Source organism: Pseudorasbora parva, chromosome 9 (genome assembly GCF_024679245.1).
Source record: "Pseudorasbora parva isolate DD20220531a chromosome 9, ASM2467924v1, whole genome shotgun sequence".
Classification (NCBI taxonomy): Eukaryota; Metazoa; Chordata; class Actinopteri; order Cypriniformes; family Gobionidae; genus Pseudorasbora; species Pseudorasbora parva.
Genome location: NC_090180.1, coordinates 27,430,508 through 27,565,762, shown reverse-complemented (window position 1 = coordinate 27,565,762; position 135,255 = coordinate 27,430,508). Strand labels below are relative to the sequence as shown.

At 39.9% G+C, this 135,255-nt stretch overlaps 1 protein-coding gene across 1 annotated transcript; it reads left to right on the top strand.

The window, feature by feature from the left end:
- Positions 1-40,089: 40,089 nt before the first annotated feature.
- wnt9a (wingless-type MMTV integration site family, member 9A) lies at positions 40,090-126,494 on the top strand. The gene is given in 5 exon segments (XM_067453202.1): positions 40,090-40,113; positions 40,116-40,294; positions 116,830-117,089; positions 120,633-120,895; positions 125,257-126,494. Coding segments are annotated over 5 exon segments (1,215 nt in total). The 3' UTR covers positions 125,746-126,494.
- Positions 126,495-135,255: the final 8,761 nt, after the last annotated feature.

Genomic DNA, 135,255 nt, shown 5'->3' with positions numbered 1-135,255 from the left:
ACGTAAATCGGCTAGAGATGCTCGCAGTGTTTCTTGCATTGAAACAGTTCCTGCCCGACCTCAGGGGCCACCATGTGCTAGTCAGTTCAGACAACACATCGGTGGTCACCTATATAAATCACCAGGGGGGTCTGAGGTCCCGTCCGTTGGACAAATTGGCACATCGGATCCTCCTGTGGGCCCAAGGGAAATTGCTGTCAGTCAGAGCAGTATATACCCCGGGGGTCCTGAATCAGGAAACAGACAGCCTGTCGAGGCAGGGGCCGAGGCCCGGGGAATGGAGACTCCACCCAGAAGTGGTGGAGCTTCTATGGAAGGTGTAAGGGAGCTATTTGCTTCGGCGGAGAGTTCTCACTGCCCGCAGTGGTTTTCTCTGACCCATCCAGCCCCGCTGGGGTTGGATGCCATGGTACAGGAGTGGCCGAGGCTACCTCTGTACGCCTTCCCCCCGATTGTCTTGCTTCCAGGAGTTCTGGAGAGGGTACGCCGGGACGGGGCCCAGGTACTTCTAGTGGCTCCGTACTGGCCGACCCGAGTATGGTTTTCGGACCTGATATCTCTCCTGGAAGGCTCTCCGATGGAGATTTCGACCAGGAGGGATCTACTCTCTCAGGCGGGCGGGAGATTCCTGCACCCACGCCCAGAGATGTGGAAACTGTGGGCCTGGCCTCTGAGGGGGCTAGGCTCATAGAGGAAGGTCTCTCGGCCGAGGTCGTAGAGACCATCCTTCACTCCAGAGCTCCGTCCACGAGGAAACTGTACGCTCTGAAATGGAAACTTTCTCAGCATGGTGCAGAGAACGCCAGTGGGACCCAGTTAACTGCCCGGTTGGTACAGTGCTGGAGTTTCTGCAGGCAAGGTTCTCGGCAGGGTTGACCCCCTCCACAATAAAGGTGTACGTGGCGGCCTTGGGTGCCTTCCACGTCCCTTTGGGTGGAGTGTCTTTGGGAAGACACCCTCTGATTACACGTTTCCTCTGTGGCACTTTAAGGTTGAGGCCTGTTATGCACTCGAGGGTCCCAGCATGGGACTTAGCCATTGTTTTGCGGGGCTTGTCCGAGCCTCCGTTTGAACCCTTGGAGGATGTGTCGGATAAGTTCCTCACCCTCAAGACTATTCCTTTTGGCTATTTCATCTCTCAAAAGAATAGGAGATATTCAGTCCCTGTCTGTAGGGCCCTCATGTCTAGAGTTTGCGCCGGGGATGGTGAAAGCATTTCTACATCCCAGGCCGGGTTATGTCCCCAAGGTTCCTACGAGCCCACGGGGCCCCATTACTCTTCAAGCATTCTGTCCTCCTCCTTTTACGACGTCAGACCAGGAAAGATTAAATCTGCTGTGCCCTGTTAGAGCACTAGATACTTATGTCCACAGAGCTGCCCTGTGGAGGAAAACTGATCAGCTGTTTGTCTGTTTCGGGCCCCCTAAGGAAGGGGCCCCAGTATCTAAGCAGAGAATGAGCAAGTGGGTGGTCGAGGCCATCTCACTTGCTTATGAGGCGGTCGGGCAGCCGTCTCCACTGGCTGCCCGGGCGCATTCTACCAGGAGTATGGCTGCTTCTAAAGCACTGTTGTCGGGGGCTTCCCTCCTTGACATCTGTAACGAGGCCGGTTGGTCGTCTTCATTAACTTTTGTCAGGTTCTATGAACTAGACCTGGCATCTACTGTTGGGGCACAGGTACTCTCGTAACCGTGTGCGCTTCGGCTTTACACATACGAGACACTTGGTCCTATGGCGTTGGGGGTATAAGCGTTCTCACAGCGTTTCGACGCAGCTCGAGTTCCCCGAAAGGGAACGTCTCAGGTTACGTATGTAACCCTAGTTCCCTGAGGGAACGAGACGCTGCGTCGCTTTGCCATACTCCCGGCGTGTCCGTGATCACTTACTTCAGGCTTTATCAGAAGTTAGTTCCTGTTTGTTTGCACGGACGTTTTATAGCTTCCGGCCGATGACGTCATCACGCCGACGATCGATCTTTTTTCCGATGGAATGGTTCTACAGGCGCTTCACGACGCATTAACACAGAGGCGTTCTCACAGCGTTTCGACGCAGCGTCTCGTTCCCTCAGGGAACTAGGGTTACATACGTAACCTGAGACGTTAGCACTGAATAAAAACTGGTGTTTTGAGCGGTGAGTGGATTCTAACACCTGATTGGCCATTGTGTTCCAGAAATCAACAATTATGTCTATGATTGGCTACATTTCTCAGTGATGCAAACCATGCTATACACTGAACATCTCAGGTTCTCCAGAGTGCAAACTCAATGCAATGTTTTCCAAATCCATTTCGCCAATAATTGTATACTATTACAGTACCAAACGAGGGTTCTCTGCTTTTGTTTCAGGGTGCTTATATTTGAGTTTGACTTTGTGATGTTTTTTCGCCATCTTATAATTTATTCAAAAATTATTTGTGAATTGGCGGACCCCATGCAGTACCACAGCGGACCTCGGGTTGAAGACCCATGCTCTACATCAAGTAGAAAACACATTCCACTTTAGGTTGTACAATCTCCTTGTGGAAGAAGCCCTGGAACTAAGTATGATCTCTACCACTCCAGCTAACAATCAAGCCCCTAGGTAATGAGCCCCATCAGGGGCCAGACCCACAATTTCCACATCTCTGACTGGGGGTGAAATATTGTGCTCCTTTGTCCCAGCAAGCGGCTGGCCTGCCAGGAGTAATATGATGTCTAAAAACAATACTTGGGCCAGTCAAAACAGGGCTACAAGCATAAGACTGACCCCTTTTTTCCAGACCCTCTCAAGAAATCCCAGTAGCAAAATGAACGGGGGAAAAGCATACAGGCGTTTCCCTAGTGGGGCTAGATGTGTGAGAGAAAACCACATTGGACAGTTGGTCGTCTCTCGGGATGCAAACAAATCCACTTCCTCTGGGTCAAACCTCTTGCATATGGATTTCACCACCTCAGGTTGAAGTCTCTATTCCCCGGGCCTCAAACCCTGCCCCGACAGGACTTTGGCTTCCTAATTCTGGTCCTCAAGGACATACATCACTTTGAGAGACGACAGTTTCTCCTGGGACAACAAGAGGATCTGATGTGCCAGTCTGCACAGAGGGCGCAATCTCAGACCCATTTTCTGCCCGTACTAGGACATGGTGACCCGCAAGGTCTAGAAGGAAACTCCTCGCAGCCTTGTAGACAGACAGTATTTCTAGAAAATATATGTGCCAGGGGGCACAAAGGCAACTGCACGTGACCCTGATCACACAGAAGGGACTTCACCTTTGGAAAACCCCTTGGCTTTCATCTACCACTGTAGAGGTCTCATGTGCAGGAAGCCAAAAGGTATGACACTGGACACAGCCTCATTAGACATGAGCCCCAGTAGTCTTTTACTACAGCTAAACTGCTTTACAGTAATAGCATAGTGTAGCATCCTGGAAACCATCACCAGGATGGACTCAATATGAGTGTGAGACATTTGTGCATGAGGGAGGGGCTCTAGAAGTGACACATTCTTTCTGAACCTGCCGGTATGAGGAGTTTGATGACAATTGGGGCTTCCCACTTGGAGAAGCCTTCGTAGATTTAGAGTGGTGAGGGAGGTATTGCTTAAAAGCTCCAGGCTGCCTCTTAGAAATCTGTCAACAACAGTATTGACAGCATCACTGAACAGGCCAGAAGGCAAGATCGGGGCATCCAGGAGGAAGGCCCTTCTCCTTGATTCTTGATCATTTCAGCCACAAATGTCTCTCCATGGTTACCATTGCTGCCATGGAGCAGCTGAATGCACGGGCTGTCTTCTTGTTAACCCGGTCTCTTGGCCGTATCTAAATCTTTCAGAAGGTTGGCCTGGTATGCTTGCATCAGCACCATTGTATGCACGTAAGTATGTATGTCTCTCTTGTGGCAAGCTGATATTAAGTCTGAGTCAAAACCTAAACAAGCTCCTCATGTGGCAAACTCTCATTTACTGCTTCTGCAACTGCCTTGATTCTGAGCACATCCAATTCCTCAGAATCAGGTCACTCAGCCTTCGGGTTCCCTTTCAGTCAGTCACTTCGACGTATGTCGGAAGAATCGACGAACTGGGATCACTTCTGGGAGCCCCTATTAGCTTCGAGATATAGAAAACGGGCCAATGAACATTGGCGTGCCTGCTTTGCATATCGCACCATGCCCCCGCGGCGCGGGTATAAAGCAGAAGCAATCGCCACACACTGTTGTCATTCACTTCGGAGCCGAACGGCGTTGATGAAGCATCTGACTGCCATTCAGCGAGAGAGAGAGAAAGCATGTGCCGGGGGAAATCGCTCGTGTTGGCCAGACAGCATAAAACAGCACGACTGCAATCTCACTGCTGCTGAGAGAGTTGCTGTTTTAACAGCAAAAGAGAAACTGAGCAATTAGCACTACACACACACACACACACACACACACACACACACACACACACACACACACACACACACACACACACACACACACACACACAACACACAGTTGGTTCGGTGGGCGTGTTCCATATTGGTGAGCGCAGATACAGGCTGCACTATTCTCCTGTATTTCTGCCGCGGTCGATCTCTGGTTGCTTCAGCACTAAAAGAGTAGATTTCCTCACAAAAAGAGCTACACGTGTGACGTTGCGTCTTTATCAAGATGGCATTCCACCCGTGCGTTTCTGGATGCGGTCATTCCCTGTCGCCCGTTGACGGTCACAAACGCTGTATCACGTGTCTGGGCTTAGAGCACGCTGAGGCGACGTTTGTGGATAGCTCATGTTCTCACTGCGGGAACATGACTATCTAAACGCTTAGGTCGAGACTCACCTACCTCCGGGAGTCCCACAACCCATAGCTCTATTTAAGTCTATTCCTGCCCAGCAGAATAGGCCTACTTCGACGGATGGCTGGGGAGACCTGAGGATTACGTTTAGGGCAAACTCACCGAGCGATCCTCCACGGGATCCTATTCCCTCACAAGCGCCCCAACCGGTGGTGCTTCCGGAGGATTCCATCGGCCCCTCTCATGGGTGTCCGATGGTGTCCTTTGGGGCACCCGCGGACAAGCAGATGTCAATCGCTGCATCGGAGGGGGAGTTTCAGTCCCCGGGGGATGAAGATTCGGCTGTACTGCCTACCTCTGAGAGAGTGGCAACAGTCGAGTCGGACCCTGAGTTGACGGCTTTCCCGGGCCGCCGAAAAGGTCGAGCTTGAGTGGAACCCTCCACCACGTCCCATAACTTCTAGGTTGGATGATTGGTTTCTCGGTGCGGGCCGTGCTGCTTCTCAGCGTCCCGCCCCAGTGCCTTTCTTCCCGGAGGTGCATTAGGAGCTTACTAGGTCGTGGAGAACACTGTTTAGCGCCCAAGGGTGACCTGGTGACTCCTCCCTCCTCACTACCCTTGATGCCGGGCAAGCCAGGGGGTATGAAAGTCTCCCGCCGGTGGAACGGGCTGTCCCAAAGCAACTGTGTCCGGCGACCTCTTCCAACTGGTGTGGGGCTTCGAAGCTCCCGTCCAAGGCCTGTAGGTTCTCTTCTGGTCTGACCGTGAAGCCCTACAGGTCTTGTTGCCAGGCTGCATCCACCCTGCATGCCATGTCGTTGCTCCAGGCCAAAGCACTCATGGACATGCACAAGGGTAGTCCTGGCCCAGAGCTCCTCCCGGAGTTACGGACGGCAACGGACCTTGCCCTCCAGGCGACGAAAATGTAACTGTAATGTAATGCCAGGCGATGTCCACCTTGGTGGTCCAGGAGCGGCATCTCTGGCTCAACCTGGCCGATATAAGGGAGGCCAATAAGACCCGGTTCCTGGACTCCCCTATTTCGGTGACGCGGTCGAGAGCTTTGCCCAGCAGTTCTCGGCCGCCCAGAAGCAGTCGGAGGCTATCCGGCACATCCTGCCCAGGCAGTTCGCTGCTGCCTCCACCCCGCCGCCGCCCTCGCTCCTGCCCAGCAGCAGCCACCACCCGGGCGTTGGCATGGAGCCGGCCGTGGGAAGGACGTCCAGCCTGCTCAGGCCGCTGCCAAGCCAGGTGGCAAGCGCCGTCGCAAGAGACCCTGAGACGGGCCACCCAGAGATGGAGGACTCTGCTCTACAGGAAGTGGCAGCAGCACCACTTCCTACCCCGGAGGAGAGCCGGGTTTTTTTTGTATATAACATCTGTTCCGCCCAAAACTTCACAAAAAGAGCAGTTTCCATAATCTCTGGGTGCCAAGAGAGTGCACTTGGCGGTGTTCGACGCTTTGATGCCTTGTCACCCTCAGGCGCCTCTCTAATTGCCAGCAGCCTCAGCAGAAGCAGGTAGGTGTTGCCCCACGCACGCAGATCCCGCCTCGTGCCGCCACCACGCCATCCGGGCCAGGTCCCTGCATGCCGCTGCGCTGCCCCGCTGCGGATACGTCTGTGGTGCCGTTGGTCCTGCTGGTTCGGTCGCTGGGGGCCTGGTTAGCGCTCCCCAGCCCGTCCCACTGGCTCATCTGTACCATCAGACTCGGCTATGCAATTCAGTTCGCCTGGCGTCCCCCCAAGTTCAGGGACGTTCACTTCACCTCTGTGTCAAAGGAGGGTGTCCCGGTGCTTCAGGCGGAGATCGCAGTCCTACTGGCGAAGGACGCAATCGAGCCAGTGCCTCCAGCTGATATGAAGACCGGCTTTTACAGCCCGTACTTCATTGTACCCAAGAAAAGCGGCGGGTTACGGCCGATCTTGGATCTGCGATTCTTGAACCGGTCCCTCCACAGGCTGCCGTTCAGAATGCTAACGCAGAAGCGCGTCTTCAGGTGCATCTGTCCCCAAGATCGGTTTTGCAGTGATCGACCTGAAGGATACGTACTTTCATGTCTCGATTCTCCCTCGACACAGACCGTTTCCACGCTTTGTGTTCGACGGACGAGCATATCAGTACAAAGTCCTACCCTTCGGGTTGTCCCTGTCACCCCGTGTCTTCACGAAAGTCATGGAGGCGGCCATTGTTCCCATGAGAGAGCATGGTGTTCGCATCCTCATCTACCTCGACGACTGGCTGATCCTTGCCCAGTCGCGAGAGCAGTTGTGCGAACACAGGGACATGGTGCACAGGCACCTCAGCCAGTTGGGGCTTCGGGTCAACTGGGAAAAGAGCAAAGTCTTACCCACGCAGAGGATCTCTTTTCTCGGGATGGAGCTGGATTCGGTCGTCCTGACAGTGCGCCTCGCAGAGGAGCGTGTCCAGTCGGTGTTGAACTGCTTGAATTTGTTCAAATGCAGGACAGCGGTCCCACTGAAACAATTTCAGAGGCTCCTGGGGCATATGGCATCCGTAGCCATGGTCACGCCGCTCGGATTACTCCATATGAGGCCGCTTCAACGCTAACTACACAACCGAGTCCCGAGGTGGGCATGGCACAGCAGGTCCTGCTTCGTGCCACTCACATTCCGGGCCTGCTCAATTGTGCGGCCGACGAGCTTTCAGGACAGCCAGTGCTCCCGGGAGAGTGGAGACTCCATCCCAAGGTGGTCCAGCTGATTTGGAGCCGCTTCGGAGCTGCACACCCGGACACGGCCCATCGCCAGTTGTTTTATTCTCTGAGCGAGGGGACCCTTGGCACGGATGCCCTCTATGCGTTGAAGTGGAACCTGTTCGTCGACTGGTGCTCTTCGAGAAGACCCCCGAAGATGTTCGGTAAGGGCCGTGCTTTCCTTCCTACAAGATGGGTTGGAGAGAAGGCTCCCAATTCGTCGGTGCTTCTAACATACGTCCAAGTGACCGATTGAAAGGGAATGTCTCGGTTACGAATGGTAACACTCATTCCCTGAAGGAGGGAATGGAGACGTACGTCCTGTCGCCACAGTTACTGTACCATCACTGTAGGCCGAGCCACTAGTTTGGCTCCTCAGTGAAAAACAATAGTGCGTGGCGATCGCTTCCGCTTTATACCCACACCGCGGGGGGCGGGGTGCAATATGCAAAGCACGCACGCCAATGTTCATTGGCCCGTTTTCTATATCTCGAAGCTGATAGGGGCTCCCAGAAGTGATCCCAATTCGTCGGTCCTTCCGACGTATGTCTCCTGTTCCCTCCTTCAGGGAACGAGGGTTACCATATGTAACCGAGACATTCTCCTCCCATGCGGAAAAAGCCGCTGGGTGGGCTTCCACACGGGGAGTGAGAACATCGGAACTGACAGATGAAGACTGAGAAGTGCCGAGGCAGTCTAAAGCCCTCTTGACAAATCCATTTGCGAACCCCGCAATATGAGTTGTGGGAGCGTGAGCCTGGCCAGCCTTATCAAGCATTTGTCAAACCACTATATGCTCCGATTGAGATAGGAATAGCCAATCGCCTATATAATTCAAGATGTTGATGCCCTGGAGTCTCAAAGGAGCCAGAGATGCATTTCATGTAAGTGTGGTAAAAATCCGATATTTGTACACTTTTCCCTCGAATGTGAACCTCAGGAACTTCCTGTGTTGTGGAAGGATGGATATGTAGAAGCATGCATACTTTAGATCTATACAAACCAGTCCTTGGATCTTTTAAACAATGAAGTAGCGGCTGTAGAACCTGGATTCTCTGAAGGGTGGAGAAAACCATTCTATGGCCTCTTTGCCCAAGAGTGTTTTTACTTCCTGCTCCATTTTAATGTTGGAGATTTGTTTTTTGTCAGTCATTAAAGGCTGGTTCTGAGGCACATTGTGATTAATTACAGGTTACAAAGTTTATTGTAGCCATGTGGGTGCTCAGTAGTTTAATACATTTGGCCTGAAACAAGTTAAAAAAAAGTGCTATGCACATGCTGTACTGTCTATGACTAGATGGCAAATACAAGACTAAGATACTGCTCCACAAATAGGCCTACATAAAACAATCTTTACAAACAATGGGCCTGATTCATGAAACACGAGCAGAACGAATTTGTGTGTAAATTGTTTCGTAAAGCCGCACAGATGTAACTTTTCAGATTCACAAAAATGTTTGTTCAAGAAAAATTTCAAAATTTTAGCTGGTACATAAGAAATTTACACCTGCTCCCTCCACGTGTAAATGGTGCGTAAAACATTTGAACGTTCTGTGTTCTAATTTAGGAAAACTCATGGCATTTTAATGCACTATGGCCTACCATGATAATAATTCAAGAGTTTCCCCCTCCTCTTTTTTTTACTGTTTAAAATTGGGTAATAATAGGCAGCGCTCATCATTGTCACTTTTTACCAGGCCATCCAATTACGGTGGAGGAGGGGCGGGACAAAAACTACACCGACCAATCAACCTACTTGTACACCGACAGAATAACAATAATGGAGAAGTTAATACTGCTTTTTACTAGCCTGACGTGGTCATACTCAATTCTAGTCAGAATATGAGTCTGAAACTGCTCCATTGGGCTGTGATTATGAGGCGTGTTTCAACCGAACCAGGAAAGACATCAATTGGATAGACCGACAACCAATCAGAGCAACGAAGCAACGCATTGTCAAATGAGTTCAACTGCACTGTGTTGCCAAGTCCGTGTTTTTTCCTCTGGTTCTTTTCTATGTCCACGGGTTGAAGCAAATATTATGCGATATATAGACCCATGAGTGTGAATTTTAGCAGGCAACCTTGCCAAAAAACACACATTTTACCCCCCAAACGCCATTTTTTCCCCGGAGAACCCCCCTAGTAGTTGCCGCGTTTTGTTGTAAAAACTTGGCAACCCTGTCTGCACAGGCGCTGAAATCAGGCTGGAATACACGATCTTTGCCGGTGTTGTAAAATAATTTAATGATACACAGAGTGCTTACCCAACATGATCATCATTTCTGAGAGAAATTGTGATGGTGAATGCATATACAAACAAGCTCTCCGTTCAGGATTCGAGTAAATATAATCCAAGCCCCTTTGATAACGTGCATGATTACTTTCCTGTTTATCATCTGTCGGTCATCGTCTAAAGCCCACCCTGATGATTTCATTGGTCCGAACAGTTTCTGTTCGGGGATAATTACTCCTCTATGGAGCAAGGCCAGACCGAATTGCCCGACATAAAAAAATTGTGGGCGGGGCTAAGTTCGGCTGGCATCCAGGCTAGCTTTTTACTGCATTTTCATATTCAATAATATTCTTAAAAATCAGATACTCGTAACACATAACTGCCATGGATATTCTGTCATAGCAACCAAAGTATCTCAGCTGGAAAAATGCTGCCCTTGCAAAGTGATTTCAAGCGCAACCAGCTGGCCATTTTTTTAGAAGAGCACCAGGTGTTTTACAGCTGGCTAAAAGTGCTTTTGTGGGCACAAGATAATTGACAATTTATTGCTAGGTATATGGCTAATTAGTCTCTTTAGCATTTATGCAAAATACTGGAGCCAAACCCAGTAAGAATTCCAGAAGATTCCACAGCATTCCTGGACACGTCATTTGCATTTGTAACTCATGGGTGGGGATTATGCTAATTATGAATGAGCATGCACATGCACAATATTTACGAATGTTTGGAATTCATTAATATACATGTGTAACTGCCAAATTAGTGGTATAAGAAGCGTTTGTGAATCTGGATGAGATTTTTCCCAAAGCTCCATTTTAAGTGCAAATTACTCCGAATTTGCTCATATATGGCAACCCGATCACACATAAATGCGTATAAATAGTACGAGTGTGCAATGTCGTGGAATGTATATGCCAAAACTCATTTTGGCATGCATATGGTATGCTGTTTTTCGCGTGCATATGATATGCACTTTATGGCGTATATATGACACGCTCTCTTGGGTTTAGGGTAGTGGGGTGGGGGGTTCGTATGTATAATACGCCATAAAGTGCGTATCATATGCACACGAAAAACAGCATATCATAAGCACGCCAAAATGAGTTTTGGCGTATACATTCCACGACATTGCACACTCGTACTATTTATACGCATTTTTCGTGAGATCCGGCTATTTTCATGAATGAGGCCCATTGTGTTTTATTTTGAGTAAAGAAAACTTATTCAAAGACGCAGTTCCCTTTTATATGTCAAAAGATCAAGGAAAATTTGATTTCTCAATTCATGACCCCTTTAAACAGAAACACCCTTCTTCTGAACTACTGCAGACATACATGAGCACATGACCTTAGTTAATGTAAAACCATAATGTAACATGGTGAAAGGTCAATATAAAACATTACGGCATAACTTTGTGTCTTCAACTACAGGAACTTTTATGTCCCCGTTTTTTTTCAACTGAAAGGATGATTTTTTTTCAGTTTCAAGAACTTATGTTTATATGGTTATGCTATATGGTCTTTTTACAATGTCTTAATTTTTTGTAACCTTTCAAAACAAATTTCCATACATAGACTTCTACCACAACCAATGTTTTTTCTTTCTTTTTTTTAAAAACAGTTTTTAATTTAGTTCATGGAGACAATGTTAGTAAAGATCATGGTTGAGAAAAGGTAGGCAAATATCACAGATTTATTTTTAAGGCATTATTTCCAATCAAACTACAATTTTATCAAATTAGACAAAAAGTGTGAAAATATTATTTATGTTTTGTTTTAAGTAAAATGAAAGAAGCTTTAATAAGACTGCAATTTTATTCAAAAAGGTCAAAAATGTAATTTCTACCACAATTCATCAGTTAAGATTTACATTTGTTAGATAGATCCAAATATAAACAAACAACAAAAATGGAGAAGATAGAAACAAAGACCTGTGGGTAATACTAAAATAGGAATCTTTTCATATTTTTCCTGGTTTCACAGCTTTTAAATGCACACCCTCAATCCTGTTTTTTCCCAACCTACACTTTTTCTGTGTGTAACAGAGAGACCTTGTGTCAACATTATAGTGCTGTCATGAGCCTATTCTGACCTCACTGAGACCATGATGTCATGTGGAGAAATGCAAAGTCAAGGTGGTATCCAGGAGCGTAAGTGTACCGGGTGGGCCAGACCTCCACACCAGCTGCACGTCACTCAACCTTCCTCTTTCCAAGTTTTATTTCACCACCTTCTCAAAATGTCTCATCTAACTCATATGGTAGAAGGCCTTTATTTTCAGTTCAGCATTACGTGAAACAGAAAATATATTACAATAATTGTGGATGTTAAAAATCTGTTAAAAGTCTATATTTACTAACACTTATGTTAAATTCCTGATTTTCTTTCAGTGTAACACAAAAGGCAAATATCTTACATTTTCAACATGAAATTAAATACATTTTGATCAGTTGTTCACATATCGGTAGCACATATGTTTTATGGACTACTTTTAGGGTTCTTTTAGGAGCTTATGAGTCTCAGTGACCTGTTCATAGTCTCAGTCACATGACTGGTGCAGAGACCTAAAGGGCATAACATCCATAGAACTGCAGCAAAGTCCTGACAATTTTTTGTCAATTGTTCTGAAACAGTGGGACATTTTAAAGTGCTTAACATGAAGAACATTTAAAGTGTAAACATGTTGCAGTTTCTTTATGCATTATCAATAAGTTGTGTTGTGCATGTGAATTTGGTCTTTTCATATCAATGTTACACTATATTAGTTCTTAGTACAAACCAGGTAAAAATAACTGGTTGGCAATGGAGAAAAGCCTTGTTTTGCCCTCAAGGTGCGTGTTTGTTTCAGGATCTGGTCACATGAAAAATACCTTTGCTGTATGGGGAAGAGCAGTTTGGAGAGTCTGCATAACCTCTCTTTTGGTGTTGCTTTAACATATTTTCAGATTTTGCAGATTTTTTCTTTTTTTGCCAAACTGTCGTCAAAAAGTCAAAAACAAATCAACAAAGAAACATAAAAAAATCTACAGGATCAGAAAAAGGAAACCCGTACTTTGCGGCTTTAAAATGTTTTACAGCCCTGTTTTTTCTTGTTACTCATAAGGTTGAACTAATAATTTCCCTTAGATGACATGAATACATTCCAGTCTTCACAAACAGCAGGAATAAAATCTAATTTTTTTCCAAGAGCAGATGAGCAGAGAGCAAGAGCTGACTTAAAAACAGAAAGTCATACGCATCCTGTGTTATATCACCCACTGCTGAGACAAGTGTCCCATCAATCCACTCTGTCTCACTTTCCTACACAGCAGGCGGACGGCTGTGCAGTATATTTCATATTCCTGTTTTGTAAGGTGCTGACTCACTGCCTGGAACATCTGTGTGGCTTGAGAGGAAAAAAATGTCAGTTTAGGTCTTTCTCAAGGGACCAGGTCTGTGCCATAGGATACGTGAAGAAATTAAATGCTGCAAGCAGGCAAAGGCATTAAGAGAATGATTTAGTTGTTCAAGGTTATAGCAATGGAAAGAGCCATACGGTAGTAGCAGTTTACTTTTAAAAATATGAATACTCACTTTTACTCTCCTGGTTGGCTATAAAAAATAGGTCACTATGGATGCATGTAGGCCCTAAGTGACTTTAGCAGTGTCCTATTCTGAACTAGGACTCTTCAAATCTGGTCCTGTATGAGTGGACCACCATCATGCAGAATTTAGCTTCTCACTCAAACTCATCTGCCTGTGATTTTCTAGTAATCCCGAAGACCTTTTTTTTTTATATGTGTTTAATTAGGACCAGAGTTGAAGAGCCCTGTTCTGAGATTATGTATGGTTGTGAATTTAAACCACTAGATGTCAGTGTTGTCTGAAAATGTGCTTGACTTCAGCTATCATAGCTGTGCAGTTTTAAAATTCAGTTTAATAGGCAGGGTTAACTACAATTAAATATCATGCATATTGATTATTTGTTAACACTTGTTAAGTGACTGCCAAAACATTGTTCTGTTATTTTGAACACTGCCTCAACCTCAACCAGTGGCATAGTTTGGGGTGGGAGTATGTGATTGTCCAATCAATAGCAGAACGGAAACTTATTTTACAACATTTAGCATTTTTATAAAGTTTTGTATTTTATTTTTAGAAGTACAGTAATTACACACTTAACACTGGTTTCATTTATAGCTTCTAAAATGTCTAATTCAATTGATTCATCAATTAAAGATCAAAAATAATAAATAAACAATCATTTTCAGAGCCAGGGCACATTCATGTAGGCTGATGTTTAAAAGCTTTCAAATTAAACACAATATTCTAATAACAAATCTTACCTCACTTTTTATGGAATGTGAAGTTTTGCTAGGCATTGTTAAATGCAGCATAAAAAATGTCAAGCTTTTGCAATCAACCTGTCAAATCTCCATTTATCATTACTCACTGACAACAGCCTTTTGTTGTGGAACTAAATCTATAAGAGCTTTCTGAATTCCAGAGGATAATGTTAGGAGAGAAAACAATGAAATACCTGTAGCAGTCCCTCTCAGGTGTTTGATCTAGGTCTTGCTCTTTTCACTCCTACCCCTACCAAAGGTCTTAGGCCAGCATGAGAGCACTGTATAAGTTACTTAGGAGGAGTGAATGAGGAACAGATAAGAAAATCACTTTCTTCGCTCAGTAGTTTTCCCAGAGAACCCCATAATTTGAAAGGACATTTGTGTAGTTTGAGCATGTGTTTTAAGCTGATAAATAGGGTCAATGGTCAAAACTATTTTTTTTTTCAAAACTAACTTTATTAATGAAAAAGCATATAAGGTGCTCGCTAGTATGTGGTAAGATAAACAAACGTTACCCAATAAAATGTCGAACCCATGAGGAGGTAATGACTGTGAAGCTTAGGATGTGTTGATGGACTCGATTTACTCCATCTGTATTTGATCATCATTCTGAATCCGATCCAGACAAGGTCATGGACAAAAGCATATATAAAAATATACTTGAACTTTATTTAAGTATACTTAATAAAGTTAACATGAAGAATATTTATCTTTTGTAAGGGATGTATGTGCAGCAGATGCAGAAATATTGTTTTGAACTTCTTAGATCAATTTCTGCTTCTTGAAAAAAACATCAGACAACCGCAATGGAGCAACTCCAAATTACTTTCCAGTTCTTGCATTTTATTTTGTCCATTAATATTGTATTAATTAATTAATATAAAATTGTTAGACCATTTTGAGAGGTTTGATCAAATTAGATCCAGGATTCAAAGAAAATTAATCAAACACAGATTAAGGTAATATTCAGTCCCTACGCCAAAAGTCATTAATCATTAGAAAGTGATAATATATTGTCAGTATTTATTCTCTTCACAATTAATGTAACAAAAACTATATAACAAAAATGTAATAAAACTATTCACTTTTATTTTAAAATTCATTAAATTATTTTTATATTTTATATATTATTATTATAAAAATATTTTAAAAAGAACATAAATGCCATAGGATGCTGTGTACAGATCATACAATGTGGCTTTGACAAAAAATATCTTTAAAATATAATATGCTGAAAAAGGGACATTTCTTTTTTTCTGAGTTTACTTAGGCTTTTGATACTTTTTGGAAATCCAGCTCTGGTCAACATTTCAAGTGGCCCCATTAGGCCCTACATCCCTTCAGCATCGTCAAGGATGAAAAGTCTTCTGGTTTTGGTCTCCTCCAACAGCTCCTCCATGGACTCTTGAGCCACTTTATTAGAAGCAGCTTGCTAGTTCTGGATTGGCCCCTTAATTCGGACCCAGAACTGCCTTAATTATTCATTGCATTTAAGAAGTTCTGGAAAAAATAAAGGAAAACCTGAGAGATTATATGGTGTCTCCTCCGAATTTGCCTCACTGGCACGACATGCTCAAAACCCGTCTTCGGCGCAATAATTCCGATCTTTCATGTATTCATACTCTTGTGTAATTGACGCCCCATCCTAAATAAATCTGTCTCTTCCGTGATACCCTGAAAATTTTGAATAATCCGATCTAATATGATTTCCGACCTGTAAGGTTGCCAGAATAATAATCTTACACGGTGTGTTAATAGGCCAGAGGAGAACTGGCACCCCGACTGAGTCTGGTTTCTCCCAAGGTTTATTTTTCTCCATCATGCCCCGATGGAGTTTTGGTTCCTTGCCACTGTCGCCTTTGGCTTGGCTTGCTCAGTTGGGGACACTAAAAATATGATTAAAGTTATTCAACTTATTATACAAATAAAATATATGAATTAGGTCTTATTTAATTCTATAAACTATAATACTGATCTGCCAACATTGTCGCTATATGATAAATTAAAATAAGCTGATAACATCACTGTTTTCTCCAGTACGGCTGTACAGCCAAATCTAATTTTGTCGCAATATTACCCTGTTTGACACTGTGAAGCTGCTTTGACACAATCGTGATTGTAAAAGCGCTATATAAATAAAGTTGATTGATTGATTATAGAGGTCCATATCTACATGACAGCGTCATGCAGTTGCTGCAGATTTGTTGGCTGCACATTTTGAATTTTACCAAATTATCTTTAAAATACAGTATTCTAAAAAAGGGAAGGCATTTCTTTTTTTGCTGAGTTTATTATTTTACTTTAAAATTCCAAATCAGTCAGTTCTGACTTTTTATCACTTTCAGCGGAAAGATAGCATTTGAAATCAGTTTTCGCATGCTTTTACCATAATGCCTAATATATAAGAGTACCGCAAACCCATGTGGGGAATAGATTTGTTAGGAATTGTGTGAGTGAGGACCCAAGAGCAGAATGAGGTACACAGAACTTTACTGAACATAAGACACAGGTGGGGAATAGAGTTTAGTCATGAGCTCCAAACAGCAGGATGGAGACAAGGGGAGTGGGAGCCAGGCAGAGGTATTTAGGAGTCAGCCCAAGTGAAACACAGCCCTGCAGGCATAGCCAGATCCAGTCAGAGGGTCCACACGAAGACCAAGCCAGACGGGATGTGAAGAGAAGACCAGCACACCAAAACGACAGGACTACAGGAGACACGACAGCAACACAACACAAAGAGATCCAGGATGATAACCAACAAAAGCACAACAAATATAGAAAGAAAGAATAATTAAATAAGATGAGAGAAAAGACTGAAGTAAACTAAAACTAAAGGGTAAATTAGGTGATAAAAACAAATAAGGGACAAAAGTTCAAGACTAAGAGAAAAAGGGCCCTATTATACACACAACACGATACAACACCAGGCAATGGGATGCAAGTGTTTTTCTTTTGCTAGTTTCAGCCTGACGCATTTATCATTTTAAAGTCAAGTGCCACATTGTTTAAATAGCAAATTCCTGTGCGCACATCTGTTCACCCATTGGCATGCTGGTTTGAAAATGAGGTGTGTTCAGGCTCATTGTTGGTGCATTGCTATTTTGAGGCAACTGAAAAAGACTGCGCTATTGACCAAAATGAAAACCTAGTTTAAAGTCAAAAGGGCCATATTTTTTGTGTTATTTAAAGGGTGCATTGGTTATTTGTGCTTATACACTCTAAAAAGTGCTGGGTTAAAAACAACCCAAGTTGGGTTGAAAATGGACAAACTCAGAAATTGAATTGAAATATTTGGAAAAAAATTAAGTAGATAATTAGAGTTAATGACCAAAGCAACGAGAAATGCTACTTACGTATACGAGAATCAATGATGTACACTGCACAAAAAAAATTCAGATCTCCAACTAAAAATGTTATAGTGACTGATCACATCTACATTTTTCAGTTGGCCTACCTGAATTTCAACAATTCACAGAAATTCAATTTGGCCAACTGGAAAATTTAGATGTGATCAGTAACTAGAAAATGTTCAATGGGAGACTTTTTTTTTTTTTTTTTTTTACAGTGTACTGGAGTCCATTTAAACCTCTGTTTAGAAGAAGTTGTGGTCTGTCTCTGGAGTCATTCTCATCAGTCTGAATGACCAGAGACTGGTGATCATCCATTATTCATAGCTCTTTTTTATAGTTACAGACCCAGATCACAGAAATGTATCCTTCCCAAAGTTAAGATTTAGGGTGCTTTCACACATGGCTCGTTTGCAACGTTTGTTTTGGAACCTGGTGCGTATTCTTGCTTAGTTCAGTTCAATTAGGTATATGAACAATGGCAATTCCAATCCGCACCAAAACATCCCGCATCTCGGCCCAATTGCAAATGAACTCTGGAGCAGTTCAGTTGAGGTGAGAAAGCAATCTGACCCAATTAACCAACAAACCAAGCAGTATTATAATTCATAATTTCAAATGTGTTCTATAAAAAGCAACAGCGCTTTTTCGGAGGAGCAGTTCCCTGTTTTCGGAACAAAGCAAACAATCAACAGGTCTGAAAAAACCCATAACGTTTTAGGACAGTTTTAGGTAGCTTTTATAAAAGTACTTTCACTTAAAGGGTTAGTTCACCCAAAAGTCGTTCCACACCCGTAAGACCTCCATTCATCTTCGGAACACAGTTTAAGATATTTTATATTTAGTTCAATAGCTTTTCTGTTCCTTCAATGAAAGTGTATGCACACTATACTGTCCATGTCCAGAAAGGTAATAAAAACATCATCAAAGTAGTCCATATGTGACATCAGTTGGTTAATTACAATCTCTTGAAGCATCGAAAATGGATTTTGGTCCACAAATAGCAAAAACTACGACTTTATTCAGCATTGTCGTCTCTTCCGGGTTTGTTTTCAATCCTCAAATAAAGATTAGAATGGTTATGAATCAGCGTATTGATTCATGATTCGCATCACATGTCAAAAAGCCAAACTGCTGAAATCACGTGACATTGGCGATCCGAATCATGAATCAATACGCTGATTCTTAACTTTTTAAAATAAAATAATGGCATTTTTAATAATTAAAAATATCCCCTGCGCTCCCCTAAATAATTTTGCAATGTGGTACTGATGCAGCTGGTCAAGCAAATGTTTGTGCTTTGTTTCTGTTTTATATAATTGTAAATATCTATACATAATTCTTATATTTTGGTCTATAACTCATCCCAAACCTCCTGCCACCCTGTATCTTGTTCTTTCATTGGCTGTAGGTCATTGCCAATGCAATTTTCAGTCAGAACACACTTCACACAGCAAGATTGATTTTTGAATTGCTGACAGGTCCAGATATTTAGCATGCTAAATATCTCACGGTGTCTGTGGCCAAGGCATGAAGAAAGAGAGCACAATAAGTAGGGAGGAAGCAAACAAGGAACAGGTGAGAACAATTAGCAAATGACTATGAGATAAAGACTAAACAAGGGGCGTGGTAAAGGGACAAGGAGAACAAGGGCATTGACTTTGTTAATGCTGGCCATGTGCTCACGCACAAAACAAAAAGAGAAACATTAAACAAAGACAGACAGACAGATACAGACAGTGCTGTCAGTGCAAAACCCTGAAAAGATTAACTTTGTTTTCAGAGTTGAGGCTGGCCTGTGTTAAATAACAAGTGAAAATGTGTCAAGAAGTGGGAAAGTCGACATGTCATAAACATTGACATTACCACACAGGAAAAATGTGAAACGGACAGATGCAAACAAGTTTAAATAATGTGCTTTTGTTTGTTTTTCTTAAAGTAAAGTTAACGTTAGTCATACAACAGAGTCCATTCAGAATCGTTCTGTTTTTCAAAGATAACCAAATATCTCCAGAAAATAAGAAGAAATCTCCAAAACCACAAGAATGGATGAGGCTCATGTGCATTTATAGATATTAACTCTAACATATATTAGGAAGGCGAATGGGCTCAATATAATTTAATATAGACTTTAAAGGTTTATGAGAGAGTTTTATTATTATTTGATGGTTCCTCAGAAAATACCAACAGTACCCTCCACTATATTTTACTATATGTTTTATGCATCATATTTAGCTAACATAAGTGTTCAGAGAAACTAAAGACAACAGGATTTAAAAAAAAAATAATGTAAAGAATTTTTTAATAAACACAATTTCACTTTTCGCTAGTGTGGGATGTCGCTGTTTGAGCATTTTTTTATTGCTGTGGAATAGTAGGCTGGAGTGTCGCTGCCGCAATGCCGATGAAACGCTGTCATTTTCATCCGGATTGCAGGTCCGCTTTGTTCAGCCTTCCTAGGGACAGGGGAGTTAGGGATCAATGGTTAAAATGTATTTAACTCGGTCCCTCATAATTATTACCGAAATCTCTCTCTCTGTGCTGCACATTTCACGGAAGAAAGCTTTCATAATTGTCATGACTTCAATGGAGGATTCGCACAACGGCTTGTCCGGAAAGATGGAGCAGTTCCAAATACAGGCCACATCCTGTAAGAATGATTTATTTTTCGTCAATGTGTTTTCCTGTAATAGTTTGTATTGTTAATTGTACATTGTTGCAAGAAAGTAAATAAAATGACAACACTTTTTGGCTCTGCAAACCAGTTTGTTAAATGCTCATTCATACTTAACATTATCAGACAAACACCTAACATTACAAATCTTTTTAAATTTCAATAGCAAACTTGCTTGGAATTAGTGTAAATTATTCTTTGATTAGAGCTTTTATGTATTGTTTATCTACAGACAGGCTAAACATGGTTCTGTGTTTGATTTGGCTACTATAGTAAAGCCATTGTTTAGTGTTCATTTTGGGTTAATAGTTCTTGCTACAGATATTTGGTAATAATCGTTCTAAAAATACAAAAGGTGCCATTCAGTAGCACTCACTATAGATCCGCAGTCTTTACAGACTACTGGTAAAGGTAAGGGGTTTCTGAGAAACGTGTCCTAGGTGGTTAGCGAATCACAACACACTGGGCCAACTAACCAATCTTAGCCCATTGTGTATTTTTAAGGGGAACAGCTTCATAGAACCCAGACACCATCAGACCGTTTTTAGAAGGAGGGACAGAGCAGTGTAGAATAAAGGTAAAATAAATTAAAAATAATTCAATTTTTTAAAAACAAAGCATGAACACATGTTACAATGCACCCCACGAACACAATAAAGCCTTCAAAAGAATGTGTTTTGCCACCCCTTTTAGCATCATTTGCTCAACTGATAGAGCTGGTCCAGAGGAGCCGCTTTTCCAGGTGTCTGAGGAATGTGCAAGCAGAATAGGGCTTGCATAGAAACTGTATACTGTTTGTACAGTGTACATTAGGGGACTTTATTGCATAAAAAGCATTAGTACATTAATGAGTTTATCTACTAAGCTGATTAATCATGATGGGAAGACCCAGTCTGTTAGTGTTCTAAATACCAGTTAGCTACCGTTAATGCACATTTCTTCTCTAATTGTTGTGAAATTCCTCTGATAATATGTAATAGCATGTCAGAGCATGTCCATCTCCTAAAGGCTTTCTCTGTAGACTACCTGTTCTTACAATACTCAAAGCTTTTTAGTTAAATATCATAAAGGAAAAAGATTCCTGGGCCTGAGATTGAATTGTTGGTGACCCTAAAGGGGAATTACAATATAATGGCAATCAACCCCCAAAATCACAAATAGCTAATCGCTTGATGTGTAAAAGTGTTAAAATCAACAAGTTGAATATTATTAATATTGATGGAAATGTACATTTATTTGAAATTTTTTCCAATAGTGTGCAATGAGTGAACAAGTGAGCAGTTTTGAGAGAACATACAAAACCAAGGTTTTTTGGGTTTGCCTACTTTGTCCTGCAGTTAACCTTATAGAACATGAGTCATAGAACATTGTCTTTGTCTGTCAAGCCTGATAGCTGATGAAAGCTTTCTAAGGCCATTAAATAAAGCACTACCTTTAGCACAAAAACCCTTTCCTTCCCCTCACTGTCTCTCCAGACTTTGGGACTGACAAAGTGACAGTAGTGGACAAGCGTTTCCAGGGAAGAGCCCAGTTTTCAAAGGCCGGGGTCAGATAAGTAGGTCAACAAAGAGAGGAATAAAGTGTCCACCCGACTGATTGCAGCTTTGTAATGATTGGATGGAATGAAGTTGATGCAGATGGACATGGCTGTAATGAAGCTGATGCCTAAAGTAAGTATTAGACACAGTCAAATGATGTGTTTCACCTTATGTTTCAAAATGTGAAGGCAATGAATAGGTAATGATACATATTTGCTGTAAGATATAGACTTATATAAGAACTTAAGATAAGGGCTAGTCCACCCAAAAATGAAACTTATGTCATTAATCAAACTTGGTCAAACTGCCAAACTGCTGAAATCATGGGACATTTGCGATCCAAATCAAGAATCAATCTGCTGATTCATAACTGTTTGAATCTTTATTTAAAGCTACACTGTGTAACTTTTTTAGTTTATTCTTAGCTAAAAACACTTAGTTCTTTCAAAAATATATGTGCTCATTAATGTATATTTACTTCTTTCAAGTAATAAAGTATTCTCGTACATTTATAATATGCCATTTAAAATACATACGGGTGAGGGGTTCGAATACCGGTCGCCATGTTGCCCCTCCATCTTGAAAGTACATTAGCCAAAGAGGGACATACCCGTAAATTCAAGCTTTAGCCTTTCGCATTTTAACACTCGATGGCACTGTGTCGAATGTGAAGAGGGGGATTGCCATGTTAATCTTGGACTAAATCGGCCACCATAGGAGTTAAAACGAAATCAGAATTGAGAGGAACAGAAACTTTTATTCACTGGATGGTCATATACCTTTTCAACGCTAAATGGGGGAAAATATCACACAGTGTAGCTTTAAGGATTAAAAACAAACCTGGAAGAGAAAACAATGCTGAATAAAGTCGTAGTTGTTATTTTTGAACCAAAATGTATTTTTTGATGCTTCAAGAGATTCTAATTAATTAACTGATGTCACATATGGACTACTTTGATCATGTTTTTATTACCTTTCTGGACATAGACAGTATAGTGTGCATATACTTTCATTAAAGGAACAGAAAAGCTCTCAGACTAAATATAAATATCTTAAACTGTGTTCCGAAGATGAACAGAGGTCTTTCAGGTGTGGAATGATATTAGGGTGAGTCATTAATGAGAAATTTCATTTTTGGGTGAACTGACCCTTTAAAAATTGAGTGCATCTTGTGGAAAGTATCTAATGCCTTACTTAGGAAGGTGAGGATAACAATATAAAATTTAATAAACTCAAATGAAGAATAGAAATGGTATTAAATACAGTCACACATTCCAGGTGGATAAAAGGTGAGCCAGTGACAGCACAATTTTTTAGATAAACAATATTTTAACCATCAGTGACAGCTCACACAGCCAATGAAATCACTGGGCTGAGATGCCTTGTTGCTATCAGCAATTTTTCCATCAAGCTTTGAAGTCTGTCAAGCTTTGCTAAACTGTCTGGCATATACAAGCCCCCTTTGGCAATTTAATTTAACTATAGAAAAAGTGTTATGGCACATGTAATTTGAAGAATTGACAGGTCTGAGAGGAGCACATGCTCAACATAACAAAACCCACATGTGCACACAAGACAGGACAGGGAAATTCAATCCCCAAATGGAAAAAAAATAAAAGACTATACTAAAATTAATAGTTTTAAATGATACAAGTGAATTTAAGCATCTCAGTGTTATAATGCAGAGCATGAAACATATATTTATAAAAATAATAATAAAATTGACCCATAACCACACTAGTATATATATCTTCATTTTGCAACACACACAACACACTCTTAATGCCACATCCACACGAAGCCAGAGATTTCCCTACCTGATATTTTTTCCCTCGTTTTAAAAACAAAAACAAATTTCATCTCAAGAAATATCTGCATACACACAAAACCACTAAAACGACACAAAACAATGTATTATACATGACAGACCAGTATGTGGCGCTGCAATTCTGCCACAGAAATATTCGAAATACAGAGAAGAATTCTTGGAGCATTCGTCGTTTTCAGATTTATCCACTCTGGGTCCCAGCTTAAAAAAAAATTGCAGTTTCAGGCTCCCAAAATGCCAGTGCGATACATTTTTTATGTACACATCTAAGTCTCTGTGTGTACATGACCTCATGTCCATAGACTGTAAAAAAATACGGACATACTGTCAGTGACATCACCCATAAGAATCTGAAGAGCAGTTCTGAAGCGTAAGGTAGAGACGGGTTGGCCATTGCCATCTTTCCAGCACATCATCGTGCATCACTCCCGGATAACTGACAGCTGGCAGAGAGGCGAGACGTGGGTGGAGCTGAGGTGACGCAATGACTGACAAACAACAGAAAAATGACTATCCACATGTCACTCAAAGTGGACACACCCTTAATTATGCAGAAATTTAAGGCTTTATTTAATGAAAAAATATCATTCCCCTCACAGTTGTCATGAACACCGGCAAAGATTGTTTATTCCAGCACGTGTGTAGACAGGGTTGCCAAGTTTTTACAACAAAACCCGCCAACTAGTAGCCTAAAACAATAGCTTCTCGGGGGGAATGGCGTTTGGAGGGTAAAATGTATGTTATTTTGGCAAGGTTGCCAAAAAAATGCGGACTTGGCAACACAGTGCAGTTGAGTTCTGTTGACATTTTGAGAACTAAAGTTATGCGTCCGCTTCGTTGCTCTGATTGGTTGTAGGTCTGTCCAATGTCTTTCCTGGTTCGATTGACACACGCTCCATAATCATAGCCCACTGGAGCAGTATCAGACTCATATTCTGACTGGGACTAAGCCAGTATATAAATTACAGTTTAAGTTACTTCGTATTGGCTTCAACAGAAACTGGGGGAGGTTGCCGCTTGCTCATAATTATAACTCTTGTTCCCTGAGGAGGGAACAAGACACTGCATCGTTGTAACAACACTATGGGGAACACCCCCAGCGTAGCGTGTCTGAAGCATGAATGAAATCTGTCCAATCCTGATTGGTGCTATGTCATGACGTAATATGTGATGGCATACACGTGAGGTACAAAGGGACGCCAGCACAGCGCTCTGCCTGTGATAGGTGTGGCGACGAGATGCAGTATCTTGTTCCCTTCTCAGTGAACAAGGATTAGAGTCATAACCGGAGACGTTCCCTTTTGAGGGAACACATGCGTTGTCGTGACGACACTATGGGGAATGAATACCCACTATGCCATAGCAAAATCACGTTTCATCCTAGTGTGAGGCTGGGAGCCCAGGCACACTTAGGATGTGAGCACTCTGGCACCAGGCATCACAGGGAGTTGCAAACTGCACCAGCAACTGGTCTGACTTCCTTCAAAGCGTAAACTTCTATAAGTAAATTATTAGTGCTCTGATGGGCAGAGAAGATGAAGTCTCCCCTCTTCTGTTGTCATGTGGAACGGAGGATGGAATGCCTGAAGAACTACTGACAGTGATGTATGCCGTTAAGGGGCATAAGTTGCAAGTTACATAAACATTCTTGCCTTTCACCTCAGCGAGGGAAAAGTAGTGCATACTTCCATTTTGCGAAAGCAACCTTTGAAGTCATTGGACATGCCATCGCTCTGACTTCTTTACCTGATCGCTGGTTGCATGTGTGTGCATGCACGCACTCACACACACACACACACACACACACACACACACACACACACACACACACACACACACACACACACACACACACACACACACACACACACACACACACACACACACACACACACACACACACACAGCTGCACGTCTGTTCAGATGAAAACCGCTTCTGTGAGCTCAATTATATTGGCCCATGATGATAGGATAGCATCTTGCATTTGATGGAGATTCGTGGGATGCACATCCAGGCTACGAAGCTCATGTTCCACCACCTCCCAAAGATGCTCTATAGGGTTGAGATCTGGTGACTGTGGGGGCCATTTTATTACAGTGAACTCATTGTAATGTTCAAGAAACCAATTTGAAATCATTCGAGCTTTGTGACATGGTTCATCATCCTGCTGGAAGTAGCCATCAGATTATGGGTACCTGGTGGTCATAAAGGGATGGACATTTTCAGAAACACTGCTCAGGTAGGCCGTGGCATTTAAACAATGCCTAATTGGTACTAAAGTCTGCCAAGAAAACGTCCCCCACACCATTCCACCACCACCATCAGCCTGCACAGTGGTAAGAAGGCATGATGGATCCATGTTCTCATTCTGTTTACACCAAATTCTGACTCTACCATCTGAATGTCTCAACAGAAATCAGGACTCATCAGATCAGGCAACCTATTCTAGTCTTCAACTGTCCAATTTTGGTGAGCTTGTGCAAAGTGTAGACTCTTTTTCCTATTTGTAGTGGAGATGAGTGGTACTTGGTGGGGTCTTCTGCTATTGTAGCCCATCCGTCTCAAGGTTGTGCATGTTGTGGCTTCACAAATGCTTTGCTGCATACCTCAGTTGTAACTAGTCGTTATTTCAGTCAATGTTGCTCTTCTATCACCCTGAATCAGTCGGCCCATTCTCCTCTGACCTCTAGCATTAACAAGGCATGTTTGCCCACAGGACTGCTGGATCCATACTGGATGCTTTTCCCTTTTCACACCATTTTTTTGTAAACCCTAAAAATGGTTTTGTGTGAAAATCCCAGTAACTGAGCAGATTGTGAAATACTCAGACTGGCCCGTCTGGTACAAACAACCATGCCACTCTTAAAATTGCTTAAATCACCTTTCTTTCCCATTCTGACATTCATTTTTTGTTTATTTGTGTATCACATTATTATATTGGGTTTGAGTTTGATTTACTGTTTATTGGGTTACTACATTGTGAACCTTTGGCACAGTCTGAGGTCACTCTGGAGAAGGTTTTCGTCCATGATATCCCTGTACTTGGCTGCATTCATCTTTCCCTTGATTGCAACCAGTTGTCCTGTCCCTGCAGCTGAAAACACCTTCACAGCATGATGCTGTCACCACCATGCTTCACTGATGCTTCAAAAAGTTATATCTTGGTCTCATCAGACCAAATCATCTTATTTCTCACCATCTTGGAGTCTTTCAGGATTTTGTTTTGCAAACTTTAATGTGTCTTGCACTGAGGAGAGGCTTCCATCGGGCCACTCTGCCATAAAACCCCTACTGGTGGAGGGCTGCAGTGATGGTTGACTTTCTACAACGTTCTCCCATCTCCCAACTGCATCTTTGGAGCTCAGCCACAGTTATCTTTGGGTTCTTCTTTTTTACCTATCTCATAGGTAAGGTTCCTTCCACTTCCTGATCTCATTCAGAGCAGACGTGTTTTCCCACTGCTCCCGCTCCGCTCTAGCGTTTGCTCTTGTTTTTGTCTTGTTCAACTTTATTTTCTCTGACTCCCTGCTTGCTGGACTCCTGAAAATAATGAAAATGGAATTGATTAACAGGTCACTCAGCGCAATTGACAAGATTTTCCCACATAGGAAGGGTGCTCCGGGAGAACCCATCTGCCCAGACGGGACCTTCACTGCGGGCTACATGCGGGACGCCTGGAACAACTGGCAAGTCCTGTGCCTGGAGGCCCTGTCTGTGGAGGATGCAGAGGATATATTCATATTTGTATTTTTTATAGCGGGGTTCCTATTTCTCGGCCTTGGGATTGCCCTGACATATCGGAAGATTTGTAAGACAGCTGCCAGCAAATTCACCCAGCCGCTGTCTGTGGAAATTATAGGGTGGTTCGGGGTTGTGCGTGACCGACTGAAGGTATTAGATCAGAGAGTGACACAGACCGCTGAACTGAACCGTTACATCTCAGCTCGGACTGTGGAGACACAGAAAAGAGTGGACACCATCGTAGGACAGACTGGTGAACTTCTACGGATTATGGGAAATGTCCAAGTCACTCCACGAACCGGACGTACGCCAGGAACGCTGAGGATCAGTGACTGATTGATTGATTATGATCCGGACAAATTACCGAAGATCAACTAAATGGATTAAAAATTGCTTCATTTCACCCTGTAACCCCCACCTTCTCCCTTTCTCTCGGTTGGGAGGTCAGCTTGACAGCTGCTATCGTTCCTCGTGCACTGCCTTATCTCCCCTCAAGGGCAAGCCACAGAACTGAACTGTAAACATCTTAAGTTATGGCATGGCTGACATTCTCACAACACAAACTCAGACTCTTACTAGCACCATACACACCCACCCCGATCCCATCCCCCCCTCCATCCGTCTGCCTCCTTCCCTCACTTCCTCCCTTACCCAAACCAAACAAAAAATCCCATCACGTGACCACGTGTGCTGTGTTATGTTATGTTGTGTTTCTTGTATGTACGTATGCTATGCTTGGCAAAATCTGCATTTATTTTCTTCGGAGAGCGCGTGGCAGCGCCGTAATTGGCTGCAGCCCAGAGGCTTACTCCAAATGTAATTTCGTTGCTGTGTACTTGTACATTTGTAATGACAATAAACTTCTATTCTATTAAGGAGGATACCTCTTCTCACCCGATAGCTCAGTTTGGCCAAATGGCCAGCTCTAGGAAGGGTTCTGGTCATCCCAAAGGTCTTCCATTTAAGGATTATGGAGGCCACTGTGCATTAGGAACCTTAAGTGCAGCAGAATCTTTTTGTAACCTTGACCAGATCTGTGCCTTGCTACAGTTCTGTTTCTGAACTCTACAGGCAGTTCCTTTGACCTCATGATTGTCATTTGCTCTGGCATGCACTGTGAGCTGTAAGGTCTATAGACAGGTATGTGGCTTTCCTAATCAAGTCCAATCAGTATAATCAAACACAGTTGGACTCAAATAAATGTGTAGAACCATCTCAAGGATGATCAGAAGAAATTGAAAGAACCTGAGTTAAATATCTGAGTGTCACAGCAAAGTGTCTGAATACTTAGGACCATGTGATATTTCATTGTTTCATTTTTAATAAATCTGCAAAAATGTCAACAATTCTGTGTTTTTCTGTCAATATGGGTGTTACAAGCATGCCAGGCTCCACCCTCTCCCAGACACAACACAGGAATACTGATTGCACGCACCTGCACTTTACATGCACTGCAATCACCTGTTGCACTTAAGCCCCACGCATTCACTCAGTCACTAGCTGCGTTTCCATTACAGATTTGCGAAAAACTTTTGCGATATTTCTTAAATGTCGATAAAAAACTGTTGCGAAATGACAGCGTTTCCATAGCTGCAGTTATGCGACTAAAACATATTACTTTCCTCTCGCGATAGGTCATTCCAAAATGATGGCACTTGGTAGGTTTGTATATCCCATCCATCACACTAGCCATTATTATTACTGGAAGGAGACATATGTGTTATCCAAGCATTAATGGCAAGGAAAGCCCCTTAGGTTACTTAAGCGGCACGGATATGAGGTGTGTGTGTGTGTGTGTGTGTCAGATCTGCTTCAAGGTCTTCATGATAATGTAGCATTTCTGTGTTTAGCATCCCGTATTACTGTAATCCTATTGTCTTTTATGAGTTTAATAAAAAACTCCGTCTTGTCTTCTCTCCAAACCGAACTATCATCTGTAAAGAATGGTCGACTTTTACGCGCGCTAGGTTGACGCATATAGAGTAGAGCGAAATGTTTGAATTTGCATGGTAACTCAAATGTTTGTTTTTTTGTTTTGTTCTTGTTTTTACCAGTTTCGTTATTTTGGCTAGATATTTCGTTTGATGGGCATGTGAATTGAACTTAGAAATGCTTTGGAAAAGAAAAAAATGGCATTTAATAAACGAAATATTTTTTTTAAAATGAAGACCGCGTTTGGAGTGAGTGCATGCAAAATAATTAGTTTCCTGAGTCCACAAATAAAAATAGACAGTTTATAGTATATAATTATGTCTTGAACTCATCTGTATAGCTAAATATGACAAGAGTACTGTAAATTGTTTAATCTCTCTTAAAGGAAGAAGGAAAAAATGAGAACGTCGGCGCTTTTATCGGCCGTGGGTTAAATAAAACATAGCCTAACTACGAAACTAAATAGGCTACGTTTAGGCATAAACATTAGCCTGTTATATTATTATTTTAATTTATATGTTGATTATGAAAAGTGAGCAGCATGAGTAAGAATCGCAATATGTTTGAGACCTGGGGAGTCACATGATTTTGATCACTTTGAGTTTTATTTTCAAGAAAGTCTTTCTTAATTTTTTTTCTTTCGTTTTGTATAAATTGTATTTTTATTTTGATCGATGTTTCATCAATTAATTGCCTGTTTATTAAATAAGAAGCAAACTAAGATCGTCTGGAATGGATTGACGTGCGTAACTGGCCTGTTTCCTCGGCCTTTGAGTAAGGCTGAAACTATAGGCTAGCTCTTTCTGTGTTAATACATTTCTTGAATATATGTCTTAATTACAGTATATATAGCCTGTGGTCCTTATTAGGAGAAAATATATTTCCTTTTAACTACATTATCTTGTTATTATGACACAATTGAGTGGAAAATATAATATATTGGCCCTATGTTGGAGCAATGCGTCACCGCAACAGGTGACATGTAAATGCGAAAAAAACGTTTCCATTGCAGTTTTGCGAAAATGTCCTTTTTCGAATTGCCTGAAAAAGCACCTCATGAGAGCGTAAAAACTTTTTTGCGATATATGGGAGTTTTTGCGAAATTGCCGCGTTTCCATTAGGCGTGTTTTCAATTCGCAATTTCAATATGTGCAATTTGAAGGGTAATGGAAACGCGCCTACTGTCTGGTCTCGTTTGCACATGCTCGCACTACTGCTTGCTTCTACGGACTCACCTGAATATTTACCTGCTTCTCCTTGTCTCCCGAGTTTCTCTTTAGTCTTGTCCCCTGGCTCGATCGCTCCATTGCTTCAGTGTCCCGATCTCCCAAACTCCTGCAACAAAGACGTACAGTATTGTCATTGTGTCATTCCCTCTTGGATTCAACCTGCCATCACTCACCTCTTCTGCTCATATCCTGGTTCTGTTCAACTAACTCTGTTTACCACTGTCTCCAGTTCTCCACGTCACCTCTATTTGTAACAGAAGACCTGAACAGCACCAGGATGAGCACCCCGGATCCCTTCAAGGAGCTCGTTGACGCTGTCCCGCGAGCTCTTTCCACCAGCGCACCTGCACCTTCACCTTCACCAGCGAGCACTTCCGGAAACAACACCACTTCTTCTTTGCCTACTGAGTCCCCTGTCTGGCCAGTCCCATGGCCAGACCAGCGCCCTACTCTGGTTCGGCGGAGGATTGCAGCGGGTTTCTGCTTCGATGTTCGCTGGTCCTGTAGAGGCAGCTGCACTTATACCCACATGATCGCGCCATGGTGGCGTTCATCACTTTACAGCTAGCTGGTAGAGCGCTCCGTTGGGCGGAATCCCTGTGGTCCAATGACAGTCCTGTGATCCAGACCCTCTCTGGTTTCATCACACATTTCAAGGAGGTCTTTGGGAAACCGTCTTGGGATTCATCGATCGGTGAGCAACTTTATCACCTTAAGCAAGGTTCTCAGTCTGTAAATGAGTATGCTATATAGTTTCAAACCCTCGCAGCTGCAAGTGGCTGGAATGAGCAATCCGTGATAGCGACCTACCAACAGGATCTGGATCATCGAGTGCGGCAGCATCAACCTGCATAGGAGGATACCATTGGTCTAGAACGGTTCATTCAACTCTCCATCTGCTTCGCGACTTGTATGCAGTCGTGTATCGAAGAACACCAGGGCCAGCCGTCATTCTCTCCCTCCCTCTGCCGACCAGATGGTGTCAGCCCTCCAGAACCAGCCCACGAGGCAATGCAACTGGAAAATTCCTGACTGACAGCGGCAGAGGTGGCTGACCCAGAGTCTTTGTTTGTACCGTGGTCTCCCTGAGCATTATACCTTAGATGCCCCGTCCTTCCTCCCTGTCCTATGGGGAATGCGATCATTCCTTCCCTTCAGAAAATGCAATCACTCACCACTATTGTAAACCTTACTACTGCTGGTATTTCCCTTCCAGGTACTGCCCTCCTCGACTCTGGGTCAGCCTGCAACTTCATCTCGGGCACCCTCTGCCGCCAGCGCAAGCTCCGCACGGCCGCCACTCCGACAATATACCAGATCCAATCGAATAACCAGAAAACACCTCAGTCGGAGGCAGGTCAGTCGCTCTGTGGGCCCTATCGGCATTCAAGTTGGAATCCTCCATATGGAAAGCTTACATTTGCTGGTTCTGGAGGAATCCACCCCTGACATCACCTTAGGGCGCCCATGGTTAGAGCAGCATAGCTCAGTCATCTCCTGGAAGACGGGAGAGTCCTGAAGTGGGGGCGACACCTGTTTTCGGGACTGCTTCCCATCGGGACAACTGTAATGTTCTTTTTTCCGGACTACCTGCTCACTCTATTTCAAGTTTGCAATACATCTAAAACTCTGCCGCAAGACTACTAACTTACACTAAAAAAACTGCCCATATCACTCCAATTCTGTTCAAACTGCACTGGCTACCCGTGTTATCCCGTATCACTTACAAAATTCTTCTGCTTACTTTTAAGTCATACTTACTTTCTCCTTATATCCCCCCTCGAGCTCTCCGCTCGTCTGGCTGTGACCTCCACTGTGAGCTGAGATTTCTTTTATCATCTATGGCAGGTCTTTCATTCTCCACAGCCCATAAGCTATGGAACGTTCTCCCCTGCCTCTCAGGACAACAACCACTTTACATTAATTTAAATGTAAACTCAAAACACATTTGTTTAATCAGTATTATCAGTCATGAAAATGTTAACTTGACATAACACAATCAAAATGTTAACTCACTACCAATAATCTGTTTCTAACTGCCCACCATGCTGTCTGCAATTAATGTTTGTTACCTATGTCTTTCATGTTGTATTGTAAATGTAGTGCGATTTGCAGCTGCAATTCACTCATTACTTGGACTGGGCAAATGTCCACTGTCCATTTATGTATAAACTGCTTGTTATTTACTGTTATTGTGACGCGTCCTTAAGCTTGGGAAAGACGCTATATAAATTAAACTTATTCTTCTTATTATTATCTCCACCAGTACATCCCTCTCCTTGTTCCCAAGATCTCCCTGTCTGCACCACATCCATCGAGAGTCCTGTAGAGCGACGTTCGGTGGATGTCCCTTCCTGTTACATCCCCTTTAGCGACATCTTCTGTCCCTAACGGGCTTCCAAGCTGCCTCCCGATCAGCCATGGGACTGTGCCATTGATCTGTTGCCTTGTGAACCAGTGCCCAAAGGAAAGATTTACCCTTTCTCACTCCCGGAGGAGAAGGTCATGGAGGAGTACATCAAGGATGTGTTGGAGCAAGGTTACATCCGTCTATCCACATCCCCTGCTGCTTCAAGTTTCTTCTTCGTGGCCATGCATCGACTACCGGGCACTCAACAACATTACAATCAAGTTCAGGTACCCCCTTCCTCTCATCCCAGCTGCCCTGCATCATCTCTGTGGTGCCACTGTGTTCACAAAGCTGGACCTCCGCAGAGCGTACAACCAATTGTCCTCCAGACTTGCAATTTTTCACCAGACCACAACGCATTCCTCTCATCCACTCCTCACACACGCCATTGGGCACTGGTCACTCCGGGGTCAATGAAACCCTCTAACTGCTACGCCAATGCTTTTGGTGGCCCTAGATCATCAGATGTCAGAAGGTACGTGCAGGGATGTAGGGAATGTGCCATGTCCATGTCATCTACCTGCTGGAAAACTCCATCCTCTGCCTGTTACCAACCGCCCTTGGTCACACCTAGGAGTGGATTTCATCATGGATCTCCCAGGTTCTGAGGACTGCACCTGTGTCCTCATAGTGGTAATGTTACAAGCACGCCAGGCTCTACCCTCTTCCAGACACAACGATCACAATCACCAGAATACTGGTTGCACGCACCTGCACTTCACTTGCACTGCAATCACCTCCTGCGTTTAAGCCCCACGCATTCACTCAGTCACTGTCTGGTCTCGTTTGCACATGTTCACGCTACTGCTTGCTTCTACGGTCTCACCCGAATACTTACCTCCTTTTCCTTGTCTCCTGAGTGTGTTTTTGTCCTGTCTCCTGGCTCCCTGTCTCCATCGCTTCAATGTCCCGATCTCCAGAACTCCTGCAACAAAGACGTACAGTATATGTGTCATTCTCCTTGGATTCGACCTGCCATCACTTACCTCTTCTGCTCATATCCTGGTTCTGTTCAGTAAACTATGTTTACCACTGTCTCCAGTTCTCCAACTCACCTCTGTAACAATGGGGTGCTGTGTGTACATTAATGAGAAAAAAGTGAAAGTGAACTTAAATGATTTTAGCAAAATAATGGCGGAAATATAACAAAGAGTGAAAAATTTAAGGGGGTCTAAATACTTTCCATAACCACTGTAATGGCATTAACATACAGTACCATATAAAAAGTCATCATATAAATTATTTTAGTATATGTATATTTAATAATTATTTTAGGGGTATTTTATACATGGTATAAACCTATATCTTCATATATCGTGAGAATGTATAGATGTGCTAATAATATATTGCCTTATATAAAACATAAATTACATCACTACTCCGATATAGGGGCATATGTAAATATATTACATTTCCATATGGGCATGTTGGACCACTGAAACAACCAACCATTTTACTTCTGTAATGTGACGTGTTTCAAAGTGAAACAGGATATTCAATGAAGAAAAAAACATTTAGGGCGAAACTTGATTTTATCCATCTGGAATTGATTGGATCATAAAAAGTGGTCTCTATGTGACATGGGGCTGTAGGTGGAGGAGTTGAAAAACAAGAGAGCTTGGTGACATCAGCCAAAAAAGAAAGCTAAAAAGCGCCAGATCAAGTTGTTATATTTTGATTAAAGATTACAGAGACAAAGTTTTTCCCATTGCAAAATCATGCACCAATAAATCGCTCACAATAAGAGCAATAAGACCAACTTTTTGAAAATGAGAGAGTAAATAAGGATTCGATTTCACATTGACTTAAAATATGTGGTTTAAAACCTCTCGTTTAGGTCAGGGTATAGTGATGGTTGTGCCCTCAGATGATTCAGAGAAAATAAACACTAGAGGGTGACTCTGTAGTTGACTGAGGTGTGAGATCGGAGACTCCCTGCTCCACAGTGCAGTGTCAGCCTCCACATCCCAAACCACTAATGATGCTTAAAAATCCTGAAAATACCACAGAGCGCTGAAATGGTTGGCAGTGGAGTCTGACTGGGATGCGTTAATGTTAAATGGATGGAATTTACATACACATAGTCACTACATGAGGAGTACATTTTATGAGAAGAACCCCACAACCCAGTTCCCAGCCTAACTCTCATTTCCTTTACTTACTCTTGGTATTCATATGGGTTGGGTATGTTAAAGTAAGATGGCAGGAAGATTCATTCTGTTGTAGTTATATACACTCACATATGAGAAAACAAATTAGTATATCATTGTAAAATTAAGGAATAGTCATGTTGAGGTGTTGGTTACTTTGCAATACATAATTAGTGTTTAGGTTAATTAATTAGTGTTTCCTCTCATAAATTCAGTTAAATCACAGGTCCCACTTTATATTAATGGTCTTTAACTACTGTGTTCTAACAATTAAATTAATAATTTGATATAATGCACTTATTGTGTTGCTTACATACATGTTTTCATTTTGCTTATGCTTGTGCTTATATATATATGTGTTTTAAATGCCTTCATGTAATTACAGATGCAATTTATTTCTGTGATTACATCTATAATTACGCTATTGACCCTTCCCTTACACTTTAACCCCCCTTAATACCACCAAACCTGTGCTTTGTGTGTTTACCTGTATGTGACACAAAGGAGCACAGAAACATAAATAATTTTAAGTGGTGGGCTTAAAATGAAAATTACTAGTTAATCGCTCCTGTGCACATGCTCAAAACTGCAGCCATTCTGATCATTTACAGATGCATGTTTGAGCATGTCTGATCTGGAAAAACACAAGTACAAATCCATGAACATGCATGGATGCACTGTGTGTAGGAGGGAATTTGTCCTACACACCTAACCATAAAAGCTTGGAAGGCAACAGGCACATCAGCGCAAATGGCCTGTCAATCATAATCTTCAGCTGTCAATGTTTTTTTTGTTTGTTGTTGTTGTAAATCTCCAAACATAAACGTGTATATCTCTATGAGCTAATTCTTTCCACTGAATCCCAGTCATACCCTATTCATTGAAAGTGGCATGTCTATAATGCAAACTGGGTGAAAAGTTATGTTTTTTTACTGTGCAATTAATCAAAACAGATCAAAACTAAATTTGGAACTATCACTAATGCACTGTTGGTACTTAAAATGAAGGAAAAATCTGTTCAAAGTTTCGGTAAAGTGTGAATTGTAAAGTTTTAAAGCCCACTGCTAAAAAATGAGAATTTAATATATTTTTTTTTTGATTTCACAGCTAAGGGTACACAGTATAAATCACATTATACTGGATAATACAATCAATTTCCTAATGCATAATTATAACATTAACAACCCTAACACTTAGTTTGGAATCTAAAACCTAATTAGTTTTACAAACCCAAGTCCAAAAAAGTTGGAACACTGTACAAATTGTGAATAAAAAAAGGAATGCAATAACATAAAAATCTCATAAACGTATATTTTATTCAAAATAGAATACAGATAACATATCAGATGTTGAAAGGGAGACATTTTGAAATGTCATGCTACACAATACAAAAAAGTTGGGACAAGTAGCAATAAGAGGCTGGAAAATTTTTATGTGCATATAAGGAACCGCAGGAAGAACCTTTTGCAACATAATAGGTCATTTAGCAACATGATTTAACAACGAGCCTCTCAGAGTGGCAGTGTCTCTCAGAAGTCAAGATGGGCAGAGGATCACCAATTCCCCAAATGCTGTGGCATAAAATAGTTGAGCAATATCAGAAAGGAGTTTCCCAGAGAAAACCTGCAAATAGTTTGAAGTTATCATCATTTACAGAGCATAATATCATTCAAAGATTCAGAGAATCTGGAACAAGGCCAGAAAACCATACTGGATGCCCGTGATCTTCAGGCCCTTAGACGGCACTTGGGCTCAGGAATACTTCCAGAAAACATTGGCGGTGAACACAATCCACAATGCTAGACTACATACAGCATCAACTAACACATCATGGCTGCACAGAAGAAGGATCCGGGTACTGAAATGGCCAGCCTGCAGTCCAGATCTTTCACCCATAGAAAACATTTTGCATATCATAAAGAGGAAGATGTGACAAAGAACACCTAAGACAGTTGAGAAACTAGAAGCCTGTATTAGACAAGAATGGGACAACATTCCTATTTCTAAACTTGAGCAACTTGTCTTCTCAGTCCCCAGACATTTGCAGACTGTTATAAAAAAAAGAAGGGATAACACGCAGTGGTAAACATGGCCTTATCCCAACTTTTTTGAGATGTGTTGATGCCATGGAATTTAAAATCAACTTATTTTCCACTTAAAATTATGCATTTTCTCAGTTTAAACAGTTGGTATGTCATCTGTGTTGTATTCTGAATATAATATTAAAATTTGAAACTTCCACAACACTGCATTAAGTTTTTATTCACAATTTGTCCCAGCTTTTTTGGAATCGGGTTTGTATCATGTAAAATAATAACATCTTGTCTTTACAGGCATCAAAAGATTTATTTTGAATGTTTTAAGTGTTATTGTCACAAATGGAAGAAATGTGTGTAAGCTGGTAATGGCTTCCTAGAAAAGGAAATAAGCAAAACCTTGTTTTACATACTAATTAGGAAATGAAAGAAGCATACATTTACATTGTGTTTAACATGTAATGCATCTCAAATGTAAAATTGCACACCAGATTGATCGCTAAATCCTTGAATGTGTGTTTATTAAAACAACAAACACATAGTATAAGCAGGTTTGGACAATAATGATTTTGCATTTAGTGAATTTGTGTATTATATGATATAAAACACAGGTTATAACAGGCACTACTGCAGGCACAATTTATTAAAAAAGTACAGAAGCCAAATTATTAATTTGTGTGAAGAAAATCCCCCAAAACTGTCTTCGTTCAATGAAGATCACGCACACATTGCCACCCGAAGAAATGTTACGTCAGCTTTGATAGTGAAATTGCATTTTTTTCTCGTATGTCTTGTGACCAATTGCGTCATTATGTCAATTATGTACAAATTACTTTAATTGTAAAATGTCATTGGCTCTTGTGTGTGTCGTGACTGATAGTGTCAGGCTAAAGGGTCAAGGAGTCATCTTTTGAATGAGATATGACTGAGTTTGCATGCATTCACATAGCGGTGGGATCATCATCAGAAATTAAAACATTAAGATCAACTCTGTTCTTTACATAATGATATCGTATGACTTCAGAAGACTTGGAATGCAACATGAGTTAATACTTTTATACTGTTTTTGGTCCGTTTTTGCAAAACATACCTGTGACTGTAACTGTATGTTCCTGTTATGTGATCTATATTGTGGTAAGTGGGTAGGTAGCCCATAAAAATTAATAAAATCATATCTACTTTTACAAATGCATAGAATTAAATGCGTCTTCATCTAACGCATTCGGCAAACAACTGATATCAATGGAGCACCCTGTGCATTAGAAAAAGAAGCTAAAGGAGTACTCTGTGCATTAAAAAGTGCCGAGGGGTCCTGACCAAACATCATTATGTGACGAGTTGGGAGTTAGAACAAATTGCCCTTAGAGTAGCTAGTACTTTGTAGACAGGGCCATGTTAACCTAATGGGCAACATGGGCTGCAGCCCAGGGCCCCGAACACCAGGGGGCCCCCGAGACAATTCTTTTTTGCGTTATCATTTTTTGTTGTTGATCGAGGTAATTATGTATACGTTGAGCATCGTTGTCACACACCCAAATCGAGCAGCGGACACCCAGTACATCGTCACCTCAACATGTCGAAAGAAAATGTAAGAAAGTATGACAGTGGCAGGGGCGAATCTAGCGGGGCGGCAACTGCCACCCTAAGAAATACCTTACCACCCCGTCTGCCACCCCAGCAGTGTATCCCAAATTCCCGATGTATAATATATATATATTCCGCCCCAGTGTTAACAGATTACAGCTTTCACATTGCACACGGATGTGGTCCGGAAGTGCTTTCCAGGAGCGGTGCGTCTGCAGCAGCGCGTCGATCGTTTCTGCACAGAGTCTATTTTTTTTTGTTGCTGTGTTGAACGTGCTGAATTAAAGTGACAGAACGTTTGCATTAAAATAAACATGCATTGAAGTGAAAATCTGGTTATTTCACCACAGATGCATATAATTTAGAGTCTAATCTGTTGTAATCTATTGTAAGTTTTAATGCCAGTTTTTGCCACTTGGTTGAGGAACGTTATATAATAAATGACAAGGGCCCTAAGGGCCCTGCAAAAGCTTAGCCCAGGGCCCCGCAAAGGCTTAACACGGCACTGTCTGTAGAGCAGTTTGTCCGTTTACGACTACTGTAGAAACACGGCAGCGCAAAATTACCAGCGGTGTATGTAGCTAGAACTGTTTCATGATCCAGCAGAGCAGGCAGGTTAGCAAACAGAAACTTGGCAAAAAAAGTTCCAGTAGCCCACCTGTGTTGCTACTGTGATCCTTGTGATTGAAAAGGTCCATATTGTTGCAGCATTCAAGGGCTGTCATGTCAAGCATGTCAAGAGCTCCTTTCAGGTGAGCTGGAACCAGCCCAACAGATCCCTATCTCACCAACATTTCGGTGCCAAAACAAAGATTTGTAAGTGGTGGATAATGATGGCAAGATTTGTTTCAGCTGTGACTCGGGTTTATTAATGTTTAAGGACATTGTGTTAATGACACGTCATTCTTTGTGTATCAATAATTGAAGACTTCAATTGTTTCAATTGACTTTTCTTTTAAATTAGCATTTTTATGTTTTTGAAAATGAGGCATTTCAGTAACAGTTTCAATGACTTTCAATTCATTGTCATTAAAGTGAAATTATTGGACCTAAAATAGGAGCCTGATTAAAATGCTCATTAATAAAAAAAATGTCAGATAGGGTTTTTACATCTGAAGTCTTCAATTGGTATCTACTTCAATGCAGAAAAGATTAGCTCTAGATGAGCTTTTAGGAATGTGGTGCATGTTGCATTCATTGCTTTGAATAAAATGCATTCAAACAAGAATGTAACCTTCCCCTCTACTCTTGCCAAAACCTCTCTCATCAAGATAACTCCCAATAATTTATTTAGCTTTTGTATTAAATGTTTCTTATTGAATGCTCTTTCATCAGCTCGAGGTTTTGTCTGAAGTGAAAAAGCCAGCATAGATAGAACACAAGTAGTTATTCCATTTTAGAACTATCACAATTATTATTGCCTATGCTTACATAAAAAGCAAACATAAATAATTAATCCAGACTCTCTCTCTCTCTCTCTCTCTCTCTCTCTCTCTCTCTCTCTCTCTCTCTCTCTCTCTCTCTCTCTCTCTCTCTCTCTCTCTCTCTCTCTCTCTCTCTCTCTCTCTCTCTCTCTCTCTCTAAGTGAATGGGAGGGGCGCAGAAATCCTCGGAGTGTATAAGAAGTGCCGTTCTCACAAGCAAGGATTTTACACAGCAACTTAGGACGAACGAAATGAGCTGCCCCAGAGCCGCTACAAAATGCTGGATGGACACCTTCTCCTGGGATGGTTATCATTTACCATTATAGTGCATCTGATCAGCTTGCCTGGACCGAGCACAGCTTACTTCGGGTAGGCAGAGGAACTCTTCCTCAAGCTTTAAATGTTTTTCAAGCTTCAGGATATTTTTTATGAATAGATGTTAGATGTGAAATGACGAATCAAAGATCATAAACAAAAAAAGACACCGCAATCTAGGGGAAAAGTTATGTAAACGTCTCTCCATGACAACCTGTGGAGTTACGATTTAGTGTGAGTAATGCTCTCGTTATAACAACGTGATGTTTGCATTAAGTCTCCAGTTCTTATACTTGAATTAAATATTCTATTTACAAATGTATTAAATACTGCATATCAGGACATTTATGAACTTCTTAATTCAGTGACGGGCAGGTAGGCTACACGCGGATCAGGTTTATCTTTTTTTTTCATAGATGCTTGTAGAGGAATGAAACTAGACACGCGCAGTTCTCAACAGCTGTTAACAATAAAGCTACGAAGATCTCTAACCTGGTGGCCAAAACGTCTGTTCAGATCGCAGATAATATTTCTTCATCCAGCATAAACACTCGTTTTGGCACTCATTTTACTCGCTCACTGAGTTTAATAAGCGCAAGTTCAAGAATGTGAATTTACAGTTTCCCCAGTTCCCCCTATAAACATTCCCCTAGCATAATTTTAATTGAGGTAATTGTGATACAGTGGGAACGCCTTTGGAATGTATTCCTCTATGACGCGTTCATTTCTGCTTATTGATATTCTTCCATTACGCGCCTTCAGCGGTTACACCAGAACTTCATGTTTTGAGAAACATGTGTTTAACTTTTAATCATCGTCTTTGAGCTATTGTCACTTGCATCAACAAGTTTAAACCAGGTTTGGTATCAAGGGCGACTGCTATGAAACTATACGGAGACATAAGTGTTATAATTCTGTTCTAACTGAGTATATAATCCCAAATGAATGGACATAGTCCACGGACAGGTGGGCGTTTGATATTGTCCTGGTGTTCTAACCCACTCTAGTTGGATCTATAGTGATGTACAAGGTAGGAAAGTTTTCTCATTCAACAACTGTTCAACAGTTCAATTCACTGTATCATTATTTCTCTTGGCTTCATGGTGAATAGTGATGGAAGATTTTATGTAAAAAGGTGTGCTAAGGAGAGGATATTGTTAGGGCAAATCAAGGGCCAGGGCGGGAGTGGCTCCCTCAGGCCCCATTGAACATTATGAAGCAGTAAACCGGTTTGTTGGGCTGCAGTGGTTGTAGATTGGGTCTAAGCCTATTCTATCCCCTCTTAGGAAGTCAATAAATTTAATAAATGCTGGCCTGTGTTAGCATGGGTGGGATAGTACTTCATATAAAGATTTATGGTCTCCATTATTTGATCTGAAAGATTGTTATCAATTGTAATTAGCTTCTTAAGAATATTTTCCCCTTGTTTTTGGCACATTAAATGGAAAAAGATCAACTACAATGTCTGATAATGTGCAGATATGCAGTGTCAAGAGGCTTTGTCTAATAAATGCCTTGATATTTTTAACATTCAATTTGTCATGCTTATGTGAGCCATTGTTTAAAAGTAAACTTTGCCAGTTTCAGCACTTTGTCTACTTTGACGGAAATAGCTTGTACTTCCATGTTACCGGGTCATGAAAACAAACTATAGGAAACTCATTAGTGATATATTTCACTGTGGCATTATGGGTGTTCTTTCTTATCTCACACAAAGGTGTTAATTTTTGAATGATGATATGGGTGTCATTTTCCAGATAGCTAAGACTTTTTGCTGAACTTTTACAGTCAATGAGGGGGACTCTCCAAGACATCAACACAACCACAAATAAAACTTGTCTTTTTAACCTTGCCATTTGTGCTAGAGCCAGCATGAAATCATTTTGACGTGTTGTCACATTTGCTTCTACTAAAGAGCAAAAAAATACCTTCACGAGGCACATGCAGCATCTTCTGGGCACCGATTTACTTAAATAGAGGGTGAATGTTGCATACCCAATTTCCCCAGTGCGGTGGAGCATATGTGAAATCTAAACACAGTCTCTGTTTGACCTCGGTCTGCGTCTCTGAGGGTTGGGTGGGATTCCTTGCCTAGTTGAGCCGCTGCTGAAATTGTCATCCTGGCCACAAGAATGCAAAGACTTAGTTTTTTACTACCCGTCCCATTTAGCCTGTTGCGGCAGGTGCCCAATGTTTGTTTCAGTTGTATCTCGCTCAACAGCAATCTTAAGGAGACCAGTTTTGGATGTTTGGGGACAAAGTGCTGGTGGAACATTGAATGTTCCTGGGAAACACGGCAATATAGGGGCTGCACAATTTTGTCTTTAGAGCTCACCTCAAACAGCCCAAAGGAAGAAAGGAGAAGAGGTTACATGCTGAGAAAACATGGGGAAAATAAGCCCTGAATATCTATGGAATGAGTTTCTTTTGTGCCTGGCTTTGACAAGTTTATGCAGATCTCCTGTGGAAGCCAGACTGGGGTCACATGTGGGGAACTGCTGTCCTAAAAGTAAACCTGAATTGAAGTGAGGAGATATATTTATGACTTTTGCGTGAAATACTGGTTATTCCCACCTAAATTATGTTTCTAAGTATAAACAGAGGTGTAAATCACAATGTAAAAAGTGTCTATAATTTCCAAATAATATAGCCAAAAACGGTTGCATTTGAATTTGTATTGTATATTTAATGACAACACTAAATACAGGTGGAATGGGGTGTAAAACACTTTGAGCTTGTCCAAATTTTTTTTTTTTCTACCATTTCCAGGGTTAGTCCAAGACACTTATTTTGTCCATTAGATTGAAAGAAGTCTAAAACATTTTGAGCTTGTCTAATTGTGACCATTTCCAGTGGTATTCAAAAATTGCTCATTTTGCCCATTAGATTAAAAAAAAAAAAAAAAAAAAAAAAAAAAAAAGTAATTTTTTTACCTCAAAGTAAGCAGGACAAAAGTGGTGGAAAGTGGGCTAGAGAGATGGATTAATACCAGGTGTAAACCGGTATAGGTCTCTCTCGTCTACTTGTGATCTGACCATCTAAAACGCATCTTAATACCAGGTGTAAACAGGACCTAAAAGGCAGACTGGTGAAATATTCCTAGACCTATTAGCAAGAATCTATTTAATTTATTATCTTTATTAGTTAGTTACAGTTTCAGACAGTTTTCTAGCAGATGGTGGATTAGCAGTTTCTTTAACCGCACTTGAACCTTTTCAAAAACCTTTTCAAAAACCTTCTGTTGAAGATGTTGGCTAAAACAACATGCATGTATATGTGCATAACCCTGTAATAAAGGCTCAACCAGTTCAGGATCTAGTGTAGGTCTGTCCCCCAAAACCCAGCCAGATCAAGGTCAGAAAAGGCTCAAGGCATCTAAAGTTTCTATAGGAAATACTGTGCTTCTAGCACTTAACCTCTGGCTTCTTACATTTCTAGATATGCAATTAAATCAGTCCTTACACTGTCATTTATTCTGATTTAGTTTAACTCATTATTGAGTCATATTTTGTCAGAGCCTGTCCATCAATAGGTGTAGAAGTACTTGGAGTTTCCACCAGGGGGTGCAGTCACTACTGTAAAAGTGCTCAACTCTTCAGTCATCATCTGCTTCTTTATGAAACCTTAGGACAGTGGGAAATGAGTGGCAAAACAGATATGAGCACAGAGAGCTGTTTGATGAGGATACAGGGAGAAGGTAAACAGAGCAGCAGTTTTATTCAAAGGTAGTTGTGGTCAGTTTGATCTGTCTGCAATGGCATTTTTTGGCCACAGCTCACAGGAAAGCCCCTGTACAGAAGCAGTTTGCTGCATAAGGCTTCAGATTTAATCTCTTGACTAGACTTGTGCTTGGGAATGTTGATGAGAGCTGCTGCCTGAGCTGCGGTGGATCGCCTTTCAGTGCCAGAGAATAGCAGTGTCTGCAACTGAAGATCCTTGTGACCACTTCCTTCAGAGGCTGCACACCCATGGACAATTTACTGAATCAAACTTAAATGCCATTGTTAACATTTCACTTGATGTGACACTTAACAGACACTTTAAAAAAAAGGCACAACCCCACAAAAGTGTGTATCATTGCTGGACAGCTTAACATAGTGTAATTTTTGTACTATAAACACACTTAAGATTACGAACATTTCTTTGGCTTTCATGACATTTCAAGTAACCACTTGAAAAACATAAATCCGTGTCTCTACATTTCTACCGGTTTGTTTTTCCTCAATGGCTTTCTCGACAAGCTTTGAGAATGGCTTCTCCCGCAGGAGTCATCCCAACCCTGCCTTGATTATATGGTATTATTGCTCTGGGGAATGTCTTTAAATGTGTTTGGCACACTTGCATCCAAACGGCTCAATATTCTGGTAGCATGGCTCCAACCACAGCTTGGAGGTCTGCCTCAATTTTTTAAGAGAGGGCGGGTCTGTTCCTACCATAACCCAATCAGCTGTGTGTTTTTAAGATATGTAGGCTGTTGTTGGAAATGCAGTGATGGGCATTGCAGACAGCAGCACAGCCAGGCAAAACCGGAAAGCCAATATGGAATCTGAATAGCTTTTGGTGGTCACGGATTGATGAAATGACGTTAATTAGTGGCACTACCATGTCATGTGTTTTCCGTCTCCTACCACAGACTGTTTTCCTCCACAGTGGGCTTTGGGTGGACTGTGGGCCAAAATGATCAGTGACTACAGCCAAGATTAGATGACTAAAAAACCATAAGATGACTGTAAAAACCCTGAGCTATGAACCATGCATGCAGATTTATTGCATGAACTGGGTGTTGCTCTCAAAACAGTAGTCAAGTCAAACCAAGAATGTACCTTGATGGAGTTCATGCTATTACCATTTCATTATACTTGCATCAAACTATTTATTTTATTTTAATTTTTTATTTAAAGTTGCATTGCTTTTTCATTTAGTCCATTAGAACTGCACTACTTGATGTATAACAAAACAAACAGATACAAAAACATATCCTACATTTGTATTATTTATTTTCTATCTATTAGTCATCCAGCAATAAGTCAGCAAGATGTAAAAAAAAAAAAAAAAAAATACTATATTTGTAAATTATACTTTTATTTATGGCAGATGAATTGATTGTCTCAATAGTTGCATTTGGTTTAGGTTAAGCGCATGATTGCCTGGACTAGGGAATACTGCTATATGGTTTGATAACAAATATATGATGTAGTGAATGAATAAATGTTAACAGTAAGTCCAAAAAGTTGCTAGACTTCTCGCTAGTTGCATTTTTGAAAAAAATAAATAATCAAAAAACAAATTGCTAAAGCAGTGTGAAAATTTGCTCATCCAGTGACAAAGTCGCTAAAGTGGAAACACTGTGTGTACCTTCATCGCTGCTGCTCCCCTGTCTATGGTTTCTTTGTCATCCTGGTAAAAGAGAAGTTCTAGTATACCATCACTGAACTGACTTGCATTTACTAACTTCTTTATCTTTATCCCTTCTTCATTTGTGACAATAAACACCTGGGTTGACACTTGGGTTCACTAACATATCTGTCTCCAAGTCTGGTATATTCCTGACAATATATTTTTGGCTAATTAGGGTCCAAGCTCCTAAGGCAGGGGTCCCCAATCTTGGTCCTGGTCTTCAATGCCTTGATTAGCTGTTCCTGGTGTGTTTGATTGGGGTTAGAGCTAAACTGTGCAGGACAGTGGCCCTCCTGGCAGCTTATAGAACCATATGGTAAAAGGTTGTGAAATATAGCATACAGATAGAGAATAGTCTGAACATTAACCACAGCAAAATTGGACTCTCTAGTCTCTACCTCAATCTCTTTAGTGCCACCAACTGTCCAGATTTGCACTCATACATGATAACTTTTGAACCCCAAGGGCTAGAAACATTTTTTTCTTTCTTTTTTCTAATGACGATACCACCATGACAGTATGAATTTTCTGCCATTTAGAATTCTCTGAAAACCTATATTTTTGTAACTCCTCCTAGACTGTAGCTCTGACTTTTACAAAATTGAACCAGATCATCTGTAGACTATGCCAACAAAAAGTTTGGAATTCAATTTGATTAGTCAAACCGATCTCAAATAACACATGAACAAATCTGATGAAGAGCATGCCAATATGAACATGAGATTATATCTCTGCAATGCTTTAACTTATTTAGACCAAATTTGGTGTGTTATGACAACCATGACCAGAAGACACATTGTACTAATGTTGTCTATGAGAAGGAACTACATGATAAGACATTAAAAAAAAAAAAAAAACAATCAGTTTGAATGATTGAATCCAAATTTAATAAAACTTGCGTGCACATAGACAACAAAATATTGTTGAGTTTCTGATGAACACTCAGAGTGCTAGCATCACATTTATTTGTTTGTTTGTTTGTTTTATTCAGATATTTATATTAGTGGGATTCAGAGGTAAAGGCTGTAATACTAATGTTGTTTACCAGAGGGAGCCACAGGGTAGAAAAGCCTTTTAGATCATATAGTTTAAGGTCTATGTAAGTGGTTCAATAGACTGACTTGTATAGAGATGTACCGGTTGGATGGCCAAACATTATTTTTATTTTAATATAAAAAAAAAAAAATCCTCTATTCCAGATTTGCACACAAACTGCACTGCAATAATTTTCCAAAATGTAATTTGTGTGAAAATATTATGAAGTCTGTAAACAGGATGTTAACACAGGCCAGAGATGGGACACGTCATATCAAAGAAGAGAACACAGATACAACAGTAAAACAAATACTTTACCAAGGACAGCAAGCTTGGTGTTTGAAATCTAGGAATTAAAATAAAAATATTTATTTGGAATATTTATTTTATATAAATGTATGTAAATGTATGAATTGAGAAATCAACTCTACCTTGAGCCTTAAATAGTGAAATAACATTTCTTCTTGATGCGCATTGTTCACTCTCTTGACTTGATGGGCTGTGTGATTTTTAGACGGGCTACCAATACATATAATCTTAAATAGTAAAATAACATTCCTTTCTTGATGCATGTTGTTCATTCTCTTGACTTGATATTTGAAGGAAAAATACAGTTGCAAAAGTTTTGATCATGCAATGTACTTGGCGCGTGCATATATCCACCGATCGGGTGGGCCAAATAATACAACCCGATTCCAAAAAAGCTGGGACACTGTACAAATTGTGAATAAAAACAGAATAAAATGATGTGGAAGTTTCAAATTTCAATATTTTATTCAGAATACAACATACGGGTCCTTCTAAAAAAAATAGCATATTGTGATAAAAGTTCATTATTTTCCATAATGTAATGATAAAAATGTAACTTTCATATATTTTAGCTTCATTGCACACCAACTGAAATATTTCAGGTCTTTTATTGTTTTAATACTGATGATTTTGGCATACAGCTCATGAAAACCCAAAATCTCAAAAAATTTGCATATTTCATCTGACCAATAAAAGAAAAGTGTTTTTAATACAAAAAAAGTCAACCTTCAAATAATTATGTTCAGTTATGCACTAAATCTTGGTCGGGAATCCTTTTGCAGAAATGACTGATTCAATGCGGCGTGGCATGGAGGCAATCAGCCTGTGGCACTGCTGAGGTGTTATGAGAGTTGGCAGGCCAATTGAGCACAGTAATACCATGGTCAGTAAACCATTTACCAGTGGTTTTGGCACTGTGAGCAGGTGCCAGGTCGTGCTGAAAAACGAAATCTTCATCTCCATAAAGCTTTTCAGCAGATGGAAGCATGAAGTGCTCCAAAATCTCCTGATAGCTAGCTGCATTGACCCTGCCCTTGATAAAAAACAGTGCCCTTGATAAAACTCCAGCAGCTGACATGGCAACCCAGAACATCACTGACTGTGGGTACTTGACACTGGACTTCAGGCATTTTGGCATTTCCTTCTCCCCAGTCTTCCTCCACACTCCGGCACCTTGATTTCCTAATGACATGCAAAATTTGCTTTCATCCGAAAAAAGTACTTTGGACCACTGAGCAACAGTCCAATGCTGCTTCTCTGTAGCCCAAATGTGGCTTGACCTGGGGAATGCGGCACCTTTAGCCCATTTCCTGCACACGCCTGTGCACGGTGGCTCTGGATGTTTCTACTCCAAACTCAGTCCACTGCTTCCGCAGGTCCCCCAAGGTCTAGAATCGGTCCTTCTCCACAATCTTCCTTAGGGTCTGGTCACCTCTTCTCGTTGGGCAGTGTTTTTTGCCACACTTTTTCCTTCCCACAGACTTCCCACTGAGGTGTCTTGATACAGCACTCTGGGAACACCCTATTTGTTCAGAAATTTCTTTCTGTGTCTAACCCTCTCACTTGAGGGTGTCAATGATGGCCTTCTGGACAGCAGTCAGATCAGCAGTCTACCCATGATGGCGGTTTTGAGTAATGAACCAGGCTGGGAGTTTTTAAAAGCCTCATGAATCTTTTGCAGGTGTATAGAGTTAATTAGTTGATTCAGATGATTAGGTTAATAGCACGTTTAGAGAACCTTTTCATGATATGCAAATTTTTTGAGATTTTTGGGTTTTCATGAGCTGTATTCTAAAATCATCAGTATTAAAACAATAAAAGACCAGTTGCAAAACAGTTGGTGTGCAATGAATCTAAAATATATGAACGTTTAATTTTTATCATTACATTATGGAAAATAATGAACTTTTATCACAATATGCTAATTTTTTGAGAAGGACCTGTAGATGACATATCAAATGTTTGAACTGAGAAAATGCATTATTTTTCATTATCATGCATTATCACTGTGTGGCATCCCTTGTTCTTTTTATAACAGTCTGCAAACGTCTGGGTACTGAGGAGACAAGTTGCTCAAGTTTAGGACTAGGAATGTTTAATCTTATTAAGTAGTCTTATTATTGTCTAATAAAGGCTTTTAGTTGCTCATTTGTCTTAGGCCTTCTTTATCGCATCTTCCTCTTTATGATGCACCAAATGTTTTCTATGATTTCAGTACCCGGATCCTTCTTCTTTGCAGCCATGATGTTGTAATTGATGCAGTATTGGTCTGGTATTGTCATTTTGGAAAATGCAAGGTCTTCCCTGAAAGAGACGTCTGCATCCTCGACAAAAGGGGAGGATTAAGGACTCATCCAGGGATTTTAACTGTACGTGGCTAGATGTGAACTTTCAATTGGAACAGTACTTGACCAGCGACTGATGACGATTCACAATTGAGATTGATGACGATTCCTCCAGTCTGGTTTGAAGTTTGACTTACCAAGGACACAAGTCACAAGTTTGCGAACTTGGTATTGAGAAATGGCCACTGTCACTCTGAGGAGCCCGATCTCACAAAAATGCGTATAAATAGTACAAATTTGCAATCTCGTGGAATGTATACACCAAAATGAGTTGTGGCGTGCATATGGTACGCGGTTTTTCACGTGCATATGATATGCACTTTATGGCGTATTATACATAGGAATCCCCCACCCCACCACCCTAAACCTAACCAAAAGGGTACCCTACCCAAAAAACTGCGTAGCATTTGCACGCCAAAACTCATTTTGACATATTCATTCCACGAGATTTCACACTCATACTATTTATACACATGACCATGAGATTGTGTTGCTCTGAGATGCTCTTTTCATACCCAATCATGTTGCCAGTTGATCTAATAAGTTGCAAATTGGTCCTCCAGCTGTTCCTCCTATGTACATTTAACTTTTCCGGCCTCTTATTGCTACCTTTGGAATGTGTAGCTCACCTGAAATCCAAAATGAGCCAATATTTGGCATGGCATTTTAAAATGTCTCACTTTCAACATTTCATATGTTATCTGTATTCTACTATAAATTAAATGTAAGTTTATAAGATTTGTAAATTATTGCATTCCTTTTTCATTCACAATTTGTACAGTGTCCCAACTTTTTTGGAATTGGGTTTGTATAAAATAACATTCATATTAATTGCTGGATGAGAGATGAATCATTGTGTTTTTTTTACATTTTGCAAGCCCTGTGGGAAGAATCATTTCGGTTGCAGTTTATCCACACGCTTTCAAAACAATACTTCACGTACTCATGGAGGAGCCGAAGTTCATTAAATATCCAATCATAGCAGTGGGCGTTTACTTCCAAGTCTTCAGTGCAGCATGCCCATTATAACCATCTTGAGAGGCTCAAAACCAGGGCAGGAAATAGCCTATTACTTATTCATTATTATGTTTTTGAAAGTAAAAACCACACAAACCTAAAAATTAGACCTCAGACAACAGTATACAAAAAGTAAAAAAAGACACCTTCACCTTCATGACACCTTTAAAGGGAGCTTACTCTGTATAAAGTAGTGTTTATAAGCGCATTGCTGCTTTGTGTACAGAGATATCCAAAGAAGCCACGGCTGTTTCCGAAGTGCCACCTACTGTCTGAGAATAAACTTGCATTTTCATTCAGTCCGCCTGCTGTGTTTGTTTTGTGCAGGTGTCTTATGTATTATGCAAAACACAAATTACACAAAATAAAAACAACAATTTCAAGTAAATGTTTCACGATTAAAATGCAGTGGCTTCCTCTAATTTCAAATGGCGTCAGTTCTTTTTTAAGGCCAGTTTGTCTGTTATAGAGCAAACAGGAAAAAAATCGGCAACTGGTATTGAAAACGGACAATTTGAAAAAATGAAAACAAAAAAAGGAATCGTCATTAAAAAATAATCAGTGCATTACTAGACTTGTAAAAAAAAAAAATCTATAAATATTTTATAGTTTCATAGAGTAAAAACAACTACAACAACAACAATGTAATCAGTTTGCAAAAAAAAAAAAAAAAAAAAAAAAAAGATTTCCAAAATACTTATAAATCATATTTTTTTATATATCCTACTGATTCTGAAACCATGTTTGTCAAGTTGCCAGGCATTACCAAATGTATTGCTGTCCAACTTAAGGAAAGAGACAATATTATTTGTCTGTTTTAATATAGTAAATAGAATACTTCCATAAAGAGACACTTACATTTTTGTATTTTATTTGATAAGAGACATGAACATTGTATAACTGTATTGCTTACTGTATTACACAAGCCATTTGCTTGGACCTGATGATTGCACTTGCATTATAGTTAAATTTAAATTACTACAATTAAACGTATTACAACTGGTTTCTGCATCAGTTATAACTAACTAACTAACTAACTAAATAACTATAGCTTGGCCTACATTTTAAGATAAATTGATTCTGTAAAAGGCATTTTGGTCTTCAGTTCCTCTGGGCACCCACTGCAATACTTGTAGATATAGTACAAGGTACACTTAGACTTTACAAGAGTCTCTAATATGTAGGAAAAGCTATATAATTTATGTCAGTAGCATATATAAAGTAACTAATTTGGCTGGTATTTTAAGATTAATTGGTTTTGTAAAAGGCATTTTGGTCTTCTATTTGAAATGAAGATAATCGATGTATCAGTGCCCATAGAATCAGTGTCATGGATGCTGTGTCATTATATTGTCATGCAGCTTACAATAAAAACCATAAATGCTACTTTACTGACCCCCACAGTCAAAGCATGTTAGGATTTCCCATCTTCTTAAAGCCATTTTACGCCTTTATGGTCAGGACAAACACATCATTAAGTTCTATGTTTGCATGCTTTTAGAAAAGGCTTTTAGTAGAAGCCCAAATGAGAGAGTGGAGCAGCTCTCGTACCTGTCACTGGGTGCTGGTGTTCTCAGTGCCATGGTGTGAGGTCGATAGGTAGAGTCATGTGGAGCTCTGTGGCGCACCCATGCTGTGCCAGTCACACAGTCACCATAGCTGAGCAGCTGACCTGTGTCGAGCCCTGCGATTAAACCTCTTACTAATGCTAACCACACGCACGCTACTGTATGCACCAACTTACTGTTTATCCTAATCTACAACTCCTACATTTATAGTTAAATTATTTTCTAAGATATTGTGGCCTGGTGATATTGTGGAGACTGTTACTGAAGTCTGAACCGCTTTTTATGTTAGTCTCCAGATAAAACTCTTATTCTTAGTAAATACATTGGGCCCTCTTTATATTAGGTGGCCTTACTATGTACTAACATTAAAATTAACCTTTTGATTTAGTACAATTATTGTGCACATACATTGCATTGTACTTACATTTTTTAAATTACCTGCATGAAATTATGTCTGTAATTCATTTCTGTAGGTAAATTTAAAGGTATCCTGGAATGATTTGAAACAATATTTTAAAATGTTCTCTGATATCCAAATAGAGGGTAAAATTGTCCAGATACAGTTTTACAGGTCAATTTAAAACCCTACAGATTGTCCCTAGGATGTAATGCTCTGTTTTTGCCTAATTTGGAAGGGTTGTGAAAATAATGCAGAGTTCTGCTCTGATTGGCTGTTTCATTGCACTGCTGCTCAATGACAGCTAACATATCTATACCATCCGTCATGGCAATGATTTTACAATGATAGCTAATTAACTTTGAATCACAAACTGAACTGGGTAGCACGTAAATATGTTGTTTGTACAGTAACTTTACAGTTTGACAGTAGAGTACTGATTTAAAATTCGATTTATTTAGCCAAACAAAGATAATGTAGAAGCCACTCAAAATAGTCAGTGTCATGTTTACTACTCACCCACTGCAAAATAATCATACTTCAGTTCTCAAAAATGTATATTTATTTAACAAATTGACTAGAAGCCTTGTCAAATGACTGTCGTTTTAACTTAGATGGTGAAGAAGGTGACGTTAGCTACAATGATCGACTGAGCGATCTGTAAGCAACTAAACAGTAGGAGTAAACGTCGTTAGCTTCTGAGTTGTGTGTTAATGATGAAATATAGGCTAATTTAGATTTCAATCCGTCAAAAGGGATCAACATAAGTATCTACTTTTGTATTTTTTGACAACACTGGCAGGAAATAATATTAACCTTTGTCATTTGACAAACTGTTATGTGAGCTACTTGGAGTTTCCAATACTAGCATCTTGCGTTAGATCTAGACAACAGGGGATATTATTGTAATGTTGTCTTGCTAAGAAACTTTCAATTTAATCAGAAATGGGTTCAACAGTCAATAAGTGGATAAAATCCCTACTTACTGTTTGCAGAAATATGGTTGGAATCGGCCCTTTCTTCAGTTTTAAACGCTGAGTGAATCCTACTTGATATTGCCCCAGGTTAGAAAAACTCTCCGTGGTGAAATGGACACAGCAAACAAACGATTTTGAATTAAATTGTTCCGGTATTCGATTGTAAATAAACATATTTATCAACATTTAGAATGTTGACATGTTTTATCTGTGGGAAGGCTATAAAAAGTCCTCACATCCCCTGCACAGCCTGGAACATGACATTTATTTCCATGATCTGCCATTTTCGCTATCCCCACGTGATGCTGGTGATTCAGTTGCGCAGTTCCGCCTGAAAATGAACTTTGGCTGACATGCAAATGTTAGGGGCGTACATCTTAACGATTCCAAAGATTGAGTCACAGGTGGCGTTATGTTGAGAATCGCTTGTTGTTTCGTGGTGTTTTTTACAAACAAGATTTACATGTGAAGGAGGAGGCAATGGCGTTTAAAACTCACTGTATGTGATGTCCATGTACTGAACTCTTTTTATTTAACTATGGCAAGGTTAATTCATTTTTTAATTCTAGGGCACCTTTAAAATTGGCCTACACTGTTGACACTTCCCTTACGCCTAACCCTACCCTTAAATTTACCCATACCACTACACCTGTACCTTACTTTACCCATATCCCACCTCAATATCCACAAAAGTGTTTTGCAATACAATATGCACACAATACACATTGTACTTTTTATTTTATTTTTATGCAAGTACACAGTAGTTAAGGCCACCTAAAATAAAGTGTGACCAATATGTTTGCATCTCCTTACCATATTTTCCAGAATATAAAAGTCAGTGAATTCAATTTGATTCAATTAATTGGGCTCTTAAGACTGCATACAGTAAGCAACTACTGGAAACCAGCCAGAGCACCTGGCAACCACAGAGCACTGCACTAGAACACTTTAACAGCAATAGTCTAGCAACAATCCACAATGCTAGAGCATCATGTCAATCATGGACAAACACCATGTGCATTTTTGTCAGAAAATGTAAAAATCAAATTAGACTTATACACCTCAATAATTGATTTGTGTATTTCAAAATAAATTGATACCTAATTAAAACATAAATTAAAAATCCTCTGAGAAATAACTTTCCTTTGGTATGTCCTTGGTATTGTCCATTAACTTTTCCTTTGGATATTACACCTGATTACAGCTGTAGTAGACTGGCAACTCTGTTAATGATTTTAAGTACATTCTCATGTGACCTTGCCAAACAAAATATTAGTGCCGAGTGAATAATCATCTCATCCTCACCCATCTGGCCCCACTAGCACATGGAAAACATGTGCTTTTCTTAGCAAAATGTTTCAAACAATCTCAAATGTCTATCCGTGTCCAATTGATTTTTAGCCTTCCTGTGTTTGTACATATCTGCAGTTTCCCTGTAGATTTTGGTGTGTTCTAATGTGACTAGAACAGACAAACTTTATATTTTGGTGTTGGGAATCCAAGAAGTCTCTTTAGGTAGCCACAGCCCACAGTGACTCTAAAGGTCATCTTGTGGATACATTTCTAGATGGGACTCCAGCTCTGCAGCTTGAAAGATTGAAATTTATCCAGCTCTCTGGATTTACCCTTGCTCTTCTTGTTAATTAGTAGAAGTACTTCTTCTTCTTGAACTTTGCTTTTGCGAGGCAGACAGTCTGTTGGTGAATTCATAGATACATTTAGGGGTGCAAAAACGGTTTTCATAAAGATGTGACATAGAACATCTGCTGTATATTGACTGGGATTGTTTGATTCCAAAAACAAAACAAAAAAAAATAGTAAAATATTTTTGCAATCAGGTCTCAGCCAGGTGTTTATTAAATTGATTAAACCATTACACAAATTTACCATTACACAAATTTACTATTAATTAAATGTTGTCATATAGTAAGCAGTTTTTTTTTTACTATATTAAAGCATTAGCCAGTTACCGTTCTTCTAACATTTTACTCAACATCGGTATACTGTCACCATTTCAAAATTTCATAAACAAATGAACTTTCTTTTTCTCGCTATATCCACCTGTCAAACACCAATCAGCAGTAATCACTAACCTGCCACGCTAACCGCACCCCACAGGTAAACATTAGCTTTCGCATGATCATTAGGGAGTCATTAGGATTTTTTGGCTGCCTCACGTGGGGGTGGAAAGATGTACAACAGGCTAACCCTGCTGCTCAGCTGGATCTACCACTATTGCTTACCTGCTAGGTCAACTCTAGACAGACTCTAGATGGGACTCTAGCTCTGCAGTTTGAAAGATTGAAATTTATCCAGCTCTCTGGATTTTTCTCCGCCTGAAATATAGGAGGATGTGTTTCTCTGCCCCGAATGAGGAGTTGTTCTTTCTTTAATGGAGGAAGTGGTTCTTGGGCCCCCTCTTCCCCTGTATGAGGTGTTCTGACAGCAAAATCAAACAGGGTCAGGGTTGGAGGCCACATGATCATTTTGATGATACTGAGCAGATCTTGTACATTTAAGCTTTGCTTGCTTTGCTATCTTTTCGATATCTGTAACTTTCATTGTGACGTGTGAAATGTCATTGAAGCATCTTGAAACACTCTGAACAATCACCATGGACTAATGTTAAATCCATCTTACAGACCCATCTGTTGAGATTTGGCTAAGATTGCCATGTTTTTGTCCAGAGAATTGAAGAAGTGCATTTCAAGCCAAGACAGAAACACGAATATGGACTCCTCGAAGGTTTGTGTTTGGCTTGTACGAGTAACTCATACTTTTCCTCACATCTGTCTTTGTTTTGGGTTACTGTGGTAGACAGCTGGGGGGTGGGGGGTGTCTGAGAAATGGCTTTGTTTGGGGTCAACAGCTGGGGGGAATGATTGGCATGCATTTGAAGTAATTGGGGACCCTGACTTGCCAGCCGGGAGACCACACAACCAGCAAGCCCAAACGTGTTGAAAGCAAGTTCTCTTAAGGGGTGGTCACACTACACTTTTCATTCCACTGGCTTCCGTTCATACGCATGCAAATGCAGGAGACAGAAAAAGCAAGTTCAAGTGAAGAATTTTCACATTTTACTGTTTTCCAAGGTTTAAGTTTCGTGAATTCTGAACTGGGAATTTAAACCACGTGAAGACTTGTGCCCAATAGAACAATAGTACTACACAATGTGATTATTTAACTGAAATAAAAGAATGCAAACTTTAAATTTACTGGATGCAGAGATGCAGTAAAATGGAGTAGACTGCATATATGCTGAATTATGTTTTTAAAAAGATGGCTGCAGAATGTGGTCATTTTGCGACCATGGCAGTAACCATAGAAATATAGTGTGCTCTAAGTCTAGTATGACTGGCTTTTGTCTAGCCTTCGCAACATCAACATATGTGTGAGACTTGTTTTATGGTCAAAAGAAGTGACATTGTCTATGGTTGTGTTGTTTTCTTGCGGATGATTACAATAAACATTACAGGTTTAAAACTCTCTTACATGCTAAAAAAATAATATTATTTTTTTCTACCCAAATCCTAATAATTTTTTGGGGGTTATTTTTTCAGTGTTTGGGTTGTTTTTGTGTTACCCAGATCTTGGGTTAGACATAACAATCCAGTGTTTGGGTAGTTTTTGTGTTACCCAGATCCAGGGTCAGACATAACACAGGGTTGAGTTATTTATCGCGGCATTCACAGTTTTTTTGCGACCTCTTCAGGAGAGAGGAGTGCAGCTCTGTCAAATTGGTGCATGTCTTCAGTAAAATAAAGGTGTGTGTACATTTTTTTTGATCTATAAATTCGTTATTGTGCTGTATATCATTTAATTTTTTGCAAAGCAACATACAGGGACACGATGTGAGTCCCCTTAATGAGTGTTCGTGAGTATTTTTCCCCTGGTGTTGAGACTTGTATGGCTTAATGTAACATAAATGATGTCTCTTACTGAATTATGTAGTAGAAAACCCATGAAAGATCTACGTTATTTTAAAAATCGATTTTATATTTGGACCATGGGCGGCGCCATTTTGTTTGCGTTCTAGGTTGATGACGTAGAGTGGTTGAACTCCTCAATCAGGTGGCATTACCCGTAGCTATTTTTACCACAACGCAACTCGAAAATTGTTTCAGAGTTAAACAAAACCAATGAATTCCTTTGTAATTATACTTAAAACACACTCAAACATACATGTGCACACAAACTCACCTACACAAGTCACAAACAGATCGGCACACGACAGGCTCTGTTTCAATCGAGATGTTGGGCTGCTCAGTCTCCACGACAGGGGCTGAATCTGAAATCGACCCTATATCCTTAAATAGGGCATTATTTGAAGGGACGGACATTTGTAGTGTTGTCCGACACCATAGGGACATGTTCGAGTGCAGTCATTCAGTCTCACGTTCCACCGCAGAGTGTACAGCCGATTTATAAACAGCTCGACTTCACGCACTCAAACATACATGCGCACACAAACTCTCTCTCTCACACAGACTCACACACACCCCAACAGATCGGCGCGAACACACACACACACACACACACACCCCAACAGATCGGCGCGAACACACACACACACACACACACACACACACACACACACACACACGCACGCACTGCGTGCGCGCATACATAACCCTCAATCTATTCCCTGTGTTGATATCCTAGATAGACTGTTGAGATTAACTGTAATGCCTAATGTGACCAGCAGAGGGAAATATCTAGGTAGGACGATGGGATAAAGTAACGTGAGGAAGAGAGGCAGGATGTTTTGGTGATGATGCATGCGATTGAGACAGCGCAGTCTGTCGCTGACCTAGGTGTGTGTGTGCGCGCCCGCCGATCTGTTTGTGACTTGTGTAGGTGAGTTTGTGTGCACATGTATGTTTGAGTGTGTTTTAAGTACAATTACAAAGCAATTCATTGGTTTTGTTTAACTCTGAAAGAATTTTCGAGTTGCGTTGTGGTAAAAATAGCAACGGGTAACGCCAGCTGATTGAGGAGTTCAACCACTCTACGTCATCAACCTAGAACGCAAACAAAATGGCGCCGCCCATGGTCCAAATATAAAATCGATTTTTTAAATAACGTAGATCTTTCATGGGTTTTCTACTACATAATTCAGTAAGAGACATCATTTATGTTATATTAAGCCATACAAGTCTCAACACCATGGGATCCCTTTAAGTATCAATCAATCAATCAATCAACTTTATTTATATAGCGCTTTTACAATCACGATTGTGTCAAAGCAGCTTCACAGTGTCAAACAGGACAATATTGCGACAAAATTAGATTTGGCTGTACAGTCGTACTGGAGAAAACAGTGATGTTATCAGCTTAGTTTAATTTATCATATAGCAACAATGTTGGCAGATCAGTATTTAAGTTTATAGAATTAAATAAGACCTAATTCATACATTTTATTTGTATAATAAGTTGAATAACTTTAATCATATTTTTAGTGTCCCCAACTGAGCAAGCCAAGCCAAAGGCGACAGTGGCAAGGAACCAAAACTCCATCAGGGCGTGATGGAGAAAAATAAACCTTGGGAGAAACCAGACTCAGTCGGGGTGCCAGTTCTCCTCTGGCCTATTAACACACCGTGTAAGATTATTATTCTGGCAACCTTACAGGTCAGAAATCATATTAGATTGGAATATTCAAAATTTCAGGGTATAACGGAAGAGACAGATTTATTTGGAAATAAATGATGGGATGGTGCGTCGATTACACAAGAGTATGAATACATGAAAGATCGGAATTATTGCGCCGAAGACGGGTTTTGAGCATGTCGTGCCAGTGAGGCAAATTCGGAGGAGACACCATTTGACACGGCTCAGCAGACACTCCAGGATGAGCTGGTCATGTCCAGGCAGGTCCACCATCCGATCCGGACAGGGCCCAGATCCGGGATAAACCTCGGGATAAACAGAGACACAACATTAGCGTAGATGTCACTCTTTTTATGATGTAACGAGTACATCAGGTGTTATGGGAAGTGTTCCCGGTTCCGGCTGACCTAGTTAATGCAGCCTAACAATCAGTCAATTGAATTGAATAATAAAAAGTTACAAATGTTCTATGTGTATGCCATAGTAAAGAGATGTGTTTTTAGTCTAGATTTAAACTGACAGAGTGTGTCTGCTTCCCGAACAATGCTAGGAAGACTATTCCACAGTTTAGGAGCTAAATAGGAAAATGATCGACCGCCTGCAGTTGATTTAGATATTCTAGGTATTATCAACTGGCCAGAGTTTTGAGACCGCAATAGACGTGATGGAGTATAATGCGTTAAGAGCTCGCTTAAGTACCGGGGAGCTAAGCTATTTAGTGCTTTGTAAGTAATAAGCAAGATTTTAAAATGTATGCGATGTTTAATAGGGAGCCAGTGCAATGTTGACAGAACTGGACTAATATGATCATACTTCCTGGTTCTAGTAAGAACTCTAGCTGCTGCATTTTGGACTAGCTGGAGTTTGTTTATTAAGCGAGCAGGGCAACCACCCAGTAGAGCATTACAATAATCTAGCCTTGAGCTCATGAACGCATGTACTAACTGTTCAGCATTTTGCATTGAAAGCATGTGCCGTAATTTAGATATATTTTTAAGATGATAAAATGCGGTTTTACAGATGCTAGAAACGTGGCTTTCAAATGAAAGATTGGTATCAAAGAGCACACCCAGGTTCCTCACTGACGACGAGGGCTTGACAGAGCAGTCATCAAGTGTTAGACAGTATTCTCGGTTACTACTTGTGGAACTTTTCTGTCCAATAATTAAAAATTCAGTTTTATCTGAATTAAGTTGCAGGAAATTACTATTCATCCAATTTTTTATATCAGCTATGCATTCCGTTAATCTTGTGAATTGGTAGGTTTCGTCAGGGCGTGAGGAAATATAGAGCTGAGTATCGTCAGCATAACAATGAAAGCTAACGCCATGTTTCCTAATGATATCTCCCAGTGGTAGCATATACAGGGTGAAAAGCAACGGTCCTAACACTGAGCCTTGCGGTACTCCATACTGAACTTGTGATCGGTGTGACATCTCTTCATTTACTGCTACAAACTGATAACGGTCAGATAAGTACGATTTAAACCATGCCAAAGCAGTTCCACTAATGCCAACATAATTTTCGATTCTATTCAGAAGAATATTGTGATCGATAGTATCAAATGCAGCGCTAAGATCGAGTAACACTAATAGAGAGATACAACCACGATCAGATGATAGGAGTAAATCATTTGTAACTCTAATTAGAGCAGTCTCAGTGCTATGATACGGTCTAAATCCTGACTGGAAATCCTCACATATACCATTTCTTTCTAAGAAGGAACATAATTGTGAAGACACAGCCTTTTCTAGTATTTTTGATAGAAACGGTAGATTCGAGATTGGCCTGTAATTGACTAATTCTTTAGGATCAAGTTGCGTTTTTTTAATAAGTGGTTTAATTATAGCCAACTTAAAAGTTTTCGGTACATATCCTAATGTCAAAGATGAATTAATGATATTAAGCAGAGGATCTATGACCTCTGGAAGTATCTCTTTTAATAGCCTAGTCGGTATAGGGTCAAGCATACATGTTGTTGATTTTGAGTACATTTACATTTTTGAGTACAAGTACATTTTTGTGTGTCTATGTACTTTATCAGAGTGTCTTTTTTTGGAAAACTTTTACTCCACAACATTCCAAAGCATCATGTCATACGACATATGCTTTAAATTCCATATTGAATATAATTTAATACTTAATTACATAAAAATTGTTCTGTATACTCAAGTAATTCAAAGTTTTGAATTAGTATAAGTATAAGAAAGGACTACATGTCCTTTTTTACATTTGAGGACTACATTTGAATTAGGACTACATTTGAAGGACTACATTTGAATTAGTACAAGTATAAGAAAGGACTACATGTTTAATGTAATTAAGTATTAAAGGTAAAAAAACAAAAACGTTGTTATGAAATGTAGGGAAGTAAAAATTATGACACTATGTATTATGCTTTGCATTGTAGTGAAGTACAAGTTTTCCAAAGAAAAAGACACCTATATACTGTCACCATTTAAAAATTTCATAAACAAATGAATTATCTTTTTCTCAATAGATCCACCATATATCCCAGAAAAATTTACTTGAGTAGAAAGTAAAAATACTTCACTACTGTTTTCATGCCTTGCCCTTGCATAAAATTTTATGATTTTATTCAAAAAGATACAGAATATATACTGTACTGATTGTTTATGGACAGGTTATGGCTGACAGGTTATGGTGCCAGCAGGGCTCTAGAGTGCGCCTAATTTGGTTGCACATGCGCGGTCGCACCAGTGCACCTAACGTCCTTGCATCTACTCAGCTCAGCTGCCTCCACGAACGAAGAGTTTTTTCTCCTTTGACGGCACTCACACACACTCATGGTTGGATCATGTCGTGGTCTAAACCAATCAGAGACAGAGATGGGGCGGGTCTTTGCCTCTGATTGGCTGTGGTCCAGACTCCTGATATTCCTGCTCAGTGCTGTGGCCTGCGAGTGATTTGAAATTGCAACCTAAGCAGCATCAGGTAGTTAAGCATTATCCGCAAAGTAAACACGGCAGTTTGTGAGCCCATTTTACTGTGTGTGTGTGTGTGTGTGTGTGTGTGTGTGTGTGTGTGTGTGTGTGTGTGTGTGAAAGAGTGAGAGCTTGTGTGTGCGTGTGTGTGTGTGTGAGCGAAAGCATGTGTGTGTGTGTGTGAGAGAGAGAGAGAGAGAGCCTAAACTTCTTCATTGTCATGACAACTAGTGATGGGGAGTCGACTCCAAAAGAGTCGATTCCTTGACTCTGAATAGCCCCAGAGTCGGGGTCGACTCCAGTACAGGAATCGACTCTCGGTGTCGACTCTGTTTAGCCTGACAAGCCAGACCCACATCAAGATGTTTGGTCTGGAAACTCACCATAGACAGGGCTCAATCCGAGGGGCGGGATAAACGGTTGTCTTTCAAACTCCCTCTGAACGCGATAGGATAGCGCTACACCAACCAGAGCAACGAAGGTGAAACAGAGCTCGCTGACAGATTAAACATTCACCGTATCCAGTTGGCTAAACTCTGAACACATCTTCCCTTTTTAAGAATGGCTTCAGTGCCGTTCTTTGTTCTTTTCTCAGAGAAATGCTTAACTCCAAGTCTTCCAGAGTTGCGGTCAAAGCTGATTCGAAAGACCACCGCCGTTCGCCAGTTTCTGTGTTTACTAGAAGCACGCAAACGCAACTCGGCCGTCGCCATTATGGCCCCGCCCGCCAACTCTATACACGATGTGATTGGCCCGTCCAGAGTGAGGGGAATACAGCTCAGAAGGGTATTGAGAGTTCCTAGACGACACTTGCGGGCAAATTAAATTTGCTGCCGCTAGGGTGTGTCTAGATTTCTAGGCTAGACTCTGTTGCTATGTCCGAAATCGCTCGTTACTGATTGTTTACTGAATCTCTCATCTAAAGTGCATGGCAGTTGTGTGCACTATAAGCAAGGAGTGAATGAAATGAAGCGAGCCTGCGAGGCCCGCGAGGTAATACACTAACGTGATACACTGCATCAAAGAGCTGCCGCAAAAACTGCACACACATTTATTTGAGTGCTTGCTTTAGAAATAGAAAACAATCACAGCGACTTTAGTTTGTAATTATAGGATTCCTCCATGCTAGCTTTAGTTTAATTGATTATATATTATTGCAATAAATATAGATTTGGTTTCCCATGGTTAACGTCAATAAACTAACCATAAATCATAAAAATTCAGACATCAAGAAAAAAAGCATCAATAGTGTGCATTTTTTATGTATAGGCTAGTATCTTTAACTCACCTTTTATGACAATGGTCATGTGCGTGTAGCGCCATCACTCGACAATCACATCTTTTTTCGTGACTTTTCCTATGTAAAATTATTGGCAATAGATACAGAAACATGATAGCCACTAAAGTCATCGCTAAATTGGACTAATTTGGACGGCCACACTAAAAGTTGTGTGTGTCGGGGAAATAATTTAAATATGTAACAACAGCATTTTTTTCTGATTTCTTCTTTTGATGTGAAGTAAATGGAGTCGAGGAGTCGATTTCATAGACTCCCATTGTGGGAATCGAACACCTCTACACCTGCCTGTCAGCATTGTCAGTGTCAGCTCAGGTGGCGCGAGAATCAACATCTAGGAATAGATGTTTTAAGCTAATTAAAAACAAAGTCTTACGTTATCATTAAAGTAAAATAGCCCTATACTCACATCATCAAGCAAACCACCAAAACAAAATCGTTGTGTGTACTCTTGAGTTTTGACGTTTGTTGTTTGTAATATTCCTTTGAAGACTGGATCAGAGACTGGCAGATCTCGCTGCAACATTTCACTCAGTAACGGTAACGCTTAACGTAAACCCAGTCGGCGTAACTACTGTGATTGTGCATTGCTATATTATATTCCAAATATAATCTCTTTGCGAACGATATTTGCTGATATATCTACTGTCCTAACTGAAACGCTTAGTTGTTAATTTGTTGTGCCTGCTGCAATGTTACTTTCTGGCTCTTTGAAAAAACTTTCCTGTGGTGATCTACCCGTAATAATTCATAATTTCATTATAACATTTGTTCCAGTTGGCCCAATTTTATTAAGAAATATAAAAAACTATAGTCTACCGCAATCTACTAGTAACATTGCTACATAATTATGACAATCAAAGCGTGATGTAATATAGCAGGCAGAGGAAACAAAAAATTCTGTATTTTTATTTATTATGAGTTGTATTTCCTTGTTTATTATTTCATTTTTTTAAATTAATTTATGACGCTTTGTTAAAACTGTAGTTTTAAAATGGTAGGCTGATGTTCAAAGCATTGTTTTCCTTGATTTTTATTCCAGTGTCACTGCATATATTATGTTGTCATTTACAATATATATATATTAATTTATATGGAATGTGATAAAAAGGTGACCTTGAAATTGTTATTAAAGGCAAGCGAGCCGGGGAAGTTTTTGGGTGCACCTAAATTTTGGGCTGGTGCACCTAAATAAAAAAGTTAGGCGCACCAGTGCAACCAAGGCAAAAAGTTAGTCTGGAGCCCTGGCCAGTCACAGAATATCTCGGCTATGAGTGAAATTCAGTGCGGCGGTCTGAAGTTAGAGAGTCTGGTTGATTACACTTTAATTAGTTCTAAATGTTACATTTTTACTTCTAATATTTGTTAAACAAGCTTAAATGTATGAAATATGCATTAAAAACAATATAAAATATGCATATAATCCTATTCCCCTTTCATATTCGATGTACATCAGAACTGGCCAACAATTTGGGGATCGTTTTCAGAGACCAATCTACTTTGAGTGTTTCAAACGAGCCAATGAACATTGGCATGCATTTTATGCATTCCATGCTTCTCCCCAACGAGCAGGTATAAATAAGGAAGTGGAAGCACACATCTTTGCTTTCTGTTTTGGAGCCAAACAATTGCTGTAGTTTCCAGTGTTGTTTTCTACAAAGAGTGTTTTTACGAGTCATCCTTTGGAGTTGACGTCTCTGGATCTGGTCCAGGTGATATATCATTGCACCAGAAAAGGGTTATTTCGGCGCATTGGTGACCTGAGGATTACAGTGGGGCTTTTCCCACCAGGTACATCTCCCTGGGCCCCCCACTTCGCATTGAATGCTGAGACTGTGTTTGTCAGTGGTTCATGTTCTTTCATGAGAACATGACCAAGTCTGAGCGTTATCTTGCCTTTTTCATAGGGGCTTGAGCGTTCACGTGCTGTGTGCTTATTGAATCTGGTGGCCACGCTCACTATCTCACATGCCTGCTGGTAGCTTACAGATGGGATTACTGGTCCTTTTTTTTTTTTTTTTTAAAGGGCGACCTAGCGTTTAATTTGGTGCTCTGGCAGAGAACAGATGTCGATTGCTAAATCTAAGAGAGAGGGCTGTTATGTGCTGAGAAAAAAAGAGGCTGAGCTTATCACTATAATAGTGTGTTCATGTTGAATCAGATTCAGAGTTGACAGCCATGCTTTCCCAGGTGGCTGAAGGGTAGTGCAATGCGTAAATCGCCTTGCCTGCCCCCCTGCCTTTTTTCCAGGATGTTTATTGTGGGAAAATTTGCATTGTAGAACTATTTTGTTCCAAAAATATGTAATATTCTGGCCCAGTGGTTGCGCAGAAACTGTGCGGCGGTGGTCCTCGCTTTCTGGGTGATGAAAATCACAGCACACTCCCTGGGTCGGGCGATATCCACATTAGTGGTCCACGAGCACCACCTGGGGCTAACTTGCCAGGTATGCATGAGCCCGGTTCCTCAACGCCCCTTTTAGTCAGGCTGGCACCATCAAGAAATTTGTCCAACAGTTCTTGGTGCCACAGAAGCAGACAGGGGTGATTTAAAAAAACATCTCCACCTAGTTGTCGGCTGCAGCGCTTCCGACTGCTGGAAACCCAGGGCATCCCCTGTGTCCGCCTCTGCCCCTGCTAAGCCCAAGCAGCAGCCTCCACCCGGGCAGCAGGTGGCCGGGTGTAAGGGAGGTGCCCAACCCGTCAAAGGTCTTGCAAAGCCTGCTCGCAAGCACAAGGGTAAGCGGCCCTGAGATGGGTAACCCAGTGAGAAAAGGAGCTGTTCTCTGGGATGTGGTGTCTGCAGCTCTCCCTCCTCCGTAGGACTGGGGGAGATTATTTTTGTTGGTTCCTGTTCTGCTGCTGGCTCTCTGGAGTCCAGTGGAATCCCACGTTCTCAGAGCAGTTCCCTCAGAGCAGTTCACCCACACTCCTCATCCTGGGATACTCAGACAACACTCCGGGCCACCTCCGGGCCTCCCGAGTCGGGTCCAAGCATTCCACCTCGCTGCCCCACCCCGGGTACGTATGTCACACAGAGACTGTTGTCTGTTGGGACTTCGGGTTTACCGGGAGAAGAGCAAACTCTGCCCCATGCATAGAATCTCTTATCTCGGTATGGAGGGGGATTCGGTCAAATTCACATTGACATCACTGCCATGTTGGTTCAGCAACGTAACATTTCATTACTCCCTCACAGAGATATGGTATCCTTTGATGGAGATCCTTTGCAATACCAAAGCTTCATACGAACATTTGAGGAAATTGTTGAAAGAAGGGTAAATGATTACAGTGACTGTTTCTACTTTCTGGAGCAGTTTACCCGAGGTCAACCAAGAGAACTTGTAAGAAGTTGTCAACATATGGTTTCTAGACAGGGCTATATGAAGGCTAAAGCCTTACTTAAGGAACACTTTGGTGTACATTGGTGTGCTGAATCTGACACCTTCAGATTCAAAGTGGTAATTAAGGACAGACCTTTTACTAGAAGAGGAATACTTTCTGTGATTAGTGCAGTGTATGATCCTCTTGGATTTTTGTCTCCAGTAGTCCTTTCTGCAAAGAAGATTCTTCAAGATCTTTGCAGGGAAAGGATTGGATGGGATAGTGTTATACCCATTAAATATGCACAAAGATGGAGAAATTGGCTTGAAGAGCTTCATGGTTTGGAGAAATTTGAGACAAAAAGATGTTTGAAACCTATAGGGTTTGGAGAAGTCACGTTGGCTCAGTTACATCACTTCTCTGACGCCAGTGAAGAAGGCTATGGTGTTGTGTCCTACCTGCTTCTACATAACACTCAGAGCATTGTACATTCTGCCTTTTTGATGGGTAAGGCTCGAGTAGCACCAGTGAAATCTACTACCATTCCCCGTATGGAGCTTACAGCTGCCACTCTCGCCAGCCGAATGGATAGGCTATGGAAAAGGGATCTAAGGATGAAGCTGCAAGAGTCAGTGTTTTGGTCTGACAGCACTGCTGTGTTGAAATATATTCAAAATGAATCTTCTAGATTTAAGTGTTTTGTTGCCAACAGAGTGTCTGAGATCCTGAGAGCATCCTGCACAGCTCAGTGGAGATATATAGATTCTGCCAACAATCCGGCTGACTTTGCCTCCAGGGGGCTTAAGGTGGATCTCTTACTTAAGGAGCAGATGTGGCTATTTGGCCCTCCCTTTCTTATTAGATCACAGGAAGAGTGGCCAAACAACCCAATTGATCTGGAAAGGAGTTTGGTGCAAGATCCAGAAATCAAGCGTGAAGTTGGGGTTAACACACTACTGGTTCAAACCGAAGAGAAAGAGGACGCTGTTGCACGGCTTATCAATCATTACTCATCATGGACACGTCTGAGGAAGGGTGTGGCTTGGATTCTTAGGCTGAAGAGAATCCTCCTAGCTCTAAGTAAGAAGAGAAAACAACTGAACGAAACTTTAGATTGTACTGAAACTGATCGACCCCTGAAGGTTATCATCGATGAAGCCATGCGTAAACTACGATCTAGTATGTGTGAAGGCTATCTATCGGTAGAGGAGTTAAACAAAAGTGAAATGGAGATTGTCTGCTTTTCTCAAAGGATGAAGTTTCCAGAGGAATTGATATCGTTACAGAGAGGTGAAGAAGTGAAGCGGAGCAGTCCTCTGTATTGTCTCAATCCAGTACTTGAGGCAGGTGTAATAAGAATGTATGGACGTCTGGATAACGCAGTCATGCCCGAAGAATCAAAGCATCCAATAATACTGTCAAAGGATCTGCATATTTCTGAGTTACTTTTAAGACATATTCACAATGAGGTTGGACACAGTGGACGAAATTACATGTTGGCCAGGTTACGTCAACGGTATTGGATCCCAGGCGCAAGTTCAGCCATACGGAGAGTTCTGTCCAGATGTGTAATCTGTAAAAGACTTCAAGGAGCAACAGGTTGCCAGCAGATGGCAAATTTACCTTCAAGTAGGGTCTCACCAGATGAACCACCGTTTACTCGAGTTGGAGTTGATTGTTTCGGTCCATTTGAGATCAGACGTGGGAGAAGTAATGTGAAGCGATATGGAGTCATCTTTACTTGTTTGGCTATAAGAGCCATACATATTGAAGTGGCTGCATCATTAGACACAGATTCTTTTATCCACGCTTTGCGAAGGTTCATAGCACGACGTGGTCAAGTATTGGAGTTGCGTTCAGATAATGGAACCAATTTCGTTGGAGCTGAACGAGAATTGAGAGAAGCCATACAAAACTGGAACCATGATAAGATTAATGACGTTCTAATCCAGAAGAGTATCAAATGGATGTTCAATCCTCCTACAGGATCGCATCATGGAGGCATCTGGGAGAGGATGATTCGATCAGTGAAGAAGACTATGAATTCTATCTTAAGAGGGCAGAGTATAGATGAAGAGGGTCTTCATACGCTTTTGTGTGAAGTGGAGTCAATTATCAACGGCCGTCCTATAACCAGATCATCCATGGATCCCAACGATCTGGAGGCTCTAACCCCCAACCACCTGTTACTTCTTAAAACCCAACCATCTTTACCTCCTGGTTTATTTCGGAAGGAGGACATATATGTTCGTCGTAGATGGCAACAAGTACAGTACATGGCCGACCTGTTTTGGAGGAGATGGCTAAAGGAATACCTACCTCAGCTACAGGAACGGCAGAAATGGCTTGTAAAGAGAAGAAATTTTCAAGTAGGAGATGTTGTACTTGTTGTTAATGATGCTGCCCCTCGAAACTCATGGATTATGGGCAAAATTATTCATACTACACCAGATAAAAGGGGATTGATTCGCCAAGTAAGGATCAAAACAAAGTATAATTGCTTAGACAGACCAGTCACCAAGATTTGTCTACTTCTTGAATCTGAAGAAGACTGTAATTGATTTTGAGCGCTCAATGACGTACGGACATACTGACAGGTACATGACTGATTTATAGACAGACTTTTTTTGAGACCCTTTTTTTGACTGACATAATTTAAGGATCGGGCTAAGAAGAAATACAGAGACTCTTTTTTTATGGACAAATGCATACATACACCTACATGTATAATTATATTTGTAAATGACTTATGTTGTACAATTTATGTATGTATTTATTGTGGTTGTTAATTGATGATGATTATTATCTTTTTTTTGTAATAATCATGGGGCCGGAATGTAAGTGCATTAATTCTTGTTACTTCTAATTGGTTATTCACAGTCACGGGGGGCACAGGTGATCACTTCCGTTTTCCTTTATTACTTCCTTTTGTCATATTGTTTGTTATGGTTGGAAGGGGCGAGTAGTGGGAGCCAACTTTCTGTTGACCGTATCGTACTAGTCTATATGTCTTAGATGTGAAAAATAAAACCCAAGAAGGCAAACCAAATCGTCTTTCTTTAATAACAAGACGACGAAGTGCTAACGAGTCACGAGCCCGCTATCTAGCCCCTATGTGGCTATTGGATGCCGCTAATACGTACATCAACTGGCAGGGTGGTCTATGTTCCCATTGCATGCTCCAACTCACCTGCCATCTACTCCTTTGGAGTTAGAAGCATCTGAGGTTGCTTCATGCTATTCACATCCCAGGTGCAATCAACTGGACATGTAGACCTGTTTGCCTCTTCTGACCCAACCCATTGCCAGTTGTACTATACCCCGACCGGGGCACTCTCAGCACACATGCACTGGTGCACAGCTGGCCAAATGGTTGCAGGATGCTTGTTCTTCAGTTGATCTACACAAGTATACGTTTCCCCCAGTGAGCCTTCTCTCACAGACCCTGTGCAAAGTTAGGCAGGACAAGGAGCAGGTCTTGCTAGTTGCACTCTACTGGCTCAATCGGACCTGGTTCTGTTGACTGCATTGACCTCTATCAAGAGGGTAGGGGACCTGGACGCAATCTCGGTCAGCTTTTCGTGCCTAGAATTCAGGCCGGGCAACTCTCACATCATCCTGATGCATGCCCAAGGTTCCCACCTCTCCCTTCTGGGAACAGCCGGTGAAACTGCAAACGCTGGCTTCAGAGGAGGCAGACCCAGCCCTAGCTTTGCTCTGTCCTGTCCGCGCTCTGTGTGTCTACGTGGACCGAACTCGAAAGCTTTAGGACTACAGAAAAGCTCTTCATCTGTTACGGAGGCCAGCAGAAGGTAAAGGCTGTCTCCAAGCAGAGGTTAGCCCACTAGAGAGTGGAGATTATCGTCTTGGCCTACCAGTTCCAAGACATGCCTTGACTGTTTGAGTTGCGAGCACACTCAATTAGGCTTCTTTCTGGGTGCTGGCTCAAGGTGCATCATTGACAGATATGTAGAGCTGTGGGCTGGGCAATACCTAACATGTTCGCTAGATTCTATAGCCTCAGTGTAGAGCCGGCATAAGTATCTTCCCATGTACTCGCCCCCAGTGACCAGTAGCGCTAAGTGCCCGTTATAGTGTCGGCTTGCAACGCCATTTCCGCCTCCTGGTTCGGATACGTGTCTGTTGTCTCCAGTCGTGTTCCCAAGAAATGGTTAACCCTGTGAGCTCATCTGTCACCCCTGGTACCAGGCAAAATGCAAAATTACAAAATGCATTTCATACAATTTGCTTTCCAAATCTTTCACATACGTTTCCTTCTGATTTTAATATAAGGAATGAGTGGATATTTGTTTTATTTCACCACGGAATCATTTGTAATCAAGTCTAAGCTGGGTGTTCATATGTAGCAGTTCCTATGGCAACCCTATATTCCTCCATGGTACTAACTACCCTACCCGTATCTTTCAATTGACAGAGCCCACTCTGTCATCTCCGGAGGTGTTCTTTCCCCCCTGGAACCAGGTTGGAATCACCCCAGAGACTGCCATATGTTGCACTATCCTGCTAGGTTATTCCTTATGCGTAATTCGCCACCTCTCCTTCCATTGAAGTATGTGGCCCTGCAGCGCTCCATCTCCTGAGACGGCATGCTTTTCCACCGTTATCCAATAGTCACACTGAGTGGGTTCTGCAGAACAGCAGTGACTGACCATCTCTGCTTAGAGCCCCGACTTCCCGCTCCAACATATGGGCGGTCCTGGGAGCTCAAGCAGGGCACTGGAAAGGCCAGCGCCTGTGTCGTGTTGGCAGGGTCCCCCAATTCGTTGGTCAGTTCCGACGTACATCGAAAGTGACTGACTGAAAGGAAACATCCCGGTTAAGTATATAACTCTTGTGTAATCATCTTTCTTTAAAAGTTAGGCCATGGACACATTTTACCCAGCAAAATTATAAAGATGAAAGTGACATGTGAATGCATGGTAGCCCATACCTGGAATTTGTCCTCTGCAGTTAACACATCCAAGTTATTTAAATGCAATTAGTTACTGTACCTAAGTATCTTTTAGAATAGATATTAGTAATTAGGTATATTAAGTAATAAGTATCAAAGATGTTAGCAGTTTATATCTCTACTTGAATACATTTTTGAATAAGTACATGTAAACTTTACTCTAATATATTTGATAACTTAACTCATTACTCATTTGTGATGAGTAATGCAAGTACTCATTACATTTTGCATGGCACCTTACTTTTTCTGCTATAAAGAAGTGATATCAACATCTGCAGAGCATTTTGTGTATTTTCCCCTTATTCACCTAAACTTGACCCTGGCTGCAAATTACATTTTGTGCTGCTAGGGTGCGTAGGAAAGAAGTTGAATAAGCCTTATTTCTAAAAATGGTGGAGTGTTCCTTTAAGAGGCTGTGTCAATCTTGATGTATTGTTTATATTGGTTTTAGAAAATAAAATATGTGATTGCTCTCCTCAAAAAATCAACCTTTTTTTCAATGGCTTGTCTTAGGTGTTGAGAACTATTGCTTCTTTGAGCCTACATTCAGTATCAGATGAGATACTCTATAAGACTTTTACTCAAGTCGTTTTTGAATTGGTGATTTGTAACTCATAATGGAGTCATTTCGTGATAAGGTATATACTTTTTTTGAAATTGTGGTTTTCATGTACTTTTTACACCTCTGACACACAAGTCAGTGAGCAGTCCTTTTGCTGATGCCCACAGAGCGATTCAGGTTGAGGTGCCTTGCTCAAGTTGCTGGTATTGAAAATCAAACCCTTAACCTTCAGGTTACCATTAAGCCACGACTGGCTTTAGAGGCAGAGGACAAATTCCGAGTATGGGTTACCATGTCACTACCATGTCATGGGTTTTCACATGTTACTTTTTAATATTTTGCTTGCTAAAATGTGTCCATGCTTGTGATGATTTAAAAAAACAAAACAGATGCATGTTGATGATTATACACATTCAGTTGTCACATTCAGCAGTTCTTGTATCTAGAAATGTGTATTATATTTATACTGTAGATATTGTATAATACTATACTATAGAGGTCGACCGATAGTGGATTAAAAAACAGTACTGAACCATGAAAATGTTCTAAATTGCATATGTAAATGTGAATATGTTAAAATTACAAGTTTTAACAGAAAAAAATCTACAGAAAATAACTAAAACATTAAAATATTACAAATACATGTTTCTTTAGCTATAACCTAGAAACATGTAAGTGAATATCAGGTAACAGACTGCCAGTCCCATTTGTTAACAAGGATTTATTAGCTTATTTAGCTAGCTTACACGAATGATATTCAATATACATTTTACACCGTGTAATAGTTGAGCAATACAGTTGTATCTTAATCATTCATGTTAGTGCATAAAAAAGGTTAACAGATAAAACTAATAATGAATAATACTTCTACAGCATTTATTAAACTTACTTTATGTTACAAATGTAATATTGGGTATAATGTATTATAATGGATTACTGTTTTATTAAAGGGGTACTTCAGCGCTGGGAAGATGAATCTGTATTTAAACTGGGTCATCAATGCAGTAGAAATGTGAAATTATTTTTGAATTTGGTGTCTTCTAGACTGAGAAAAGACAGAAAATGTATTTTTGTCCCATGGGGATGAAAGACTACAATTCCCAGAATGCTTCGCTGCCCTGTGCCATTCCCAACGCCACCAACTTGATTACAGTGACTGAGTTACAGAAGACACTACAATTAAAAACTGAACGTGTCTGTTCAATATAATGAATGAGTCACCGCGCGAGTATCACAGCACTGAGCACTAACTGCAGGAGTGATGAGAGCTGAGGTAATCGCGACTACACTCGCGGCATACATTCACAACGCGAGTTCAGTCTGGTGCGTTTCAGTTCATGCCTTTACAAGCTTAACTTTCATAGAAATTAATTTGAGAAGTTAAAAGACTTACATTGCACACCATAGCTCCATTTAAATGAGTGCCTGTAGCTGCCAGCTGAGCTCTCCCTGCAAGCTGAGTGTTATCTCCCATCCCCCATGCGTAGATTCAAAACATGCGGAAATGGCTCCCTCTGCTGGCTGTAGTCTTTAGCCTTTGGGAAAACATTCCTCCTATGATGCAAAAATCGTCAATTTGCATCATAGGAGGAATTTTTCCAGAAATAAAATGCATAAATCTCTTGTCTTAGGGAGATATGAGGGGGGAAAGCACAATAATTTTAATATACTCCAGGGTTTCTACTGATACAAAGCCATATGCTAATCGCTGAAGTAACCCTTTAAGTGTTATTTCATATAAATCCAAACATTTGCTTTTTTTAGAACACAACGTTTTCTTATCAAAATAAAATATCTATTGAAATCGAATGCATTTCTGATGTGTTTATATTTCTGTCGGATGCATGACCATACAGTCTGGTTTCTTACATCGCTTTAACTGCTTGAGGTAAATGTTACTGCTAATGTAAGCATCCTCTCAGCCTCGACGGCAAAGTAAAGTACATACATACTGCTGTTCTTTTACTGCTAAAGCATCTAGTCACAAAAAAAATACCTTTATAATGATTTGGCAACATGTACCGAAGTGTTCTGTATTCATACCGTTTCCCTTTTGCTGTTTTAAACGCGCGTCAGATGTGTCAGCGCTCTGTGCAGCGCGTGCTGTGATGCGAGCAGCCTCACGTGTCCTCATGTGTTAATGTAAACAGTGATAGGCTTTTATTTGTACTCTAGAGGTCGCTCTCGTATTATATAATGCCAGCAGACCCTTCTCAGAGCTCTTATAAGCTACTTTGTAAAGACAGCACACTTCTCAGCCGCTCCTGCAATGGACGCAAAACGGAAAAACTATCGGTATTGATTTTTGACGATAACGATTGTTCCACCAAGCAGCTATCGGTGCCGATTAATCGGCAAATCCGATGAATCGGTCGACCTCTACTATGCTACATATAAAACAGGGAGATACAAGTACAAAGTAATTTATTCAAATTTTTTTGCAAAATGCATTACATAAACTTTGCTTTCAAAATTTTCAACAGACAATAACTTTCTACATGCAATTTGAAAAGGTTTTACCTAGTCAAAATCTTTATGCTTTGTGAATGTGTTCACATCTCATTAAATATAAGAACAGATAAATAAGAACTTAAGCAAGTCACAATTTGTCCACAAGACATGCTGGAATGAATGGCATTTTGTTGCCATGGGGGGGTTAGAACTGAAAGAGAAGACGTGGAGTCGGGATTTTGGAGGGATGTTGGTAAACTGTCAATGAAACAGAGGTAAGACTGCTGAGTTTATACCCTCTTAGTGTCAATTATCTAAACAAACTTCTCCCAAAACTTGTTTATAACATATTGATTCACGAGTTCACACTTGCATATAATTTATGGAGAGTGAGATTAAATGCGTATTTGAACTGGAGGCTTGGAAGTAAACACCCACGGCTAGGATTGGATAAGATTTGCATATTTAATGAGCTCAAGCTACCTTCAGTCCCCTGTCAGTTCCGTTCACATGAGGGAGAGGAAAGGGAGCAACCAGAATGATTATCTTGATCACAGGTTTCGTAAACGTCTTTATCAAACAAACACAATTATTTATTTCTCATCGACTCGCAATTGATTGTACTATTATTTTTATATTACACATAGCCCGCAAGATCTGACGATACAAGCGCGAACCGCACACACACACACACACACACACACACACACACACACACACACACACACACACACACACACACACACTCACACACGTTCGGCGCGCACGCTTCCCTTCAGATGTCAACTAGTGAGAGAATAGCACACATCAAGAACAGAATAAGAGATTGATCGGCCTGCCGGGCTTTGCGAGTCCTGGCCCATACGAGTCCAGCGGGCTGAGGTGTGTTTCTGTTAGACACCTACATATAAGCAAAACAGTCTATAACAATGCAATACTATTACATATAAAAACACGTTTTACTCACATGGTGTGTTGCACCATCCCTGTCGGATCCAAATCCAGCATCGACCAGAGATTTGTTTGCAAACAATTCTGCAGTGAAATTAAGTTAACATGTCTGTGAGCTGGAACTTCATTAAAAATAAAGTTCAACCACTCATTCCTAATATTAGGATCTGATGGAAGCTTATGCAGCGACTGTGTTCTTCCACAACCAGGAATAGCAGTGTCTTGCTATCTTCTTCAGCTTGTTTATTGCTGCTGCTTGCGTGATCCCAAGAGTCTGTGGGTGGGGCTACTGAACTTCACGCGATTATTATTCTGTAGAGGCGGTGTTTCGTCGGGCACTGACGTCAGTAGAAGCAAAGGACTGCTTTCTGGGCCTGGTGTCTATAAAAGCTTTTCTTTGACTAACAAGGATGTTTTTAGCTCTGAAACTTACAGGATAATCTTATATTACCATAACCTTTTATATATCAAAAGTTCAAGGGACAGTTGATTTCTCAACTCATCAACCTTTAATGTATTTTTTTTATGTATTTTTAGTGCGTGGACTTGGAGTGTGTGGAATCTTTACACTGACTTACTATCTGGAAACGTTCTACTTTCATGTAGCATGGAAACTTTTCAATTACTTATTGTGAGGAAACTTTCCACTTACTTATTGGGTGCGCTAAGCATAAACCGGTTGGAACAGGTAGTTTTTTGCTTTTTATCCCAATTTCGCGTGGCATGTAAATGCATTAACCTGCTTTCTGTTAGCTTATTGAAGTGTGCATGTGTGATAGGTGACAAAAACGCAAACTTAGAGCAGATTTAAACATATCCAGACAGAGTGAGCTAGCGTTTTGCATGAAATAAGGACATATACTCACCTAAAGGATTATTAGGAACACCATATTAATACTGTGTTCGACCCCCTTTCGCCTTCAGAACTGCCTTAATTCTATGTGGCAATGATTCAACAAGGTGCTTAAAGCATTCTATAGAAATGTTGACCCAATATTGATAGGATAACATCTTGCAGTTGATGGAGATTTATGGGATGCACATCCAGGGCATCAAGCTCCCATTCCACCACATCCCAAAGATGCTCTATTGGGTTGAGATCTGGTGACTGTGGGGTCCATTTTAGTACAGTGAACTCATTGTCATGTTCAAGAAACCAATTTGACATGATTTGAGCTTTGTGACATGGCGCATTATCCTGCTGGAAGAAGCCATCAGAGGATGGGTACATTGTGGTCATAAAGGGATGGACATGGTCAGAAATAAGCTCAGGTACGCCATGGCATTTAAACAATGCGCAATTGGCACTAAGGGGCCTAAAGTGTGCCAAGAAAACATACCCCACAACATTACAACCCCACCACCAGCCTGCATAGTGGTAACAAGCCATGATGGATCCATGTTCTCATTCTGTTTACGCAAAATTCTGACTCTACCATCTGAATGTTTCAACAGAAATTGAGACTCATCAGACCAGGCAACATTTTTCCAGTCTTCTACTGTCCAATTTAGGTGAGATTGTGCAAATTGTAGCCTCTTTTTCCTATTTGTAGTGGAGACGAGTGGTTACCCGGTGGGGTCTTGTGCTGTTGTAGCCCATCCATCTCAAAGTTTGTGCATGTTGTGGCTTCACAAATGCTTCGCTTCATACGTCGGTTGTAACGAATGGTTATTTCAGTCAAAGTTTCTCTTCTATCAGCTTGAATCATTCGGCCCATTCTCCTCTGACCTCTAGCATCAACAAGGCATTTTCGCCTACAGGACTGCCGCATACTGGATGTTTTTCCCTTTTCACACCATTCTTTGTAAACCCTAAAAATGTTTGTAGGTGAAAATCCCAGTAACTGAACAGATTGTGAAATACTCAGACCGGCCCGTCTGGCACTAAACACCATGCCACGATCAAAATTGCTTAAATAACCTTTCTTTCCCATTTTGACATTAATTTTGGAGTTCAGGAGATTGTCTTGACCAGGACCACACCCCTAAATGCATTGAACAAACTGCCATGTGATTGGTTGATTAGATAATAGCATTAGAGCAATAGCATGAGAAATTGAACAGGTTTTCCTAATAATCCTTTTATTGAGTGTATATCACAAATGCAGACTCTTTTAAGACGTGTTCTCATCTCATGCATCAGAAATAGAGGTACAGTCAAAATGCTACATAACTGCCTTGGGATAATATGAGCCGTGAATCTCCCGCTGACACGGTGCAAGCGTTATTTAACATAGCGGCAGTGGCTCAGTGGTTCATGTAGGTTGTCTACAAACCAGAAGGTTGGTGGTTCAATCCCCGGTTCCACTTGACCAAGTGTCGAGGTGTCCATGAGCAAGACACCTAACCCCAGCTGCTCCCGACAAGCTGGATGGCGCCTTACATGGCTGACATCGCCGTCGGTGTATGAATGGGTGAATGTGAGGCAAAAATGTAAAGCGCTTTGGATAAAAGCGCTATATAAATGCAGTCCATTTACCATTTCCATTTAACATCACAACTGACATAACATTAGGGATACTCTGAGTCAGACACGGACAATATTATTCTTGACCTCACTACAAGGAAATAACCTGGTTTATTAATAAAGTCATGTAAACTCGGGTTACTTGCATTGTCAGTTTACTGGTTTGTATGTAAACTGGGAAAACTGGTTATTTCAATAAGCTGATATTTGTGAGTTATCAGCTTACTGATGTTCATGCACTCGCTGCATGGAAACTTTCCACTTTCTTGCTTCGAAGAAACTTTCCACTGACTTGCAGCATAGAAAATTTCCACTTACTTACTGTCTGGAAAATTTCCACTTTCTTGCTGCATGAAAACTTTCCACTGACTTGCCATGTGAAAACTTTCCACTTACTGTGTGAAAACTTTTCACTTTATTGCTGCGTGGAAACTTTCCAAATGACTTTCTGCGTGGAAACTTTCCACCGACTGGCTGCGTGGAAACTTTCCACTTTCTTGTTTTTTAAAGTAAATTTAAATGCATATTTGGCGTGCTGTCCGGGGGGAGGGCTTCGAGCTCAGACTTCAGCCTGTACCGAGAGTACCCCCGTATGTAAGTAGTGATATGGAACTAAAAAGAGCAAAATGTGGGGTGGTGGAGGGATGCTGATAAACTGTCAACAAAGGAGGTAAGACAGCTGCGTATTCCTCTTTTGTTGATTAGCTGAGTACTCTCCACTTGTGTCAATTATCGGAATGAGCTCCTTCCGAATCTTGTTTAATAAAAACATATTTTGTTTCCCCATCTATTACTGACAAGTATTGTGATTGTGAGTTCGGAACATCTAAGGAAATCAAAGAAGGCTAAGAGTTTGGATGGAATTGAGGGCCTGGTATCCTGTGCACATGGTATGAATTCATTTGGTGAGGATGCCTAGTGTTATAGGTTGTCTGGTGTCTGGTCGGGTGGGCTGGGATTTTTGTATCTCTTTGATCAGGAGGGAATTTCTGAGAATGAATTATCTTGGGAGAGGGAGCGCCATACATCAGTTTATGGAAAAACTGAATGCTGCTCAGATATCCTTTGATGGAAGTCTGCTTGGAGGCCCTTGATGGTGTTAAGATAAGAAATGAACGAGGTGATTTAAAAGAGAGAAAAATTGCGGAATGGCATATTGTAAGAAATGTGAAATGCTCTAAAATTTTTACAAGAGGACACGTAGGATTGGAGGGTCCTGGGAGAAACTGCGTGGAGGATGGTGTCGTGCAATGCTTCGGGGAAATGTTTTAATGGGTGGGTTACAAGAATATTAGTTCTAAAAAGCCAGTAACTGTTAGCGAGTAACTGAATAGCGAGTTGGGAATAGTTCCGCCTCTGGAGCCAACCTCCTGAATTACAGTTGAATTACAAATGGTGAAACATATTTGTGTAATCGAATGGGACTCTAATTTTGAAATTCCAATGCCTTTTTATTGCAGGATGCTTGTTTAAATTCATATGAGGAAGAGAAAATATACAGTCTCAGGCCGTGTGTCCACCAAAGCGTTTTTAGCCAGCTGAAAACGCTAGGCGCTCTGCTGAAAACGGCTCACTGTGAGCGCTTGAGAGTTATTATTGCTTGTTGTTATCTGTTGATGACACGCAGAATGTGGTGGTTGATCTGCGTTGTTTTTTTCCTGCCCCTCCTCTACTGTGATTGGACGGCTTGGTGAAAAGTGACAGTGATGAGCGCTGCGTTTTACTCAACGTTGAACATTCGTCAACTGTCGGCGACCAGTAAAAAACGCAGAGCGCTCAGCGATTGAGTGTGAAATGCTCGCTCAGCGCCTTGGTACTCTCCAGACTTTCAAAAAACGCAGCACTCCCATTGAAAACAATTGAAAACATCAGCCAGCTGCATGAAAAAATGCTTTGGTGGACACACAGCCTTATGCTGTATACAGCATGATATAAATCACTGTAAAAGAAAACATTCATTGTTCATAAGAATTTGTTTTGCATAACTGCGCTATTCATTGATTGCGAAATGATTTGAAATTGAATCCTTCTGAAGAAATGTTTTGCAAGCCAGTAGAACGCACAACACAGATTTTGAAACGTGATTCCTCTGGTATATACAATTTAGATGTTTTAAATGTGTTTTTGAAATTTGCAGTATCGTGATACATGTTTTTCCAAAATAAACAATAAACATTGATACACTTGTTCTACAATAGCCTATTGTAAGTTAGGGATGTCACGGTACCAAAATTATAATGTCGTCCGTGCTGTTAAACTGTCAATGAAACAGAAGTAAGACTGCTGAGTATATATACTATATATATATATATATATATATATATATAGGGATTGTTGCCTAGCAATGAGGAGGAGAGAACGCTGGCGTTGTCTGTTCATGGCTTTTCCGCCCGATTTTAGTTTAAACGTTGATTTTAGACATAAATTTTATTTTAAAATTCTACTCAGCTATTGACAGTTGTTGGCAGTTGGAAGTTTAAATGACAGGAGAGGATGCTCATTGTTCGCTGCTTACGTTTTTTGCTTCTAATTTCAAAGACTTTTACTCACCTACTGCAATCTCTTCTAAAAATCAGCAGTTTGCTGTCTGTCGCACATATACCGCGTCATCACAGCAGTGTTGCTCTCTGTTTTGGTAACACAGGAATCACCGTGAGATCTAAGCTAAGTTGGACTGCACAGGAAACACAGCGAGATTCACCACCCTATCAACGCTCAAAATATAACTTTTTAATGCACAATCCCTCGCAAATAAATCATCTTTCATCCAAGACCACATCATGGATAAGAGATTTGACCTTATGGGCTTAACGGAAACATGGCATCAGCCTGCAGTTTACTTAATGATGCCTATCCCCCTGGTTACAGCCACCTGGAGAAAACCCGTTGCACTGGTCGTGGTGGTGGCTTAGATGTAATTCATAGACAATCATTGGAGCTATCTTTTCCCCTTTGCCAACAGTGTCATAATTTGAATACATTCCTTTTAAATGTAAATCCCCTTTTTCTTTGACAATACTCGTATTTATCGGCCCCCCAAAACAAATTCTGTATTTATCTCTGAGATGCTTGACTTTCTCACAACATTCTGCTCTACTTCTGCCAATATTTTTTAAATATTACGAGATTTTAATATTCATGTAGGTACCACCTGGCAGCTGAGTTTCTGCAATTATTGGATTGCCTCAATCTCCAACAGCATGTGGATGGCCCCACTCATTCTAGGGGGCACACTCTGGACTTGGTCATTTCCAACTCTCCTCATATTAGAAACCACTTGGTGTATGATCTGGGGGTGTCTGACCACCAGGCCATCTCAATGGAGCTGCCCCCCTCTCTTCCAATACCAAAGATACTCATCAAATTTGCTTCAGTAACCTGAAAGAGTTACCAAGACACTTTAACTACAGACCTTCAGCAACACTCCTCTGCTGATATCTTCTTAGTCACGGAGTCGGTTGACTTCTACAACCAGTCTCTGAGCAGCCTTCTAGATCTTCACTCGACTGTAAAAAACTAGAATAGCCACATTCTCGTGCTCAGCTCCCTGGTACACCAGCGAATTGCGGAAGATGAAGACCATTGGGTGTGTACTTGAAAGGCTTCTCAAGCTCTCAGGACTCACTGTTCATAGGCAAGCCTATAGAGATCATCAGAAGGCCTACGCAAGGTCCTTGAGATATGCTCAGTCTCAGTTCTATTCTTGCATCATCAACAATAACCCTGGAAACTCCAAGAAGCTTTTCTCCACTATAAATCACATCCTCAAACCGCAAACTCACTCTTTTTCAGAAGCCACAGAAGAGAGGTGCAATAAGTTCATGACCTTTTTTAGGAAAAAAGTAGACAACATCCACTTGCATTAGCGCTTGCGCTTGCATCTCTGCCTATCCCATCTGTTGATCCACAGCCAGAGACCTTCCAACATCTCTGCTGCTTCTCTATCATCACACAGTACGAGGTTGAGGACATCATCAGAATAATGAAACCATCCACCTGTGCACTGGATCCTTTTTTTACAGCCTTGGTTAAATCTAACCTCTGTGTCATAAGTCCATTTATAACCAAGATCATTAGTCATTCTCTCCAGGCTGGCCATGTTCCTTCATCTCTAAAAACTGCTATCATCAGACCACTTCTTTAAAAAAAAACACTTTAGACCCAGATGTTATTGACAACTACAGGCCTATCTCCAACCTCCCATACTCAGTGGCTCAGTGGTTCATGTAGGTTGTCTACAAACCAGAAGGTTGGTGGTTCAATCCCCGGTTCCACCTGACCAAGTGTCAAAGTGTCCATGAGCAAGACACCTAACCCTAGATCCATCGCTGTCGGTGTATGAATGGGTGAATGTGAGGCAAAAATGTAAAGCGCTTTGGATAAAAGTGCTATATAAATGCAGTCCATTTACCATATCTCTCTAAGGTGCTGGGAAAAGTTGTTACTGCACCGCTTCAGGTCCATTTGGAGCTAAACAAACTATATGAGAAATTTCAGTCTGGTTTCCGCTCAGGACACAGCACAGAAACAGCTTTGGTCAGGGTCACAAATAATCTATTGATGGCGGCAAATGCTGGTTCCCCATCCCTTCTCATCCACCTGTACTTAACTGCAACTTTCGATCCTGTTGATCAAAACATCCTCCTTCACCTTGGCCATGTCATCAGCCAGCATGGGATTTCTTTTCACTGCTATGATGACACTCAACTTTACCTTAGGACAAGTTCATCCTCCTCTGCTGACCTCACACCATCCACTTTAAACACTTGCCTGGATGAGATAAAGGCGTGGATGCCATAAAAAGTGCAGCTAAACAGCTCCAAGACTGAAGCTATCCTAGTCAGCACTTCCGGTCCGGAAATCCGTTATCACCAGCATTGCTTTCTCTGATCAGGTTATTCCACTTTTCACTCCAGTCACCAATCTGGTGTTCAGAATGAAATCACAGCTTACTTTTGAATCTCACATCAAACATCTATGTAAGAAATCCTTCTTCCACCTCAGAAACAAACCAAACTTTGTCCCATCCTAACTCTGGCTGATGTGGAGAAGCTTGTCCACACCTTTGTCTCCTCCAGGCTGGACTACTGCAATGCGCTCCTTATCGGCATCCCTGGCAAAAATCTCCAGAGGCTGCAGTATATTCAGAAAAGCGCTTCTAGGATCCTCATGAGGGTGTGCAAATACGACCATATCAAAGCCATTCTAAGATCACTCCACTGGCTTCCTGTGTCGTTAAGGTCGATAAGATCTCTCTCCTTACCCACTAGGGTATCATATCAGGAGTGGTAGCTTTGAATAAATTCTAAACAAAGCCTGCTATAGTTAAAATTAACAGTGTACAGTGTATTCACTCACAATCAGTCACCTGTGCCAAACCATCAGAGGGCAGGATATTATAGGTATGAAAACATTGCTAGCATATTCATATGTCCAACTTCAGGACTTTATGCAAAATGTGATGGCATAAAACCTCTGGTCGACACACACTAACCACAGTCAGAGTGTTGAGGGAGAAAGAAAATGGCAGCGGTTTGGTTGGCAGTGTGGAAGCTTTCAACATTGATGCCTCACCATATGAGAGATAGCTGGCTAGCATCTCTTCAACTGGTGGCATCAACTCATATACATGCTCACGTATTCCCCCCACTCTGACATAACTAGTATGCTGAGAAGAATAGATGCGAGCAGAACGATCTCTTCAGTGATTTTTCTACCTCAGCATGAAGATCGGGAAGAAACGGAAAGCTCACAAGCGCTGGACACTTGTGATCGGCTAGATAGCTCTCATCCAGCTCACACTTCTTGTGCCGTCAGGACAGATCCAATCTGTCTGAGGCGTGAGTCATGACTTCCAGCAGCTCGTTGTACAAAGGGCAGATTTTAGAGAAGTACATTAGTCAAAATTAAAGAAATCAAGCTTAGAAGACAAAAAGTACAGAAATAATATACTACTCAAGAGGAAACTATTGAGACACTCAATTACATGTTAAATTATATTGTACAGGCAGTTTAAATTTATATACGAAAGCCCTGAATGGCCATGGATAGTATATATTCAGGTCCTTCTCAAAAAATTTGCATATTGTGATAAAAGTTAATTATTTTCCATAATGTAATGATAAAAATTAAACTTTCATATATTTTAGATTCATTGCACTCCAACTGAAATATTTCAGGTCTTTTATTGTTTTAATACCGATGATTTTGGCATACAGCTCATGAAAACCCAAAATTCCTATCTAAAAAAAATTAGCATATCATGAAAAGGTTCTCTAAACGAGCTATTAACCTAATCATCTGAATAAACGTATTAACTCTAAACGTCTGCAAAAGATTCCTGAGGCTTTTAAAAACTCCCAGCCTGGTTCATTACTCAAAACCGCAATCATGGGTAAGACTGCCGACCTGACTGCTGTCCAGAAGGCCATCATTGACACCATCAAGAGAGAGGGTAAGAGAAAGAAATTTCTGAACAAATAGGCTTTTCCCAGAGTGCTGTATCAAGGCACCTCAGTGCGAAGTCTGTGGGAAGGAAAAAGTGTGGCAAAAAACGCTGCACAACGAGAAGAGGTGACCGGACCCTGAGGAAGATTGTGGAGAAGGACCGATTCCAGACCCAGGGGGACCTGCGGTAGCAGTGGACTGAGTCTGGAGTAGAAACATCCAGAGCCACCGTGCACAGGCGTGTGCAGGAAATGGGCTACAGGTGCCGCATTCCCCAGGTCAAGCCACTTTTGTGCAACAGAGAAGCAAGCACTGGACTGTTGCTCAGTGGTCCAAAGTACTTTTTTCAGATGAAAGCAAATTTTGCATGTCATTAGGAAATCAAGGTGCCAGAGTCTGGAGGAATACCGGGGAGAAGGAAATGCCAAAATGCCTGAAGTCCAGTGTCAAGTACCCACAGTCAGTGATGGTCTGGGGTGCCATGTCAGCTGCTGGAGTTGGTCCACTGTGTTTTATCAAGGGCAGGGTCAATGCAGCTAGCTATCAGGAGATTTTGGAGCACTTCATGCTTCCATCTGCTGAAAAGCTTTATAGAGATGAAGATTTTGTTTTTCAGCACAACCTGGCACCTGCTCACAGTGCCAAAACCACTGGTAAATGGTTTACTGACCATGGTATTACTGTGCTCAATTAGCCTGCCAACTCTCCTGATCTGAACCCCATAGAGAATCTGTGGGATATTGTGAAGAGAAAGTTAAGAGATGCAAGACCTCCATAACACCTCAGCAGTGCCACAGGCTGATTGCCTCCATGTCACGCTGCATTGAAGCAGTAATTTCTGCAAAAGGATTCCCAAACAAGTATTGAGTGCATAACTGAACATAATTATTTGAAGGTTGACTTATTTGTATTAAAAACACTTTTCTTTTATTGGTCAGATGAAATATGCTAATTTTTTAGATAGGAATTTGGGGTTTTCATGAGCTGTATGCCAAAATCATCAGTATTAAAACAATAAAAGACCTGAAATATTTCAGTTGGTGTGCAATATATATGAAATATATGAAAGTTTAATTTTTATCATTACATTATGGAAAATAATTAACTTTATTACAATATGCTAATTTTTTTAAAAGGACCTGTATATATATATATTTTTCAGTCTTGATATTTCATGATAACAACTTAATTTTCTATTTCTACAAAAAATTTAACTTAACTAAAAACCATTTAGAGTTTCGATTCAGCCCATTTTATTTGTCTTATTCATTTGAAATAAAATTACATTACATCATTTGTTTGTTATTATATTATCCTACTATCCTGTAGGATAGGCTGTGACTGGTATAGCATTCCTTCTAGCTATGCTATTCCATTAAAAAGAGGTGGAATATTACAGATTTCTAAAAACAAACAAACAAACAAATGTTTAATCCAGTTTATATAATACAGTTTTGGGATGTTTTTTGAGAAGAGTGTTTATGTATATTTGTGTAGTTTGCTACAAAGAAATGTACAAAATACAATCATTTTAGTTACACAGTAACAAAAAATTTAATTGTAGGCTGCTACACAATATAGGCTATAAATCATATTTCTTATCAATAAGCTATGTACTTTGAGTGACACAAGTTGGCAAACTAACAGTTATTTAGGCTGCTGATTAAAATGGCATCTTAAAGATGCCCTATAAGGTGCAAAAAAGAATACAGTGAAATCAAAATTAGTTAAATAGTAAGTTTATTATCACACCCAATGTTATTGTTATTATTGCAAACTAATCACATTAAACCATTTAACATTAGTTAAATTAATTACTTAATGCACACAGTACTGCACAAATTATAGCGATCACGAAAGGCCTTCAATGTGTTCAATCTAAGTAAATATAACTCGTGATCGACCTATTGGATTCCCGATTTTTAAGTATTTTCCCATAATCGGGTATCGGTTTTGTAATATAAGATTTCCTGATAAATAGCACCATCTTGTGGACGTTTTGAGAATTGCATACAAGCATGCCATTAAAGGACTGCGTCTGAGGGGAGATGAGTCAACAAAGGTAAAATAACCTAGCCTGACAAGCCAGACCCACATCAAGATGTTTGTTCTGGAAACTCACCATTGACAGGGCTCAATCCGAGGGGCGGGATAAACTGTTGTCTTTCAAACTCCCTCTGCATGCAATAGGATAGCGCTACAACCAACCAAAGCAACGAAGGTGAAACAGAGCTCGTTGATAGACTAAACAAACGCCATATCCGGTCAGCAAAACTCCGAACACATCTTCCCTTTTTAAGAATGACTTCAGTGCCGTTCTTTGTTCTTTTCTCAGAGAAAAGCTTAACTCCAAGTCTTCCAGAGTCGCGGTCAAAGCTGATTCGAAAGACCGCCGTTCGACCAATTTCTGTGTTTGTTCTAGAAGCACGCAAGCAACTCAGCCGTCATCATTATGTTAAGCCCCGCCCACCGACTCTATCCACAACTTTCCTGCAAGTCTTAGTGGGCGTCGCCATGACACTCGATACTTCCGGTTGAAGGTATCTCAGTTCCGGTTTAGCGCACACAACAGTTATGTTGCTCACACCAGACACGAGTGACGCGAATAAACAGCGCTATTCGCGCGAACTTGGACGCGTGAACATTTTAAATCCATTCGCGTCATTCACTACACAACAGACGCGAATTTGCGTCATGGGAGGGGCTTCTGCCAGGCAGCTGCAGTCGTCAGAAGCACGAGCCGAGTTAAGGCTGCTCTCACCGGGGTTAATGATCGCTGAACGCCGCTGATCGCCTGGGTCTCTCACCTCCGAAACCTTGCTTCCATAAGCCGTGCAACATAAATGGAGCCGTTTGCCATTCAATGCCCAACGAGCTTAAAAAAAACTCAAGAATTGTGATGTAGAAGTAATATTTATATTTTAATATTTGTAATTGTTGAAATTGGTAGACTTTTTTTTAATCAACATGAAAATAGATGCATGAACTTAATTTAAGTGCATTGTAATAAAAATTAACATTTCATTGCTGTAAATGTAATTATTGAGTTTATATATTAGTTTAACCTATTTAAAATTCTGCAGTACAACTGTATAATTTTTTCAAGGGGTATGTTTATTGTTTTCAATAATTTACAGATTTAATGTGTAGCGACATGCACTCCCGCGGGACCCAGCACAACCAAGTAACTCTTGCGTGGATCATAGGAAAAGCCAAGCCTACCACACAGTGGCCAAATGTGTGCACGCATAACTCGGGTGAATCGCTTAGTGCTACAGATATTAGTAAGTTCTTGTAAGATAGTCAGATCCATGCGACCATCTGGGACATGTGATCATTTTGCCTGAAGCGTTGTTGTAAAAGTCTACTCCTGAATCCTGATAATACAACCAAACGATCAGCTGATAACAGTACAGACTAACGTAAACCGGAAGTTTGTTACCGGCGTGTTCTACGTTGCAATAGCGACCATGGGAAAGGTCAGAGTTGGGGAAAGTTGTGGATACATGGTGTAATTGGCCCGACCAGAGTTTGGCGTTTACAGCTCAGAAGTGTATTGAGAGTTGCTAAACGACACTCGCGGGCAGATTAGATTTGCTGCCGCTAGGCTACGTCTAGATTTCTAGGCTAAAAATAACCTGCATCCCTTAATTAATAAACTTTGTTTAACATAACAGTAATGCACAATTGAGATAATCAGAAATAAGAAGTAATGAGATGATATTATGTAGTTATGTAGTTTAAACCGGGTGCTAAGTAGAGACAAACTCACTGACAGAGTCATCAGGTAATCCGTCATGTCACAATACAGACGTGACTTCACATGAATTAAATAAAACAGCCATAAATAAGAGCATGTTGGAAATAAAAGCGCCAAAGTTATTTCTCTCTGTGTTTATGCTCAGTCGCGTTCAGCTGTTCTCTCACCGAGTTGTTGCTCCAGTATAGGCTAGTCACCATATGTAAACAAGACTGACTTGTTGAAAACTCCTTAAATTATATTAACGTCTACTATATAACATTTATATAATAAACATCTAATTAATTAGAGCTCTGTGAAAATGAATTATTAGTCCTATCTCCGCGAGACTATTTATTGATGTAAATGTATTTTGTTCTGTATGTAAGGGAGTGAAACTGCAAAAATTACAGTGTTTAAAAAGCTTAGTTCAGTGCTGTTGCTGTAATTGTAAAAAAAAAAAAAAAAAAAAAAAGAAATAACACAATAAATAAATAGCGGTTCTATATATTGGCTCATAAACATACAAATAATCGGTACCGGTTTTGGTTATAAAAAAATCAATATCGGTCGATCACTAAATATAACAGTAATGTGAATAGGCAATACCACACCCCATCAGTTAGTTGGTTCTATACTGCCACCTGTTGCCGCAGTTGTGTAACTTAGAGAAGATCAAGTTATCACGACAAAACAACTTCACGCTCCATAATTACAGCCCAATAGCCCAATGGAGCAGTATCAGACTCATATTCTGACTAGAGTTGAGTATGACCACGTCAGGCTAGTGATTTCGCTGTGTTGTGGTGATTTCGCTGTGTTGTGGTTAGATTTAGTACAGCTGCACTACTGGGTCACTCTAGTCATGAATTGAGAAACTTTTCATTTAGTCTTTTATAAAAAAATTAAAATTTAATCGTGATATAAGAATATCCTATAAGTTTCAGAGATGAAAACGTTCTTGTTAGTCAAAGAAAAGCGTTTAACATCAGGCCCAGCAAACGCTGGATCTCGGAATGTGTCAGGCTGTGACGTCAGTGTGATGAAGCACCACCTCAACAGAAGAAGATAAACTACTTCATCATTGCCTGTTTAGCCCCACCTACCGATTTGCACATATAACATAGACCTAGTGTTAATGAAAACAATCTTTTATTTAACTGTGATTAAATTAAATGAAGACAGCGATCAAAGAAAGCTCCCTTTACAATCTTTGCAGCAGTGCGCTGGAGCTGTCAATCAGCTGTGTAAACAGAGAGAGTTTATCAGTGACTTCAGTTTTATTCAACAAATTTCTTAACTACATCATGTTTGCACTGTTAGTGAAGATGAAAGCATTCGTTAGAGTAAAGAAACTAAGTTGCAATGATGAGATCACTGTGGCCGATCACAGACATGTTGAGAATACAAGCTAGCAATGTTCATCTCTGCAACCTTTCATGCCACGATCTTATAATGCCAATAATAACAGCAGTGGGCGTTTACACTGAAGTCTCATAGCCGACACACCCCTTAAATGGAGCATTCAGAGCAGAGGGACAAAATCAGGGTAGAAAAATAGCTTTTATTTCTAAATTATGACAGTTTACAAATTTGTTATGAAGTTGCAGTTTTTAAAAGTGCATTTTAAATATATTAACTTAAACTGTAGTTTGTTCTTCTATAATTCATTTAAAATTATAATAAAGTTCTTTACATGTGTTTTCCTGTGTTAGTCAACATAATGCTGTAAAATATACTTTAAAGTCAAACTTTTAATTTGACATTATTACAAAAAGCACTTTTGTACTTATATGTATTAAGAAACAAAGCCATGAATGTGTACTTTCTACATAGCCTTGTATTTCACTTTTTTTAAATGTATAATTTTAGGATTTGAAGGGATGGTGGAAGGTCATGGGAGTGAGGAAAGCAGCCGAAAAACAAGCTCCTCCCAAATTTTTGTTTAGCACTCCATATATCAAACTGTCAGGATTTTGAGTGTGATTAGTTATACTTTCTCTTCACATCTGTTTTCTATAATCTCTCTCACATACTACGAACAACATCAGGTTTTTAATGTTATCCACTGACCTTTCCTCTCCCAAAGACCCCCCCCCCCCCCCCCCCAATAGCTTCACGTCTGACATAATTTTGTTCATGAGCCAAACAATTTCATAGCTCACATGCAACACTTATTGTTATGGTGCATAAAGGTCATGATCTTGATCTTTAAACTCCATTTCCTCACGGCGATGTGGAAAGGTTTCAATTTAATGTGATCAGGTTTTACCTCTTGCCTTGCCATTTGCCTGGGATACATGACAGCCACAAAAAAGGGTAGATTTTCATTTTAGGCCCTACATACTTGCATTAGATAAGCTGGACAAAATATGAAACACATCCTTTTTATATAAATTCACGTAACTGTATACATGCACACAATCAGTGTTTTTGTGACACAACAATGCATATAAACGAATTACTCATAATAACTCATTACGGTATACATACATGCATGGGTGAAAGTTAAACATTTGAGAATACACTTTTTGGACTTTATATGAGTTTAACACAATGCCTAGGTGAATCTGTATGTGGTGTTGGAATTGAATGATGCATTGATAAAAGACTCTGAGGTTTAGAAGAACAACAGCATTAATCACAAGCAAGGCTACTCCATCTGCGTGTTCCAGATTGTGAGGACCGACTTTAATGCATTCACTTCCAAGATACCTTCATATGTGTTTCAGACCTTCTCTTTGCTTCAGGAGTTCAGCATTCCCCAGTACTTTGTTCAAGACTGTAGACATTGCCCGCATCAGACTCATCACCATGCGGAACGTAAATATCCCTTTCCCAAACCTCTTTCCAGAGACATTGGCAATAGCATGTGGTGTCAGTGTATTATTTTCTAGTTTGCATAACATGTTGTATAGTTGATGTTTGTTGATATTAAATAATCATTGATTATAAAACCACTTGATGGTTAAAAAAACACTTGATGGATTTTTATCACTATAGTAGGGTTGTGTAGGCACTTCCAACACACATTTCCATCAATCAGCTTGTAAATGTGCATGTACCATTATCATTTATTTGTTATGGGTTGGGTTGAAACAATATGTTAAATTGTTTTCTGATATCTACATAGAGGGTATGTGGCTTATTTAAGGGCAAACATCGTCCCGATACAGTTTTACAGGTCTATTTACAACCCTATAAATTGTCCCTAGGATGTAATGCTCTGTTTTTGCCTTATTTGGAAGATTCATGAATATTAATGTTGAACTCAGCTCTGATTGGCTTATTTCAGCAGCTCACAGCTCACAGCAATTCAGCAAAGTGGCTTGTGAGTCCTGACCGTCCTGACAGAACACAGACCAACTGAATGACACTTTAAGCAGAACATCTCAAATGGAGATTGCTAAAATGCAGCCTACTTGTTTATTGGTGTTTTCAGATCATCCGCACGTGCGAGAGAGCTCACGTGCATATGGTTGCCAGATTGTACATGTTTAGGTAAGACACAGAAAAGCTCTGATCGGGGGATTTGAATTACAGAAATCGGGCAACCGCAAACACGAACGCTCTTCTTTCCACCTGACAAAATCAAAGAACCAGTATACTATAAAAAACAGTATACTATACAGTATACTATAAAAAACCAGTATACTATCCAGTGCTTTGGTTATACATGGTACTTGGAGTTTCCTATTGTTACTATACTAGCATCTTGCGTTATCTAGACAATGCCTTCTCTCTAAGAAACTTTCAATTTAATCAGAAATTGTTTAAACAGTCAATAAGTGCATAAATCACTACTTACTGCTTGGAGGAATACAGTTGTGATTGCCCCTTTCTCCAGTTTAAGACAGTGAGCGAAGCTTGCTTGAAATGGGGCGAGCAAACGAACGATTTTGAATTAAATTGTTGCGGTATCCGATTATAATAAACATCAACCAAGACTGTTGACATTTTTTATCTGTGGGAAGGGTATGAAAAGTCCTCACATCCCCTGCACAGCCTGGAACATGACATTTGTGTCCATGAGAGCTGCCGTTTTCGCTATCCTTGAGTGTCGCTTGTTTACCTGCAATCAGTTCCGTCAGTTCCGCCTGACAATGAACATGTTCGGACATATGCAAATGTTGAGGGCATACATATTAATGATCCCCAGCGATTGAGTCACATTTGGCGTTATGTTGAGAATCGTTTATTTTTCTGTGGTGTTTTTCATGCATAAGATTTACATAAGAAGTAGGAGGCAATAGTGTTTGAGACTCACCGTATGTGACGTCCTTGTACTGAACTCTTATTTTTTCACAATGGCAAGGTTAATTTAATTTTTCATTCTAGGGCACCTTTAAATTCAGATAGTTTACCTGGTTAGTCTCAGAGAAACATAATTTTATCTTATGAAACATAACAAAGTAACATCCAACTCAGTCACCAATTAATTTAGTAGATGTTCTAGTTGCTTTTGTCAGTGTTTTTGTTGATAAAATTCCTTTTATTATACTGGCGTCTTCCTTGTGTTGATAATCTAGTAAGAGGCTCTACACAATCTAACACTCACACTCCCCATCAGTGATGTGTGACCACAATATTAAATGAAGTTCCAAAAGTAGGTTAGGGAGGAGCCTAAGCATTCAGTCCTATCAACCATCATTATAAACGCATATATAAGCAATAGCTGTGCTATCCCAGAGACTAATCTTCTAGCATCCCTCCACTGCCCCATCTCCTCCTCTATTTCTCTCATTCAGCCTCTAAGTAGTACAGTTATAGGGTTGGTTAAGCTTGGAGCTCGAGCCGAGTCTCCTTCGAGGACAGCAAGTCAGGTTAATTTACCATTTACCATTAAGTATAGTTGGGCAGGCGAACTTGTGAATTTGGTACTGCATGTGAGAACCACTAAAGTCAGGAGCGTTTATGTGCATTAGGTTTAGTATTTGACCAAGTTAATCCTCAGATTCACAGGAAAGAACATAATTTGCTTTTTAACTATGATCAAATACATTTTTTTGAAAGTTGTGACTTTTCCCTGTTTCACATTAATCTTTGAAATCTTTTATGGTGCTCATCTATTAATCATCGTATTGACATATTCATAATCACTGTATCACAAAATTAGAACTAAACTCTACAAATATGCTGAACAGACAGACAACAGGGTTTAGAATAAACAACAACTTTAAGGAACCTGGAAAGAACCTCCAGAGTGTGTAATGGACCATTTTAGTTCAAACCTCACCATGGAAAATGCATATGATGGTTATGTCACGGGTAATATGAAGTGCTGACAGTAATAAAAAAGGGGCAAACAAGCCCCAGAGTGCTGAGTGACAGGACTGCAGCGAAGACTCTTGGGAGAAAGCATGATGGAAAAAGCCAAGTGCTAAAAATCAAACAACCTTAAAGATGGAATGTCATTCTGTATATGAACATCTGTAATAAAAACTGTAAATGGTCTGGGACTGATAGTATAAGTCAAATCATATGTGTTATTATAGTGCTTTACATTAAACAAGGCAAGGCAACTTTAATTATATAGCACATTTTATACACAATGGCAATTCACACTTTACATAGAAATTAATTAAAATAGTGACAACATATGCATAATAAATAATAATACAATGTGTAAAAATTTAAAATACAAACAAGGATAATTAAAACAATTGTTTTTAAAAAAGATAATTTAAAATAAATAAATAAAATGGTGATGAATAGATCCCTATCTGCCTGATTCTAAATTTGGATACCCCTATCTGAGATTGAAGAGATGGAGCAGGTTCACAATGTCTCCTGGACCTTACAAGACGGGCTCCTGTAGGGGACATTACATTTGCCCTGCAGGGCCTCCACTTTCTTGAGTCTGCTTCTTTACAGGCCTCTTTTATCTGATGCGAGTAGAACATTTAGTTTTTTTTTTTTTCAAAGATAAGTCTCATACACTGTAAATCTGGAGAATCTCACAAGAGTTTCAAAGAACAAGTTTGTTGAATATGTAACCCTAATTTCTTATGCTTGCTATTTTAAGTTCCAGCTCTAAACAGACTTTTACCAGTTAGTCACAGTCTTTAGGTGTATATGAAAATGATTTACAGGTTGAAAATTCTGTAGGAATGTGGATCTTCAGAAGCAGGACTGAGCATTTCCGGTTTAGAAGAACAAGGAACTTTATAATTTATTCTTCCCTTTTTTTCTTACCATATTGGCACAGTGCAAGTACTAACACATCTGGTGCATCTCTGATCAAGCTGATGGTTACACAGTCATTGTTTGTTTCCTCTTCCTTATAAAGATTCAAGCGGTCATGAATCGATGAATTGATCAATGATTCGGATCGCCAATGTCACGTGATTTCAGCAGTTTGGCACGTGATCCGAATCATTGATCGATTCATTGATTCACAACCGTTTGAATCTTTATTTGAGGATTGAACACAAACATGGAAGAGAAGACAATGCTGAATAAAGTCATAGTTTTTGTTATTTTTGGACCAAAATGTATTTTCGATGCTTGAAGAGATTCTAAGGGTGCGTTCACACTTGTAGTTCGGTTAGTTTGGTTCGTTTGGTCCTGACCAAAAAACAAAAACAAAACATCTGCTTAGCGTTCACACGGGCATTTTTAACAGCGAACCTAAAGTTACCGAACCAAAGGCATAGGGAGACGGTAACAACCTGATTGGTCGGCTAATATGACGTAGGAGCTCGTTTACCGAACATTCAAAACAATGCTGTGTGCGGATTACACGCGCGGGCATTTTATGCGTGTACATATGGCATTATTCTTTACCAGAGAACTCATGAAGAGCTCATGAAATGTTCAAAACAACGGTGTGCTGGATTAAACGCGATCATTTTATGCGTGTACGTATGGCATTATTTTTTTTTTACCAGAAAACTCGTGAAGAGCTCATGAAGTGCTCAAAACATTCAAAACAATGCTGTGTGCTGGATTAAACGCGATCATTTTATGCGTGTACATGTGGCATTATTTTTACCCACTGAGAACTCATGAAGAGCTCATAAAATGTTCAAAACATTCAAAACAGCAGCAGGATTTCCTCCGTTGTGCAGAAAAGAGACGGCCGTTCTGTTGTCTGTACCTGCTAATAATGGGCAACTCAGGAACTTTGATGAGAAGAGCCAGGTATGCTTTTTGTGTGTTTTTTCTAGCATTTTCGAAACATGCTCGTCTGACCAAATAGCCTATTGATTAGGCACTTCCTCGTTGCTCCACGTTTGCCCTCTAATGTTAAAGTTACTCATTTTGGATAACGTTACACCGATCTTTGCCGCGTCGTCAAGTCAGCTGCATTATGCGTCGCATCTTGTGACATTATACGTCCTGTTTTTGGTCCGTTTACATGTCGTTGGTCCGTGTTGCGTTCATATATCAAACGAACCGCACCAGAGTTCGTTTGGAAGCGGACTGAGACCCATCTTTTTAGCGGTCTCGGTCCGCTTGTTTGGTGCGCACCAGGGTTCGGATGGCAGCGTTCACATATGTTCAAATGAACCGCACTAACCAAGCAACCGCACCAGGGTTCGTTTTAATCGAACCAAACATGACAAGTGTGAACGCACCCTAATTAACTAACCGATGTCACATATGGACTACTTTGATTATGTTTTTATTACCTTTCTGGACATAGACAGTGTGCCTACACTAAATATAAAATATCTTAAACTGTGTTCCGAAAGAGGTCTTAAGGGTGTGGAACAGTGGCGGCTCCAGACAATTTTTATTTTGGGGGGGGGATTCCATTTCAATGGGGGGTCTCATGAAAACCAACAAAAAATACAGCGGACACAACTAATAACTGCATATTACAGCTACTAAACAAAAACAACACAACATATCAACTACTTTGTTTTAAATTTGCAGTTTGCAAACAATATACTCAAACTTTAATTGCCACAGCCGCTGGCAGTTTAATTCAGAACACGGCACAGTTCAAAAGCTGTAATGCGGACCTGTGAGCACACCATATACCACAAGTAGGAATATAGTGTGGCCCCTTTAAGAGATGCGCGTTCCTGCCCACATGTCTATGTTCCTGCCGGTATTTTGTGTGTGCGACAAGCTGTGCCACAGTGAGAGAAACATGGACTCGGGAGGGCTCTTGTCCAGAAAAGTAACCTGCTGCTTATTCGTTTTAGCCGATTGTAATGTATTTAGTTCAATAAAACACATGTACTGTAAGTAGTGATGATGGTGTTAATGATTTACCTCAGATATGAGCGAGAGTGAGCTTCAGTGCATCGCGCTCGGACTGCACTCACTGCAGAGAATGTTTTTTGTGAAAAAACACTTTTCTTTCGACCTGCGGAGCCTAATAAAAGTTAAGCAGAAAATTAAAAGAAAAAGTTAAGCAGTAGGCTAGCTTATGAAGGCAATAACTGCACTTGTTTCAGATTAATGTTAATGGTAACCCTTTTCTTTCCCTATTAATGTTTGCTGCAGCATCCTTTGCGTCTATGGCTGATCTAAATTTCTCTTATACGGGCCACGGATCAAAAAGAAAATCCAATCGCAATGTTAATCGCGCGTTTATATGTTGAATAAATATTTAATTATTATTGTTCTGCATTGTTTGAAGAGAAACCTTTTTAAATCTTTATCACGGATATATATATATATATATATATATATATATATATATATATATATATATATATTTTTTTTTTTTTTTTTTTTTTAATCAGGAAGAGGGTGGGTGGGGGGTCAAATGGGGGGTCAAGGCGTTTTTTAGGAGGATCTTGAGACCCCTCAAGTCTTAAATAATGAGACCTTATATTAATTTGTTACCTGTTGTTCTTTATAGCCTAATTCTTTTGCACTTTAATCTGTTTGAAAATTGCACTTTTACAGCTCTGGAAAAAATTAAGAGAAATCAATGTTAAGTGGTCTCTTAATTTTTCCAGAGCTGTAAAAGTGCAATTTTCAAACAGATTAAAGTGCAAAAGAATTAGACTATAAAGAACAACAGGTAACAAATTAATATAAGGTCTCATTATTTAATGCATTAACTAAGATTGAGCAACAGCTACATTTGTAGTTGACAACAAAAAGTGTTGTCATAGCATTACAGCTTTAAGAACTTTAAGCTTTACAGCTTAACAGCTGTTCTTAAAGGGGGGGTGAAATGCTGTTTAATGCATACTGATCTTTTTACACTGTTAAAGACTTGGAATCCCATACTAAACATAGACAAAGTTTCAAAAGTTAAGGTGGACGTTTGATGGGAGTATTTCTTTGTCAAAAATACTACTTCCGGTTAGTCATAAGTTTCGGCAAGTTTTTTGAGATCATGCGTTCCCATTGACGTTAGTGGGGGCGGAATTTCCTTGTATGGGCCTTACGGACAATTCTACCGGAAGCGCGTGAGAGAGAGCGAGGGAGAGAGCGAAACAACAGCCTACGCCCATCAAAGCGCTGGCTTGTAGGATGCTAAACAGGTGATATAACCAGTAGCTACTGACTTACCCACTGATAGGCCGGCGGTCGATCTGTATTAGCACTTTCCTCACGCGACGGGCGAATCACTTTCCTCACAGAGCGACTCACTTTCCTCAGGCGGCAGGCGAATCGCTTTCCTCACTGAGCGAATCACTTTCCTCACGCGGCGGGCGAATCACTTTCCTCACCGAGCGACTCACTTTCCTCACGCGGCGGGCGAATCACTTTCCTCACTGAGCGAATTACTTTCCTCACAGAGCGAATCCCTTTCCTCACAGAGCGACTCACTTTCCTCACGCGGCGGGCGAATCACTTTCCTCACAGAGCGAATCACTTTCCTCACGCGGCGGGCGAATCACTTTCCTCACTGAGCGAATCACTTTCCTCACAGAGCGAATCACTTTGCTCACAGAGCGAATCACTTTGCTCACAGAGCGACTCACTTTCCTCACTGCAGCGCGCTGCTGCACACGTCATTATTTAGCTCCACTCACACGACACGCCCCCACCCGCTCGGCTTTTTTCGGAAAGACTCGGAACAGCGCATCTTTCTTATATAATTATAAAAAAAATAAAGACTTTTCGGAGATATGCAGGATGCAATGCTACTCTATAGGTACTCAAGATTGACATGACACTGACTGAAACTGAGTGTTTCACCCCCCCTTTAAAACATTACAGCTTTAAGAACAGTTAAAGCTGTAATGCTATGACAACACTTTTTGTGCAACTTATTTCAATATCGTGATAATATCGTATATCGTGATAAAACTTCAGCAATTAATCGCAACATGAAAAATTGATATCAGCACATGCCTACTTTGTATCAGTAGAAACCCTGAAGTACATTCGAATAATGGTGCTTCCTCCACTCATATCTCCTGATACAAGAGATTAATGCATTTTATTCCTGGAAAAAACCCTCGATTATGCAAATGTTAAACGCTTTGAGTGCCTAGAAAAGCGCTATATAAATGTAATTAATTATTATTATTTATTATTAAATATTGTCAATTTGCGTCATCTGAGGAATTTTTGGCCAGATGCTAAAGACTACAGCCAGCAGAGGGAGCTATTTCCACATGTTTTCAACCAGTGCATGGGGAGTGGGATCACACTCACAGCATTTGGCTCGGGCAGCTGCCTGCAGGTATTCAGGTAAATGGAGCTGTGCGGTGCAAAGTGAGTGTTTCAACTTCTTAAACGAATTCCTATGAAAGTTAAGCTTCCAAAGGCATGAACTGAAAACACGCCAGACTGAAAACGCACTGTGAATGTATGCCACGGATGCGATTATCTCAGCTCTCATCACAAGAACTCATTCTGCTCATTCATCATGATGAATGTAATCTGCCTCCTGCAGTGTTTGTGCCATGACACTCCCTCAGTGGCTAAATCACATTATATTGAACAGACATGTTCAGTTTTTAATTGTAGTGTCAGTTTTTTAACTGAACTGATTTTATGATTGAATGATTGCGGTGGGAAAGTGATCCAGTGATTCAGTAGGGGTGGCTTTGGGAGTGGCCTCGTAGGGCAGCAAAGCATTCTGGGAATTGGCATGTGGCATTATCAAATTTTCATGTTGGGATAATTGCTGATTATTGTTGGGATAATTGCTTTCATCATGGTATACTGTATAATCATGACATTTAAAAAAGCGTTGTCATACTATAACAGGTTTTTTTTAATAACAAAAAAAGAACATTTAAATACAATAAAAAATGCACAAAAATGTACGGTAAGACTTTAGAATACTGATACAGCATTAATGAATAATGTATTCTTACAGTTTTTCTCAATTTGTTTACAAACAAATTCTGGTACTTGAGACACAATGACCACAACATGTAACTCATTCACTAACCCCCTGAACCAATTCTGCTAAACGGCAAGCACAGTTCCTGCTTTACACTCAAATTGCAGTTCTAAAATACACTTTTTTCTTTTGCCACAATTTTCATGCAGAAAATATCTTGTTTTCACAAGGAACACACTGCCATTCAGATATGCACACTGACTTATCACAAGGTCAAACACCCGTCACACAGTTTTACAATTAGCAATCAGAGCTTTAGCATAAAAGGGCAATAGGTGAGCTCTTCTGTTTTGGAGCAATGGATGCAGAGGATGCAGCATAGGTTTTTTTTACTGTAACTGTGTACAGTAAATTCTTCTGTTGTTTTGTATGTAGTGTATGTGCAACTTTGTGTTGGTTGGGAATGGGATGTGTGCTGTGTACATTGTTGTTGCAGGAAAAATAAAATAAAATTTTACCGTGTATTTGTGTGTTCTGAGTATAAAAACAATATTCTCAAACATTTTACAACACACTTATGTTTGTACTGTCTGTAGTAAGTGTAACACTGAACCAAAAAAAGGCCTAAGTCATAATGATGAATGGAGAAGTGTTTTACATTCATCAGTGTTTTCCATTGAGCACATCAGTGTTCAGCTGGTTCTTATAAATGTCTAAACTTTACATTTAAAACAATGTTATTTATTCTCAAAATGGTATTTTGCTTTCAATTGACACACACAAACCATCATATGAATAGACATTTATAACCAGTTGAACACTGATGTGCTCAATGTAAGACAATATGATGAATAAAAAAAACTTCTCCATTCATCATAATGACACAGTAACAAATATATTTAATTTTTCTCCACAAAAAACTGTGTATACAGTGTGCATCCCAACCAACACAAAATTGCACGTACAGTGGTCTACATACAACACAACTGAATAATTTACAGTTACAGTAAAAAATAAAAATAAAATGTTGACATTCATTGCTCCAAAACAGAAGAGCTCACCTGTTGCCCTTTTATGCTAAAGCTCTGTTTGCTAATTGTAAAACTGTGTGACAGGCGTTTTCCCATGTGATGGGCCAGTGAGCCTATTTGAATGGCAGTGTCTTCATTATGAAAACAAGAGATTTTCTGCACGAAAATTGTGCGAATTGAAACTGTGGAGAATTGTGTGTAGTGTTTTGAAAAAAAGTGTGTTTCAGAACTGCAATTTGAATGTTAAGCAGGAATTTTACTTGTTGTTTAGCAGAATTGGTTCAGGGGGGTTGGTGCATGAGTTACATGTTCAGGTCATTGTGTCTAAAGTACCAGTATTTATGTGTAAACAATTGAAAAAAAAAAAAAACTGTAATAAATTAGTAAGTAATAACACTTAGTTGAAGACTTGGATTTGGATTAGACACTCGATTAGTTATTTTTACCATGCCTTTTAATTTTTTTTTTTTTTTTGTGTGGATCTTTTAAGTTTGAGAGGAATAATGGACTTTAAATGGAGGGACAGAGTCCTCAGGTTTCATAAATAATATCTATTGTGTTTGGAATTTATATGGTGAGGACATGATGACAGAGAAACATTTGTGGTGGTACATTTGTAAATTTGTGTTTGGATGAATTATACCTTATAAATACTACAGCAAATAGTTCACAACATTAATTACTCACCCTCATGTCGTTCTAAATAGGTACGACTTTCTTTCATCTTCGGAACACAAATGAAGATATTTTTTAATGATTTCTGAGTGATTTCTGTCCCTCCATTAACAAGCTACACAAATACCACTTTGATGCTTCAAAAAGTTCATAAAGAGATAAAGGTAATCCATATGAATTGAACGGTTTAGTCCAATTTTTCTGCTTTATATGATGAATAGATTTAATTTAGGCTAGCATGTTTTCTTGATGTGCTAAAACCAATGAACCAATGAGGTTCATTATTGTGTTACAGTACGTTTGAGCTTCTACTAGAACCAATTAGGTTCAATCTTGGAATTGCTAGTTTATATAATTCTGACTTTATTTTTTGCAATTGTGACTTTAAATCACGCAAATTTGACTTTATAACTCGCAATTGAGATAAAATCATAATTGCGAGATGTAAACTCAATCAACTTGGATGTTTAAGTTATTTCAACTTAGATTATGTTAAACTGACTTTAAAAATGATTTACATCTTGTATAACTTATAAAAAAAGTTTAACATTTCTTAACTTATTTTGATGATTTAATACAATGTAAAAACACGTTCTCATAACTTATTGAACATATTTTTTACAGTGTACTTATTGTGTTCATATTGTATAGCAAAATACTTTTTCTGATATTAAAGTAGGACACAGGTAAAGTTAGTGACGTGTGGTGGTATGGTTAAGTTTTAGGAAAGGTTTAGGTGTAAGGGAAGTATCAACTTGTAATTATAAAAGTAACAACATAAATTAATTACGGATGTAATATGTAGGTAATTAATTTTTAAATGTAAGTACATTTTAAAAACATGTACGTTCACAATAAGTGCATTGTATCCAATGATTACAGTGCCTTGCGAAAGTATTCGGCCCCCTTGAACTTTGCAACCTTTTGCCACATTTCTGTCTTCAAACATAAAGATATAAAACTGTATTTTTTTTGTGAAGAATCAAAATGAATGAACAATCATGAAGTGGAACGAAATTTATTGGATATTTTAAACTTTTTTAACAAATCAAAAACTGAAAAATTGGGCGTGCAAAATTATTTTTTTTTACTTTCAGTGCAGCAAACTCTCTCCAGAAGTTCAGTGAGGATCTCTGAATGATCCAATGTTGACCTAAATGACTAATGATGATAAGTAGAATCAACCTGTGTGTAATCAAGTCTCCATATAAATGCACCTGCATTGTGATAGTCTCAGAGGTCCGTTTAAATCGCAGAGAGCATCATGAAGAACAAGGAACACACCAGGCAGGTCCGAGATACTGTATTGGAGAAGTTTAAAGCCGGAATTGGTACAAAAAGATTTCCCAAGCTTTAAATATTGAAATGGAAGGAGTATCAGACCACTGCAAATCTACCAAGACCTGGCCGTCCCTCTAAACTTTCAGCTCATACAAGGAGAAGACTGATCAGGGATGCAGCCAAGAGGCCCATGATCACTCTGGATGAACTGCAGAGATCTACAGCTGAGGTGGGAGACTCTGTCCATAGGACAACAATCAGTCGTATACTGCACAAATCTGGCCTTTCTGGAAGAGTGGCAAGAAGAAAGCCATTTCTTAAAGATATCCATAAAAAGTGTCTTTTAAAGTTTGCAAGCCACCTGGGAGACACACCAAAGAAGAAGGTGCTCTGGGCAGATGAAACCAAAATTGAACTTTTTGGCAACAATGCAAAACGTTATGTTTGGCGTAAAGCAACACAGCTCATCACCCTGAACACACCATCCCCACTGTCAAACATGGTGGTGGTGGCAGCATCATGGTTTGGGCCTGCTTTTCTTCAGCAGGGACAGGGAAGATGGTTAAAATTTATGGGAAGATGGATGGAGTCAAATCAATCAATCAACTTTATTTATATAGCGCTTATACAATCATTATTGTGTCAAAGCAGCTTCACAGTGTCAAACAGGACAATATTGCAAAAAACAAAAAAAAAAAGTATTTGGCTGTACAGTCGTTCTGGAGAAAACAGTGATATTATCAGCTTATTTTAATTTATCATATAGCCACAATGTTGGCAGATCTGTATCATAGTTTATAGAATTAATTACAACCTAATTCATACATTTAATTTGTATAATTAGTTGAATAACTTTAATCATAATTTTAGTGTCCCCAACTGAGCAAGCCAAGCCAAAGGCGACAGTGGCAAGGAACCAAAACTCTATCAGGGCATGATGGAGAAAAATAAACCTTGGGAGAAACCAGACTCAGTTGGGGTGCCAGTTCTCCTCTGGCCTATTAACACACCATGTATGATTATTATTCTGGCAACCTTACAGGTCAGAAATCATATTAGATCAGAATATTTACAATTTCAGGGTATCAAAGAAGAGAGATGGGTTTATTTAGGATTGTGCGTCGATTAAACAAGAGTATGAATTCATGAAAGATCGGCGTTATTGCGCCGGAGACGCGGTTTTTTGAGCATGACGTGCCGGTGAGGCAAATTCAAAGGAGACACCAATTGACACAGACTCAGCAGACACTCCAGGATGCGTTGGTCATGTCCAGGCGCAGGTCCACCATCCGATCCGGACACGGCCCGGATCCAGGATAAATCTCAGGATAAACAGAGAGACTAACATTAGCGTAGATGCCACTCTTTTTATGATGTAACGAGTACATCAGGTGTTATGGGAAGTGTTGCAGTCTAACAATCAGTCAATTGATTTGAATAATGAAAGTAAAAAAAATTCTATGTGTATGCCATTGTAAAGAAATGCGTTTTTAGTCTAGATTTAAACTGACAGAGTGTGTCTGCTTCCCGAACAATACTAGGAAGACTATTCCAGAGTTTAGGTGCTAAGTAGGAAAAGGATCGACCGCCTGCAGTTGATTTAGATATTCTAGTTGATATATTATCAACTGGCCAGAGTTTTGAGACCGCAATAGACGTGATAGAGTATAATGTGTTAAGAGCTCGCTTAAGTACTGGGGAGCTAAACCGTTTACAGGAACATTCTGGAAGAAAACCGAATGGAGTCTGCAAAAGACCTGAGACTGGGACAGAGATTTGTCTTCCAACAAGACAATGATCCAAAACATAAAGCAAAATCTACAATGGAATGGTTCAAAAATAAACATATCCAGGTGTTAGAATGGCCAAGTCAAAGTCCAGACCTGAATCCAATCGAGAATCTGTGGAAAGAACTGAAAACTGCTGTTCACAAACACTCTCCATCCAACCTCACTAAGCTCGAGCTGTTCTGCAAGGAGGAATGGGCAAAAATTTCAGTCTCTCTGAAAGACATACCCCAAGCGACTTACAGCTGTAATCGCAGCAAAAGGTGGCGCTACAAAGTATTAACTTAAGGGGGCTGAATAATTTTGCAAGCCCAATTTTTCAGTTTTTGATTTGATAAAAAAGTAGTAAAAAGTTGAAATATCCCAAAAAATTCATTCCACTTTGATGTTGATTTTGTCCCACTTGTTGTTAATTCTTCATAAAAAATTACAGTTTCATATCATTATGTTTGAAGCCTGAAATGTGGCAAAAGGTCGCAAAGTACAAGGGGGCTGAATACTTTCACAAGGCACTGTAATTAAAATGTTAGTACATAGTAGTTAAAGGAGTACTTCACCGCTGGGTAGATGAATGTGGATTTAAATTGGGTAATTTATGAAGTAGGAATTTTAGAAGTTGGTGCATTCTAGACTGAGAAAAGCCTGAAAACTCCCAGAATGCACATGCTTCGCTGCCCTATAGGCCACTCCTAATGGTGACATCACTTACCTACTGCGGAACCACCCAACCATCGTTTAGATTTTTATAGTAATAAAATAATTTTGTTTAGTTACACTCTAAAAAATGCTGGGTTAAAAACAACGCAAGTTGGGTTGAAAATGCACCAACCCAACAATTGGGTTGTTTTAACCCAGTGGTTGGGTTAAATTTTGCTTAAGACAACCCAATTGCTGGGTAAGAACAACTCAACCATTGGGTTAAAACAACCCAATTGTTGGGTTAGTGCATTTTCAACCCAACTTGGGTTGTTTTTAACCCAGAATTTTTTAGAGTGTAGAGAACAGACACTACAATTAAAAATTGTACGTGTCTGCTTAATACAGAGTAAGATTTCATTCATCACAAGAGCAAGGAGCTGACAGACAGAATGATCGTGGAAGACTTTGTTTCAAAGCGAAATGAAAAAGCGCCTATTTAAGTAAATTTGTCATTGTACTGTTTTGTTGTGTTGCTTTTAATTAAGAATAATAGGCTAATGAACCCACAATTCAAGTAACCTGCCCCCGAATTGGTGCTAATTCAAAACTGAAACTAAAATGAGCATTCACAGCGTTCATTCACAGCCACAGAGTGTGTGTCCAGTCTGACACATTTTCAGTTCATGGCTATGGAAACGTAACTTTCATAGGAATTCATTGAAAACACTCGCATTGCTCTGACCGCTCTGTTATGAATGCTTGAGCTACAGCTGTGCGCATTTACATCGTGTGAGTATGATCCCACCCTTATGGGTGGGTTGAAAACATGGAGAAATAACTTCTAATACTGGCCGTGGTCTTTAGCCTCAGTGCAAAAAAGCCTCCGGTGATGGAAAATTATGATATTTATGTCATCAGAGGCTTTTTTTCCAGACATAAAATACATACATCTCTCATCTCTCATCTCTCATCTCTCTCATACATACATGTCTCAGATGTGACACACAGAGAACGGAATTATTTGAATATACTAATGGGTTTCTACTGATACAAAGTTTATTGCTAAATTGCTGAAGTAACCATTTAAGGCCACCTAATATAAAGTGGATCTGTTGTAATTAAGTAACCTGCTTAAGTATTGATTTTACATTAGGAGGAAAATCTTATTAATCATCTGTCCTCTAAATTGGACATCATCGTCACTAGCTATCTACAATTCATACTATTACTGTTGTTCTTGAAAATGGAACAATGAGGTTACAGGGAGAAGAGGTAAAGAAGGTGCAGGATTTTAAGTACTTAGGGTCAACAGTCCAGAGCAATGGGGAGTGTGGAAAAGAGGTGAAGAATCGTGTGCAGGCAGGTTGGAATGGGTGGAGAAAAGTGTCAGCTCTGTTGTGTGATAAAAGAGTACCAGCAAGAATGAAAGGAAAGGTGTACAGGGAAGTAGTAAGACCAGTGATGTTGTATGGTTTGGAGACAGTTGCACTGAGGAAAAGACAGGAGGAAGAGCTAGAGGTAGCAGAACTGAAGATGTTGAGGTTCTCTTTGGGGGTGACGAGGATGGATAGGATCAGGAATGAGTACATCAGAGGAACAGCACATGTGAGATGTTTTGGAGACGAAGTAAGAGAGGCCAGGTTGAGATGGTTTGGACATGTTCAGAGAAGGGAGAGTGAATATATTGGTAAAAGGATGCTGAGGTTAGAGCTGCCAGGCAGGAGGTCAAGAGGAAGACAAAAGAGGAGGTTTATGGATGTAGTGAAGGAGGACATGAAGGTAGTCGGTCTGAAAGAAGAGGATACAGAGGATAGGACTAGATTGAGGCAGATGATTCATTGTGGCGACCCCTGAAGGGAACAGCTGAAAGAAGAAGAAGAAGAAGAAGAAGAAGAAGAAGAAGAAAAAAAAAGAAGAAGAAGAAGAAGAAGACGGTTGTTCTTGAAAATATTGCATTTTCTTTGACTACTTGCCAAAATTAACATTTTGACATCTGTCTTCTTCCATTTTGTTATAAACTATAAATCAGTATTACAAAAATACTGGGAAATCATTGAACTTCATGTGAACCTACAAGACTGATTCCTGATAGACATTCTGCAAAAACCCAAACACCTTTTAATGAAGAAAAAATATCCACTGACTTTCACAGCTGCTACAGAAACAACTTTTGACTTTGTTGACCTTGATAGAAATGTAGTGGAGTAAAAAAATATGATGTTTGTCTTTTAAATGTAGTGAAGATAAAGCCATAAAAATAATTCTGAAGGGGGCAGAATGAGTCATCAAACCATAGACCTGTTTCTTCTTGTCACCTAGCAAATGGCCTTTGGTCTCAGCCGTTCAGCATCTGCTTTGGTGAGCATAGAGAGGCATCTGTGGCTTAATTTGTCAGGCATAAAGGACAGATTTAATTTTTCTTCCCATCTGGTCTGTTTGGTGATTTAGTTACCTCTAATTGCCAAATTTAAAGAAGTTTACAAACACGAGGAAGTGTTTGTTCAGTTTCTTCCTTGCCATACTCAAGGGGAGGGGCCATCGGCCACCCAACCTCTCCCCGGTACTTCAAGAGCTAGGGAGGTGAAAAAGCAGAGTGTGGCGAGTCACGCTCCCCCTTGTAAAGACTGGTGGCTGGCTCATTGCCTCCCAGGGTGGATCTCAGCACCATCATCAGTAAAAAGTCAGGTGTCCTGATGGTCTGGCGCCCAATCTGGTGGGGTAAGACCCCCGCAGGACAGGAATCATCACACATTTGCTTGCCCTATCCCATTGCTCTAATAAAACCAGTCCACTCCGGTTTCCAGTGAAATGTTAGATGTTCTGTGTCTAAATCCTGCTATCATCCAGGACATAGAACCTCTAATTTATGTCAGGACCACTATTATCAAATATGATTAGCATATAAAGCAGCAATAACCCCCCTTAGGATAAACAGAACAGAACCAACAGTACTGCAGATATCATTAATGTTCCTAGAAATGTACACACTCATTCTGCCATGCGCTTCTCATTGGTGTTGGGCTTGTTTACATGCCTCTTTGACACAGCAAACCGTGGTGTTGTCCTTTTTTATCATTTGATCAAAAAGTTTTCTCAAAATGCATTCTAAAAATTAGGGATGCACTTATACTATTTTTTCATTTCTAAGTATTGCCCAAATTCTTAGTATCGGCCGAAAATTATACTGATCCGATACCAGTTTTGTCTAAAAATTCAATGTATAATTTCTATACCTTGGTGTGTTGAACTGATAATAAGTATTTGCGTTTTAAACACAAACTACTGAATACAGACAACTTATATTATATTTATTATTATAAAGAAAAACATCAAATTAAAAAATACATATAAATCACAATCTATGACAAAAATACTACTACAAAATAGATGGTGGATAAACTAGATTAGTGGAAAATTCAGCAACAAAAGAAACTCAAGAAAAATCATGAGTGTACAATTATTTTGACATTTAGTTATTTTTTTATTTTTTAGAGGGGAACAAATGCAAGTTAATAAGTGTAGCACTAAATCTAGTAAAATGTTACGCATTGTTGTAAAATACATTCAGGAAAATCGTAAATATATTTATAGAAATAGGGCCTATATACTAAGAAATTAAAATACATTTATTTTAAATAATGCACAAACATATTATAATATGAAAGGTTCCAAAACAGAGCTGCACAAAGCATTTATGCACATCCCGTGCACAGGATGATGCACTTGAATCAACATGGAGTCCGCATTGAAAAGTCCAAAACAAAAAAGAAGGGTATATCAATGCGTAGTTTATCTATCTTTGCAATATTTTATTGAGCCTTATCTTTTAAGAGTTAAAAAATTCAGTTAATATGCTTTTGAAGAAAAATACAATCTCTAATCCTGTGTTGTGATCTAACAGACAACCGGTAGAAAGTAACACAATTTAGAATAAAAGTAACCGCAATAATCTCCAGCCAGATAAAGTAATTTTATGCAAAACTATAGTTATCTACAGATCAAACATAATAACAGTAACACTAAATCATCTTGGTAGTAATAGATGCGACACATGGTTTGATAGCTGAATGGAGATTGACTGACAGACGCAGAGGGAAGCGTTCGTGCGAACTTGAATTTAATGACTTAAATATTCATCTATAACTCACATTAAACTATCGAATGGCTTCAGAACAATTAATATAGTGCACAGAGCATTGATGATGCTTTATAATTCGTTGTGCCTTTTGTGGGACACTGGGGCTTAACAATAACACATAATTTTATTAGCACAGTATCGGATTTGGATCGGTCCTATACCGGATCTGGGAAATAGATAGGTATCAGAGCAGATACCGATACTGAGTATTGGATCGGCACATCCCTACTAAAAATTGGAGTAATTCATAATTATTCACTGTATTTTGAAGTGCCCAAAAAAACAATGCATGTTCATTATCATGATGATGATATTGTATTACTGTATATCTGTTACGTGTCAATGTAGTCAGGCAATGAGAGATCCAAGACATCTAAACGGGGTTATTTATTCACCAAGAACTCAGAACAGATATATACAACGCTAGAGAGAACTTAATACTACATAAACACACTATCAACAAACACAAGAACCGACAATGAGTGAAGGGAGTGAGTCCAAACATAAAGGTGCGCTAATTATGAAGACCAGGTGCAGGGAATCCGGGGAGACCGGGAGAGATGATGAGAAAGTGAGTTCAGGTGTGAGACAGGGAGAATCATGGGAGATGGAGTCCGGGAACAGGAGTGAATGTGACAATATCACACATGTCTAATGTAGATAAGCTGGATTATTGAGTCTGTAAAAATATAGTTATAATAAACAATAAACATTTTACATAAGTTTTTAAATATACCATTTTAAATATGCAGAATGGAGAGTGAGATTTCAGAGCTGCAGCAGAGCAGGCCAGGAAAAAAAATATTCTTCGAAAATTCTATGTTTTGTGTTCTATGGAAATAACAGAACATGGTTTTGGAACTAGGCTACATGCACTCTAAAAAAATGCAGGGTTAAAAAAAAAAACACGTTGGGTTGAAAATGGACAAACCCAGCAGTTGGGTTTAATATTGCCCAACATGCTGGGTAGTTTTATTTAACCCAGCTATTGTTTAAACATATGATTGGCTTATAATGAACCTTGCAAATAGGTTGCAAAGTAAAAATCAGACTCATTATTTCTAAAGACAAAAATAATAATCAAAAGGTGAACATTTATTAATAAGCAATTTAATATTTTTCAGTTATTATTCATTAAACTTATTAATATTTTTCATATTAAACATAATAAATGTTAATTTCCAACATACGTTGGGTTCATTTTAAGCAAGCAACAGTAAGTTTTAAACAATGGTTGAGTTAAATCAAACTACCTAGCAGGTTGGGCAAACATTTAACCCAACCACTGGCTTAAAACAACCCAACTACTGGATTTGTCCATTTTCAACGCATCTTGGGTTGTTTTTTAACCCATTAATTTTAAGAGTGTGATGTTTGGTAAATTATAACATGACACATTTTTATTTTTAGGTGATATATTCCTTGAAGAAGTCAAATGATAAGGTATTTCCAGGGATAAAACTTTACGTACGAAAGATTTATTGCTAGACTCTATTGACATTGACACTCTGAGCAGTAAGGCTGTCTGTCAAATCTATACAGTTTTGGGATAAGAGCCCAAATAAAAGCTCACACATAGCTGAGGTGACTTCATCTTTCAAAAGCCTGAATACTTGACTGCTCTCCATTCTCACACATCCAGGCTTGCCCTCCAGCACTCTGGGTAAAAGGCTAAAAATACTGGGCTGTAAGCCATCACCAGTAGCCCAGGGATTAGTGGAGCTCAGTGTCTCTGGCAGGTCTCCAGTTCCATAGTAGCTTTTGTGTTTCAGATAGAAGCATGTCTCAAAGACTTCTCAGAGGCCCAACATGAAATTACTGTTTTGTTTCTGTGGGATCTGTCAGTTTTTTCTCGGTTGAATTCTTACAGCCAAAGAATACTCTGGTGTGTATGATATTGACTGGTAATGACTGGTAATACTCTTAATCCCTTTTTAAAGGACTGAAGGGTAAACTGTACATTTTGAGTTGGGACCCTGATTGAGCCTTAAAAAAGAAGCAGTTTGTGACTTCACAAAGTTTAAGTTTCGTTTTAGGCCAAAAAATTAATCTTTGTGAAATCTGTAATAAAAAAATAAATAAAAAAGCCCTGAACAATGTACATCTATTTAAAAGCATCACATAGTTTAATTGCTGTGTCTGATATTTGATAAATAACCAATGGCCACTTGTGGGCGAGTGAAGTTTATATCAAATGCCATCAAATTTAGCCTGCTAAGTAATGAAGTTAGCTTGTAATGTTAAATTTGGCTGTGTTGGAGAGGGATAAACTTGTCGTCATAAAATAAGCAATGGATGTGGGTGTTGTTAATATGCGTTTACAAGTCTTTGCTTGCCTAGTTTCTGTTCCATAACTTGTCAATAGATGTCAAATTCCTGCATTAAACAGATTCCTTACACTTAGCTTGAGCTCACAAAGATTGTGTTTGTGTTCATTTAAACATGCTGAACTCATGCCTTGTCAGGGCTCCCGAGAGAAATGTCTCGCAAACATTTGCAGCCACCTGTTTAAATCTGTGTTATGTCTTCAGAATTTCCCTTTAGTACTTGGAATGAAACCTGCACACTATGTACTGTAGGTTTGGCTCCCATAACCATTTTCATCATATATTTTTTTGTCAACTTCTTTACAAAACCGTCATTGCAGCTTATTAACTTGCAGTCTGCTGTCATTACTGTGTTACTTCTAAAGCCTGTAGAAGAAATTGCAAATATATTACAACCACTGGACCAGGATGTATGTCTAATGGAAATATACACTTTGCTGAAGAATTGAACATTAATTTTTGCCATTCTTAGAGAATCTTAGTATGTTGGTACATTGAGGGAGCGAGCCAGAATATTAAAGGATCACACAGTTGAACCACAAGTGTGTCTAATGTCCTAATTGGATTAAGCAGTTGTGGTTTCTTGACAGCAAATTATTCAAACAACCTGAACCTCTGCTTTTTTCAAAAGATGACAAATAAAGAGAGACATCATTCCGGCGTACACCTCAAAATAATCAATTAACTCATTAAACTCTAAAAATTAAAAAGTTCAGGTAATATCGCCATATGGTATGTGTATAGTAGTGTTAAAGCTCATTCATGAAGCAATCAAGAACTTTGTGGTCATTGCTAAGCACCCATCACATTCGCTTAAAGAATTCCTGGGAAAAGTAGCTAACGTAATTTCCCCCAGAAGTCCCCCATTTTGTCAACCAGATCTCACAACAAGCCTGAAGGTTTGAACTGAATAAAAAAAAAGTGGACCCCCTTATATTTTTGCATGAAGTCACCTTTGAGCAACTGAATAAACATCAGGGTTTTTTTTATGTGTCATGATTTCCTTATAAGGCAGCTCTTTTTCAAGCTCAGGATATATTGCATGAACATTTGGAAATGTAGCTGCATGACAAGTATAAGTATCCAGTGCCAAAAACTTGGTGTCTTAACATGGCTTTCCTCAGCAAAACTGCATTAAAATGATCAGAGCAGAATGTTTCTGGAAATCTCCAGTGCTGTCATTAATGTTAACATCTGCTGCTCTGTTTTGATGTATGTTTTCTGGGCAACCCCTAGGTTGTACTTAATAATAGACAGCACCTATATTAGAAAACCAAAGTGGCAGATTTAAAGCTCTTCACTATAATAACATTTGCATTTTAAAACCTGTGTCTGTGAGTTTTGTAAATCCATTTATTCCTTTGCCTCTCACTGAATGTGTAAAAGGAACCCAGAAATTACACATAATGAGCTACTGCTCTGCCAATGCTGTCAATTGGTGTGACCAATATGGTCATTAGCTGACAGTCTTGTCCCTTGAATGTGTTATGAAAGTGACTCTTAGCTCTCCTCGTCACAACCCGCAGAATGCTGGTTAGATGTATGCCAGCTATGCGGCAGGCCCAGCAAGTGTGTTTTATGCTTGCATGCTCTAAAATAAACTGACAAAAGAGGTACTGCCCCATCACATGCTGCCTACACCATGTCTAAAATATGCAACATTTGCTGAAATGCCCTAAGCAACCATAGCTGCAAAGTATATAGTAGGGATGCCACAATTCTCAATATAATATTGAACCACTCTGTACGGCATTCATGGTTCAAATACACGCTTGTGAATTGCGTGTATTTTTTCTGTCAGTTTTGCATTTAATTAATTATTTCTATTTTTCTCGGTTTGAAATATTTCCTTCATTTTTACACGCTGATATGAGCAAATATCCAATCATATGCACTAAAGTTAGGGGGTATTTAGCCACACTTGAAATGCTGGTCTCAGAGTTATACTCACTGAACACTAGTTATACACAATCACGAAAGTTAATTATTTGCATGCGTTTTTAAACTTTGCTGGTTAAAGGGGTACTTCAGCACTGGGAAGATGAATCTGTGTTTAAACGGGGTCATTAATGTAGTAGAAATGTGAAATTAGTTTTGAATTTGGTGCTATCTAGACTGAGAAAAATCTTTTTCTCATGGGGATGAAAGACAACAATTCCCAGAATGATTCGCTGCCCTACAAGGCCACTCCCAAAGCCACCGCTACTGAATCACTGATCACTTTCTCACCACCGTGTTCATCTTCATAAAATTAGTTCAGTTAGAGAACAGACACTACAATTAAAAACTGAAAGTGTGTGTTCAATATATTGTGATTTAGTGAGTGAATGTAGTAAAGTGAAGTAACGTCTGATTTTCGCCAGGCCTCGCAAGTTTCTCACTCACTTCAAACTTTCTTCTGCTCGGTTTATGCACAGTGAGCAGGCGCGAGCGGGTGCATGCCTGCGCGCATGGCTCCCGCTCTGCCCTAATGTGACTTATAGTCTAGTGCGACTTATATATGTTTTTTTCCTCTTCATGACACATTTTTTGACTGATGCGATTTATACTCCGGAGCGACTTATAGTTCGGAAAATATGGTAAACACAGTCGGTTGTCTAAAGTGAAAGTAAAATTGCATGTGTCTGTATATGAGATGTGAGCAGGTCTTAAATTGACAGCAGCGCAGCCTAGTGAACACTTGTCCTTAAAGGGATAGTTCACCTCTAAAATGATGTTAATAAAACAACAAAAGACAAAGAGAAAATCACTCTCTGCTCTTGATTAAAAATAACCTTTAAAGGTGCTGTAGAATGGAAAAATGAATTAACCATGGCATAGTTGATTAATAGAGTTAGGGATTTGGACAAACTCTGAAATTCTGAAAAAAAAATGTCTGTCTACACTAAGCCATAGAGATTTGGCTATTTTCACTTGGGCCTAGAGGATGAATACCCGACACGAGCCCGATGGTTCCCAACGGCTACGACAGGCCGGGCCAGGTTCGGACAGATATTTAGAAATGACGTTCGGGTTTGGGTCTGGGCCGGGCTCGGTCACGTCAGCTCGATAAGGCATTGAACCTTTTAAATTTAAAACAGCTTATTATGTAAGAAGCCAATGGGCCTGTTTAACATGATGCAATGGTTTGTTTTTGTGATACAAATAAATGTAAAATATTCCCCTAACATCGGTCTTCCTGTGTGAGGATTTTTTTTTATGTCACAGTGACAACAACGCGCGACACATGCATGCATATTGCCAACAGCAATCCTTGTAATTCCAGCCAGCAGCAAGCACAACTTCAGCGCTGCTGGCAGGAGGACAGCCTTGAAGCCATCCACAGTTGATGATGCAATCCTTTTTCTGCATAAAACCTCAATTAGCCTAAACTTTGATGGATAGATTATGTAAATAGATCCCATGTTGCAGTCTAGGAACCATACAGTTTGAGGAAAATGGTAAGAGTGACTTTCAGTTCAAAAAGCATTTCAGTTGTGTTACGTTAATGTTTTGTTTAATTTCAGTTGGCTATTTGATTGGGCTCTGTGTAACGTTTGATGCCCCATGTGCGTGCTGATGCACTCGTCTGTAAACATTTCAGAATGCCTTCCTACAGTTGCTTAATAAAAGCGGGCTTTCCACACAAACAAACATAACAACATGTGTCATTAGTCTACGAGGGAAAAAATAGATTTTAACTGTCGGGCTCGGACATAAATTTCTTAATGCCTGTCGGGCTCGGGTCGGGTTCGGTTACTGCTCTGTCAGACGCGGGCCGGGCTCGGACAGAAAAATGCGGCCCGATCCGCACTCTACTTGGGCCGCCTAGCAACTAGAAACCCATCAACTGCAAATTTCAAGTGTTGAAATCTCTGCTAACAAGATGATGAACTGTTTGATTAGTGAGACCAGATCCAAAATGTGTACATTTGTACATATGCCAGTGATTCTCAACTCTTAGTCTAGCACTGTAGTGTAGCACATTTTGTATGTTTTTCTTAGTTACACACATGATTTGAACAATCAGCTCCTTAGTAGAGAGCTGCATGAACTGAGTTTTATCTGTCAGATAAAGGAAACATATAAAATATTTAGTGCTGTGGGTCCCCAGGTCTACAGTTGATAACTGCTTGGAAAAGCACAGAGCTAGACAGTGGATAACGTAAGGCCAGTTTAGGTTCACAGAAACAATTACTTTTGAACTGGAATTGTGTTTTCCATAGGGCATTAGACATTTGAGAACATTAACCACATCCGAATTCATTCATGCTATAGAGGGAATGCATCAACGTCACTTTCCCAACGGAACACGCCCCCTCTGGGGCTGAGTGGCAGAAGAGCTGCTGCGTGACTGGAGTTAATAGAGGAAAACGCGAGTAGAGCAAACGATTATCAGCTTAAACTAAAGTTTGGGCTCGATATGGTGTTCCTTACAACTTACCAAAGATTCAGTGATCCATGGGTAATAACATGCAGGCAGGAATCGTGTTTTCCTGACATTTTTATGAGCCTGATTTCGACATGATTATTTATAGACACGAGTGAATCCCACAAATGTGGATGGGTCAGTGTATTGAATATACACTGAGTATATTATATAATATAATATGAATATGAATATAATATGATATAATATGAGTATGTATGTGGCTGCTTGCCATGAATGGAAAACAAAAGTTTTCCAACTTGTTTTTGCTTTGGTGAGTAATGTAGCCAATTATAGACATGTTTGTAGATTTCTACAATGGAATTGGCCAATCACAGGTGTTGAATTTGGAATCCACTCACCACTCGAGTGTTTGTCCAGCTCGTTCAACTGCTGAGTTCAGTTACACTTTAAGCTCCTTTTGATTCCATTCATGCACATACAAACTTGGGGGACCAATAACACAAGCTAATGGAAAGAAATTTGGTGGCGCGGTGAGTTCTGACCTGCAAAGCAAAGATGTGGGACCAATGTGGTGCAGGTATGACATCAGAACCTGGAAGCGTTAAATAAGTTGTTAAATAAAAGAACTGGAACTTAGCAACACGTGTATCGTTGTATCCTTGAACATGTCATTCTAAAATTACACCTTAGAGGGGTTTTAAAAAATTTTTTAAATATTTTTTTATTTCTATACATTGATGTTCTGTTCTGCAATATAAATTACAGACACCCATACCAAAAACACAAAATTTTAAGCAGTTATGTTCATTTTTGAAAACATACATTTTTAATAAGTAACTCGATAAGCCAGCTTGGGATGTGAGTGGGAGCAGTTTACATTGTAGAACAAGACATCAAAGTATACACAAATTACGAGCAATACGTTGTTGGCTGTGGTTCACATAACAGCCACCAGTGTTGTCAATAACTAGGGTTTATGAATTCTATTTAGAGCCTCTTTAAGAACAGCTGTAATTTCAGAAAAAAACAGGATTTTTTATGAAACAGCAGAATAGGATAAGAAAATAATTTGAATAAGAACTTGCAATGGCCAAACAAACAGCTTGGCTCAATGTGTAGAGTGTATAACACAATAATTGTATCATATATCACAGTAACTGTACACTGTACCTCACAAATCACTATACAAAATCTCTGTACAAATGCCTGTACATCCCTTCTGACGTTCATATATACTATCATTCTAACAAATGATTGCCTTTAAACAATTTCCAGGAACAGTGACAGTACTTTGTCTCCTTGATCTCTCTCATAGGCTGACAGGTAATGAACCCCTGTCTATTCTGCCACTGACCTCACAGCCAGATGAAAGGGCGGGCAAGGCGCACTACAAGCTGTGTGATCGACTCAAACTGGAGAAAAAACAGCGCAGAATGTGCAGACGGGACCCTGGAGTAGCCGAGACTCTCATGGAGGCCATCAGTATGAGTGCCTTAGAGTGCCAGTACCAGTTCCGCTTTGAGAGATGGAACTGCACCTTGGAGGGCCGCTACAGGGGTCACATTTTAAAGAGAGGTAAGTAGTGTGCAATCTATACAATTACTTTTTTGGTAGGCCCTATAAACCCCTCCTTTCTGAGAGCATATTCTGCTCTGATGGCCTAAGTCTGTTGTGATTGGTCTATGAAATACCCATTACCATATCTGTATTTCAGAATTCAATACACAATGATATTAACATTAATGATGGTGTCAGTTTTACCGCATCAATTCGAGCATGAGTCTACACATGCAAATGTATGCAAAGTGTATTTGCTTTTGCAGTGCATGAAAACAGCATCTTCTCGTCATGTCAACAATACAAACCAAATTCTTCCAGACCTCAGCTACAACTAGAGTGTTTGAGAGCGGGTCAGAGTAGATGCTGTTCTTGGGCAGCCAATAAAGACCATAACCTGGCATTATGCAAATGTATTACAAAACAACATAGGTTTGTGCAGGAAGTAAAACTTTTATTCCTGTCTTTTTTCTTTCTTTTGGGAGACAATAACACAATTTATTGTGCATATCGATCTTTCAGACTTTGCAGATCTTTTACATACACAAACAGCAATATAACACTCTATGTTGCTTCTAACGTTCAAAGCATTAAATGGTCTTGCTCCCCAATATGTGTCTGACTTACTCTCCCCTTACTGCCCTGTCTGGTCCCTTAGATCAGCTGAACTTGGTTTGTTGTCCGTCCCTCGTTTCCGTTTGTCTACTGTTGGTGGATGGTCATTTAGTATAAATGCTCCTCAATTATGGAATTCGCTGCCTCGTACACTACAAAACATCTCATCTGTGGGCGCATCTATTTAACAAGCATTTCGGATACTGCAATTATATGTATTATGTGATGTGTATATATAGATGTATATGTAAGTGTCTGAATGTACTGTAATTGTGAAATGTAAAGCAACCTTGAGCTACGGAAAGGCGCTATATAAAAAAAACTTCTTCTACCTGAAAGGTAATATCTGAAAAAAACCCACAATAGAGGCACTTTTTTCCAGTTGACTTTAAAGCTGCAGTCCGTAGTTTTTCCTCTTTGTCGCCATCTCTGTTCGAAAACTGCAATTGCAGTTATTCACATTATTATCAACTCTACGTGAGTAGTACCCCGGTCGGCAAAGCACGGAGGAATCAAATGTGCAGCTGTCTGTCAACCGGTGTGGATACTGTGGATACTGGTTAATGCGTATTAGGGATACCTGTAGTACAGTTTCCGTTTCTGTGCAGTCTAATTCTAATCGTCATATACCAACACATTAATGTGGAGTAGAGTTGAAGCTCCCTCTCATAGCAAGCATAAAATAACTGATGTTACCATAATTCACATAGCAAAACGAGAAAGCCACAACAAAGACAGCTTCTTAATTAACTACATGAATTAAGCGAACTGGTGTGCTACTGTTACATAGCCTAATTCAACCCTTGAAATGTCTTACCTGTTCAGCAGAAAAAAAGCTGAAAAACCCTTTGTAATGAAGTTCGTAGATGGAAGGAAGGAGGCGGGAACCGGCGAACGTTTCACAAACATTTATTAACTCAAAATAAATAAACAAAACGAAAGTACAACCGCGGACAGCCCCTCACGGACGACTGCCCGCAAACACACACAAAATAAAACGTGGGCTGCCCCTCACGGACGACTGCCCACAAACACATAAACAAAACATAACATAAAATTCCAGGCCTGGTCCTCTCTCGTCTTCCGCTGCCATGTTCCTCCTTTTATACTCCCGTCACATGGCCGCGAGACGAGACCGGTGTGCCACGCAGCTGGCACTCGTTGACATTAATCACCGGCCCGCTCTCGCGGTCCCTCGCCCCGCTGCTTGCCACACCACATACCCCCATCGCCCCTCGCAGGCCGGGGGGCACTCCCGAGATTGCGCTCTACTCCCCCCCGCCGATCACGGTGGCCGCGGCACCTGGGGGTAAGGACAGAGAGGCGAGAGAAATGTAGACGGGAGCACGAGGAGCCCGCGGACGAGAGAGGGGAGAGAGGGAAAAGAAAAAAAAGAAAGAGAGAAAAAAAAATTCTGGTCCGGTTCCCAGACACACTGCCGTTCGGCCCTCCGCCCGCCGAGAGGCTCTTCCTCGCGGTGCTGTGCGATGGCACTGGACGCCTGGTGGGCAGCTCGATCCTCCTCCGCCCCCTGGCGGCCGGCGGTGACTCCTCCTTCCGAGGGACCCGGCAGCGAGCCCCGCGCTCCCTGCTCCTCCCCTCTCAGGCGGATGGCAGCAGGCTCCGGCCCACGGCAAGCGCGGCGACTCCTCCGCTCCCTCTCGGACGGCAGCCACCCCACCTCGACCCAGGGGCACGGCAGCGAGGTCTCTGTCCCACCTTTCCCGCTCCAGCACCATCGCCTCGGGCAGCCCTCGCGGTCTTTCATCATCCGTGCTGCCCGAACTCCTCAGCACCGCGATCCCCCTCAGCAGCGAGGGCTCTCCGACAGCGCGTCCCTCCTTCCTCCCGGGTTTCGGCACCAATGTAATGAAGTTCGTAGATGGAAGGAAGGAGGCGGGAACCGGCAAACGTTTCACAAACATTTATTAACTCAAAATAAATAAACAAAACGAAAGTAAAACCGCGGACAGCCCCTCACGGACGACTGCCCGCAAACACACACAAAATAAAACGTGGGCAGCCCCCCACGGACGACTGCCCACAAACACATAAACAAAACATAACATAAAATTCCAGGCCTGGTCCTCTCTCGTCTTCCGCTGCCATGTTCCTCCTTTTATGCTCCCGTCACATGGCCGCGAGACGAGACCGGTGTGCCACGCAGCTGGCACTCGTTGACATTAATCACCGGCCCGCTCTCGCGGTCCCTCGCCCCGCTGCTTGCCACACCACACCCTTCAAAACACGGAGTTCACGCCACCTTTAATTAACGGGTGAAGTCTCTTTTTTTTTCACTCCGAAGTCCGAAGACTTCTGCATTTTACAATGGATGAATCTCCAGTTATCACTGGTGACTGTCGTTTGAACCTTTTTGGATCCGCCAACCGGGACTCCTTCTTTATGTGTACAGATGTGACGTAATGACGCAAACATATGCTTGAATTTCCCGGGGAAATCCGCCAGTACCACTGGAATTAAAAATATTATTACAAGCTTACTGCTGTGAATTGAGCTGCGGTAAGCAGATAGTTTTGAACACTGGCTGGTTATGTACTTGCTCAAAAATTTATTTTGGATAATTTTTAACCCAAAAAAGTTACGGACTGCAGCTTTAAATTGACAGTTTTTTAAAAAGTTATCTCAACTTTTGTTAAGTAAAACTCACCCATTTTTGTTTTTACTGTGATAGCAAAGCTCCATTGCTCAAGTCTCAGTGTTATTGTGTTACAGCATTATGAAATCCTTCTACTAAGATGATAAGTAATATAATAACCTGTAATTTTTGTATTCATTTTATTGTCCTTGCTGAACAAAAGTCTGTGCAAGGTGTTACTAGCATTCCCTGTAGGTTGAATTCAGCTTATAAAATCACAGGAAAAAATCACAAGATTGAAAGTCGGGAATTAATTATTGACTGCCTCATAATCCCCATGTTCTTTGCAGGCTTCAAAGAGACGGCATTCCTCTTTGCCATCTCTTCAGCAGGCCTAACCCACGCCATGGCCAAAGCCTGCAGTGCTGGCCGCATGGAGCGCTGCACCTGTGATGAGGCTCCTGACCTAGAGAACCGCAAGGCTTGGCAGTGGGGTGGCTGTGGAGACAACCTCAAGTACAGCAACAAATTTGTCAAAGACTTCTTGGGTAAGAGGTCCAACAAGGACCTCCGCGCCCGGATAGACATGCACAACAGCAATGTAGGAATGAAGGTAGGCTGTTAAGATATATTATAACGTACTTTCATGTTAGTATTTTTATGTTTATTTGGGGTCTTTTTTTTGGGGGGGGGGGTGAATAAGGTGTACTAATACTGAAAGCAAAACTGTCTTTACAATGGGGATCATAAATAATGTGGGAAATGTTGTGTGAAAGAAACATGTATGAGAAACAGAGTTTTCTGCACACAATATACAGTAAAGTTGCTGATTGTACCACTTAGCATGTGTTCTTTCTTTCTTTGTGGTGGTTAAATCAAAAGCTTCATAAATTCTTTAAAATCACTTAGTATTCAGTAATTTATAATACGTGCCCATTAATCAAGGTTTGGTTTCCCTTTCAGTCTAAAGAGCTCTAAGTTTGTCCAAGTCTTCCATTGATTTTGGTAAGAGAAAGAGCTGAGGTAACATTGAGGCCCTTGTAAGAGTAAAAACAAAAAAGAAGGGACAGAAAAAGACCCATAACAGAGAGCCAAAGTAAACTACAGGTCTGGCACCAACATATTGTCTCATATTGTTAGTTTTAGTTTTAGAATGAATATAAATTACAGCACCGCTCAGCAAACGCTCAGGACTCTTTGCTCGTCCATCTGAAGTAGTCATCCTCGGGCCATTTTGTCTGTGATAAGAGATTTACAACACTGCATTTTTGGTCCATCTGCACATGTAAGGAGGTGTAAGGGGTTTGGGGTCAAATCCCATATGGAGAACAAACTTGGAATGTGCTAGCCTCGGCATCACCTGCATTTTAAAGCTGATGTTACACATTTTCCTCTCCTTCCATTGTGGTGGATTTGCAGTTTTTGTTGAACAAGTCTACCACTTTTTCAAAAGAAACTGTCCAGACAGCACCTTTTTATGCATATCTTAAGGTTCACTTTCTTACAGAAATGTTGAATGGATCAAACATTGTGGTTGTAAATGCTCTCTGCATAACAAGAATTTTAAAGGGACAGTTCATCCTAAAATTAAAATTAAGTCATCATTTACTCACTCTGCTTGTGCTAATCAGCATCAATTTAAAAAAAAGTGTCACAGAAAGGTCCCATCCAACACATATTGTATATTTCAAGTGTTTTGGGGAATATGATAGGGTTTGGTAAAAAACGAATTGTAATGTAATGTATTATTTAACGTGGTCTGTGCATGGCTGTGTGTTTGTGAGACACTGTTAGTCCCACAGTTCACTTCGACTCACCCATAAAAAGGACACAAGTTGTGAAAAATCAAGATGAATATAAACGCTACGTGAAATACAATAACTAGAAATCAACAAAAAATAATATCTCCTGACCAGAAAGCTGTTTCAGATGACTGATGTTTCTGTTGTATTTCATTTTGTGTTTTTATGAATATTGATTAAAGATTATAAACCACAAGTGTGTTTAGGAAGCTGGGAGAAAATGCACTGTACATAAGCTAACTTTTGGGTTACCGATATTAGATCTGCGTCTATTAAATTGTTCTGTAGGGAAGCTCAAGTTCAAGTTGCTTACACTCAGTCACAGATCAGGTCCGAGGGCTGATTTGTCACTATAGATCTCAAAGACGCTTACTTCCATGTTTCCATCCTTCCACACCATACCTCAACTACAGCGATGACTAGTTTTTGCTAATTTTGGCTCAGTCAGAGCATATGGCAGTTCAACATCGAGATGTCATCCTCGCACACATGAAGAAGTTCGTGCTGAGGTGTGAAAAGTGTGCTTTCTCCGGCTCAGAGGCCAACTTATCTAGGCATGGTATTGGATTCGATGACTATGCGGGCGCACTTATCATTGGTACGCATAATGTTTATCCTGTCAGCGGTGAAAGAACCTAAGCTAGAACGATTTGTCACTGTCAAGCAGTTGCAGAAACTGTTAGGTCTCATGGCAGCTGCGTCCAACGTGATACCTTTTGGCCTGCTGAACATGAGGCCATTACAGTGGTGGCTCAGAACCAAGGGGTTCTCCCCGAGGGGGAACCCACTTCGCATGATCAAGGTCACACGGTGATGCCTTCGTGCTTTGGTCATGTGGAAAGATCCTCGATTTCTGTCCCAGGGACCTGTGTTAGGAGCTCAGGTTCATCGCGACACGCTAACGACAGATGCATGTCTCACGGGTTGGGGGGCGAGCATGAGTGGTCGGTCATCCCAAGGTCTATGGCAGGACCATCAGCGCTTGTGGCATATAAATTGCCTAGAGATGATGGCAGTTTTTCAGGCTCTGAAACACTTCCTGCCAGACCTCAGGGGCCACCATGTGCTGGTCAGATCGGACAACACGGTGGTCGCCTACATAAATCATCGGAGGGTCTGAGGTCTCACCTCTTGTACTGACACTAAAGACTAACTTTCTTCTTGCCATTTCGTCTCTTAAAAGAATCGGAAACATTCAGTGCCTCTCGTTGGTTCCCTCATGCTTGGAATTTGCACCCGGGATAGTGAAAGCTTTTCTCCATTCTAGACCGGGTTATGTCCTTAAGGTTCCCACTAGTCCTAGGGGTCCTTGTTCTCCAGGCCTTCTATCCTCCTCCTTTCCGGACGTCAGACCAAGATAAACTCAATCTGCTATGTCCAGTTAGGGCGCTAGATGTGTATGTCCACAGAGCTGCCCTGTGGAGAAAGGCTGATCAGTTGTGTGTCTGTTTTGGGGCACCTAAAAGAGGGTACCTGCATCTAAGCAGTGGATGAGCCAGTGGTTGAGGCCATTTCACTCGCTTATGGGGCGACCGGACAGCCTTTCCCTTTGGCTGTCCGGGACCACTCTACCAGGGGTATGGCTGCTTCTAAAGCTTTGCTGTCTGGGGCTTCGCTCCAGGACGTTTGTAAAGCGGCAGGCTGGTCCTCGCCACTTACGTTTGTTAGGTTCTACGAACTGGACGTGGGCTCCACAGTTGGAGTGCAAGTGTTATCATAGTCGTGTGTGCCTAGGTTTCACACATACAGTCACTTGATCTTATGGCGATGTGGGTATTGTGTTCTCATAGTGTTTCGACACAGCTTGAGTTCCCTGAAAGGGAACGTCTCGGTTACGTATGCAACCTTAGTTCCCTGAAGAGGGAACAAGATGCTGCGTCACCCTGCCATAATTCCTGCATGCCCGTGATCACTTACTTCAGGCTTTTCCAGAAGCTAGTTTCTGTTTGTGTTCGCGGGTGCTTAATAGTTTCCGGGTCTATGACGTCACCCTCCTATGAAGTTCCATCTTACGATTGGACTGATTCGACACGTGCTTCATGACGCAATCACGCAGAGGTGTCCTCACAGCATTTTGACGCAGCGTCTCGTTCCCTCTTCAGGGTACTACGGTTACATACGTAACCGAGACGTTTTTACAGTATAAATATCATGTCTATAGTATGTTCCTTAAAAATTCAAGCCCAACATGGGGACGAAATGCCCCAGCGATTATAGTAATAACAGTTTTTTTTAATCCTAAATCACTGTTTACAATATTACATGGGTGAAAAATAATATATATTTTTTTTGTTCTTGTGGTGGGGCCAGTGAAAATTTTGACAGGCAAGAAAAAATCTGAACCAGGCCGACTGGACCAATATAAAAAAATTCTTAAATTTGAATACTTTAATGTTGAATCGCTATAATCAATGGCTAGATATTTTTTGGGAAAAAAAAGTATTTAATAGATATGTGTTGGTATACTGGCCTACATTCATAATAGTAAAGATGTCATTAAACACATTTATAATAAATAATTATTTTTTATTATTATTAATTTAAATAATCGTTTTAAAATTATCACAATATAAAACTATTTTCTCAGTGCAATTAAATGTGATTAATTGTTAATTAGTTAATGTTTTAATAGATTGACAGCACTAATTCCTTGACAACATCAAGAAACCTAACATTTATCTTAATAACTTATTTGCTCAAAGTTTCTTTTAAAATTGTATTCTTTTATAACTAACATATTTTAAAGCACATATTTTTCCATGACAGCTGATGGTGCTTTTAATAAAGCTATAATTTTGGCAATTAAGTGAGAATGAGGACGATACCTACTCCTTGATGTCCTGTATTATATTGTTTTTCAGTCTTGAAAAGGGTTTAAGCAATAAAATGACGTGGGAACATTAAAGTAATTGACTAATTGTGTTTTTGAAATACTTGTTTTGTAAATAACATTCCCCATTTGTTTAACTGACTTTAGAAGATTTTTCAACATGAAGGGTAACATAAGGGTTTGGTAAACACTGCACAGACTGTGCCTTTCATTTATCCTATCTGAGCTCTGCGGTGTCTGCTGATATAATTGAAGAAAAAAATGTTGATGTTTGGTAAAATTCTTAACTGTAATTCCTTTGATGTGTGTCTTCTCAGTACTTTTAACATTTGTCCCACACAGGTGATCAAGGCGGGGGTGGAGACCACCTGTAAGTGTCACGGAGTTTCAGGTTCGTGTACTGTGCAAACATGCTGGAGGCAGCTGGCACCTTTTCATGAAATTGGCAAGCAGCTCAAACAGCGTTACGAGACTTCAGTTAAAGTGGCCAGCTCCACCAATGAGGCAACTGGGGAGGGGGAGATCTCCCAGACCCGATCCCAGGTGCAACAGCCCCCTCCAGGCCCTCGACCAGACCTCATTCCCCGCACTCCCGATCTTCTTCATATTGAGGACTCACCGAGTTTTTGCAGGCCTAGCAAGTATTCGGCAGGCACCTTGGCCCGCAAATGCTACAAGGATAAGAACTGCGAGGCCATCTGCTGTGGCAGGGGACACAACACTCAAAGCCGAGTGGTGACGAGACCGTGCCAGTGCCAGGTGCGCTGGTGCTGCTATGTTGAATGCAAACAGTGCACACAAAGAGAAGAGGTTTATACCTGCAAGGGGTAAAAAGCACCTCAACCATGCAGAATATCTTTCACAACAGTGAAGAGAAATTAATAAGTGGAAGCCAAAAATAGAGAAGTGACAGAAGAAGTTTAGATGGATTCCCTTGTCCTGGTTTGGGGAAAGGTCTCAAAGGCATCAAACTAGATGAAAGCACTTTTTGAGAGGTTTGCAGGGCGTGTTTTTTTTTTTTTTTTATTCATTTTTTAATTTTCTTTTTCTATGTGGAGAAGTGTGAAAGCTGTTATATTATACCAATCCTAAGGGAATGGTGTACAGTTTTCAGTGACACTTTGGAACTAAATTAAACATTTACAGAGTAATGTGTTTGCCCAAATATCAATCTGCAGAAAAGTCCAGTCTTGGACAGACAATTGTTGTTTATTGACAATCCAATTATTTGAATAATAGCTTGAAACGTGTCAAGCTGTATGTGTAAGTGTATGTGTTTCTATGTGACTTAATTCCAAATGAATTAATTTGGAGATGGAATTTGCAATGACAAATGGTGTCAGATTTATTCTACATGCACATGTTTTCTACACCCACACAAGAGTGTGTATGCATTTGTACATAAAATGTCATTATAATTTTATTATATACACCACTTATCAGAGTATGTTAAATAACCACTAACCACACAAATGTTTTATTGTTTGTGTGCTTGCATTCACTTTGTGTTGTAATTCTCTTCGACAAGGCCCTTAGGAAAGCAATACTTTTGATTTGTGTTTTTCTGTGGATATAATTTGTGGAACACCGCAAGCAATAGTTCTTGCAAGGAATGAAAATGATTTGCTTTTCCTTTTTTTTTTTTTTTTTTGCTTGACAGTGGAAGTCTTTGCCAGTCTCTTTAAGATTTAACTCTGCCTTAAATGAACTTTACAAATGACTGTTCAGGGAACAAGTGAAACCACTATGCACCATTTGATGGTAAAGAAATCCTGGCGATATCACAGTAAGCATTAGTTGCCATGATTTAGGCTTCCAGATCTGTCCATCCTCATTAAAAGCTGCTGATTCAGTGCTTTAATCACTGCAGCAATGCTTTTTCAGGACAATGCTATAGTTAAATATGAAATATGCCATGGTTCATGGTCACTTAATGCTCTGTCAGTATCACAGACATCTGTGGAAAAAAAAGTTGAGAATAAGCAGATATTGATGTTGGAATTATGGTCCATTATGGATGCTTTTAAACTCAAATGCCCATGCTTGTTAATCGATCAGTTGTTTTTCTAAAATTACTTTTACCTTAAATCAATTCAAAATTGTTGATAGGCTAATCATGACATTTCTGACTATATGGATGTAGAAGTCCATCGATCTATAATGTAAAACAGAACATTGAAATTACGTTTTTTTAAATTAATATTTAACATAACAACTGGCATGGAGAATACCATTGTGTGACCAAATGACTAGATCTAAGTTTCTGATCAGACTTTTAATAATTTAAAACTCTGTCAATTTAGTGGCAGCACAAACTTTGACAAATGACTTTGTATTCAGATCACCAAAATCTGTTGAGATCCACGTAGTGTAAATAAATTATATATAAATGAAGATATGACAAAATATATAAATGAATTATATATGCTCTTATTTTTTTAGTTTAGTGTGAATGAACTACTGAGTGAGAGACCAACAGAAAAAAGGCACCATTCACGCACTGAAGCTTGGAAGCTCTTTTATTTATTTTTATTTTTTATTTTTTAATTGTAAATAGCTATGGTTATGATCCTGTGGCATACAGACAAACGTAAGGCACATGCATACCACTTATATTCATTTGACATAACTATTCCAAAAAAATGATGTTCAGATCTTTCTAGATTCTTTCAGATCTTTCTAGAACTAGATTTTTTAAGTACTATCAAATTCAAACTCAAACTGTTTTCCCCCAAACTTTTTATGAAGTGCCAATTCAGTGCTTTGTAAATAAATGTTATACTGTTATGAAATTATCCTCAGTAAGCACACATATGTCGCTATGATCTTTGTGAAAGTATGTGTCATCTGGAAAGCACTGTTTTTATTTTAAATATCTTATTTGTCAAATCTTTAAAAGGAGTAAATTTACTTTTTGTAAATTTTTCAAAAAATCCTTTTTTTTTAAATAAAATTTTGCAAAAGAACAACAACAAAAAAAAAATTCAGACTCAACAAGTGATGTTTTGGTTTTGCATTGAAAATAAGCTAATGCCCAACAATAAATGACATCCACAAATTCGCATATAATCTAAAGTAAAAATGTATATATAGCATTAAAAAGGCAGGCGCACGCACGCACACACATATATACAGTGCCTTGCGAAAGTATTCGGCCCCCTTGAACTTTGCGACCTTTTGCCACATTTCAGGCTTCAAACATAATGATATGAAACTGTAATTTTTTGTGAAGAATCAACAACAAATGGGACACAATCATGAAGTGGAACAAAATTTAATGGATATTTCAAACTTTTTTAACAAATCAAAAACTGAAAAATTGGCCGTGCAAAATTATTCGGCCCCCTTAAGTTAATACTTTGTAGCGCCACCTTTTGCTGCGATTACAGCTGTAAGTCGCTTGGGGTATGTCTCTTTCAGTTTTGCACATCGAGAGACTGAAATTTTTGCCCATTCCTCCTTGCAGAACAGCTCGAGCTTAGTGAGGTTGGATGGAGAGCGTTTGTGAACAGCAGTTTTCAGTTCTTTTCACAGATTCTCCATTGGATTCAGGTATGGACTTTGACTTGGCCATTCTAACACCTGGATATTTTTATTTTTGAACCATTCCATTGTAGATTTTGCTTTATGTTTTGGATCATTGTCTTGTTGGAAGACAAATCTCCATCCCAGTCTCAGGTTTTTTGCAGACTCCATCAGGTTTTCTTCCAGAATGGTCATGTATTTGGCTCCATCCATCTTCCCATCAATTTTAACCATCTTCCCTGTCCCTGCTGAAGAAAAGCAGGCCCAAACCATGATGCTGCACCACCATGTTTGACAGTGGGGATGATGTGTTCAGGGTGATGAGCTGTGTTGCTTTTATGCCAAACATAACATTTTGCATTGTTGCCAAAAAGTTCAATTTTGGTTTCATCTGACCAGAGCACCTTCTTCCATGTGTTGGGTGTGTCTCCCAGGTGGCTTGTGGCAAACTTTAAAAGACACTTTTTATGGATATCTTTAAGAAATGGATTTCTTCTCGCCACTCTCACAGAAAGGCCAGATTTGTGCAGTATATGACTGATTGTTGTCCTATGGACAGAGTCTCCCACCTCAGCTGTAGATCTCTGCAGTTCATCCAGAGTGATCATGGGCCTCTTGGCTGCATCTCTGATCAGTCTTTTCCTTGTATGAGCTGAAAGTTTAGAGGGACGGCCAGGTCTTGGTAGATTTGTAGTGATCTGATACGCCTTCCATTTCAATATTATCACTTGCACAGTGCTCCTTGGGATGTTTAAAGCTTGGGAAATCTTTTTGTATCCAAATCCGGCTCCATAACAGTATCTCGGACCTGCCTGGGGTGTTCCTTGTTCTTCATGATGCTCTCTGTGCTTTAAACGGACCTCTGAGACTATCACAGTGCAGGTGCATTTATACAGAGATTTGATTACACACAGGTGGATTCTATTTATCATCATTAGTCATTTAGGTCAACATTGGATCATTCAGAGATCCTCACTGAACTTCTGGAGATTTTGCTACACTGAAAGTAAAGGAGCCGAATAATTTTGCACGCCCAATTTTTCAGTTTTTGATTTGTTAAAAAAGTTTGAAATATCCAATAAATTTCATTTCACTTCATGATTGTGTCCCACTTGTTGTTGATTCTTCACAAAATTACAGTTTTATATCTTTATGTTGGAAGCCTGAAATGTGGCAAAAGGTTGCAAAGTTCAAGGGGGCCGAATACTTTCGCAAGGCACTGTATATGCCATTTTAAAGCTAAATTATATTTCATACTGATAGTAATACAAGAATAGCAAAGGAATATACAGATATTATAATGCATTATAATTTTTAATTGTGGTTACAGTTTTTAAAAGATATAATACATTATATCGTACATTATTAATAACTTTATAATGCATTTTAGATAAAGGCTAAGTAAACTGTTACCCATTTTCTTTCATTTAAACTAAAGAGCTGCATTCCAAGTAGTTGATGGGAAGACATGCAAATTAAAAAATGTTCCGAAACACAAACATTACTTAGCACAATACATGGAAACCAAAATGCCTATTTGACATCGTTTTAACAGTCATGGCGTCTGCCCACAGCAGAGGTTAACAGAAAACTGCAATAACATACAAATAAGACACAATTCTCCTCAGATGCCTGTTCACATCACAGCTCACTAAATATTTTGACAAACAATGTAGATATCATATATATAGGTCAATTGTTGGCATGATGCATGTTCTCAGTAATCAGTAATACCTTTTCATTGACAGAAGATTTTTTTTTTTTTTTTTTTTTTTGAGATTTGAAATTTGCATTTTTTTGTTGTTATTGTTGTTGTCTTGGTTTCTTAATCTCACTTTCCAATGCAACCTGCATACATTGTATTTGGTAGGGGGAAAAGGACAGAGATGATATATAACTTTCTTTTTTTTTTTGAGTGTGTTATTTGTACATTTTGTAAAGTTCAAGATGATTTTCTATATATATTTTTTTCTTCTCTGTCTTGCATTTGTCCTGTAATTGGGTATTTGCTTTTTGGGGTTGAGGTATATGTTTGCACCCCCCAACCCCAATAAGATAAAGAACAATGCAAACCCTCTAAAGTTAAGTTCTGCTCTTATGTCTGATATGCAACTTTGTCCTTATTTTATTATAAGGAATTTATACCAAAGAGTAAGAATATTTACTGTGTAACCAGTACTAAACTTCAACACCCTCCCAGTCAACACCCAGTTAACTGTAGCAATCTCATTCTTTGTAGCATAATGGCTAATACTGAAAAATTGTATACTACTATAGTGATTGTTGAATCAAACATAATTTTAAGAAACAGCTAGTGAGTTCAATGTGGATAACAGACACTTAGAATTTGAAACATGCACAGTTATTTAATTTTCTTCTTAAATTCCAATGGCTTGGTCACTATTCTGATTTTTGTCAGGGTTTGTGCAATGCTGCAACTGTTAAAATGCATTATTTTCCTTTAAAGAGCAGGATTTTTTCTGTAGTTTGTCTTTGTCCACTTTTTCTTGTCTTATGGGAAACTATTTTCCTCTAAATTATTTTCCTCTACCTCATGTGTATAGCTTGTAGGTATAAACTGATCATGAATGACTGGTAAGAATGTATTTAAGTTATTTAACATCTTTGTATAACAAAGGCAAGAAAATCTGAAAATAATAAAAGAGTTTTTAAAGAATGTTGAGATTCTGTTTTTCTGATTTTTCAAGACTTTAGATTTCATTTATCTGAATATTATTGATAAGAAATGGCTCATTACTCTTGGTGAAATTATCTCATTGTTATTATTATTTTTTAATTAGTCCAAATGTAAATAATAATAATAATAATTAGGGCTTTCAATCGATTAAAATATTTAATTGCGATAAATCGCACAATTGTCATGAATTAACTCAATAATAATCAATAATACAGCATGAAGACTAGTATCAAGGTCATAGATGTTTATCAAAGAATTTGTTCATGTCTCTTAAGCCTTAGCTTAAAAATTAAGAATAAGCAGTGATTTCTCATAAGAATATAAATAAAGGGTTTTTTATTTATATTATATATTATATTATTTATTTTATTTATTTATAAAGAGTTTTTACATGGTTCAGAACAGAGCACAGTTCATATGAAAAATTGGTAATGTGAAAGCTGTCATGCAGATCCGGGAGTGTACCAGTATCACACCATACCTAGAGGAGGTCCATATTACACGAGTAGGAATATAGTGTGGCCCATTTAAGAGATGTGCGTTCCCTTTTGAAATGCCAGTATTTTGTGTGTGTTTGAGTATTAATGTCAAGCCTTGTTTATATTTTTGCCTGGCTCCACTGCACGCACTCCTCCCCAAACTGACGAGGCGTTTATAATTGTGAAGACGTGCTCGCTTTTGTGCTATTCTTTGATATGACAGAGGGCGAGTTGGAGTAATTGTTCTATAAACCATCAGGAAAAAGCGTCGAGAAGAAGTGGGCTAATGTACACAGGTGATGATATTTATTTTAGTACACTTCACCAAAAACCACACTACAAAAGAATTGTGTAAAATTCAGTAAACCTTGATATTATTACTTATGACATGAGAACAAATTTATGCACACACTTATACAACTAAATTAACAATCTCTTAAATATTTCCTAATTCCAAACATTTAAGTTTCGTGAATTTTGTTTTGATTAAACATGATTCTTTATTTAACCCTTTACCTGTCATCTCCCGATCTTGCAAATGGAGGCTTTAGACATGCTCATAGTATAAAGACAGCTGCTCGTACAGTATTCTGAATATACACATTACCAATATATATTTAGAAAGCCAACACTTGAGAGTTTACAGCTGAATACTCAGAATTACTCAGACAGTTATTAATATAGAGATATATAGGCTAAAACTAAAAATAAACATAAAAATAAAAAATGTAAAATTTCTTCATGTATAAAAATATTATGTGAACATAGTATAAGGACTTATAACTACAACTAAATTGAAGGCACAAGTGTGGTCAAGCTTTATTTAAAATCTGAAGCTGTTATGTCCAAAACTATGAATTTTATGAAACATTTTTTAAGACCATGTCTGGATTGTTTTTTTTTTTTTTTTTGATTAAATAAGTTTGTTGGCCTGAAGACACGTTTGCACTCTTTTGTCTAATGTCTGGCGAGGAGAACAGCTCAATTAATGCTACAATGTGCTCACTCGACGACCGTTTCACACTTTTGAATGTATGAGACGTAATCCTCATTATCCTTTTGTTATGAATATTTTGTTTTTTTAGCAGCCATTATTCAAAACCATTATAACATGTATGCCTGCCTAAATTACCCATCAACAGCATATAATTTCATTTTGTACTCCGCATTAGCTTGTCTTTATAAAAATAAAAATAAAAACTAAACTAAAAGCACATTCTGTGAATTATTGTAACATAAATAGACAACACTCTGCTCCAACAGGTGTATCAGAGCTTCAGTTAGCATCAAGCTACATAACACAATTTAAAACATTAAAATTACACCTTCATTCTTTATCTCACTTTAGACCATTATTGAGTGTTTTTATTAGTTTCCTGTCGCGATTTAATGGGATTTTCATTCAAATGGTGATGTTAAAACATGTTATATTTATCATTTTATATGGAGCTAATCGCTACACCTGTTAGGAGTCATAATGTAAACATCCATTATTGATATAAAATAGCCAAAATCACATGACAAATCACACAAAAACCTTATTCCATAGTTATCGTTTGTTTATTAGCGTCTTAGTTCATGCGTAGAAATGTAGAATGGTCTCATTCTTCACAGAGCCAGAATAAAGAAATGTCTACACAGGAGAATTCCATCATGCGAGGAGCGGTGTTGAGCAATATCAATAGATTGACAGATCAGAGGGCAAATAAACGCCTGATGACTGATATATGACACATATCATTAACAGGAGACCTATAGAGAGCTAAGTGCATGTTTTAACTCTTTTATATTGAATAATTCAGTGAAACATGAATAGAAATGGTATTCTGTATGACAAAATATTTTGCAAATATGTTATAATATGTCAGTATTTCTCCAAATAGGAGCACTTTTGAACTAAGAGCTAAACTAAAAACTGTTCTTTGTGATCTCTGTGAACACAAATGAGCCAGTGCAGATGAGAGAGAATGAACGTGCGTGTGAAAATCTATTCAAAATATCATTCATAATGGATCGATTATAATGCACTCCTGACATAAATTAAGAAATTAATGTCACTGCAACCCCGTTTTATCATAAACAGTGTTCAAATATCCAAGCTGGAGTCTTTAATCTTTCTGATGATACTGAGTTTGTCCAGATAAAGTAATTTAGTGTGATGATTAACGAGCAGTGAATGTTGAACAATAGTAATCTGAGTCCGTATATGATCTTTGAATCGTAAGGGGTTAAAAGGGCTTTTCTGCTTTTGTAGGCTAATTTTGTAAAAATAAGCTCCCAATTTGTATGTACCTGTGTGATGAGACGTCATGCTTGGCTAGATTCGCCTAGAACTCGTTCCTCTTTGGATGCAGAGTCGCGCGTGCTGTTACAAAAAATGGCCTGATCATGGCATGAATCTGATGAAGTTGGCCGAGACACAGCCTCAGAACCAATTTCGGGGTGACCTCGTTGAGTTCATGACATCATATTTTTTGAACAAAGATGAATAAAAAAATCTGTTCAGTCATTTCTGTGAAGCTTAGTCCAAATATCATCTCTGCCAAGATGTGTAAGAATTGGACACATTTTGAAGGAGGAGTAGCAAAAAACCTGAATACTGAACTTTTCCTAATGGCCGTTACAGTAATAGGCGGAGCCTTAATGTAAGATATTGAATGTGATCAGCATGAAGAGAGGAATCAGATGTACAATGTACTTCATTTCTCTATTACAAATGGTTCAAAAGTTATTACAGTTTAAATGTTGAATTTCTGAACTGTTGGTGGCGCTATGGATTTGGTCTTGGATACTCCAAATTTGGTCCATTTACTATTGATGAACATCTCTACAATTGTGCCAAATATCATAATTTTCCTAATTATGGATCATAGGGCTGCCCTTGACTCCCATAGGAGAGGAAGAATAATAATATAAGAAAAGAAAAAAAACGCTGCAAGCATCATTGATCGCTGCAAGCATGATTGATCATTAACGTTGCAAGCATCATTGATCACATGCTACATTCACATTTACATTTAATCATTTAGCAGACGCTTTCATCCAAAGCGACTTACAAAAGAGACACACTCTTACTTTATCTGAACGAGCCAATTCTACATTTCTACACTTGAACTAAGAAGCTAATAAACACACAATATTTATGGAATAAGGTTTTTGTGTAATTTTTCATGCGATTTCGGCTTTTTTATATCAATAATGTTGTGGCAAGCAACAAGGCGAGGGACCGTGAGACGAGACCGGTGTGGCACGCAGTTGGCACTCATTAGCACTCGTCACCAACCCGCTCTCATGGTCCCTTGCCTCACTGCTTGCCACAAATGGATATTTAGCGGTATAGCAATTAGCTCCATATAAAACGCTAAATATAACGTCTATGTTACGAATGTAACCCTTGTTCCCTGAACGAAGGGAAAGGAGATGTTACGTCAGTACTGATGAAATGGGGATTTCGCTAGAATCTAGCTGCCTTCAATCTCAATCAAAACGATCCAGTGGCATGAAAATGCAATGGGTCTGCCGAATTTGCATAATGCAACTCCACCCCACTGCGTGGCTATAAACTCGTGGGCACTGCATTGCAATCTCGCATTTATGTTTACCTGCTGAGAAGCCAAGGCAGAGCACCCCGGCCATACC